At 44.4% G+C, this 128,554-nt stretch overlaps 5 protein-coding genes and 1 non-coding gene across 8 annotated transcripts; 4 read left to right on the top strand and 2 right to left on the bottom strand.

Moving 5' to 3' along the window:
• Positions 1-433: 433 nt before the first annotated feature.
• On the bottom strand, positions 434-10,854 carry MAGT1 (magnesium transporter 1). Its single transcript, XM_014877107.2, has 10 exons — positions 10,719-10,854; positions 9,426-9,595; positions 8,482-8,599; positions 7,393-7,533; positions 6,730-6,870; positions 6,314-6,403; positions 5,031-5,094; positions 3,372-3,446; positions 2,868-2,958; positions 434-1,904 (listed from the first exon to the last, which is right to left on the bottom strand). The coding sequence occupies exons 1-10, from the start codon at positions 10,809-10,811 to the stop codon at positions 1,889-1,891; spliced, it is 999 nt and encodes a 332-aa protein (XP_014732593.1). The 5' UTR covers positions 10,812-10,854; the 3' UTR covers positions 434-1,888.
• Positions 10,855-13,692: 2,838 nt separating this feature from the next.
• TRNAL-CAA (transfer RNA leucine (anticodon CAA)) lies at positions 13,693-13,809 on the bottom strand. The gene is made up of 2 exons: positions 13,772-13,809; positions 13,693-13,738 (listed from the first exon to the last, which is right to left on the bottom strand). It is a non-coding gene; the product is annotated as a tRNA-Leu (tRNA).
• Positions 13,810-13,837: 28 nt separating this feature from the next.
• Positions 13,838-16,294, top strand: COX7B (cytochrome c oxidase subunit 7B). Its single transcript, XM_014877108.2, has 3 exons — positions 13,838-14,125; positions 15,420-15,544; positions 16,096-16,294. The coding sequence occupies exons 1-3, from the start codon at positions 14,089-14,091 to the stop codon at positions 16,168-16,170; spliced, it is 237 nt and encodes a 78-aa protein (XP_014732594.1). The 5' UTR covers positions 13,838-14,088; the 3' UTR covers positions 16,171-16,294.
• Positions 16,295-17,030: 736 nt separating this feature from the next.
• Positions 17,031-40,360, top strand: ATP7A (ATPase copper transporting alpha). Its single transcript, XM_014877190.2, has 23 exons — positions 17,031-17,121; positions 23,187-23,330; positions 25,762-26,251; positions 27,006-27,737; positions 28,485-28,691; positions 29,634-29,797; positions 30,421-30,582; positions 31,181-31,257; positions 31,426-31,651; positions 32,007-32,240; positions 32,511-32,602; positions 33,006-33,133; positions 33,292-33,446; positions 33,745-33,879; positions 34,680-34,874; positions 35,839-36,021; positions 36,316-36,526; positions 37,126-37,272; positions 37,728-37,870; positions 38,156-38,359; positions 38,895-39,012; positions 39,488-39,590; positions 39,946-40,360. The coding sequence occupies exons 2-23, from the start codon at positions 23,223-23,225 to the stop codon at positions 40,220-40,222; spliced, it is 4,491 nt and encodes a 1,496-aa protein (XP_014732676.2). The 5' UTR covers positions 17,031-17,121; positions 23,187-23,222; the 3' UTR covers positions 40,223-40,360.
• An 8,593-nt stretch (positions 40,361-48,953) lies between these two features.
• PGK1 (phosphoglycerate kinase 1) lies at positions 48,954-60,325 on the top strand. Its single transcript, XM_014877194.2, has 11 exons — positions 48,954-49,165; positions 51,705-51,755; positions 52,616-52,771; positions 52,888-53,032; positions 55,007-55,110; positions 55,818-55,937; positions 56,724-56,838; positions 57,135-57,314; positions 57,819-57,996; positions 58,180-58,278; positions 59,854-60,325. The coding sequence occupies exons 1-11, from the start codon at positions 49,101-49,103 to the stop codon at positions 59,892-59,894; spliced, it is 1,254 nt and encodes a 417-aa protein (XP_014732680.1). The 5' UTR covers positions 48,954-49,100; the 3' UTR covers positions 59,895-60,325.
• Positions 60,326-63,266: 2,941 nt separating this feature from the next.
• Positions 63,267-123,109, top strand: AMOT (angiomotin). 3 transcript variants are annotated; one of them, XM_088172956.1, is made up of 13 exons: positions 63,267-63,321; positions 88,171-88,336; positions 89,714-90,632; positions 97,017-97,470; positions 98,847-98,991; positions 100,297-100,389; positions 102,961-103,106; positions 112,530-112,679; positions 114,104-114,294; positions 116,159-116,281; positions 116,906-117,138; positions 117,904-118,128; positions 119,129-123,109. In XM_088172956.1, the coding sequence occupies exons 3-13, from the start codon at positions 89,761-89,763 to the stop codon at positions 119,227-119,229; spliced, it is 2,733 nt and encodes a 910-aa protein (XP_088029082.1). In that variant the 5' UTR covers positions 63,267-63,321; positions 88,171-88,336; positions 89,714-89,760; the 3' UTR covers positions 119,230-123,109. The 3 variants fall into 3 exon arrangements, with proteins under 3 accessions (XP_088029082.1, XP_088029081.1, XP_014732627.1); XM_088172955.1 differs by lacking the exon at positions 63,267-63,321 and adding an exon at positions 63,990-64,102; XM_014877141.2 differs by lacking the exon at positions 63,267-63,321 and adding an exon at positions 74,407-74,978.
• The last annotated feature ends 5,445 nt before the right edge of the window (positions 123,110-128,554 follow it).

Raw genomic sequence — 128,554 nt, 5'->3', positions numbered from 1 at the left:
ACAGAATAAATTATAACTGAAAAAGTTTATGGGAAGCATTTTATCAACTGGGCAGGAAGGCAAGCCACAAGTACAGCAGTGCTGAGTTGTTCCAGGCAAATCTATAGTGCTAACAAGATTCCACCTCCAGAAACGCTGGGAGTTGATCTGTCTAGAACTCCAGGAATCCAAGATTTTCACTGCATGACAGCTGTCAAAGAGAAGCCAAAATCATGTACTCTTTATGCTATCAGTTGGCTACATGAGCATCTCTAGTGCTGACATTCTGGGTTGTAATTCTCCACATAAACACATACAGGCTACTAATCCAGTCTACTCACCCATACTCAGGTTACTTTATACAGACAGGCTATGATGAACATGTTGAAACAACAGTGGAAGAAAAGAGGTCGGTTTGTTTTATGTCAAAGTTCAAAAGACATAGGAGCAGGGATTAGACTAAAAAGTTTTATTGAAACTTGTCCAAAATCCAGTCAGGCACACCATTTATCCATTCCACTAAGGCTCATCGTTCTATATGGCATAGAAAAATGCATCTCAACGAGTTGAACATCCAACAACAAAATTAGTGAAGTTAAGGCACTTGAGATGTGTATTAATTTAGCAAAACTGCATAAGAATAACATTCTACTTGGAGTGATACAATCCTTTCCGAGATTCAATTTCAAACATCCAGATTCTGTAACCCCTTGAGAGAGGAGAGGCAGAAGCAGGAGACAAAAATATCTCTGATTCCAAACCTCTAAGGCCACCAGAGCCTACGGAAGGAAGCGTTACTGAATCAGGCTGCAAGGATTTCCTGTAGTACAACTGCTCAACTGCACAACAGTTTTTGCTGAGGCACAATGTCTTCCACTCACGAATTCTTAAGGCAAAGTATCTTTGTGAGGTGAGAGAACAAAAGGAGAGAGCAAGCAGCACATGCATTCAGTTGTAAGGCTATCAAAGGAGTTCTGGGGTAACATTTATCCTGGGGGAAGACATCTCTGCCCAAAGGATAAAAACATGGAGAAAACAAGTGGAGAATGCAAGAACTTATACAGTGACCACACATCTGGTATCTGCTGGTTTGCCAGGGCTCTAAGCAGAAAATAGAAAGTAAATTAGCAACTTTGAATTCATGCAACACATAGATAGTTATATTTGTACTTTTGGTTGGTATTTTTAAGAGTGTGAGTGTTGGCCAGTCTAAGAATTTTTTTTCCAGCTCTGAGCCAAAGTTTACAACTTAAACATTGCAGTTTCAGCATTCAGCAAAGAAAAAATTAATTAATTAATAACTCCATTCCACAAATTGAAAACTGCCCCTTCATCTGTGAAACAACCTCTTGCATCATTCAGCATTTAATAACTCTTCTCAAAAATGAGACACAGCTCTAAGATATGCACATTCCACACCGGAACCTGGAGCATGCTCCAAGAGCTGCAAACAGGCTGAAGGAAAAGATTTCCAGGTACATGAAGCTGTTTCCTCAACCATGAAAAGTCAGGACAGAGAAGCTGCTGTCACCTGCTATGCACAAACAGGAAATAAGGTGAAAATTCAAGGGAAAAAGAAATATGGTAAACAGATGATCCAAGTGAATTGAAAGTACCGTTTCTAGTTAGTCCATGGAAATGCAGTTTTAAGCATTACGTTCTGAATTTTGCTAGCAGTAGAGTTGCTCAAGAAGATGTAAAGCTTATGAAAGAGAGATTGCATCTTAACACTCTGTGTCCTTCAGAGCAAATTGCTTGCTGTATTTAAGGCACTACATTGTCTTTGGTTCAGTGTTTAACTGTCTCAGTGTAAGCAGAGGTAGCACAAACCACACACGTTGAACTCCTCATTCCACCACATCCACCTTCAGAGTCTCCACTTTGCTGATGTTACAGACTCTGGAATCCTTTAGCTCATTAGGAAACTGCAAAGAGCAAAATAAAAAACATTCTTATTAATTTAATGAGAAACAAAAGCGTGCAACATTCCACTTAGCTTTTATAAATGCTAAGAAAATCAGAATGAGAAATGGGCCTGATGCTCCTACAACAAAAGCAGCTGTGAAGTCACTTAAAAAGGAGTTTCTAAAAACTCAAAACCAGAAACAACTACATATTCCCTACAATAAAGTCAGCAGGAGTATCTAAGATTGTTGCAGAGATCAGAATAAAAGCTGACCAGTTATCAAAAAGAAAAATTTCAGCTGTCTTTTGCTCTTAAGAGCTTCTTCATAAAATAACAGATTTTATTATCTAGGTATTTTTAAATAAGAACACATTTCTCTTAGAGAGGGCACAATACCTATGGGTTTAGCTTTAGACAAATTCAGCTCATTGCAGATGGTGAAATCATTAGAAACTGATCCTTCAACATGTACTTATTGCTTCAAAATGCATAAAAGCCAGCAAACACACCTAAGGTATCTGTATCAGTCAGACATACAAGAAGTGATCAATGAACAGTATCAGACTCCTTACACAAGCAATCCCCAAATGTAGGCACCTTTAAAGCATCAGGCACCCTCCCTGTTCTCACAAAGAAGGATTAATAATGAAGATGTACGAATATGGAAGAAAAAAATAGGGGGAAAAATACATTTGTTGGCAATAGAAACTGGCTGAGATATTCTGAAAATAGAAGTATTTTATAACATGCAATGGGGTGAAAAGGACAGTTGACAATCTTTGCTTTGGCTAAATTGAGAAATCATGATATCCATGAAAGGCTCTTATTTCTGCTGATTTTATCAACCAATATTGCTATTCTGAGAAACCAGTGGAGCATTTTTAGAAGAGTATTTCCTGCAAATGAGCCAGCAGAGCTCCAGTGCTGTAGCTGTACCCAAAGCCCAGGAGAGCAGGGGCTGCTGGGCCCCAGCCTGACTTACCTGTAGGGGTAGCCATGGTATTTGGATCTGAAGACAGACAGCAGCCAGCTGAAGAACAGCACCACTAAGCCAATGCCAGCAATGCACATAACTGCAAGAGATGCACAGGGAGAGGCAGTGATGGGACAGCTGCCCCTGCAAACACCCCAGTGACTCAGGTTTTCAAAGCTTTCTGCAATATTTACAGATTTGGTCACGAGGCCTCTATTCGTATTGTTGAAAATATGAAATTAACACCAATTTTACATCAATTTTATACAAATGCTTTGGAGAAGAAGTCCCTTCTTCTCCCTCTTACTAGCAAAACACTGCAAAGCATCTTTATCTCTCTCCATCTGCCAAAAGGATTTGAGTTTATCTTCCAGTTTGCTAAGCAACCTCAAAAACTGTCAAAAATCCAAATGATTCCCAGCTTAGAGCTGGGGAGTGAACAAAACCCCCAGTGCAAAAGCATTTCTGTTAAATGTGTATCAAAAACCCTCACAGAAAAGTATCAGTACTTACTTTTTCTTTTCCCCACATCCATGTCAGAAGTAGCAGCTTCGTGGAGAAGGACCATTCCTAAAGTAACTCCACCATCTACAAATGCTGTTTAAGGCTAAACCAACAACGGACAATGGACTCAAAACAACACTCCCAGCCCCCTCATTTCAGCTCCCATACCCGGGGCATTAAAACTCACTGGAAAAATCAAAGACTTCCCAGTCAAATCAGAAACTATGGGGGGGGAAAAAAGAACAACTGAAAGACATTCATAATGTCAGATTTTAAGTGAAAATAAATGCAAAGCTTAAAATATAATCTGGAATGTCTTCAGGCAAAATTTAAAATGTGCATTTATTATCTCAGCTTGTTATGAAGCAGCATTCCTCCCAAAAGAGCTTGGTCCACTCCTACTGCTGTTCTCCACTGAAAAATTCCCAAAGGAATTCAGCTTCTGCATTCACTCAGCCAACAGAACAAATAAAACACAGGCAGTATTTAATCCAACAGGCAGTCTTTCAAGCGGCAATATTTCTTTTCTAATTCTTCCAATTAAAAAAAAAATTAAAGATCGTAAAATTAAAGAGGAACAGACAACACAAAAGGTCTGGTATTTGCCAAGAATGAATCCTAGCAAAGCAATGTGGTGAATCCAGTGAAACAAAAGACAGAATTCCCAAAGATCTCATTCCATTTCACTACATATGTCCAGTCCCAAGTCTCCCTCTGAAAGGAAAAATAATTCTCATTGACTGCATCAGGACCATCAGGGATCTTTCACTTCAGACACAGCCCACCTTCAGCATAGGAGGAAAGTGACTTAAACCCACAGAAACCTCACCAACGTAATAATTTAAAATGTCTCCAGCAATGGGTGGGTTGGTTTCATAGTGTGATGGATAGCATTAAGACAAAAACATCAACAAAAGTTTCCACTTGGAATTTGACAAGTGGATCAAAAGTACAGTAATAGAAAAAGATCACAAGTTCTTCTCCAGGTGTCTGTTTTAAGTTTAAAAATTAAATACTAGAAAAGGTCCTGAATAAAAAAATAAAGGAATGCTGATACAGGTGACAAGACACAGAAGAAAAGTTCCAGCCAGAAATTACAAAGGTTACAAATGATGGATCAAAAACATACATGTGGGAATAGAAAAACAGAACATTGAATCTTAATGTATTTTTATGACCCCAAAGAATTATCTTTTGTACGAATGAGAAAGGTAAAAGCTCTCAAAGTTTCCACTTGCCTTTCTTGACAGCAAGCAAAATTCTGCATCATTAGTAGGAACAAATGGTAAGATTATAAGAAGGTAAATAAAAGATCAGTGATTGAGGAGTGAATTCAATACCAAAGCAAGAAATAAGTGACATTGAAAAGAGATATGCACAGAGGAACAGAGAGTATCCTGAAGAATCTTCTGTTTCCACAGAGATCCAAGCTTCAGTGATTTATTCAGCTTGGTAATTAAGAAGGTGAGAAAGCAGTAAATATTTTTCCATTCAACTTAAAGATCAGAGGCACAGGAAAAGCACAGTTGCCAGTGCAAAAAGGTTTTACAAGCCTCTGCATCAGTGTTAGGTGGCAATTACAGCCATGACAAAGCACCACAGAAAAGGCAGCAGTGTTTGCTGACCAAAAAACTGTCACCAACCACATGCTTCTCCCAGGAAGGATACTGAACAGCAGAACTATGTGTGTTTCTGCCACAAACTGGGCTTGGCTGCTTCCATGGATATAATTCTGCAAGAGACAAAGAGTAATTAAATTTAGAAAAGACTGGAGATAACTTTGACTTGATTAACAACAGCTACAGAGCCTGGAATTGGGGTTTGCATTGTTTTTTTCAGGAGAGAGCAGAAGTTGGAGCATGAATTATTTCAGCTGTTGATCACTGATTTTTGAGGGAGCTGCAACAGAAACAAAGATTCTTCTTCTATTACCATGCACCATCAGCCTCATTCAGATTGTACAGAAGTGCAAGTGCAGTTACAACCTTTGTGGTCCAGATTCTCAGTCCAGCTGAGCAAAATCCCACGAGATTAGGCCCTCCTGCATCCTAATGAGATCCAAATCTGATCCATTCCCAGACTGATATTCTTAGCTTGTGTACACTGCTGCTTAGCTTAGGGCAATCCCTTCAATCTGTGTGTGAACCCAACCCACTTGGCTCCAGAACCGAGCATGTGAAATCTTCTCCACTTCTGGGTTAACAGAAAAATTGAAATTTGTGGGAAAAATACCATTTTTTAAATCCCTATGGGACATCAAATTATGGTTATGGTGTCATATCTAAACAGGAAAAAGTCATATCCACTTTCTACAGAAGAACACAGTGGGTCTGATCCACCTAACCAGGCACAAAAGGACATTTCACCAAATTAATTCCCTGAGTAAAACCATAAGAAAAGCCAGTATGTGGTGTCTAAGCACCTGAGCAGATGCAATGCTCTCAGAACACTGTAACTACTTCTACAGTGCATCTCATTCTATGTTATAAACAGAGCAGTATATTTCAAATTAGATTAAAAAGAGATTTTTCCCAAGAAAGAGATTTCATAAAACTGAGGTCACTGGATATTAATTTACCTCAAGAATCTTCAGTATAAAAGGTTTTACATGGAAGCAATTAGATGAGCCTATGAGTTAACAAGACCAGGTTAAAACATAATTGCCAGGCTCAGCAATAGGATTTTTAGCATGTAAGACTCAACCCATAAATACCTTTATTGTGCTGTAAGCTATTTAGAACTATCATACCTTCACCACTGGGATGCCTTCACCATTAGAAATACAACACATGTGCAAGACCTGTTGATTTGCCTGCTCACTGCAGGAGAGGTTGGTCTCACTCACAGAGAAGCCAAAAGCAGAACTGGCACTCTGATCTGTCTCTTAGTATCAGCCTTATTCTGCAGAAATACAACAGAAATCCAGAAAGGAAAGTGAAGGCAACACTCACCACTTGTCCTGTATGAGGATTCTTATGAGCATAGGGGGGGCCTCTGATATGGTTCCACATCTGGCCTGATGTCATTGCTAACACAAAACACTGCAAAGGAAAGAAGAAACTATTAAATAAGGATTCTCTTTTATTTTTGTTTTAACCTGATATCTTTTTACTTCATACCAAAACGTACTGGTTTGGAACACAGGCTAAAAATTGTCCCACTTTATCTTTGTACAAAAGGCATCTAATCAAGCATTCAGTGAACAGAAAGGACTAAGACCATATAATGTCACCGATCTACCAAAAAGTAAAATTAACTGTACTTCATTTTCCCCTACCAGCTTTAAGACTCTTGAAATACAGAAGCTTCTAAAAACTGGAACTGCTACAAAACTCAATACAGGGAGACAAGAGTCATGATTACTCACCAGAGCAGCAAAGGCCCAGCCAGTTTTGTTATAAAGAAAATCCAGATTGCTGCCCCGTAAATACACGAGGCCTCCAATGACAGCCAGCAGCAACCCCAGCATCAAGGGTCCAGCATAGTTTGGTGGCCTTATCACACGGATCTGAACAGGGACAGATATTTTCTCTCAGTAGGATTATACATTATACCTGCACTCCTGCTAAAAAAAACCCACAATACATTGAGTGGAAAAAACATTGCACACGTTTTCCGTGTAAATCTGACTTAGGAAGTCAGCAATGCTTCGTCGACCAATCTGTAACTTCAGTTTTACACAACTTTACCCTGTTCAATAATTTGGAGATTGTTTTTCTTCCTCAGGAACAGAAAGCAAGAAGGAAGGAGATGAGTTTTACCATCTTCTTAAATATTTGAGAATTAAATTATACAAAATACCAGCACAGAGACTGTATGGAAACTGAAAGATGCAGCCATGTGTCTGAACTAGATTTTGTAGACGAGCTCTTTAGAGCAGCTCAGGAGGCACAGAATCCAAGTGAGGTTTCCCAAATAGCCCTGCAAAGAGGATGCTGAGGGAAGGGGGGCTGGCCCTGCACGAGGAGGGGATGAGGGAAGGGGGGCTGGCCCTGCACAGGAAAGGGATGAGGGAAGTGTCTGGACTCACGTGGACGTCTGTCCTGTCGGCCACCCAGCGTGCCAGCTGCTCTGCTGCGAAGCCCCGCACCTGCAGCTCGTAGGTGTCCCCCCGCTTGGGCTTCCCCTTGGCAGGGAAGTTAATGAAGGTGGGGGCAGAATTCATGTTCAGCTGCAGGGAGAGAGTTCACAGAGGATATAGCCCATGAAAGGAGTATTTAGTAACACAATTCTAGGCCATTTCTAGCTTGCAATATTGTTACTAAATCAGAAAAGTTAGCTCTTTGATTTAATGGCCATGACTTTTAAAAAAACCAAAAAACAGTAGGTAGCACGCAGTTTGCATTTCTGTATTTCATGAACATTTTTTGGAATCTGTTTCTTCTCCAAATTCTACTTTTGATAAAGAAATTTGCAATATACGATTCTAAAATCTAGGAAGGCCATAGCTTGATAAATGCATTTTTAATGTAACACTAAGGAAAAAATTAACAAGAGTAATAAAAAGACATCTCTCTTCAACTTCCAAGTTCAAAAGCTTCCATTTAATAAAGTATCACTGCCTAAACTATGTAGCTGTAAAATAGAGATTAGTATCCCATTAAAAAAACTTAACTTCTGCAAGACTGTAATGAACTAATAATGTGACCTACAATTGTAAGGGTACATAGAATGTTCTCATAGCTGGAGAAAAAAATCCGTGGTCACACAATGCTAATAGAAGAGAAAAATGACTGAAAAGAAATTAGTCAACCCATACCAAAAACCTAATCTATCATTCTCTAGTAACCTAAAGATTGTAATAGCTGCTCCTAATGACATCAATGCTTTCTGTCTTGCCTCTTCATATACCACAGAAGAATTCCACCATAAGTTATTACAGGAGACAAACTCGGGGGAAAAAAGTCAAAGATCAAAGAAACCAATTCACTCCTTGTACCTATTCCATATCTGTCAGTTCTGTTAATATTCCTACCAACATGCTCAGGCCATCATTCCATGAGTGACAGCTTTTAACTTTTCATTCCTTTGTTCACTGCAACACTAAATCATTTAACACCTTTACCTTCCTTCCCAAAACCCAAACTAAAAACAATGTTAGAACAGAAAAAGACCTTACCATCTGAAACACATCTGAGCCTTCATCAAAATCTACCATAGCAAAAAAAATCTTGTTGGTAAATGCACTGGAATACCTCCAGGAGTTTGCCAGAATCTGGTATTCCTCATCAGCTTGCCTGGAAAACACACCAAGTGAGATTTTTGTGTCATGGGTTTGTCCACAGCATGAGTTATAAAGCAGCTGAGGGAGCTGTACCCACCCACCCCATTAATTTTCTAGGGTTCAAAAGAAAGTTTAAGTGGTAATGAAATAATTTAAGCACAGACACTCATCTACCATCAGGTGAAGATTTGGCACCTGCTTTTTTAAACGGAAGGGCAAGATTTGTTGAGTCCACTACTACAAGCTGAGGCAATTTCTAACTGAAAGGTGAAATGGAACCCAGCTGCTCATGATTTGCAAGTCCACATAGCACCAAAATTTGGCCAGGTGTGCCCTTTCTTCCAGGTCAGAGGGTGGGAAACCAATAATTTCAAAGGACTAGGTACAAAAATCACCCTTAGAGACCTCTGCCACCTCCAGATTAATACACAAAAGCTGTAATATAGTTTAGGATCCAGTATATTGGCATTGTAAAGAAGTGCCAAGCAACATATTAATTAAGAACAACATTTAAGCTCCGTGGCCAGCAATAATTCTACAAAAATTTCTTCAGCAGCTCGTGCCAGGAAAGTTGAGCTTTCACTGTCTTTTTCTCCAGAATAAACACTGTTTCTGCAAAGCAGGGATTATTTCAGGAGAGAGATAAGGATTATGTTGTTTCCTCACAAACACATTACACACATATTCCCACACATTAAATTGCAAAGGCAATCCTACTGTAACTTGCCCAAGGATATTCCTCCCACGTGTGTCAAAGTTCAACCCTGTTCTTAAATTTAGCTTCCTACAAAGCATCAGGTGAATTTCAAGTTCTAGTTTAGGACTAAAAGAGCTCATACTTGCACACGACACACTGTCTGTGAGGCTGAAGAGCAGTGAACATCACAATCACTGAGTAGTTTCTGGGAGGTGCCTTCACGAGGCGCCGGAATTTGTCTCCGTTCATTCGGATCACAGATCTTTTACTGGCCCACTCCATCAGCTGGTTCACTTTTTCTGATAACACCATCTGAAAATCAAGGCACAGCAACATTGTTGGGTTGGTTTGGGTTTTTTACCAGTCTCACAATAGAGTTTTAAAAGCTTTTAGATTTGATGCAACAAATATCTGCAGTGCTTTTCCTACCACCACCCAGGGGATGTGATACTTCAGTAACATTCTGCAAGGCATTCACAGAAGCTTCTGACTGTCATTATGTTAACATAACTCATTAGCTTCAACCACCTATTAACACGCACAGCTTTAAGCACTCAGCATGACCAGGCTGCTGAAGACCCTCAGCTCTTCCTCACAGTAGCTGCAGGATTTCTTTCAGCTGTACCAACCACCTCCATCCCCTACACAAACTTTTTTCTATACTCAGCATCAAACTGCTTCAGCTTTCAAAAATTGTGGCAGTGGAATCAACACCAGAGATGGAACCAACCTCAACGTTTCATTTTCAGCACTGCTAGAGAAAAACCCCATAATTCAGAACATATTTGAAAAACCCAGGACTGCTCAACACTAAAATATTACTCAAAAAGGAGACAATTAGTTCTATAATATTACAAGAAGAGGCATTAGTTTGAGAAACACACAAATGTTCCATTTATCATTAATCATTTCTCGACTCATTAACACCCTTCTTCAGATAAATGCGTTAGAGGAAATAATTATAATATATCCTGAATTGGAAGGGTGCCAGTAGGAGCATCAAAGTCCAACTCCTGAGCCTGCACAGGGCAGTCCCAAGAATCTCGCCATGACAATAATAATAAATTATTCTTCTTTGACTTACAACTGACACAAGCATACACACGTCTACAGAAGGATATTTCCAAACGCTGCAGGTCGAGTGTGTGGAAGTAAGTTGCACCTTAGTGACTAAAACCAGACCACGCATCCCCGCCCGCGCAAATCCCATACACTGGAAAACAACACTCGTACAGTGCTCCTAACAAGAACTGAAAAACCGGGAAACGAGGACCTTCCCTCCCTGGGGACTCCCCTCAGAGCCGGCCGAACCTCAGGGCGCGGACCCGGGGTGAGGCCAGGCCACCCCGCCGGGCCCTGGCCGGTCCTGCCCTCGTCCCGCTCAGTGAGAAACCGCCCCAGCGCGGCGCGGGGGCTCCCGGCGAGTCTCACCCACCTCCTTCCGCCTCTGCCCCGCGGCGCCGGGCCCGCCACATCCCGCCAGCAGCAGCAGCATCAGCGCCAGCAGCGGCCCCGGCAGCGCCGCCATGGTCGCCCCGCTTCACCCGCCCCGCCCCGCCGGCTGTGAGGCCCCGCCCGCGCGATGCCGATTGGTGGAGACGCCGGCTCGAGCGTCCCTGCCGGTCTCTGATTGGCTGAGCTTGCGGGAGCGCGGCGAGCTGGAGCCGCGCCATTGGTGGAGCCCCGAGGGGTGGGCGGGGCGAGGCCTGAGGGGAGAGCGGGCCCTGAGGGAGGGAAGCGTGGCGGGACCCCCGGACGTGGTGGCGGCGGTTGGTGTTTGCTGCATCACAGAACCCTTAGGGTTCGAAGGAGATCATCCTCTGGAGATCATCCGAGACAGGGGCTCCCGGAGCAGGTGACACAGTATTGCTCACTAAGATACCGGATTCGTTACCCGGTGTGCAACAAGCCAATAATTACACACTCAGAGATTGATTATTTGTATCAGTGTTGTGCTAGCGTGGGTGCTCGGTGGTGTTCCACCAATAAAGCATGCCAACTCTCAAAACTTTTTACTGTTTATACGTTTTAACAAATAGGAATTTGTTTTCACTGGATACAAGTAATGTAGTTTTCTGATTAATTAGTATTCTATCTTCTATTGGTCAATGCTTCTCTTTGCTTCTGATACTAATTAGTGCATATGCTCTGACTTTCTCTTCTGTCAGTGGGTTGATGGTCGTGATTTCAGCCTTTGAGCCAAAAAATAACTGTACTAGTGTCTCACACAATTTCCGCAGTGCTAAAAGTAAAAGGTGGCCACTAGCTTTCCCCACAAAGATTCCTGAAATACCAAGCCATTATAGCAAAACAAAATAATGTAAAAATAGTGGTAAACTAACATTGTCAACCCAACTTCTTTCCTCAGTAAAAACCAAGGAAAGCCAGTACACCATAACTACCTAAAAACCATCAAAGCCACCGATTCCAGCCACCCAAACCTAAAAGACATCCCCCTTAATGATGCAAAAACCTAGTTCACTAATAAGAGCATCAATTAAAAAACAATAAAAAACATGCCAAATATGCAGTCACCACCTGCAAAAAGATAATAGAGTCGAAACGTCTACACAAAAGATAAAAATGGCAAAAATTAGAAAATAAATATTTATACAAACTCATAATATGTATTTGAAGTTGTACACACACACAAAACTATTTAAAAGAAAACTGTTAAATTCGCAAAGGAAAAACATCAAACGTGCACAAAAAAAAATAATACAACTACTAAAAGCAGTTCAGCTACCTGAGAAGGTAGCAATCGTGCATATTAAGGCACACCAAAAGGTGAGCTCTGAATTAAAAGAAAGAAATAAGCTGACAGACAGAGAGGCAAAAAAAGCAACGAAGAGTGAGGTAGGAACTAAAAAAAACTTAATCCGAAATAAACGAATTTCCCTTAAAAGTAAACCAATATATAATAAAAAAGATAAAGAATTAATTAAAAATAAAAAATATAACCAAAAAATGGACTGTTACTAAAAAAAGAAAACAGAAGCTAATCATTCCCTCTAATTTATTGTAGTCACTAATAAAAGAAAAACACATTAAAAAGTACTACTGGACTGGAACTGTACTACTGGAATTCCCTTTCACCAGTTGGAACTGATTTCAGCCCAGTGCTGAGTTGGCTTTGCTGGTGTCTTCCTTATCCTGGGAGTTCTGCAAAATGTCCTTGTGGGCTGTAAATTCTTTGTGTCTGCCATCAGTGGCAGCATTCTCCTTCCCAAGCTTTGTTAACCTCCCCCTAAGCCTAAGAAAATTGAAACATGTCAAGCCCTGAACCTTAACAGGGCGGTTCTACCAAAAAATAATTATTTTTTCAACATCTGGACATCACTTAGAGGTATCATCACTTGATACCTGTTGTTTTGTGGATTAAATCTCCTTCCTTGTTGATTAGGTCAGAAACTATACAAAGATCAAACTATATCAAAGTACATCAAAAATCAAAGATCAGAGAACATATTTTCCTTAAGAAAAGTTTACATAATCCACATTTTGAAACAACACAAATGCTTGGGAGCTGGGTTTTGAGTATCTCTAAAGAAGGGGATTCCTTGCCTAGGCAGGCAGTGCTAGGTTCCAGTGCTCTGCCACCCTCTGTGGCATGAAGTTCTCCTTCTTGCTTCAGATACACGCTTCATCTTGAGAGGAATGTCGAATTTGTCTTTACAAACGAGCTGTGGATCTGCTGGTGGATAAGGCTAGCACTGAGAACTAAAAGAGACAATGGGATGGATTCCACTGATTGATGAATGGAAAAAGATATTTCCCTTTACAAACAAACTGTAGGGCTGCTGATAAATGATATTGGATATCGAAAGATGAAAGAAGCAACGGGAGAAAACGATGAATTCTATAAGAATTAAAAATTAAAAGGAAGGGTTATACATTAGAGGGGAATTTCAGGTATCGGGCGTTCCGGGACGTCTGTGCCTCTCAAGTACCTCAGCCAATGCGGAAAGACAGAGGGAAATGCGGCCGGGAAAATAGGATAAAAAGGAGGCTGCGTCCTCCAAAAATTGGAGAGATCCCAGGGGAATGTCCCATGGCCTCTCCTTTCATTCGAATAAAGCAAAAAGGACTCCTCTGTCTCCTTTTTGGACATAAACCTCTGGTGTTTGTGGATTAATTTTCCTGACAATGTTATACACGCACGCTATAAATTGCTGGGGCACGTGTTAAAAATATTGTTAAAATCCAAATGCACAGGGGAATGCCTCAGCAGGTGTGTGGTACGTTAAGGCTCTGATGTAGAATCGCCAGTGGGAGAGGCGGATTTACTCACGCTTCACATTTTATTTCAAAATTATTTCTGGTTTCTATTTGCACTAAAATCCCAGATTTTTTTCAACTCGGCGCTTTCGAAAAAGTTAACCGACACGGGGGGGGAGAAAAAAATGTGGTGTCAGAAGTGGGATTCGAACCCACGCCTCCATACGGAGACCAGAACACCCAAACCCGCCGCGGGAAGGCGCGGAACGCCTTGAGTCTGGCGCCTTAGACCACTCGGCCATCCTGACACTGCGTTTACAGCCCTGACCGGGACTCACTTAGCGCTGTCGTCACCGCCGTGCTCGCTTCTTCGCGTCTCTTGGTTCTTCACAGAGAGCGCGTTTGTATTCAGGAGGTGAAGGAGCGCAGCCAGGCAGCCGGCAGCTCAGCTCGGCTCGGCCCGGCCGCGGAGCTCCGCCGCAGCGAGGAGGAGCCCGGCGTTACCCACAGGCCCCCGCCGTGCCGCCACTTCCGCCGCGACCATTTTGTTCTTCACCGGCGTCAAGGGTACGCGCTGGGCTCTCATCATGTTCCCGCTGGCCAGGGCCGCGCAGAGCCTCGTCGGTAAGCACGGGGCCGGCTCTCGGGGTGTGGGGTTTCTCAGAGGGTCTCCCCCGGTTTGTGCCCTCCCCTGTGCGGAATTGTCCCTCAGCCCCCAGCTCGCTGTGCGCCCGGGGAGGGTCGTGAGGGCACCTCAGGGGCTGCGAGCGGCTCTGGCGTCCTCCACCTCTCGCTTTTTTTTCTTTCTTTCAGCCTTTTTTGTCTCTTAGTTGCTTCTTGACATAGGACTTAATTTCCTTGGTGCTTTCTTTCCCTAATACCTAAAGGCACATTCTGGCCTGGTAAGGTGCGGTGATAAGGAGTAATCAGTACCCAGCCCTCAAAGAGTCAAGGTTAAAGTTACCCCTTCAGTTTACAGACCCCGCAGTGTCCGTTCCTCTGGTCGTGGGTCACGATGTGCTTATCCCGAGATGCAGGATAAAATAAACGTTACTTAAAATACGTTTACCTAAAATAAACGTGTCTCAGTAGATACTCAGGCTTTTTTATGTTTAAAAAAATGCCTTGTGCAGCCTTACAGAGCATGCGAGCGATGCAGTATCATTTTCTCTAATCACAGTTGGGTAAAAATGCAAATCATTGACCTGAGATTAAAAGGTTTTATTTTGTAATATCTTTATGCGCACATCACCCACTTACCAGATGTTTTGTACACAACTAATGGGCAATCTGACTTTGGTAGCTGTTGCTTTGATTTTTCATTGTTGCCTTCTGTTTAATGAGTGTACCTTTTATAGTGTACACTTATAATGTACGTAGTCTGAAAATATCACTGTGTATTTTTTTCTCTATTATTTATCTCATGCCTACGGATTATTTCAGTTTCCTTCCTCCAAAAATCACAAGGGAATAAGGCAGGTGTTACCCACACCCGCTATCTTCACCCCATAATTTGGTGGTGAGCTTCATCCTGACATTGCTTGGGTACACGTACTGCCAGGATAAATATTTGCATATAGAAATCTAAAAATGCTAAACATTAAACAGAATATTTTATTTAAAAAAGAGTAATACTAAAGAAAACATATTAATGAAAAAGGTAACTTAGAGGATTTTTTTCAACTGGAATTAGACTTAAAGAAAAACGTTCTAGAGAGAAAGAGAGCTGAAAAAAAATTAAAGTATTTGTGTATATCCCATGTTTTGAAGTCATTCCAGAGTTCTAAATCCAAACGAATATTTTCCCAGCATTTTTAGTCTTTTAACACTAACGCTTGCCTCTCTGTTGGCGGGGGGTGAGGACTGTGAATGGTTTGAGCTTTTATTTGAGCTGATTTGTGTACCCGTTAACACCCAGCTCGTGGCATCCAGCACACTGCAGTCAGGCGAGCTCACCGCAAGCACGAGCCGACCTTCCACGATAAATACGGAACCATGGTCCTCCTGGGTGGAGCCGCTATGTTCTCTGCTGTCTGGGGCTATGTAAGTTGGTTTTTTTCACCGCTCTCTTGTGGCTTGAGCTGCAAACTTTAAAAGCGTCGATTTTGCCTGTTCGAAATAAATTTAGGTCAGAATTGAGGAGCTTCTTATGTAAGTAAATAGTGATGTGATAGAGGTGGAAGTTCTTTTTAGTTCCCAGCTGGGTTTTGAGTTGTTGCTCAAATTTCTGCTTCAGCCTTATCGCCTGATTTGAAAATGTATCAGAAACACAAGTGTTCTTTATTTTACTTGGGATTTCAAACCCCTACAGGTACAGCTTTCAGCAGCAAAATTTCTAGATGAAAATACCAATATGGTGGTGGGGTTTTACATTCCAGATTCCTTCTTCTACCGTTGGATATTTTGAAACAGAAAACTGAAACATTTAAATACTATTCAATATAAATATATTCCACTTGTTTAATTAGAAAATTAATGAGATGTCGTGTTCTAATAACAAGAAATCTGAATTGAAAACAAAAATAAAAGTAACCTTATGTCTAAAGGTTCGTTTGATTTCAGAGTTAATAATCTTGGGTTTTATCCCTTTACAGGTGTTCACACAGCTTAATATTGAGTGGGGCTTTTCACCTGTTGGCAGAGTCACTCCAAGGGAATGGAGGGAGTAACAGCCTCTGCTTCTAATGAACTGGTCTAGACTTTCACTGAGAAAAGCTCGTGTAATGGCATTTGTTCCCTGATTACCACTTGGACAGTGGCATTCCTGATCTAATAAACATACCTAGAAATCTGTCTGGCTCTTCGAGGTTTCCTCTGTGTTCTGCTTCTGCTGAAGAAATTGTGTAAAAACTCCCAAATAATTTTACACAGGCCCTTTGTTGCTGAAAAGATCACTGGTGGATAAACGTAGTCCAGAACTTTGTTTTCATTTAGCCAGATGTGTGTGTGAATCAACCTCACTGCATTCCCACTGCAGCGTACATCCCTTTATATCTGACTTGGAATGACAAAGTCGAGATCCCTTTTTTTTTTTTCCGCAGAAGGATTTTTATGGCTTGAATCCCTTTGTCATGGCTTTAATCCCTCTGCCAGTAAACTGCTTCTCCCGTGACCCCTGAGAGTTGTGAAGAAATTCAGTTCGGTTTTGAGTTGGAGAGGCTTCACAGCAGCAGGCAATATCCCAGAATCAATGACACTTTCCCAAGGAATTCTTAGGGAACCCCAGAATGATTTGGGGTGGAATGGGCGCAGATTTGTGGTGGCTCCATCTCTGCATTTAATTTCTGTCTATAGCAGAAGTAACCAGAGAAATGAGGCGGGAAAAGAACGGTTAGCGGGTCATCGGTGTTTGGTGACCAGAGAATGGAGGGCTGGTTTGGGTCGGAAGGGACGCTGAAGCCCACCCGGTTCCGGTGGCCGGGCGGCGCGCGGGTTCCTGTCGCGATACGGCGACAGCGGCCGCGCTCGCGGCTACGGCCCCGCCTCCTCCCCGCCGCTGTCACGTGGCCGCCCGCGTCACGTGCCGGGTGGGCGGGGCCGGGCGGGCTGGTCACGTGGCACGGCAGGGGAAGGGCCCGGCGGTCCCGGGCCGGGAGCGGCGATCGGAGCCCGCGGTCCCGGTGAGTGCTTGCGGATCCTCCTCGGGCTTCCCGACGCTCCTCGGGGCCCCGCATTGCTTGTGTCCCTCCGTTAGTGCGGGCCCGCCTCAGGGCTGCCGCTCCGCCGTGCTCCCGGGCTGTCCCCGGCAGTGCGGACCCTCGGGGGGCTCCCGCGTCCCTCTGTGGGTGCAGACCGGGGGCGCTCCCGCGGCCTCAGGTGCGTGCGGACCCGCCTTGGTGGCTCCCGCTTTCCCTCATGCTCCGGGGCTGTTCCCGGGCCGTTGTCACCGTGTCCCCGGCGGGGAGGGGTGTGCGGGCGGTGCCGGGCTGCGTACCCCACACGGGACCGGAGAGAAGGAACGATCCGGGCCCCAAAACACGCCCGGCTCGGCCGGGCTCTGTCCAGCCCCGAGGAGGGGCTCTCCGGTACGTGAGGGTTCCTGCATCCCGGGGGTCGGGGCTGCCCGGGTCTTCACCTCCAAAGTGCCTTGGTGGCATCTCTTGTGAGTGCATCATCCGTGTCCCAGAACGGCGTTTCCTGCTCAGCCCCCGGGGTTCAGCGGGGCAGGAGCCCGGCTCTGCTCCGGGGGGGCCCGGCGGGCTCTGCTTATCGCGGAGCATCCACATTTGGGTCTTGGCACGCAGTAAGTCTGCACTCCCTTGGTAAAGTCCCTTTTGTGCTCCTGTCAATGGCCTGAGAAAGTCTCTGAGTCACTGAGTTCCTGTTCCAATTCTGAGCTGCTCAGGTCATCCCTCTGAAACATCTTACTTAGTGTTTAGTCTCATGTCACCTTATGCCACCTTGTGATGGCAGCACTCTGTGCACAAGCACCTTTTTCTGATTAAAAGCATAATGTGGATATTCTAGAAAAGGGCAAAGAGTTGTTGATGATGTTTTGGGATGAAATCTCGCGAATATGAGCAAGAGCAACACAACTGTTGCCTCTCTGTGTGCATGTTCTGGAAATTGTATGTAAGTAATGTAAAGTTAAAATCTTAAATCTTAAAATCTTTCGTGCAGTCAGCAAAGGTCGAGTTTCTGTACTTAAAATGCTTGTTGAATTTTGTGACTGTTAATAGGCAAAGATTTGGTAGTGTGGGACTTTGTGTGTATGACACTGCCCTGTGTGAGCACAAACACAGTTTGATTAGAAATTAATAATTATAATGTATTTTCTTAGTAGAGAAAAGACCTAGAGCTTTTTTTCTTTCCCAGGTGGCAAAGCAGGGAAGCAAAAGCTAAGATTACATGTAGTTTGCTGTCTTACTCTTATTATTTTTACTGTGTAATGCATTCCATGTTGTTCTGCTGAGTACTTTGAGACTAAGCTTAAGACTGAAGAGCCCCCATTGACCTTGGTATGCTCACATAACAAGGAGTTCCAAGTTATATTCTACTTATAATATTTCCTATGATTCTTCCAAGGAAACATTCATATTCTTCAAAAACCTGACTTGAGGAGGTTATGAAAAGCCAAGAATGGGTTAAAGGATTTGCTAAGAATTTGTCTCAATACTGTAAAACTCATTAGAATTGAAGCAGAATGTTTTCAATGTGTGCTTTTTTTTTTTTTCCATGCAGTTGGTATAGAAATAAATTCTCTTAGAGCAATTTCCATCCTCCGCTGACCAAGCAAAGCTTGTTAAAGTCTTGAGCAACATGAATTACAACCTCTTTAAAGTGTCACGTAGCTGTGACATTTATTGCAGATGCACAGTTTCTCTCTCAATGATTAAGCCTCATCTATCCATGGGCCTATCATACATATCTCCTATCAAGTCACACTTTCCAATGGCTCTGTTTGAACCCTATAAAATCTCCTTTTTCCATGTTGGACCCATCTCCTGTAACACTTTTCAAGCCCAAGGGTGAGATGATGCAGCTTTTTACCTCTCCTGCCCTTTGCTCTTTTCTATAGGGCCCTGCAGACACTGAGGGACAGGCACCTTTTTTCCATTTAATGTAATAAGTAATTCAACTTTCTGCTGCCATAAATAGACAGAACTAAGTAGTACTTGGCCATTTAGAAATTCAATAAAATCCAAAGGCTCTAATTAAACCTGCGAGATTCTGTTGCTGGCATTTGTGTGATATTTGCCAAGCTGTGACCTCTTTTAACTTCAGCAGCTATAAATTCAAGGTAATTATAAACTGATGAAAACTGGAACTGTACAGGTAACCAGAAGCATCTTTCTTTCCTGGTTGTATCCCTACTAATCCCAAAAGTGGCACAAAGTGTGTCTGTGGGGCACAGAGCTTTGCTGCCCTGTGATGTCTGGGTGAGCTCAGATATTAGTAAAGGGCCTTTTTAGGGTTAAATGGGACTCTGGAGTTTTTAATAGTGTTTTAACTTCCTCTTTGCATTGTTCATTTTTTTAATTTTTCTAGTAGTGTGGGTTTGTAGATTGCTTTGATCTCATCAGGCCTTATTTCTTCAGATATTTTATGTACAGTAAATGGTGTTAGCACATCAAAAACAATTTAGAGAGATGAATGTCTCAGTCACCTTGTGCTTGATCACGTTGAATTTTCCTTTCCATAGGGGGAAATTTCTGTTGGAAGTAGAAATCATCTCTCTCTGTTGCTTCATAGAAACACTAACTGACTTCCTTCAAGAAAATGGAACTAAATGTAGAGCTGGTAACTTGTAAAGAGAACTGCCATTTATTTTGTGTTGTCAAATCCTGAAGTTCTTTACTAATTGCTTGTAAAGGTGTTTTATAGATGGAGCAATGCATTGGTTAAGAATAAAAGCATTATTTTTTCCTCTAAAACCTGTGTAATCTATAACTTAGCATCTCAGGTAGTTTCAGAACCTAAGCTTCAAGTCTTTTCTTTATAAGAAAATCCATTATAATTAAAAGGATGTATCCATGCTAATTTGCACAAGCTATTGATGTGGAATATATGAACTGCTGCAGATATTTTGACTTCTAAGTCTACTTTCATGTAAACTTGGGAAAATGTTAGCCCAAATGAGGTGAACGAGGATTAAATTGTCAACATTTTTGTACCTTTTGTGTGCATCTAGTCCTAATTCATTGGTGTAACAGGTATTTTTGGTCTGCTTAGTCATGCACTTCAGGAGGAAATACAACAAATATTCAAGTTTCAGCCAAATTCTTTCTACCTTGAAGTGCTCGTAAGGAAGGCAGAGCATCAGAAATGAAGTGAATATGACAAAGTAGACTACAGCCTTGGGTTAAATTTAAATTTAACTGGTTGTCCTGGGAATTTTGCAAGGGGCGAAAAAAAGGATTTGCCTATTTAGAGTCATTGTGCATAACCCTGTATTTCCTTCTGAGAACAAGATCTCTTTGGAGCTTCAGGAGCACTGGAAATCCAGCCAGTTTGGCTTTTGGAAATTTCAGCAAGGCTGTACAGAAAACAGAGATTGAGAGACAGCTCATTAACAAGTCAGTGTTAATAATACCTTGTGGCTGATTGAAGAGACAAGTATTGCTCATTAGATTTGGACATGTCTCATTTTTTTAAAGAACAACTTGGTTTTAAAATTAGTATAAAAACTGTTAGCAACAAAGCAAATAAAAATCCACATTGGTTGTCTTCCCCACCAGCAGGGAGCTGTGAGTGATGCTCATATCAGAGAGATCTTTGTCATTCTTAATTGCAGGTCAGAGAACAAAAAAGAAGGGACAGTTTGGTCCAACAGATGAAATCTAGTGATGGAAGTTCTGGTTTCAGTCCTAGTGCTTCAGGGCCTTGAGGGGTAAAAAAGGAAAAATAATTTTTTTTTTTCCTTATGCCTTTGTGGGGTTTTTTGAATTACAGCCTCTTCCAGGAAAGGGTTTTCTCTCCTGTGTTTATGAATTAATAGCAGAATGGCAAGGAAACAGACTGAGAAAATGGAGGAAACACTTTGTCCATACAAACTGTAATAATAATAATAGACAGTTGGGTTTTTAATGTGTTGCTGGGCATTTGATAGCAGTGTTGCTGTTTACTGTAATCAGTGATAATTCAGTGTACTGTGAGTGTGGCTGCTATTTGTTTGACTGAGAACCTTTAACACTGGATCCTGGTTTTGTAAAAATGGATATTATTATATTTGCAGCTTGAGTCTCTTAAACCAGAGCACAGGCAAGGCATGCAGGAGCTCAGCAGGTTTTCCCTGGCTCACAGCTCTCCTCCAAGGCAGCATCTTGCCAACCTTTGATTATTTTAGACAATATCTCACAGCCAAAGTGTCCCCTTACTTTATTTTTATTTTCAAAGTACAGTAACAGGTCAGTTCAGGTAGGTCAGGGTACCTGAAATGCTTTTAAATTCACATTTCTCCAAACTTTACCAGAGGGCAGCTTGATTGTGCCTGTGATGTCTGATTTTAGTCCCATGTGCCTGGTTTTGCTCACAAAGTTCCCTGTAAGTCAAGTGCTTTTTGCAGCTTTATTTGTATTTCAGGCTTGTGGGAATATTGGTGTGTCCTGACTGGAGTTACAAATGCTGTCCCTGTTTGCTGGGTGTGGACTGAGCATTCCTTAGGGAATTCCTTAGGGAAGAGCTGGGGGAAGCACAGAGGATCACATTGCAATGGGATGACAGGAAAGCAAGTGTTTGCTTAGGTAACTTAGTGGTTTTTAAAGTATTTTGTACCTCTGAGTGTACAGATCAGCCTGAGAAAGGAGCTGTTGTATGAAATTTGCTTAAAATATTCTTTCCTGTTGGTTGATAATTCTTGTGACAGATCTACATTTCTGTGATGTGTGGATGTTCACACACAAATACTGAATGTTTCCAATAACTCAGCTGTTGTAAGAGCAGGGAAGAAGTGAGATCTATAATAACTCCTCAGGTAGAATTGTCTTATTTCTGTTCTTAGCAGGGATGAGATGTATTTCATTTCTTAAAAAAGTCAATATTCCCAGTTTTATACTTCTTTCACTGCTCGTTAATTAAGTCCAGCATTTAGATTTTGTGCATCAGGGAGATAAACCTGTTTCTATGATGAAAGTTCCTCGTGTTCTTACATGGTTTGTGGCACGTCTCAAAGTGAAAGCACAACCCTTCAGGCCTTCTGTAACAGGGAACAGTCTGGAAATGTCCCCATGGAGCAGAAAAAAATTGTTTGACTAAACATCAATGTAATTGAGTTTTCCAACATAAGTCCTTAGGGTAAGAAAACAAGTTAAGCTTGTGTTTCACTTCAGTTCCTCAATTACTCATCAGATTTTATTGCTGCCAAACATTAACTGTGATCATTTTCCTGGTCACTAACTTCTCTGTCAATGAAACCTTGCATTACTTTTTTCAAAATACTAACAAAATATCTGGAGATTTGCTTCTTTTGCCCTCTTTCCCCCTCAGTGACTTAACAGTTTATGCATTGAGCAAAAGAAGGCCTTTTCATTAGCTGTTATTTCTATGAATTTCATTTAGGTTCAGTTGTTTGGGTTTTTTGGGGTTTTTTTCTGAGCTTGTTTTTATGGGCAAAAATAGCATTTAAATCTTCAGAGGAGCAGAAATGAGACCTTTCTGAATGAGGTGTGGCAAAAAGCTTGATTTGCTTCCTGAGCTAATGTCAGTATTACTTTATTTTTGGAAACAGAGGGCAATATATGAGAGAGAAATGTGGAAAAACAGAGTTACCAGCTGTGGCTGATGTGTCATCCTCTTGTTTCAGCATTCCAAGAGCTACTGTCCCTCTCTCTCCTGCTTCTCACTATAATTTAATATCTCACACCAGTGAATCACAGCTTGCTGCATGTAATTAAATATTCTCCAGTGTAACCCAAATCGAATAATAGTTATCTGAACACTTTCCCTTTTTGCAAAGGAATTTGAAAGTTGAAAATTCATGGGAATAAATACATGAAGTTTTCCATTCTGTTGATATCTGCTCAGATTTTGACATCTACCAGAGTTACATGTGGAGAAGCTCCTCTGTTAAATCCTAGAATCCCAGAATGGTTTGTATTGGAAGGCACCTGCAAGCTCCTCTCAATCCAGCCCCTGCCACGGGGACTCCTTCCATTACATCCCTGTATCATTTCAATCTCTGTGAAATTCTTTAGGAACTAATGTCCTGATGTTTTTTTTTTTTTTTTTTTTTTTTTTTTTTTTTTAGCCACCAGCAATGAGAAGACCTGCATAGAAATTCAGGATGGAGGCAAAATCCGTGACCATCGGCGTGGAGGGGATGACCTGCAGCTCCTGTGTCCAGAGCATTGAGCAGCACCTTGGCAAGATGAATGGGATCCATAACATCAAAGTAAGGGACTCTGGCACTGCTTCTAGCAGAGGTTTGGATGAGAACCCATGAGAAATTGTGCTCTGAGAGAGGAAAATCATGTAGGAAGTTTATTCTCTGCCTTTCTTGCCAGGCTGATGTTGGAGGTCCGTTGGTGTTTGGAGTTAAGTCATTGTTGCTCTTAATTAATTTTCTGCCTCACTATTAATTCAGTATAGTGAAGTAATGGGGTGGGGGAAGGCAAGAACAGGGTTTATCCTAATTCAGGCTTTCTTTGCCTGACTTAGCTTTAACTTTTTTCTTGGCTCAGAAGAGAGCAACACTGTTAGTCTTTCTTCTGTCATGGGCAAAGTATTGGACTGTAGAATATTCCAGGATGAGCTGATCATCCTTCATCCTTACAGAATACATAATTTTACAGAATTTTAATAGTAGTTTTAATAATGGAAGTAATTTAAAAGCTGAGAGACTCCTATGAATTATGTAACCCAGACTGTGGTAGAAAGAACAGTTCTAACAACAGAAAATTGAAAAGTTTATTTATTTAGTATCTGTGTTCTGAAAGCATCCTGTTACATTCTGTAGTTGTTGATTTTACTCCAAAGAAAATAATATTTTCCTGATTTTATCAACAGTTGACTCCTGTTTTAGTGGGGATATCTTAGGTGAGCACTTCCCTTCCCAGAACTGGGCACAATTTTAATTTGGGGTGTGTGTGATCATTGTCTGAAGCTGGTTTTGCAAGATTCATTGTGGTGCACTTCCCCTGCAGAGCTGGTGCTGCACAGCTCAGAGCTGTGGCCTGAAACAGGTGTTTGTGTACAGAAATTTTGGTGTAAAGCAGCAAAATTTAGAGGACAGATAATTTTTCATCTTCCTTCAGCTGTAAAGGAGCTTTAATGTGGGTCTGTGGTGTGACAGCAGAGCCCTGGAGCTCTGAACAGCCCACTGTGCATGGCCAGATAAATCACTAGGTGTCTGTAAGCATGAACCCAGGTAAAGGCTAAAAGCAGCCTGTGAAATAATATCCCAAACAATCTGATTTCAGAATCTTCTCTTTCTCCTTATTCTAGCAAAATATGTCATTTTGTCAGCCTTGTGTTTTCTCAGGTGATTTCTGTGACTTTGGATTGGATAGGATAGGGAGATTTATACAGTGTGCATCCCCAGTGTCTTTTACATAAGGAATGAAGTAGATTCTTAAAAGGACAGCATTAAGACTTTTGTATTTAGGTTTTTAGGTAAATCCCTTATCCCAAAGCTGAATGCTATTTCAAAAGATACATTGCAAAACCTTAATCTGAGTAAAGCAGACCTCTTAAGAAATTTTAGGAGGTCATATTTAGTAATAATCCTTTTTACAGCATCAGAGCTTCAGTCTAGGCAGATCAGTTGATTCAGAAAATTCTCTGGGAATAGTAAAGCAGGGTTTTGTGTAATGATTATGAATTAGGTCAGCAAGGGACATGAATGTTAGATGACTAATACAGACAAACAGCTGCTTTTAGGTTATTCTGCAATGAAACCAATAAATGCCCATATTGCTAATTCTGCTAAGGCCCATAATTGGGACAGAAATGAGGAAAGGGTGGTTCTTAAAATGATTAAACTGATACAATTTAATCATGTCTGTGGTCTTTAGGTTGTACCTTTGCCCAGAGGAAAGAGAGAATTGAATTGATAATGTGTTGGGCCTCTGGCAGGCATTGCTTTTTCCTTTTGGAAACTACAGTTACTGTGTTTGATGTATCATCTGTTGGGAGCAAATTAAATTGAGGCTATGTGTACCATCAGATGGGAAAGGTTATTACCAAATGAGGGTGTCTCTGGATCACCCAAATGTACAGAGAGAAGAAAAACAGCTTATTTAATGTTTGTCACATATCAAGTGTCTAAAGTGAGTTTTGGTGAAGTTTGATGTGGGTTTTTGCTCACAGCAAGTTACCAGCCTGTGCCTCCGTGTCCTGGAAATGCCAGGCTCCTTTCACTGCTGCTTAAAGCTGTGGCTTTTTTCAAAGAGAGTTTTCTTCCATCCTTGTAGCCTGAGGACAGGTACTCCTAACTGCATTAGAATTAATGCTAACAGATTCGAATTTCTTCTGTGGGCTGTTTTGCCCCAGGGGTTGAATTGGGTTAGTCATCCATCCCAATTGAAGTGAATTTGGCTCTGGAAGTTTCATTAAGTGCCTTGGTGCTGTCTGGATGCTGCAAGGAGAAGTGGCCAGACAGACTCCTACAGGATTGTGGGGCTGGGATCTGTTCTCTCCAGCCCTGTTGTTGCCCAGGAGAGCAGGAGTTACTCAGTGGTGGCTTTGCTCTTTGGCATGATGTGAAGGTTATACTGGACGAGTATTGCTAATCTTTGCAAGTAAAAGCAGTTGCCAGTCTGGTGCACTGTCAGCTCCCAGCTCTGTGTTGCACTTTACTCAATTGCTTGGTTTATCCCCTCGAGGTCTCTCTGGAGGACAAGAATGCTGTCATCATCTACGACTCCAAGCTGCAAACCCCAGTGACTCTGCAGGAAGCCATCTGTGACATGGGATTTGATGCTACCTTGGCTGATTCAAGCCCACAACCTGTTCTACCTGACAAAATTTTCCTCACCCTCCCTGCCCAGTCAGCCCTAACATCCAGGCAGGTTTCTGCTGCACTGCTGAAGAACAAAGGGATCGTGGATGTGAAAGTGTCCTCTGATCAAAGAACTGCAGTGGTGACTTTCATCCCTTCCATCATCAATAGCAAGCACATTACTCAGATGGTCCCAGGAGCAGATTTGAAGATCTCTGTGCCAGAGGTAACACCTGGAACTTGGGAAGATTCCAGCTGGTCCCAGGCAAACAGCGCTGTGCTGCGCCTGAAGGTCGATGGCATGACCTGTCACTCCTGCACCAGCACCATCGAGGGGAAGCTTGGCAAACTGCAGGGAATTCAGAGGATTAGAGGTAAAACCTTAGTATGTTTTTATGTAAATTGAAGCTGGCAAATTGCAAGGAATTCAACAGATTAGAGCTACAACTTTAGTCAGTTTTTCTGTAAGTTGAGGTTGGCCATGCTGTTTGTCCTCTGATGGCATTGCAGGTTTTGGATGAGATAGCTGGGTGTGACAGTGACTCTTTGTGGGACTGGGTATTTAATTATGTTTTTAATGTGGACTAGAAATGAAGAAAGGAGCCCACATTGTGGGAAGGATGTGGCTGTCACGTGTGATGGTGTTCAGTGGTTGTTTTGCATTTGGTAGGGAGCCTGGAGTAGTTGTGTTCCATAATTTTATTACCACTTAAAGAAATCTCTAATAACAGATGTCTTTTTAAAATTGTAAGTAATAGTTCATAATTTCTATCAAATTAAAAATCTAAAATGCAGGAGCACCTTACTGATACAGTTAGCTTTGGGATAAGTGTATTGCAATAGACCCCAAAACAAGGATAAATTCAATAAGAAGTCGTGATGCTATTTGTGAGAATCCTGGGGAAAGAGCAAGAATTTGAGGAGGAGTTGAAAATTGTTGTAGTACTGGACAAAAACTGGTTGAAGAACTAAGTTGTTTGATCTTTACCCAAACAATGAAATCTCCTTTCTGTTGCAGTTACATTTCTGACCTTTTAAAGTGTTGCTGGAAAGCTTTGACAAGATCCTGTGAGGTGCTTATTATGCTTAAGGCAGTGACACACACTTATTTTATTGATTAATTTCCAGTGTCCCTGGACAATAAGGAAGCTGTTGTTGTCTACCAGCCTTCTCTGATCACAGCAGAAGAAATAAAACAGCAAATTGAAGGAGCAGGTTTCACAGCAGCCTTCAAAAAGCAGCCTAGACCCCTGAAGCTCGGTGGGATTGACCTGGAGAAGCTGAGGAATGCTCAGCCCAGAAGCTCAGAGGCATCACAGAGAGAAGACTCCAGCAGGACTGGCACAAAGACAGTTGTGTTCAGAGTTGAGGGGATGCACTGCAGTTCCTGTGTCCTCAACATCCAGAGCACCCTATCAGCACTGCCAGCAGTGACGAGTGTTGTGGTTTCTTTAGAGAACAAATCTGCTGCTATAAACTACAACCCAAGCTTAATTAGCATAGAACAGCTGAGGAAAGCTGTGGAGAATGTGTCTCCAGAGAGGTTCAGAGTCAGCCTTCCTGAGGAGCATGAGAACCTGGCACTTGTCCCCACGCTGGTGGCTCCACCGAAATCTCTCCCTGCTTCCAAGGATCCCATCCAGCCCCTCACTCAAGTTGTTGTGATCAATATTGAGGGCATGACTTGCAGCTCCTGTGTGCAGTCCATCGAGGGAGTGCTGTCCCAAAAGGCAGGTGTGAAGTCTGTTCATGTCTCTCTCCCAAATGGAAATGGGACTATAGAATATGACCCACTCCAAACAAGCCCAGAAGACTTGAGGTCTTCAATAGAGGATATGGGATTTGATGCATCTTTTCCAGGTAATGACATGTGAAACTTAAATTTACAAGGATTGTGCAGTTATGCTTAGGATTTGCTACCACCCAAGATGAAATTTAGCTGCTGACATACACTTTGTGCTTTGCCAAGAGAAGCTTTGTATCTTCACTGCTGCTGAGATCATTAAGGATAATGTGAACATCCTTTAATACATCAGATTGATTCAAACTATTGAGATATCTGGTAATAGAAATGTGTCAGATAAATGCTATTTTATGTCAGTAGTTGCAGAAGTGGTTGGGTGCTCACATTTAATCCTTTTCACCCTGTTCCTGCACAAACAGAGCACCCCCTGAATTGCTGTAAGGAGCCTGCAGTTCCAGAGCCTTTCTCTAAGGTTAAAAGCATTGTTTTTGCATATGAAATATGCACTTGATTACAAGTTCAGCTTTGTGCTCCAGGTAAAGTCAATAAAACTGTGTGTAAAACTAAGGTTGCAACGCAGAGGTTTTGCTCACAGCTACAGGAGAGGACAAAGGATGTGCAACAGAACAAAGACAATGAGGAAAGGCATAAAGAAAAATAGTAATGAGCCATTAAGTTAATCAGTGGCTCACCTTTGTCTTTTCTTTTGCTGACTCTTAACTGGCAGAGGGGTGGATGGATCAGACTGACAAGGTGTGTGCAGTCACCATGTCCAGGCTCAGTGAACAGCAGTGTGTCACAGCAGCTCACCCCTCCCTGCACTGGCTGTTCACAGTGTCACAAACTGCCAATCTCCTTTCCAGCAAAGGCAGAGTTCCCTGTGGCCAAAGCTCAGCCCTGCCCAGAGGCACAGCTGGACTCCCACAAGCCTGAGCCACCTTCCAAAGTGCCACCAGCCCACCTTGGCAGGCAGGAGAGCAAGACCATCTCCAAGTGCTACGTGCAGGTGACAGGAATGACGTGTGCCTCGTGCGTGGCCAACATCGAGAGGAATCTCAGAAGGGAGGATGGTGAGATGTGTGTCACTGTTACATTTCCAAGCGTTTATTTGGAGAATCCAGCTGGCTTTTGCAGTGTTTTTAAGGGATGGGTTATCAGGGCAGGTGTTCCTCCTCACCTCTGCCCCATAGGGTGGGAACAGGGACGTCCTTGCTGCTTTATTGACATGCTGCCCAGGCACTGCTCTTGCAAAAGCAGCAGCTGAGTGCGCCAAAGAATATTGGGATCAAATAGGGGATCCTTTTGAAGGTAAAGCAGCTCTTTCCTGCTGGAGGGAGGTTCCCAGGTGTGCAGGTGAAAGGCTGGTGTGTGCTCTAGGGAGCTGTGAGAAGGGACAGAGTGTGAGTGGATTAAAGGGACACAGGTTAATTTTAGCTCTGCGAGTCAGGGCAGTGGTGTCTGTGATTATATTTGCAGGCACAAACGGCTGCATGACTGTGATGTAACAGAGTCATTAATGCAGACTGTGTTTAATTATTGTAATGAAAATGGATGGGTTTCAAGTCAGCCTGGATTTTAATTTTTTTCATCCTAGGAAATGGATGAATCTAAATTCTCTCAGTGCTCAGTAGGATTGCACTGTTAGATCTGCCCTTTCTCTTACAGGTTCTCCTTAAAAAAGGTTTTCAGAAATGGTAAATGCAGATCAGAGAAATAAGCAGCACTGTGTCTTAGAAGAACTTACTTTAAGAAAAAACAGATGATTTTTCATATAGCATGGACAGAATGTTTGTAATTAGACTGTTCAAGACATGCTGCTCATGTGGAGTGACTCTTTCATCTGTCACACCTGCACTGAGGTGCTGGTGTAGCTTCCAAACATGAGGATTTTTTTTTTAATATACAACACTGAAGCTTTCCCAATTTCAAGAAATTGTGTTGTGCTCTGATGTTACAATAAATGCAGGATGTTTCCTAAGCCTGATGTGCCATTCACACATTTTGTTTCCTAGGAATCCACTCGATCCTCGTTGCCCTCATGGCAGGGAAGGCAGAAGTGAGGTACAACCCTGCTGTCATTCAGCCTGCAGCTATTGCAGAGCTCATTCGGGAGCTGGGCTTTGGAGCCACCGTGATGGAGAACTGTGGGGAAGGAGATGGGATTCTGGAACTTGTTGTAAGCTGATCATTAAACTCAGCCACCCTCAGCTTTTATTACTTTTATCTGTTGGATGTGCCTGTGTTAGTGTCCACTTCCTAGAGTTTAATCTTGTAATAGAGGTTGTTTTATAAGAAATGGAGTATAAGTGTACATCAGGTGTATATCACAGGTTTTTATCTTGCCCTGCACACTGTGCTGGCTCACTACTGCTACAGTGAAAACGCAGAGAAATATTCCTGTTTTTCTCTTTGGTTTTCCTGCTGCCAGAATTTACCTTTTTTTTTTTCTTTTTGAAGCTGAGTGCAGCTCAGTGTCCCCCAGCTCTGAGACTGAACATCCATCAGAGCTTTAGCAGGGCTTGATAACCTTGTCCCTGTGCTGTGCTTCCTCCAGAAGGGTTGGAGGGGGCCTTGAGCACCATGATTTTGTGGGAGGCATCCCTGCCCATGGCAGGGGTTGGAGCTGGATGATGTTTAAGGTCCCTTCCAGCCCAAACTGTTTTTTGATTCTACACTGCTCACACCCCAGATCAAAGCAATAAATAATACAGCATAGTCACAAGCACTTTTCCTCCCTGTTAAGGTGCATTTGCCAGGTAAGCTGTGCTTTGCTAACAGGAAGCAACCTTTATTTTACAGGTGAGAGGGATGACCTGTGCCTCCTGTGTGCACAAGATAGAATCCACCCTGATGAAGACCAATGGTGTTCTGTACTGCTCCGTAGCTCTTGCAACCAACAAAGCCCACATCAAATATGACCCTGAGGCTATTGGTCCTCGAGATGTCATACAAGTGATACAGGTGAGTTTCATGTAAGCACCAAGTCTCCCAAAATATCCAGTGCCCTACACACTCCAGAAATAGAAGGAAAGGCTGTTAAAGCAAAAAAATTAGGTCTCTCTCCTTCCATCTTCTTTCTTCTTAGTGCAGGTTTCTGCAGCTAATTTGTGTGTTCTGGCTTAAAAATGCTCTGTTACAACTTTGCCTAAATTTTTGAAAATAAATGCTGTGAAAGCCAGGTCATGGTAGATTTGGTAATATCAGCTATAGGTTTTTAGGAAAAGCACATTTATTTAAAAATAAAGTGTTGCAGGTGAGAGGTGAAATATATTTCTCAGCCTTCTCCTTCAGTTTCTCAGTTTCTGTGCTTTAGGAACAACCATTTTGGAAAGCCACATTTTAGAATAGTATTTTAGTCCAGAAAGGTTAATTTCTACATCGGATTGCTTTTCTCTTTTTGAAAAGTAACTAATCCAATAGTAACAATCACAACATTTTATATCAGAAATGTTAATGAAGTTAATCAAGACTGGTGCCATCAGTAATTTGGCAATAACTGAGCACAAAGTGCATTTTAGAACTGACTTTCTTTTTTATTATTGTGCTTTTTTCTCCCTAGGATTTAGGTTTTACTACTTCCTTAGTCAAAAAGGATAGATCTGCCAGCCATCTGGATCACAAACAGGAAATCAGGCAGTAAGTATTCCTGAACATACTAAGATTCCATAAACATCTTTGATTCTTCTTTGGTACTCAACCATCAATTTGATTTTTTTCTGTGACTGTGCAGACTTAAATATTCTCCAGCACTTGACTGCAATGCAAGGATTTTTTTCCCTTTCTTTTTCTCTTTTTGAATCTGAGGTGGAAAAGGTCTTTTGTGGTGAGCCTGGTTTTCTGTATCCCTGTGATGGGGCTGATGATTTACATGATGGTGATGGACAGCCAGCTCTCAGATGCTCACGCACATCACAACATGAGCACTGAGGAGATGGAGGCTCTCCACTCCTCCATGGTCCTGGAGTACCAGCTCCTACCAGGATTGTCTGTCATGAATTTCCTGTCATTTTTATTCTGTGTCCCTGTCCAGGTGAGTGGGGTTATGACAACTCCTGCTTTGTTGGGCTTAAATGCTCAAATTGGAAGGTGATGAAGAAATTAAGTTTGGAGAGTGAGTGCAGTTATGCTGATGCAAAATGCTTTTGAGGTTCGTGTGTGCTTCTGCTGTTGCCAAAATATACTGGGTGCTGGGGACTCTGAGGGGCAGGGCAGGCTGTGGAGAGCTGCTGTGCACCTGAGGCAGCTCCTGAATCCCCCTGGGAGGGCACTGGGAATATCACAGCCCTGGCTAGAGCTGGGATTTTGTTCGGGGAGAGAGGCAAATAGCACACACAAACCGGAGAAGCTGCTGCTGTGTGTTAGAGACGTGTGCAATGCCATTGCAGGTGTTCGGGGGGTGGCACTTCTACATCCAGGCCTCCCGAGCACTCAGGCACAGCACAGCCAACATGGACGTGCTCGTGGTGCTGGCAACATCCATTGCCTTCCTCTACTCCTCCATCATCCTCCTGGTGGCGATGGCTGAGAGGGCCAAAGTGAACCCTGTGACCTTTTTCGACACGCCCCCCATGCTGTTCGTGTTCATCTCGCTGGGCCGCTGGCTGGAGCACGTGGCAAAGGTGAGCAAAGCACAAACCAAGACACTGAGAATTGTTTCAGAGTCTTGTGAACCTTCTAAAAACATCCCATGCAAAAGCTTTGCTGGGTTCTTCTAACCATCTCTGTTGTAAAATAATCTTTAATAACTGAACTAATAAAAGTTTGATTTAATATCAGACTGTTGGTACAAAGTGTTTTCTTAAAAGGGTGAATTGCAACACACACGGTTGTCATTTACCCAGCTTTTTTTAATAAATATAGTCAGAAAAATATGAAAATTATTATTCTAGGGTAAAACCTCAGAAGCACTGGCAAGACTAATTTCATTACAAGCTACTGAAGCTACTATTGTTACCTTGGGCCCTGATAACGTTCTTTTAAGGTATCTTGCTTTATCATTTGCTTTTTCTGTTGTTCCTTGTTTTTGTTCATGTGCTTAATTCACAGATAAATTTTACTATTCTATAAAACTATGAAGCAAATAACTTCAGATTTGCTGGCAAATGAAAATATTAAAATGCAGAATTAATTAACACTGCTATGCTTTGGTTTATTGGTTTATTGTTGATTTTTTTTCTGTGATAAGACAATTAGTGGATTTTCTTAACTGGAAAGTAAATAAAATTATGATAAAATAGGCCATTTCAAGAGCCCTATGACTTTCTTGTAATCATTTTTGTATGCACTAATGCCAGCCAGTGGGGTTGTGCTTTGTGTGTAGTGCCAGCTCCTTTGCTTGGGTCAGTCCAGTCCCAGTCTCTTATAAAACATTTGCACCATTCCAGTGAGGAACAAGTGGATGTGGAACTGGTTCAGCGAGGGGACATTGTCAAAGTGGTCCCAGGAGGCAAATTCCCCGTGGATGGCCGAGTTATTGAAGGACACTCCATGGTGGATGAGTCTCTCATCACAGGTCAGCATTTGTTTTCTCCAAGTGTAAAAATCTTTTCCTTTAAACAAATCTGCAGAGGGGAAGTCAAAGCTGATGTTCTCCCCCTTGTTAGGAGTTGGCAGCTGTCCCAAAGGTGCCTTCCTTTTTCAGCAGTGTTGTTTCTGTTGCCCTTTTCTCAGGTGAGGCCATGCCTGTGACCAAAAAGCCTGGCAATACAGTTATTGCAGGCTCCATCAATCAGAACGGGTCCCTTCTCATCTCAGCCACCCACGTGGGAGCTGATACCACTCTGTCCCAGATTGTTAAACTCGTGGAGGAGGCCCAGACCTCTAAGGTAGTGTATCATGTAATTTAACACTTGAGGTTTGCTGTCTCATGCAGGCACCAGCACACCAGATCACTGCAGGGGTGGCTGAGACTGCTTGGATTTGAATTGCAGCTGCATAATGAATTATCTTGCTGAATAAGAACTTTGATCCTGTCTACTGAGCCAAGTCTCATCCTCATATTAATTATATCTGTAATTATGAAGTGTGGCAAGCCAAGTGTGCTGCAAGCAGCAGCTCTGATTCTTGCCTTCTGTGCCTTCAGACACAAACAGGATGGTGCTGAGTGATGTTTCTCCTTCCCAGGCTCCCATCCAGCAATTTGCAGACAAACTTAGTGGCTACTTTGTTCCTTTTATTGTGGCTGTCTCTGTGGTTACCCTTTTTGCCTGGATTATAATTGGGTTTGTGGATTTTGAAATAGTGGAGAAATACTTTCTGGTAAGTAAATCTCCTTAAACACCTTCTGAAATATTTAATTAACAGCCTTACAATTCTATTAGACTGCAGTGGTTCCCTTTCTGGATTACCCTTGCAGGCACTTGCTGACTATTACTGCTCTTATTATTACATTTTTTACAGTAAGTGTTTTTTTATATTGTATCACACTTGCATTTATACTTAAAGAGAATCCACAGTAATTAATCAACTCTTGTAAGTTAGGATTAAAAAATTTTAAGAAGTAAGTATTAAACATCCACCATTCATCCCTCCTCTGTGGGAAAAAGAAGTCCCTCCTGTCACAAGCTCCAGTAATGTATGTAGCTCTGTATAAATTCATCTTGGCAATCAGTGGAATTCATCCTCATTACAAATCCCAGAGGAGGGTCAGGGTCCCAACTTGGACTTAAGGGGTTGCTTAGATCACAGGGTTTTGTGTTTCAAAACTATTTCTGATTGGAATTTCTCCGTTTCCAGGAAAGCCATCTTCATATCTGCTTTTTTTCCCCTCCCTATTGTATGTATTTTTGATAGAGTATCTCTTATTACAGTGCATCATTAAAGAGGAAAATGTCCTATAAATAAAACATTTGAGGGTAGATGCAATATAGAACACAAGTTGGTTAATTAGTCATTAATTTAATCATTCATCTTAGGTTTTGCATACTTAGTGCTTTACTTTAATATTAGTACTCAGTGATACATTAGCAGATATTTCCAACCTCCAAGACAATGTGTAGTCAAATGTGTTTTTTCCTCCTGTTTGATTTCTTCCCTGACACGCTCCCCCCCATGCCCAGGGCTACAACAAGAGCATTTCAGCAGCAGAGGTGATCATCCGCTTCGCCTTCCAGGCCTCCATCACCGTGCTGTGCATCGCCTGTCCCTGCTCCCTGGGGCTGGCCACCCCCACGGCCGTCATGGTGGGCACGGGAGTGGGTGCCCAGAACGGCATCCTCATCAAGGGTGGGGAGCCCCTGGAGATGGCGCACAAGGTGAGCCCTGGGCGTGGGGGGTGTTGCCAGCTGTTGTTGGAGCAGATGATGGGATGTTCTGTGTGACCTGGAATGGTTGGATGGATGGGCAGAGTCCAGTGGGATGAGGTTTAGTAAGTCCAAGTGCTGGATCCTGCGTTTTGGCCACAATAACCCCCTGCAATGTTACAGGCTGGGGACAGAGCAGCTGGACAGTGCCCAGGCAGAAAGGGACCTGGGGGCACTGATGGGCAGCAGGGTGGACATGAGCCAGCAGTGTGACCTGCTGGCCAAGAAGGCCAATGGCTCCTGGCCTGGATCAGGAATGGTGTGGCCAGCAGGAGCAGGGATTTCATTCGTCCCCTGTACTCAGCACTGGTGAGGCCACACCTTGAGTGCTGTGTCCAGTTCTGTCCCCTCCGTTTAGGGAGGACGTTGAGATGCTGGAGCATGTCCAGAGGAGGCTGGGGAGGGGCACACAAACCCTGTGAGGAATGGCTGAGGGAGCTGGGGTTGTTTAACCTGGAGAAAAGGAGACTCAGGGGTGACCTTATCACTCTCCACAACTCCCTGAAAGGTGGCTGTGGTCAGTTGGGGTTGGTCTCTTTCTCCAGGCAGCACTGACAGAACCAGAGGACACAGTCTCAAGCTGCATCAAGGGAAAACTAGGTTAGATATCAGGAAAAAGTTTTTCACAGAGAGTGATGAAGTACTGGAATGGTCTGCCCAGGGAGGTGGTGGAGTCACCATCCCTGGATGTGTTTAACAAAAGCCTGGATGTGGCACTGGGTGCCATGGTCTGAGTGAGGTGTTAGGGCTGGGTTGGACTCGATGATCTCAAAGGTCTCTTCCAGCCCAGTGGTTCTGTGAATTCTGTGTCAGGTGATTGCTCCGTGTTCAGGAGTTTGGTTGAAGTGGGTGCTTCTCCGAGGAATCTGCACCTCCATCTCGGTTCACTGATTTAAATCTTCCTGCTTTTCTGTAGGTGAAGGTGGTTGTGTTTGACAAAACAGGGACTATCACCCACGGCACTCCAGAGGTGATGCAGATGAAGTTCCTGGTGGAGGGGAACCTCCTCCCTCGTCACAAAATGCTGGCGATCCTGGGGACAGCAGAGAGCAGCAGCGAGCACCCCCTGGGAGCAGCAATCACAAAGTACTGCAAGAAGGTGAGGGGCTCCCACACAGCCTGCTCTCCCCTGGGGAAGAACCTCTCTGGCAGGACTTCGTCAGTACCACAAGACTGTTGATGCAGATTGAGTAGTTGCTGTGTTTAATTGGGAAAGCTGAAAATCGTGGAATCGCATAAATGACACTGTGTTAGAGGCACCATTCAGACCTAGATTTTGATGATTATTTCCCCCCTTCTCTTTGTTCAACTGCACTTCTATCTTGTGGGTTTATAATTGCATCATGCTTTTATATACTTTAAAATTTCATCAGTTTCCATCCTCTTTTTCTAGGAGCTGAACTCAGAAACCCTTGGGACATGTACAGATTTTCAGGTAGTTCCAGGCTGTGGCATTAGTTGCAAAGTCACCAATATTGAAGCGTTAGTCTACAGGAAAAACAGAATGGTTGAAGAAAACAATGTTAAAAATGTGACACTTGTGAAAATTGAGGAGACTGCAGACGAATCAATGCAGCCTGCTTTGATCATTGATGAACTACCAAGTAAGTTAATTTTGGGTTAGAGAATAAAATGGACAATTTTTGCTTCTGTGTATTTAGGATCCTTAGGAATGAGATCACTTATTTCTGCCTTGGAGAACTGGGCTGACATCAAGGCACACATTAAATAGTTGCTCATTAGTTTATTTTGTGCTCACACATCACTCAGAACATTTAAGTTAAATACAATTTCAAGTTGCATGTTGAATATGAGACAGGAAAATCAGACATGAGTTGTCTGTCAGCTCTCTCTGGCTTTACTTTGCTTCATCCCAAGTTACCATTTGCTAGCCAGAATTCCGTGTACTTGCATAACTGATTAGTTTTCATTCAAAAACAGCTCACTGTTAGGTTTTCCAACTCCATTGGGTTGTTCATAGAAATCAGAAGCACTGAGAAGGTGACTTGTCCTTTACTGTCCTTTGACCTTTGGTTTTTGGCCCTCTGACATGGGGTGACTCCCCAGGACTGAAGAAGTATTGGTGTCTCTCCTGTGAAGGTCACATGAAGAGATGGTAGCGCAGAAAGTATTGAGGAATTCTTTATTTCTGTTTGGATTCCCTGGGTGTCCACATTGATAGCATTGTGTTTTCTTCCTTCAGCTCCTGTGACCTCTCAGAAATACTCAGTTCTCATTGGGAACAGGGAATGGATGAGCAGGAATGGCCTCGTGGTGAGAAATGAGGTGGACAAAGCCATGATGGAACACGAGCGGAGAGGCCGCACTGCTGTTCTGGCAGCTGTGGATGGTGAGTTCAGGGCTGCTGCTGTGTTCAGTTTGATTGCCACTAAATATCACATCAGACATCACATACATAGAGATTCATAAGTGGTGATGTTGTAGCAGCTACACCTGAAGCAGGGTAATGGGAGGAAAAGAGATAATTAAATCAGTTCTACAGCACTTTCTTATGGGAAAGGCTCTTCCTGCCTTTCTTAGCTGACAGGAGAGTTGGGCATAATAATACAATGCAAAGACTTCAAAGAAAGCAAAAGGGGAAAAAGGAGAAAAAAGGAATTTATTTTTCATTATGATTGTACACTCCATGCTCTATATTGCTTTAAACATTGCTGCACCAATCCCTGCTCTCATCTTACTGTCAGTATGAACTGGTTCTGGAACTGGTCTTACTGGGGGGAAAAGTTTCCTTTTTTTCCTAAATTAACAAAGATATTTATTACAAACACTTGTTTCTGTTTTCAGGAGTGCTCTGTGGCTTGATAGCTATTGCAGATACTGTGAAGCCAGAGGCTGAGCTGGCAGTGTACACTTTGAAGAGCATGGGGTTGGAAGTTGTCCTCATGACCGGTGACAACAGCAAAACAGCCCGGTCCATTGCCTCCCAGGTGGGCTGGGGACCTGTGCCTGGGGCTGGAGCTGGCTTCTGCAAGAAGGGTGGTGTGGCATGTTCATATTGCTGGTCGGTTCAAAAAATTTGGAATAAAGAATGCAAGAAGTTTTTGAATGGCATTAAGGTCAGCTGTGAATTCAGAGCTGTTTTCACATTATCAGCTGGGTTTTCTCTTTAGCTCATGAGGGATAATATGGGTTTCACTCTTCCTAGCCACGTCATTCCAGGCAGGAGCTTTGACAGCTGCTGGAAAAGCTGTGTCCTCTGTCTCTCTGTTCAGGTTGGCATCACCAAAGTGTTTGCAGAGGTTCTCCCCTCTCACAAAGTGGCCAAAGTGAAGCAGCTGCAGGACGAAGGGAAGCGTGTGGCCATGGTTGGAGATGGCATCAATGACTCCCCAGCCCTGGCCATGGCCAGTGTGGGAATTGCCATTGGCACGGGCACGGACGTGGCCATCGAGGCAGCTGATGTGGTTCTCATCAGGGTGAGAAATCAGAGTTAAAGGGAACTGGTAGGAGGGGTCAGGATGCCCAGGATGTTTTGGGTGATGCAGGGGTGCACAATCTCCATCAGCTGGAGAACTGGAGCAGATTGTCTTCACTGTGTTTAGTGTAGTGATTATCCCATGAAGGAAACTTCCACGTTTTCTGGGTACTGCACATTTTGGGGTAATTAAGGTTTGAGAGTGGCAAAGGAAGACAAAGTGACCTGTCCTTTGGCAAACATAAATCACATTTGGGTAACACACCACGGCACCTCCATGGTTACAGGCACTTCTTCCTGCACATCAGCACCTCCCTGGCAGATTGTGGTCGGTGTTTGAAGCTGTCCTGGGAGGTGCTGTGGGTGTTTTTTGGATTATGGTGGATTGGCACTGAGCAGAGCAGCCTCCAGAGGGCTGTCTGTGATTAGCCTGCTGCATCCAGTGCACTGTAGTGAGCTGTGAAACAAGACTATGAAGGCATCACCTGTGTGTTTTCTGTCTCTCTGACTGCTCCAATGAACTTTTTAACTTGCAGGATGACCTGATGGATGTGGTTGCAAGCATAGATTTATCCAGGAAAACTGTGAAGAGGATCCGGATCAACTTTGTCTTTGCTCTAATTTATAATCTCATTGGAGTTCCCATAGCTGCAGGTGTGTGAGTGCTGCCTGCACTGGTTGGATTGGGTCAGTGAGTAGAAGGCTGCAGTGATTTACTGTCGTGTGGGAAAGTTTCCATTGTCTTTATTTATGGCTGTCAGTAAGGGCAGAGTTCTCTGCCTGGGGATGTTGCAGTGGAATATCTGTGAGCTGTCCTCCTCCCACACTATGGCTACTGTGGATGTGCTTAGCACATCAAAATAGCTTCAAGATAAAAGGTTTATTGAAAGAACCTGATCCTGTGAACAAGCAGTTTTATTGCAGGGTGAGCAGGACATGCCACCTCTAAGTTTCAGACTGAGGTTCTAGTTGAGATAAACCACAAATCCTTATGTATTGGTCATTTAAACTAAAATCTCGTTTACTGAAAAAAAAACTAAAACTGGACAGTCTGTGTGAAACTGTACCTATTAATATATGAGTAATGCAGTGTTCCTGCTCTGAACTTACTGCTGCTGTAATTTTCTAGGTGTCTTCCTGCCCATTGGTTTGGTTCTGCAGCCCTGGATGGGATCTGCAGCAATGGCTGCCTCCTCAGTCTCTGTTGTGCTTTCTTCTTTGCTCTTAAAGATGTGAGTAGGAACAGTCTTGTGGTTTGTAACTTGGATTTGAAGCTCAGGTCTTTTACTTTGAGTGACAGAAAATAAATGTGGGACTGTGAGAGATCTTGAAGGCTTTTGAAGAACAGTTCAGGCGAGTCTGTGTTAAGCAGACAGTAGTGTTTAAAAATGTAATTTCTAATGTGAAGAGATGTACAAATCAGAAGTGTTGAGAACGGGAAATTCTTTAGTGGCTTTCATGTGTTTGTGAGAAATCTTGTTGGTCAAATTATAAATGCCTCTGACTTGTGCATAATCAGTTTCTATCAATACTTCAGTGCACTTCAGCTTCAGAGGTATTGCTAAATTTTGGTTTTTCCTTCCTTAGGTACCAGAAACCAAGCTCTGAGAAGCTGGAGTCGCGTGCCCGTGGCCAGCTGAGGCACAAGAGCCCATCAGAGATCAGCGTCCACGTGGGGATCGATGAGAGTGGGGCTGGCTCCCCCAAGCTGAGCCTGATGGATCGAATCATCACCTACAGCAGAGCCTCCATCAACTCCCTGCTCTCAGACAGGCGCTCCGTGAACAGCGTGGTCCTCAGCGAGCCAGACAAACACTCCCTGCTCGTGGGGGATTTTGGGGAAGAGGATGACACAGCCCTATGAAAGACTCGCTCCTCCCGCCCTCACTGAGGCAAAACTAAAAGACCCCGAAGTAAAAAACACAACCAAAACAGCTGTCATGAGGTCTGTGCATGTCCTGGTCCTTGTGCAGGTCTTCTGGATGCTTCTCTTCTTCAGTGTAGAGGTAGTTTTTGCAGTGACTTTCCAGGGTCTTTTGTGGTTTTTAATCTAGACTTACCAAAAATATCTGGTGTGGGGCTGTTGATGCTCACAAACAGGGCTGTGTTCCCATTCCATGGAGGTTGCAGTATAGCATTCATTTTGGCAAATTGTCAAAATGCAATTAAGGAAACTAAGGAAGCAGAAACTGATTTCCCAGCCTTATGCCAGGCTATTTTATGCATAGTGAAGTCCAGTACTGTGTTAAAAAATTGTGAACTTGCATCTGCAAAATCCTGAAGGTTCTCTTTGCAGAGAGATGTGCCTTATTTCAGAACCCTCTCACTCTCACAGTCTGCCTTCTGCCAGAAATGAGTTCTCTCAAATGCCTTTTCTTGTTGTCAACATCTGGTTCCAGCTTTTCACACTCCAGGCTTCAAATCATCTCCATGGGATCTGATTCCTGTGTGGCAGAAAACGAGGAGGTTTGGGGCTGTACCCACACTGTGCTCTGCATATCCTGCCCTGAGACTGTGCCTGAAGGTTGTCTGGGTTGGGAGGTTTGCTCATTCCCAACCTCTCCTAAGCCAAAAACTCCTGCAACACCTGAATGCACTGTCGGTGTGAGGTGGTTTTAGCCAAAGTGTTCAGCTTTAGGAAGGAGCAGTGCTCACCACCAGGATCTACTGGGACTCCTTCAATGAACCAGGGGAGTTTGTCACAGACTGCCTTTAAAATCTTTACAGTTCAGGCTTTGCTTGTGAAGTGTCTGTATTTTAGGAATGGCCCAGCATCACTGCATTGGTTGATCCAAACCCCCTCTGCTTGGTCTGTGCAGATCCAGGCATGGTCAATTCAGACAGTTGTCATTTGTTGCTGAACTGCAATATCAAAATGCAGCTTTTGATCATGAAATCGTTCATATCAAAAATATCTCAGTGAGAAAGAGATGCCCATCAGCAGTAGCTGATTACCTGTTTGTTACTCACTGACCCTTGCTCTCCCCAGCCACTGCTGAGGCAGTCCTTGGCAGCAATTGCTGGGTTCAATAATGTTGAATTTTATTATGAATTGCAGTCCATGATGTAAACGTGTACCAGTTGTGCTTGTAGAGGAGAAATAATCACTTTGGTGAAGACAAAGATTCTCTTTAATGTTCTGCTTTTTAACTCAAAGCCTGATGTCAGGGCATAGATTATGTATGTAAAAAGTCCTGAGTAAACAGCTCTTGCATTTTATGTGAGAACCAGCAGAAAAATCCCATTGTGTGAGAGCAGAAGAGCTGTGCTGGGGGATGTATTGTTAGGAAATTGGGGTACCTGTATTGCAGTGAGGAGAGCAGTATCACATGCTGCTGGTTCAAGAAACAAAATATTTCTGTAGCAGGACTTGGTTTCTTGCTATCTCTATGTGAATATAGAGTATTTTTATAAGTTAGATTACACCTGTGTGTAATATGTGGTGGTGTTACATGCTGAGACACATCACTGCACAGCCATTCCATGAGGTTTTGTTCTCAGTTTGCACAAGCACATGTTACCCAAAGCTGTTTGATGTGTTAGGATGGGTTTTAGTGCTTCACAATCATGCAAATATTTCAGTTGTCTTGTTTATTCACCCTCCTTCTCTGTGGTCTTGGCACAGTGCAGGTGAAAGGGAGGTGTTTACAGATTTCTGTCTGTGCTGTGGGTGGTCTCAGTCACTCCTTCAGATGGGAGTGGATGGCATGGAAATGACACATCACCCTCCCACTGCAGGAAACAGGTAATTCAGGGTTGAATTCCTGGTTAGTAAATAAAGCAGCATTAAGACCTTGTTAAACGATTTCCAAATATATTTTTAGAGCACTTTGTCTTCAACCTTTTGTTGTCCAAGTGCTGTGTAGGTTGAATGTTCATAGCTTTACCTCCAACTTTTTCCCAACACAGGTGGTTTTTCCTAGGTTTTATCATCTTCTGTGAAATTCAGTGTTTGATGCAGGTACAGCAAAATAAGATTTTTTTCCAAACCAGGACACTTAAAGAGGTGCAGGATGATTATCAGGGAATAAGGAACAGTAGCTGCTGGCTGAGAGGGATGTGAGAGCAGCTTGTAGGGACAGCCAGAGGATCAGGGAAGAGGAAATAACTGAGCCTTAGGTGGGGTGGGGGCGAGATGGTTGTGATAAACTCAGATTTTTGAAAGCAGGTTCTCTGTCTAGCACTCCCCAAGAGTGAGGTATTGACTTTTAGGATGTTTATCTTGTGATTAAAATATTACAAAAGGTGCTTTACGTTGAAGAACCAAAATCCCTTTCAGTTTGAATGTACAGTGCAAGTGGAATCATGTGTGGGAGATCAATGTTTTCCCAAATGTAAATGTTTTAATATGTAAATAGGTTGCTTCTGTTGGAGACACTTTAAATTTCTGAATCCAAACTATATCACTTGGAAACACTCAGTTACCAACAATATTGTATTACTCCTTTGTCTATTTTATTATTTTTTGTGTCTAGCTATTTATAAACCTGTGCTGTATTTAATAAAAAAGTGCATATGGTCCAGGCTTTAAAAGTTACTCTTTGAATCTTACCAAACTTACTTTTAAAAGTTTAAAACACTTGAAATTTTATACAAAAAAAAAAAAAGTGAAGTTGCCAGAACACAATGGAAGCAGGAAAACACTTCTATTTATTAAAAACTATGCTTTTTTTTTTTCTTAGAACTTCCAACGAAATGTTTTAAACTGGAGAATTTTTGTTACTCAGTTTTAGGGATGAAGAATGGAGGAGTGAGTACTGGTTGGAATGCTAATGTAGGGCTGTTAGAGTTCTTTGCATCTCAAAACATGTTGTCTCACGTTTGCTATTCTTTCGAGACTGTGCCTCCATCATTCTAATGGCAATTATAAGCTCTGTAATAAAAATGTAGCATCCCAAGGCTGTTTTAAAACATGTTCTTTCATTTCCTCTGAATATCAGTAGCTGTCTCAGCAGAAGGCCAAGGATGGGGGGTTAGGTGTGGTTCCAGCTCTGCTAAACACAGCCTTGAGCAAACACTGAGCCTGTAGAGCTGGGGGCAAGTGGGGCTGGTGAAAGTTGGGAAATTGTGGAATAATCTCATGTAGGAGCATCCCTGTGTTAGCAAATGGGGAAGAGCAGAGGCTGCTGGAGGTCACACAGTCAAAACCTGTCCCAGCAGAGCCAGAGCTGCTCCCCCAGGCCTGAGGTTTGTAACATCTCCACACCCTTTGGGTAGGCTGTTCCAGGGGTCACTCACCCTCACAGTAAAAAAGGGGTTTCTTGTGTTAGGATAAAATTTCCCATGTTTTGGTTTATGCCAGTTAACCCTTGTTAAGTTGGTTAACAAGGGTAAAGGTTCTGTCATTGCGTGTCATTGAGTACAGTCAGGTTCAAGTTGTATCCAAGTGTTTCTTCCAAGATGAAGAATTTTGCTTTTCCTTAAGACACAACCCTGTAATTTCATCCTGTAAGTCCCTCAGGCCTAGTATGTCCCATCAGGTGTTGAAAACTACAGTTTTAGCACTTGTGGTTTGGAAAATGCAGGTTTGTTGCACAAAAATAGTAACCAAAATATTTGGGCCTGTTTAATTTAGGCCTTGAGTTATTTCAGGTTAAGGTAGTGTGTGAACCTTCTCATTTCAAATGGAACTGTTTTGGTTTAGCTCTGACTGAATTAAAAATATATAAATAAAAAGCTATACCAAAACCTGATTAAGCAACCAGGACTAAGCAGTGATAGATATAAAAATCTCTGCATTTGTCTGGCTGACAACCTTCAATGGGAGTCAAGAAATGCCAACTTTAATATAGAATTAAAATTTTTTTAAGACTCTTCTGGAATTTTAAAATATCTCTCCTTTCCTGAAGCCTGACATGTCGATGATGTTTCCTAAGTGAAAACATGAAGTAAATTCTCAAGAGTAAATTCTGTTATAAGCCCTAATTTCAGTTTTTCTGGAGCTCAGTTTAGCAGAGCAGCCTCACCTGCCTTGGTGGCAGTGAGCACATGTGAGGGGTGAGCAGAGGTCTCACATTCCACAGCACTGTTTTGTTAGGGAAAAATGGGTAAATTATGTTATCAAATTGGCATTCATTCTATGTTGTAAAAATCAGTGGAACTAATACCACCTTTAATAGCTCTGACAGGAAATTATACTGTAGATAATGGTAGGATTTAAATGTTCATTTAAAACTTACTGTCTTTGGCACTAGAGAGACAGAGCAATGCTGTGTTCCTGCAGCCTGCCACAGCCAGGGTTAACACTGGATAACTCAAACATCAGCTTTTTAGGCTTGATGGAATCCATTTTCCATTTTACCAGTGAGCAGTTCCTGCATGGATTTTTGAACCACTCGTTAGATGCTTTCAGTTCAGGGTGGCTACATCATCTTTTAAGATGCTCTTTCTTTTTTTTCCCTTTTTAAGTAACATTTTCAGACCACATCTCTGCAGAGCAGTATGACAATCCCTTAAGGTCAGACTCTCATTCCAAATTCAGCATCTGCCCTGACAGCAGAGCTGTGCTATGGGCAATGTGAGGGTTTTTTTTTTTCCTTCCAGTTGACTGGACAATTTAAGTAGTAGCTGTGAATCTGTACCATGTCTGCTTGGTCATGAAGGAAAACTGCTGACCAGGTAAGATTGGGTTGTCTGTATCCCATTAAACACATCTCTAAAATAATTTTTTTAAGGAGAATTGGAGAGCCGTAAACACACACTCAGGTGCAGGAAAAAGGAGTCACAGAGGAGTGTGCAGCATTTTTTAATTAACCCCTCATTCAATTTCATGCATGGACAGCCTGAAGCCCTTTGTCCCTGCAGGAGCTGGAAATGAGATTGTGCAGGCGTTGGCCAGGTGAGGGAGCAGCCAGGACATGTCTGCCTTTATTCTCTTAGCACTGGGCCTGTTTTTCAGGCAGCTTTTCCCACAGTTCCAGATTGGATGCTCTTCATCTTTCCTACATGATCCCTGTGCTTCAATATTGACCATCTCCCACTGCAAGGAGAGCAGAGCTCTGAGTCCTTGTGCTGCAGCCTGGTTTTAAGGGGAGGCTTAAACTGCAGTGGGTGGTTCTAAAAGCAGGAAGTTTCTGCAGCCTGGGTCACACACGCAAATGGAGATGCAGATTATTGGTCTCCAAACCACAGCCCTCCTGCTGATCTCACAAACACACCCCAGTGCCCCAGAGCCTGTGGCCTGCCTCAACTTGCACAGTCCTGTTCCTATTGGATAAATGAAGCAGGAACATGCAGGAGAGCTGTGCCAGTCTAAAGTACAGCTGCTGCTTCATATTTCTAGGAATGACTTCCTAGGATGATCACAGCTCTAACCCCAGCTCCTTGGGTTTGTCATTACCAGCCCTTTGCCCTCCTGGCTTTGCTGCACTGGTTAATTTAAAAGTGCAGGGGTTGAACTGCTTGCATGAGCTTTTTTTCTTTAAATATTTGCAGTATGTTCTAAATATTTCACAACAGGAGGGAAGGACAGAGAGGTGACTCAAGCGTGGAAGTGAGCTTTGAATGTGTGTCTGTATTTCTTCCCCCTTCTTTGTAACTCATTTTATAGGACACAAATTCTTGTGCCTGGGCCGTTTCCCATCTGTAATTGTGTTCTGCCACCTCAAGTTCTCATGTGACATCCTCCCTACTCCTCTATCTCATATTCTTCACACAAATACACGGGGAAAAAGCAAACAAAGATAAAACCGGACAACACAGAGTGAGCTATGGCTGCACTTCTGGCAGAACAATGATCTTTGTAAGTGCACCAAGACTGCTCCAGACTTCTTATCCAATACTCTCCTAACTATGGGATATAGTGGAATTGGTCCTGTTGAGTAGAGTACTCTTGGTCATTTTTATTTATGGCTTGCTTAGTCCTTTACTGCTGAATGTCCTGTCTACCTGGGGATTCACCAGTGTCCTGCTGTCCCTTTTCCCTCACCTGTGGCACAGGGCTGTCCTAAATCGCTGTGGGTGCTCAGGTGTGACATTCCTGCTCCACACTTTTTTACCCCTAGGAGGTGACAGGCGAGCTTTTGAAATTAAAGCCTTGTCCTAATGAATGAACCCGTTTCCCAGGGAAAGCAGGAGGTACTGCAAGGGCTGGGTTGTGGGCTGCAGCTGGGAAGAGCTTTCCTTTCTGAGTCAGCATGGAGGAATTTAACCTTTGCCTTCAGAGAAAGCAGCACAGCATGAAGTAGTACAGGAAGAGGGAAAGGGATTAACTTCATAACAGTTAAATAGTTACAGGTCCAGAGAACCCCTTCTTAGCTCCTCACCAGAGTACCTGTAAGGTTTGTTCACCTGCTGTCACTTGTGCTTCTGGCTTGGCAGGTAGAGGTGGCTCTGGCCAGCTGTGCTTCGAGCAGGCAATCCCAGCTCCTGAGGGGAGGCTGGATTCAGGACCAGTTTAGGATTTGACTCTCAGTCCTTGGTGAAGGCTGGATTCACACTGACACTTCCAGATGTCCCTGGCCACAGGGGACACTGTGAGCACTGTACAGGGGCTCTGGGTTACAAGGTTGAGTCTGATTTGCTACATCACAGGAGGGACCCTTGGATACCTCCTAGATTTACTCTGCAGTCAACACTGAGACCAGGACTGGACCTAATTTAATTTGAATTTTGATTGTAGATTTACAGCAATGTAAGATGAACTATAGCGGCACACACTGACAAACTAAAGAGATGTTTCCTGCTCTGCTCCATCCTAATTGGTGACCACCTCACAGGAGATTTCATGTCACCTGTCAGTTTGTTCCCACTTGTGTATTTCAGGGTTTATTGCTGCTGGGACTGACACCTTTAACATGTCTTGGAGACCCATCCAGGCTTTCCTGAGCTTTCTGAAAAGTCTTGCAGCAGGAGACTCCCACCCTTCTGCCTCAGGCTGGGTGTTTTCACCCATGTGTGAGCAGTGCATTCGTCTGGCTTTCTAGGTACCTTTGTGTTTCATTTATTGTCAGTGCATGCTGATTTGAATCAGAGAATCATTTAGGTTGGAAAAGACATCTGAGACCACTGGATCACCACCTTATCAATGAGACCCGAGCACTGAGTGCCACATCCAGTCCTTCCTTGAACACCTTCAGGGATGGTGACTCCACACGTCCCTGGGCAGCCCATTGCAATGCTTAACAACCTTTTCCGTGAGAAATTCTTCCTGATGTCCAGCCTGACCCTCCCATGGTCCTGTCCCTGTTCACTGGGAGCAGAGCCTGACCCCAGCCTGGCTGCCTTCTCCTGTCAGGGAGTTGTGCAGAGCCACAAGGTCCCCCCTGAGCCTCCTTTTCTTCAGGCTGAGCCCCTTCCCCAGCTCCCTCAGCTGCTTCTCATAGGATTGACTCTCCAGACCCTTCCCCAACTTTGTTGCCCTTCTCTGGACTCTCTCCAACACCATTCTGTCAGCAGAGAACTAATTTTGTTACCACCACTTTCTCAGCGGTGTCTGTACATTTTTGTGAGCGTGGCAAAAAAATAACCCTGTCAGCGACAGAAAGGCCTATCCTATGGGGAAAAGACAAAAGAACATGAGCTCCTTTTTCACCCAGTGCAGTGCATTGCACTGTGCTATTGTCACCCAATGCACAGCCCACTGCTCTGCGTTGGAGGCTGCACGTATGTTGGGGCAGGTGATTTTTGGCTGCACCCACCAACCTGCTGCGAGGGCATGGAGTGACAGGACAACAGGGAATGGCTTTGAGCTGACAGAGGGCAGGGTTAGGATTGCTCCAGCGCTGGGGTCCCCTGCACAGGGAGGACATGGAGCAAGCCCAGAGGAGGCACCAATATGATCAGAGGGATGGAATATTACCCCTATGAGGAAAAGTTGAGAGAACTGGGATTGTTCAGCCCGGGAAAAAGAAGGCTTTGAGGCCTTCCAGTACCTGAAGGGAACCTACTAGAAAGAGGGACAAAGACAATTTACAAGGGCCTGGAGTGACAGGACAAGGGGGAATGGATTCAAACTGAAAGAGAGTAGATTGAGATTAGGTAATAGAAAAAAAATCTTCCTTCTCACTCTGTGAGTGGCGAGGCCCTGGCACAGAGAAGCTGTGGCTGCCCCTGGATCCCTGGAAGTGTCCGAGGCCAGGTTGGAAGGGGCTTGGAGCAGGGATAGGGGAAGGTGTCCCTGCCCATGGCAGGGGGAGGAACAAAATTATATTTAAGGTCCCTCCCAACCCAAACCACTCTGTGATTCTATTAAACCATGCTTCTGCAAGGTGTATCCCTTCAAACAGTTGTTTTGTCCTCAGCTGTCTTGAGAAGTATTTATGTAGGTGACTTAAAAATATCCCGGGTTTTGTCTCGTCCTTTACGGTCGACGCTTGGCTTGCCCCAGGCCTACGGCTCAGCTGTGAAGTGTCTGCCCTTCATCTGAAGGATTCCCACCAGCCGACACACGTTTGGACACCATTTATGGGTGATTTTTCCTCAGATAAGGTGCGGAACCGTTAATTCGGCGCTCAGGGAGAGAACCCCGCACTCTCCCGGCGCCCTCAGGGAGCGGCGGCTGCGTGTGGGACGTGACCGGAGCCGGAGCCGCAGCCCCGCCCCCGAGAGGCGGGATGCCGGCTGACGGACAGGAGGCTGGACCAATAGAAATGCAGAGGGGACAGCACGGACCAATCGCTGGCGGGAGGGGCGGGGCGAGTCCCTCTGGGTGGTGGCGGCGCGGGCGTCGCTGCGGCAGAACGCGGAGGCGGCGAAGCGGTGCGGGTTGAGCAGTAGTGGAGTGATTCCGGCCGGCAGCAAACATGTCTCTCTCCAACAAACTCACCCTGGACAAGGTGGACGTGAAGGGCAAGCGCGTCGTCATGAGGTGAGGCGTTGCGGGGGGAATGTGTGTCCACTGAGGGCCGCCCTGCTCCATCCTCCACGCTTGGGCCGGGCCGGTGCTCCCCAGCAGCAATCCCGAGCTCGGCACGTGTCGATTTGTGCGGTTTTAGTTTTTTGGGTTTTTTTTCGCTCGCTGGGTGTTGGAGAGGCTCTTGCATCGTCATGGAGCCGGCCCGGCTCCCCTGCGGGGGACGTGGCGGCCGGGCAGGGTGTAAATCCCGGCCCGGCTCTGCCGCCCTGGATCACCCCGCTCGCACGCGTGTCTGCCACAGGCGGCTTGAGGAAAAATCCAGCCAGCCTGCCGTGCTTTTATTCCAGAGAGCTACTCCCAAAAAATGCTTATTTCCCGGTTGTTTTTTTCCTTAATACAAATTCAAAAAGCATTGCAATAAACAAGTGAAGATACGGCTCTGTCCAGCTATTAAAATACAAATAATAGTTATGCATTTCGCAGCAGGGATAGATCACAGAATGGCCTGAGTTGGGAGGGACCTTAGAGCTCATCTCTTTCCACCCCCATGCCAAAGACACAAACACCTTTTGCTAGACCAGGTTGCTCCAAACCTCTTCTAGCCTGGCCTTGGACACTTCCAGGGATGGGGCGTCACCGCAGGCTTCCAGCACATCCTGGTCTGAAACCCTAAAATAGGCATTCATAGCTTATTTATAAAGCATCAGTGCCCGAAAGCCTAATGTTAAAATTGTTGCCAAGTCCTGGGAGATAAGGGCACTGAGGTACATCGTGATATGTCCTGCTCGAAATACTTTAATTATTGGCTCGTTTGTTCAAGGTCACTATAACGTGGCTACTACGTGTGTGTAATCTACTCTGTGAGTAGGCAGGGATAGGAAAAGTATAGCTTCTCTTATTGGCAGTCTGACAGACGACTTGCTCTTTTTACCCCTTGTCTCTTCAATCTTGTTTTGAACTAGTTCCCCAAAAACTTGATTATCAGAAAACAGCCCGTGTAGCAAGTACTGAAAAAGTTTGCTCAGGATTTCCGTGCACTTTCTAAGTCTGGGACAACAAGAGATCTTTCTATCTCTGTTGAAGTCTGTACCTGACTAATTTTTTGGCCATCTGACTGTTTTTTTTCCATTTGTGAGTCATGTTACAGACAGCAGCCGTGCATTGGTAGGCCGTTGCCTGGGTTTTCCCGCTCATAATCTCCGTTAATTAATACTAATTAATTAATTTTGCTGTTCTGTGGGGGGCTACCCGAACACAGGAGGTGAGCTGCCAGGCTCAGTGTCTCCTGCCTGCATCTCACCCCTCTGAAACGAGTCACCACGTGCTCTCAGTAGTACTAAAATCGATACCTCTTCTTTTTCATCGTGATTTTGGCGTGCTCACATCCTGCTTAGCTTCCGGTCCTAATGCCGAAGCTTCAGGAAAAGTTGAGAATGGGGAGGAGAGAGGGCTCAGGGGAGCTCAGATTTCAATTGTCTGCAGGGGGGAAGAAGGCTGAGCTGGACCTTTCTTTTGTAGTTTTGATGGCTCTGTAAAGCAAACTGTTCTTTTATTCTCTCCTTTTAGGATAATGGTGCTTTTCTTTGCCCCTTCCAGAACTCGACCACTGCTGTGGGGCTGCCAGTTCAATTTCTTTCTGCTCAGCTACTCCTGTTTTGCAGGCAGCTTTTGTCCTTCTTCCCATTTGTTTCACGTGCTGAGTGGGCTGCAGGGGGATTCATTCACGCAGCTTGCTGAACTCGCGTCTTTTTTACTGCATAGAACGGTGAAGGATGCACACTCTGCTCTCTGCCACTCGCTGTCCCAGCCATGGGTGTTCCCTCCCGTAGCTCAGTGAGCAATTTCTGCCCCCGCGGTTACGCAACGCAGCTTCCTGCACATGGGCACAAGGGATGCCAGGAGAACGGCTGGTGAGACTCCTCCCTGCCAGCCCTTCAGCTGGCACGGGTCAGGAAGTTACCTCAAGATCCAAGTCAGGTCTTCTAGGGAGAATGTGATAAGCCACAGCACTCGCTGCAGGGAGATTAGAGCTGCAGAGGACAGAAATTAAAGTTTCCTTGAACTGCCTGCTGGTCACAGCAGTCCAGCCAAGTATTTCAGAAACCTCATCAGAGAGCACAAGGTCATTAGTCGTTGTTCATTCCTTTTCCTTTGGATGTTCCTCGTTGGGGATCTGAAATCCTATTGTTTAAAAATAAGAAGTTATATCTGGGTTTATTTCCTGCTCAGCATTACTGCTGCTTTGGTCCTGAGCATTAGGATGTGTTGGTGGCCCAGCTTCCCTGAATTATTCTAGCAGTGGTTGTTCTCCATTGGTGATGTTATCACTAGCAGAAATGGCTGATAACAACTCATTGATTTCAGAGTGGAACTTGCTGATAGGACAGAGGTGAACATCTGATTCTAATTATAACACTGCTTTTCTAGCCAGCACCTTTACTGGCAGGTTCCCTCACTCAACTGTTGAATATTTAGAATGAAATAAATAAAAAATAAAATAAATTTGTTCAGTATTTAATTTTGCTTCTTTTTTTTTTCTACTTTTTTTTAGGGTTGACTTCAATGTTCCAATGAAGGATCACAAAATAACCAACAATCAGAGGTGAGCTGTAATTTCCATCCCAGATGGAGGCTCCAAAGTCTGCTGTGTCTGACTTTACCCCAGTACCTGGAACATTACCATGATTAAGCTGTCAGTGCTCGTACAAGAATATTAAAGGTTTCATAGAAATTCCAACTATTTTTAATTAAAGCCCCTGCAGTTAGCAAACTACACCTAAATACAAGGCTGATACTCACTGTGGCTGCTGTGGAAAGCATATGGAAAAAAAATCTCTTATTTTAGAGATTGTAAACTTCCTAAGTTGGCCATGACTATTTCACAGCCACATCTCTTAGGCTGTGTGTGAAAGTTCTCTGTTTTTTACTATCCAGAAATCTTTGTGCCTCCTGCTTACCCTGGGCCTGTGGTAACTTCTTGTCCTTGTTACAATAATTGTTTCAGTGCAGCACATAAAACCTGGGGTTTAGAAAGAGTGATGCCAGATGTCCAGCCCTGCTGGTCTGTCACTTGCAGGCAGGTGCCAGTTCACCACGATGTTCTCACTGCTTATCATTTCTCTATTGGTGCAGGATCCCAGGGTAACCCAGGAAGCCTGGTAGTGTTCAGGTGTGTCCTGGCATTTCTTATTTGAGCAATCAGCAGAATTTAGATTACAAAATGCATTTTAATTCCATGTCCTACATTGCTTGGAAGATAACAGTGAAATATTTGTTACCAGGCTGAGATGGAGAATTTTGTTGATGCTTTCTTAAGGAATTGTTCCATCCAGCTCTTGTGCTCTGTTTCTTTTGTCATTTCTGAGGGACAACTCCCAGGGCTCATATGTAAGTGGTACTAATCTGCTTGCCTGGTAAAGTCTAATTGAGTCCTTATTAATCAGTTCTTCTGTGCTATTACAGAATCAAGGCAGCTGTTCCTACCATCAAGCACTGCTTGGACCATGGGGCCAAGTCTGTGGTTCTCATGAGCCACCTGGGTCGCCCAGATGGTGTCCCCATGCCTGACAAGTTCTCCTTGGCCCCAGTAGCTGTGGAGCTGAAGGCACTCCTGGGCAGGTAAAGTAGAAAAGCAGCCTGGTGTGCATCAGGCTCTCCCTGTCAGGGGAGCTGAATGTTTTTCTTTCCACCAGGAAGTCCCTGGTGAGGTTACAGTGTGTGTCTTGTGTTTGCAGGGAGGTCTTGTTCCTGAAGGATTGTGTTGGTGCTGAGGTGGAGAAGGCCTGTGCTGATCCTGCTGCTGGCTCTGTCATCCTGCTGGAGAACCTTCGATTCCACGTTGAGGAGGAGGGGAAAGGCAAGGATGCTTCAGGGAACAAGGTGAAACTTCAAGTCTGGCTTTAATGTGTGCCTGCTCTCTGTCTTAGCTGCTCTTTGCTGCAGATGGACGAGGAGCCAGCAGCCTTCTCTAAATCACTGGTTGTGAACCTGCCCTTACAGGATGTCAGACATCTTTAGCTCAGTGTGTCCCACTGTTGTGCAGAAGTTTTGAGTGGGATACAGTGAATTTCCAAGATGAAACAGCTCAAGTGAAAGGCTTTAGCTGACTGTCAAAAAAGAAGAAAGAAGCAAAATAAGAGCTGTGCAAGAAACTGCTGCTTGTGAGGCTTCAGTTTTGGATGTCTAAAATGAGAACCAGTTTGGAGACAGTTTGTTGCTACCAGTCCCATAAGAATGATGCTTCTTTTTTGAGTTATATGGCTAATATTTCTGCAGCACAGAGATTATCAAGCCCTTCTTTAAGCCTGTCTGCTCTTCAGAGTAGTTCTCTAGAACCAGGCTGCCTTGCACCTCTGACATTTTGTTGAAGGTCAGCAGAGTGCTTGCTCCAGACAGCTGCTTTTCTTAGCGATGGTGACCCTGCTGGTTTTACAGAGGCCTTGGCTCTGGTCAGATCCAGTTCTTGGAGGGAATGCTGACATAGATTGGTGCCCTTTATGGGCTGACACAGGACTCCTGCAGCTTAGGAACACAGCAGAGAGTTGGTGAGCCTGTGCTGATGGCAGGGGGAAATGGAGCAAATCTGGAATTATTCACTGTTAGAACTGTATGCCACTGCAAGTACAGTGGCAGGGAGAAGAGTGGGGCAAGAATTTCATTTTGTCTGGGAGAAATCCCTTGGTTTTGTGTATTTCTGTAATTCCCAGGTGATTTAGGTGGGTGTGTGCATATGGAAGTACACACTGCACTGAGCACAACAGGGGATGTGCCAGTGACAGTGGTGCCTCTCCTAGCAGAGGTGAAAGTCAGTGCTGTGGAAACAGTGATGCAGTACAGGATTTCGGGTTGCTGACTGGTGCTTAAACTGTGTTTTTCCAAAGCAAGTGCAGTGGTAGTGGTTCCTTCTGTCAGAGCCTCTTGTGTTCTGCTCACAGATGGTTCTAAGTGGAGCACTTAGTCTCTGTACAGCCAGGCAGTTTGCTGAGTGAAGGAGCAGTTGACAGCATTGTTTTAGTATTTGTGTGGTCCCTTGGGCTTGTCTCCTGCTCAGGCTCTCCTAAAAAGGGCCCCCAAAACTGTGCTGAACCCTGCTGCCATCTCTAGGAGTGCCTTCCTGCTGTTGTCCCTGTGGTGTCACCTCTGGGTGCTGGCAGAGGCTTCCCATGGGATGATGAGCTGAGGGAGCAGAAAAGCCCTTGGAGAGGGGCTGGCCTGACTCCATCTGGGCTGGTCCCCCACAGCAGGTGGCTGTCAGCTACCTCTGAGCACTCACCTGCTGCCCTAATGAGCTCTGCTGGCTCTTCATGGTGGGAAGGAAAGCTGAACTGCATAAGCCATCCCATGAGGATTTGGTAGGATGCTGGGAGGAGTCTTTGACAGAAATGCATCTGTTCTTACCCACTACATACTGCATTTATCTCTGCATTTCCAGCATTGGCTGCTTTCACTTTTATTAGACTGTTTATTGGTTAATCCTCAATGCAGTTGCTAAATCAGTCCTTCAGGAGCTCAACCTTTTACCTGTGTCTCTAGGACACTGTGCTTGCTTTGTCCAGTGAGTGAGCATGAATCTGTTTAGCCTGACCTCAGCATTGCCTTGTCTCTCCACACCCTTCCTGTGCTACCTGTGTTCACCACACAGCACTGGAAATCTGTTGGAGAGAGACTGAAAGGTTCATGGTGCTGCAGTTCAGAAGTGGGAACGGTCTTCAGCAATAGCAGTCTAGGGGAGTTTAAAGTGGTATTTAAACCATTTAAACTTTTGTTGTTCCTGCTGGACTGGGAAAAAGTGAATGAAGACAGTGATCCACTAGTTAGATTCAGGTACAAACTTGTCCTTCTTTCTATTTTTAGATCAAGGCTGAGCCTGCAAAAGTGGAGGCTTTCAGAGCCTCTCTTTCCAAACTGGGAGATGTCTATGTCAATGATGCTTTTGGCACTGCACACCGAGCTCACAGGTGAGTATCCATTTCCCTTCCACAGGCACAACTGCAGAACAATATCTGCTGTGCAAACACATCAAATATTGCCCCTGAGCTCCTTTTGGGCTTGTCCTGCTATCACTGTGCTGTGTTTGTTCCTCAGTAGTGGATTTACTGGAGGTAGTTGTCACCAGTGTATGCTTTTTCAGGTTTGTCTGTGGGCACAGGATCCAAAAGCTGAAACAACATCTAAGACTTGCACTGACTTCTTTAGACTTTGAAGATCTAAAAATTACTGGCTTAGGGCTTGTATAAATTGTCCTGCAATCATCAATCCTGCAAACAACAGCCCTCTTTTCCAAAAGATGAATCACTTCAGAGTGATTATTTTCATGGAGTGTGTTCAGATATGTGTGCTTGCAGACTGCAGTGATCCTCTTGGAAGAAGAAATTCCTGCTCTTGGCTATTATTTGTCCTCCAGTGTCTTGGATCATTAGTTAAGATGATAAATGTCTTGCAAGTCAATATTTCTGTGCAAAACCAATGTCAGAAATGAGTCACGTACAGCTGTCCTATCAAACTAGGAAAACAAATGTGTTTCCCCTGTGTGTATTTTCATGCAGGTGGTGGTTGTTCTCATTGCTGCAGCTGACTAAAGGGTTGACTTTGTAATGCTGTGAGACATGGGGCTGTTTCTACGTGTAAATTTTTCCTTTCCTCGCTTTTTACTTTTATTCTGCAGCTCCATGGTAGGTGTCAATCTGCCTCAGAAGGCTGCTGGCTTCCTCATGAAGAAAGAGCTGGATTATTTTGCCAAGGCCCTAGAGAGTCCAGAGAGGCCCTTCTTGGCAATTCTTGGAGGGTAAGACCCAAGAACATAGTGACTGTATTTCTCTAACTCCTCTAACAAATGACATGTTGTTTTGGATTGGTTTAAGCAAGTGCTTTCCTTTCAAGTGTACCTGCAGTTCAGATTTGTAGCTGACTCCTGAGATATGGATTAGAGAGGAGCTAAGTGATACATCTGCTCCTGTGATGATACAATCTGGCTGCTCGTTGTCTCTCCCGACCTCTGAGGTTCCCCAAATTGAGACAGCCCCCCGCAGTTTTTTGCCCAGATGAGCCACGTGATGGCCCAGACATTGTCAGTGACCTTTTCCCCCCAGTTCAGGGTACAGGAGTGCTCAGGCTCAGCACTCTGTAAACTGACACGACCTCTCATTATGCAGTGGGGCCCTGCTGGGGCTGCACGGGCTCTGCCCTGCCCCAGCACCTGGTGTGCAGAGGACTGGAAGGTGCACAACCAAGTGACTGCAGAAATATTTAATTGCAGCCAGTTTTCATCATGTGTGTGCCCAGTCCAGCACAGCAGCTCTGCAAGGTGCATTTCATCAGGTGAATTAGCTTGGCTGGGTAGTCAGGGGAAATCAGGCTCTAAATGGCCAAATGAGGTTTATATTTAAATAGAAAAGAAGAAATTGATGGCTGAATAATGTTCTAGTAAGTTGAATTTTAATGCTGGCCTGCTAATTTGCAAAATGCTCTTTTTGCCCATTCCCTACAATTCTTCTTTAGGATCATTCTCTAGAAAAGCCTTGACATACCATAGTCACAGTATTCATTTTTCATTCTTTTTCTCTCTCACCAGAGCCAAAGTTCAGGATAAAATCCAGCTGATCAATAACATGCTGGATAAGGTCAATGAGATGATCATTGGTGGTGGAATGGCATTCACCTTCCTCAAAGTGCTCAACAACATGGAGGTAAGAGGAGAACAATTCTGAGTCTGCTCCTAGTGGAGAATGTGGTCTGAATGCCCCTTAATATGTTCTGGGATTGAGCACTGACTATCTTGGCTCTCTGCAAGAGTAGAGAGCACTGAGAAATTACTTGACAATCCCTTTGCAAAACTCAGATTGCTGCTAGGTCTCTCCATGTGCTTTAAGAAAACAATCTTTCCAGAATTGCTGTCTCAGCAGTTTGGGTGCTGATCTTCTCTCCTGTCATGACCAGGAGCTAAACAAACGCCTCTCTTACTTTTCCCAAATGTTTCCTTTAGATTGGCAACTCTCTGTTTGATGAAGAGGGATCAAAAATTGTCAAGGACCTGATGGCCAAGGCAGAGAAGAATGGTGTGAAGATCACTCTGCCTGTTGACTTCATCACTGCTGACAAATTTGATGAGAATGCACAGACTGGGGAGGCCACAGTGGCTTCAGGCATTCCTGCTGGCTGGATGGTAGGTTTGAATGGGAAAGGGGCTGACAGGAGGAGCAGAAGGGAATAGGGTGGGTAGGACACCTCTTAAAGGAGTAGAAAGAGTAATTGTGAGCCTTGGCAAATATTTCTGAGGGCAGTCAAAGTCTGTAGAGTTTGTTGGTTTAATGAAATTGGAGCCCTGTTGTTTGTTCTGAGTTTTTAAGTCTAAAGTAGCTTCTGTGAGATTTGGATTAAAACAGCAAAATTCCTCTCCCAGCTTTTAGACCTGAATGCACTAGAAATCCCTTTTATTTGACTGGATTTTAAGTAGGGTTGGCAAAGTTTTCTAACAAAGGCTTCAAGAATCTGGCATTGATTTAAAATTGACTTACTGGTGTTAGGAAGATAAATACCACCCTAGACTCAACCCTCCTGCATAATCTGTCCCTGCTTACAGAGAAACTCTTGTTCATGACTGGGGTGAGGGGGATTTGAGCTGGGGGTCAGCAGTGAGAGTATCTGTGCCTTCTCTCACTTCCTTTAGGGCCTGGACTGCGGCCCTGAGAGTGTGAAGAAGTTTGTTGAAGTTGTGGGAAGGGCCAAGCAAATCGTGTGGAATGGTCCAGTTGGGGTCTTTGAGTGGGACAAGTTTGCCAAAGGAACGAAAGCCCTGATGGACAAAGTGGTAGAAGTAACTGGAAAAGGCTGCATCACCATTATTGGTAAGAAGTTGTGTTTGTTCTTCTTTTTCTAAATGCATGGAGGAAGCTTGTGATGGCCAGCACTGTGATAAAAATAATGGTCAAATTATTTTCCTCACGTTCTCCTCTGTCCTTCAGCTTGGGCCTTCAGTTGGACAAAATCTGAATTTCTTGTGTGTCTCATGGATTCTGTTTGTGCTACAGGTGGTGGAGATACAGCTACTTGCTGTGCCAAGTGGAACACTGAGGATAAAGTCAGCCATGTCAGCACAGGAGGTGGTGCCAGCCTGGAACTGCTAGAGGGTAAATCCTCTTTTACCTTCATTTGTTTGAGTAAATGTGGAGTTCTGGGTGCTTTACCATGTAGTCAAGAAAGCACGACAAAAGTCTTTTCTGTCCCACCATGTGAAATCAGTTACATGTAGCTTTGGAGCCACAGGCTTCTCTTGCTGCTGGTCTGTAGTCCTCACAGAAGAAGAGAGGAAAGAAAATGGAATATTCCTGCAAACAGCACAGCATGCCTCTCGCAGAAAACAAAAATACTGGGATAGAAAACAAGAGTAGGCTGGATTTTGTCACTGATTCCTCTGGACACGCCAACCAGCCTGTTTAAAATGCCCCGTTTCTGTTAGGGAAACCTCATCAGAATAGTCTGGAATTCTTGCCAGAAGCCTCCTCTTCCCCTTTGGAATTCCTTTGGTTTTCGGGAGCCCTCTAGTGCTCACCAGCAAACCTGCACGAGGGTACTTGGAATTCAAAATGGTGAGGATTGCTGGGATTCTTGTAACGAGTTCCATTGTTCTCTAAACGACTTTTCATTTCCTCTGGTAATTTGCTGTTTCCCAGTGTGTGTAAATTATCCAATGCTGTCAACTCCTCTGCAGAGGAGAACCTTCAATAAACTGCCTTGCAGCTGCTGTTTGCAGGAGTGAGATGGGAGACAGAGCTTTTGTTTCTGTTGCCTAGGGAGTGATGAGGAAGGGAAAGAATGCAGATGGCTCGAAGGAAACTCTGTGTATTCAAAAACACAAACTTGCTACGTTTTGGCCCAAAATATGGGTTTGTGTGTGATCTTTTAAATGTAACGGAAGTCTGGCTAATTAGAAAAGCTGCTGAAGATGAAAAAAGGGGAAAAAAATCCCTGAAAACTCAGCAAACTAGTGAGTTGTGAACAGTGTTACAATTCAGTCCTGCCGCACAGCTTGAGCATTAGAAGGTTGTTTTTCTGAAGAAAGGCAAAACCAGAGTGGTGTCTGTTCATTATTAAACTAGGACAAAAAGCTTAAAATGCTTTAGAAGACATTGCACTCTATTAATCTAGGCCCTTGTACTCAAAGATGAGCCTATTCTTTGATTCCATCAGTTGGAAAGAAACATGTAAATGTCTCAACCTGGGTGTTTTAGTTATTTAAAGACCCGAGACTCACAGGAGGCTTTTCCTCTTAATTAATTCGTAAAATTCCCACCACACGCCCCAGAATTCTATGTACATGCCACTAGGGATTTAAGAAAGTATGCAGCAACTCCCTAAATCCAATCAAAAATCTGTTTGCCATCAAATTTAATGGAAAAGGATGTTGGCTGTTTGGATCTGGCCCTAGCAGAGACTTGGACAGAAACGTGCCATTGCTGTTAATTGAGGATTGATGGCTGGGCTGTGTTAAGAATCTCTGCTGACATCTGAGTGCAGCTGTGCTCTGGGTGGATTTACTGTGTGGAGCAGGGCCATGGAACCACTGTGGTCAACGTGGAGCCAAGCTCTTCCATATTCAACCTACAATTCCGGATTTACTTTTAAAAATGTATCTCTTTGAACATTACAAAGTTGTTTGAGCACAGAGAGCTCCATAACCCTGCTGTGTGTTTTATCTCCCCCAGGTAAGGTTCTCCCTGGTGTGGATGCCTTGAGCAACGTGTAGAGAGCAGAGCCCCACGCCCCGGTCCCGTGCACAGCCCCTGAGATCCAACACTTCAGCGCTTCCATATTCCAGCTCTGCCAGAGGCAGATCCCAGAATGTAAACGGGAACGGGACCTTGGAGCACGAGGCAGCAGGAGAGAGCAGAGATTTTTTCTGACTGCAGTTTACATGATGTGGGTTTGTCCACTGTTACCCCACTTGAATTAACGTAGTGAGTTGAAGCTGTTGTTGTGAATTTAGAGTGTATATATTTATATTTTGCCTTTTCAAAGAGATTAATCCCTGTTAGATGTATATCTCAGAAAGGAGTGCACTGTCCAGCTTCCATCCTAGAGGCATTTTCATCACTTGACACGGTTCAGAAACCAGAAGGGACTCCAGTTTTTTGGAGGTTGGTTGTAACAGCTGCTGAATAAACATATTTAAAGTGCTCACAGTTTGTATTTTGTCCTTATTTCAGATTGTTAGAATGGTCTGCATTAAAATATCTTCTGACATCTGGAATCTGACCTATTTTTCCTATTTGCTCTAATTATAATATTTCTAAATCTCCTTTTGTGTTTGTCCAGTGGTTCTATAAGCACCTCGTCATCCAAGTGAACTTGGTTGATAGGAAGTAAATTGCCACACATGTGCTGTTACATTAAAACTTCAATGCCCCTCAAAGTAAGATGAAATTTTTAATGTGCAAGTCAAGTAAGAAAAATGCAAGTTCAACTGCTTGTAATCTTGTAAAGAGAACTTGCCTCATAGTAGGCAACTAATGTATTTAATGTCAGTATAAGGGGAATTTTGAAGACTTGAGACAGGTAAAAAGAAGTCCCTGGCAAACAGAATTGCAACGTGCCTCTGTTCAAGTTTGTGGTCCTAAAAGCACTGAAAGTAACATGGTAAAACTGCACAGTTGGACATTGAGGGTTGTGTGTGGCTTCAGCACATGGCAGAATTACAGGTACTGTTAGTGAAGGCCCAGCACGGTGGTCCCAGTGCCTGCAGCTGGATTTCCACCTGGGCTAGCTCCTGTGCTTGCTGCAGGGAGCAAATGTGAGCACAGGGTGGCTCAAAACCAAACCTGGGACTCCTCCAGCCTCAGCCTGGCCTCAGCTTTGGGTTAAGGCAGCAGTCACAGCTCTGCTCTGAGGAGAGGCAGTGCTCCAGCTGAACTGCTGCTGGATGCTCCTGCTGGATCCAGGAAAAGTGAATGGTGTGGAGCAGCCATAGCCTGGCTTGGTTCCCAGTAAAATCCCCAGCAGTGGTGCTCCCAGGAGGTTCTGCACAGCACAAAGCATTAAGGATGAACCATGGAGGGAACTCCTGAGGTAAGTACCAGGTCACAAGACAGATTCTGCTTTTCAGTTAATTTCTGTATATGAAATATTACCAAAACGAAATGAAAGTATGTGTTAGAACAGACATACGCTGTAGAATTGTACCTGGTCATGGGGGGTTGTGAATTAAAACCCAATAATGCTGAAGTGTGGTAAAGCTGCTATGAACTACATACTTATTACAGTGTAAAGCTAAAAGTGACTATTGCAAAGAAAGTAGAAATAATGCAAATTACTGCAGCACTGTGGTCCCCTCCTTTGTCACTCTCCCAAGCATTGTCTGATGGCACATGAATGATGCACATTTTTGCTGGGCTGTGCTCATGTTCTCCAGGCGGGGTGCAGACCTCCGACAGCTGCAGGAACGAGGCAAAGAAAGGAGGGGGCTTGTCAGCCGCCAAAAAGACCATGGATTTTGGAAATCCAGTACTACAAAAACAAACATTCCACCATGTCTTGTAACAGATCCTCCTTGTCTGGCTCTGGCAAACAAGGCCTCGTGACAGCACAGCCCATTTTTGTGTCAGTCTTGTGCCCCTGTGCTGCTGGACTCCCATGGAGCAATAACAGACTTTCCCCCAGCCCTCCTTTCTGCATGTTTACAGTGGAAGGTTGGTGTGTGGCCACTACCTCTGCTGGCTTTTTCCTCTCTCCATCAAAAGCAACAAAACAAAGCCATCTGTAACTAAGTACAGCAAGCAGTAATAATGCTCTGTACATACAGCTGTCTCTGCTTAAAAGCATTTTTCCACCTGACTTTGGATGCTTCCTACTCGCAATCTCTAAAATAACCTTTTGTTTCCACATGCCTTGTTTTGTGTACTGTTCTGTGTTCGACATAAGAAACGTGGCACAGCAGGGCTGAGAGATACTCAGCTTTAAATAACAATAAATTGTAAATAAAAATGGATGAAACATAACCATGAGACCACAGGAGCTGGACACTTGATGGCCAGTGGCTGAGTTTTTCAGTGACAGAGTTTCTAGGGCCTTTCTTTAATTTTTGCCTGCTCATACTTTGACAGGTTGGCTTTTATGTTTTTATTGCTTTTGTTGAGAGTTTCTTGGGCAAGGGACGGTCCCTATTGGAAACATGGTAGAAGAAAGAAGCAAAGCTGTTGCAGAAAGCTCATGCTGTGATGAAGGTGATATATAAAGCAGGTTGAAGGTGCTAATAATAAGATCTAGGTGAAATAAAATGTAGAGAACTGAAATCTTCAGCCACACCACCCCCCTGGAACACTTGAGGCTGGGGCAGAGGAGCTGGAAAGTGCCTGGTGGGAAAGGCCCTGGGGGTGCTGGTCAACAGCAGCTGAGCATGAGCCAGGTGTGCCCAGGTGGGCAAGAGGCCACTGGTACCTGCCTGTCCCAGCCATGGTGTGGCAGCAGGACCACGACAGGGACGGGGCACGGGTGAGGCCACTCCTCAAATCCTGTGTCCATCTCTGGGCCCTTCAGAAAGGACATTGAGGGGCTGGAGAGTGTCCAGGGAAGGGAACAGAGCTGGGGAAGGGCTGGAAAGGGGCTCAGCCTGGAGAAAAGGAGGCTCAGGGGGGACCTTGTGGCTCTGCACAACTCCCTGACAGGAGGGTGTATGTCGGAATCTGCTCCCAAGCAACCACTGACAGGCCAGGGGAGGTTCAGGTTGGATACTAGGAAGAATTTAGTCACGGATAAGGTTGTTAAACATTGGAAGGCGCTGCCCAGGGAGATGGTGGAATCCCCATCCCTGGAGGTGTCCAGGGAACGACAGGACGTGGCACTCAGCTCTCTGGGCTGGCCGACAAGGCGGGCATCCCTCACAGGCTGCTCTCCATCCTCTCACAGCTCTTTTCCAGCCTCGGTGGTTCCGCGATTCCCCCGGGCCGAGGCGCAATCCCCGCAGGCGCCCGGCGCTCCCCCGCCCGTGCGGAACTACAGCTCCCGGCCGGCACCGCTCGCCGCCCCGCCGGGGGATGCCGGGCGCCGTAGTCGCAGCCGCCTGCTGAAAGTTGCCCGCGGCATCGGCGGGGGCCGTGGCCGCAGCTCCCCGGCGTGGCTCAGCGCCGTGCCGGCCCGCGATGGACGTGAGGGCGGCCGCGGGGCCCGGCGCCCGCGGGGTAAGGGCGCTGCGCGGGCTGAGGGCGCGGGGCGAGGCCGGAGCCCGGAGCCCGGTGAGGGGAAAGGCCGGCGCTGAGCCCTCAGGCACCGCCCGGGACGGGCCCCCGAGGCGGGGCAGGGCAGCCGGGTGTTGCCGCTGCCCTCACGGGGATCTCCTCCTCCTCCTTCCCCCGGCCGTGCTGGGGCTCAGCCCGCGCTGTTCGGGGGCTCTGGGGAAGGTTGGGCGTTCGGGGGCTGCTCTGGGTGTTTGGGAGCCTTCCCTGTTCCTCCGTCCGGCCCCTCCCCGGCTCCTTTGTAGGTCCAGGTGGTGTCGGGGATGTTTTGGTACCCGCACCTCACCCCAGAGATGGTTCCTGCTCTGCCCTTCTCCTCCCGCGGGAGCTCGCCCGCACCTGCCTCAGCTCTGAATTTAACAGAAACGCCTCCAAATCCTCCTGCTTTGATCTCTGAATGAGCAAATTTGGAGGGTGACAATCCCCCAAGGGTTAAAGCTTTGCATCCGTGCCTTGGTTCGGCCATCCCCGGTACGGTCTGAGGTTTGTGGATTTCATTCACAGACTGAGGCAGGCAGGGCCATAAATATTCACCATGACTTCTTCCACATGGTCTAACCCCATCAAAACCCCATCTTCTCAAACCCCATCTGCCTCAGTTACAGGATACCTTTTGGGGAAGCTGAGGGCTGGAAAGCCAAATTCTCAGTGTGGAGGAGCTGTGGTGGACACAGGAACGAAAATAATATTGAACACACACTGCTTTTCTTGATGCTGGCTGCACATGGTGAGATAACCCAGCAGTTCCATATTTCGGGCTCCTGGGGGCTGTGCAGACTTCTCACAACATCCAGGCCCCGCCTCTGGTCCTTGGCATCCTCACCTGCACTCTCCCATCATAACATGCATAAAGATTTCCACTCAATTTTCAGTTTAAAATGTTCAGCATCGCCTCTGATAAATGATTCTTAATTCAGTCCCAATGCAGTGTAAAACAGAAAATTCCATTTTAGTTCATTTTTCATTTTTATTCCTCTTTCTAATGGTACTTTTTCATTAAGCATCTAATCACATCCTAGCATTTCTCATCAGCAAGGCTCAAGGTGCTTTACAAAAGAGGGAAAAATATGATTATTCCAATTATCCTTATTAAGGCTTAGGTTTTGGGCAGCTTCTGCAGATAATATAGGCTATAATTAATTAAAAGTACAATCTAATTAGAAAGGAGAAATCCCTAGTTGTAAACTGAAGTGCCACACTGAAGAAGGCAATGTCCAAAGGCATGGCCTTGTATCCTAATCTCTCTGATCAGAACAGTATCCTATTAACCCACAAATCTCCCCTCTTCTGACCTGTCTGCCCAGGTAATTCCATGTGCTGGATCCAAGGGAGGGAGTCTCAGTGACCAAAAGCAGCCTGGAGAGTGTTCTATTGAAGTTCCTTGGCATTTGAATAAAGGTCTTGTGCTTACCAAAATATCCAGCCTGAGCTGAGCAGGATTGGGCATAAAACTGATGGAGTATTTTAGCAGAAATAAGGTTCAGAAATAAGAAGCGTTGCTCAAACTGGAGTCCAGAAGACACAAAAAAATGTTATGGCCTAGATCCAGTTCATCCACAACCTAAATAGAATTTTGATCTGGAACTTGCTCCGAGCTCCTTGTTAAATCTCATCAAAGTCAGACATGGGGAAGTCTTTCCTGTTTGGGAATTTAGTTTGCTTGTGCTGAGCTGGGTCTGTGTATCTCGACACCTGCTTGTCCTGCTGGGGGCTGGCTGCATCAGGATTACTGTTTATCCACATAATTCAGCAGCAGGACTATGTGGATGAAATCCTTGTTCTCATTCCAAGTACCTGCTGTCACATCTGAGTTGTTCTGTGGGAATGTTTTTGTTCTGATCTCTGGTTACCCAGCGCTCAGTGATGACCTAATTGCAACCTTCTTGTTAGGCAGAGAAATTTCTGAGTTTGGCTTTGCAGTTCACCTTGCCAGCAGGTAAATCTCTGCTCTGTAACACCATCTACCGTCACTTTAGCCCAGTATTCATGAGGGATCATGAGGCTGATGAAGGCAGTGTGTGTCTCTACAACAGCTTCTCCCGCTGTACCATTGCAGTGTGTAACTCAGAGCAGGTGTACACCATGTTGTCAATGAAAATTCCTGAGTCTGATGATCTCTAGCAGCTTTCTTACCACTAAAGGAGATGCACCTGTGTTAGTCTGGTGTTGTGTAATTTCCTTGTTAGTTGATGATATAAAAGCAGCTACAAATAAAGCTGAAAAAGCCCAGACTGCCTTTCTGCCTGAGCCTGATGGGGCTTAATCTTGGCCAAATTGGTGTAATTTTCAAACGTAACTCAAAGGGATGCTGATTGCAAGTTACATTGAAATGAGTCCCAAAGTCCCTTAGAGTCTTGTACAGACCTGTATCTTTTATATCTCTGCTGTAATTTCTTCATTTGTATCGTGTTAACTGTAAGTCAGTCTCATTGCTGGAAGTGAGGCATGGCTGGAGCTCCCAGGAATGCTGGTGGTACTGGGAGGAGCTGCAGAAATGAGGAAGCTGAGAGTGCAGACATTTTGAGCAGCAGAATGAGGGAGGGTGAGAGACAAAAACAAAAAAGTCAGGAATAAAAACTAAACCACCACCAGAGTTATAGGTGATGATAGATTCTCTAAGAACATTCTCATGGGCTTCTTAGGAGAGGGAGAAGAGAAGAACTTTTCTGAAGAAGTGCATTTCTACACAATGAAGCTTTTGGTTTCTTCCCTTGCACATTTGTAGAGCACTCACATCTTTCTTTACCCCAGGAGACATTCCCATTTCCTTTCATTTACCAGTGTTTGGAAGGAGATGAGGCACTGTTGGACTCCCTTATTAACTTAATCTGTGGGAAGCTCCACATAAATCCCTGGATTTCCCAGTCCTGATAGAAGGAGGTGTTTGTGGAGTCGAACACAAGGTGGAGGTTCCTGCACGGGGAGGGTTTGATGCTGTCCCAGTCCCGAGCCTGTGACTCTTAATCCTGCCTTGCTTTGAAGTCTGAAGCTCAGGAGTCTGCATTAATGATCAAGGGGCAGAGCTGAATACAGAATTCCTATGGCACAAAGGTAAAGGTGTGGGTAGGAATGTGGGAAGAGAATATTTAAGAGCAGTCTGGCATGTATAGTTAATAATATTAAAAAAGTAATCATGTTAATTTCCTATAGGTGCTCAGGTTCTCAAAGCCTTGAGCATCTTCTCATCCCTTGTAGATCACTGGTCTCTGGCTGGATCCTGTCACGTCCACGATATTAAATTCCTTGAAGAGTAGAAAACTTCAGGTTTGAAAACTCTTGTCCTTCTCTGCAGTGGGAAACTTGCTCTGCCCCCTTAGGCAGGAATGTCTGTTCCTCATGCAGCTTTTCAGAGCTGTGCTTGGCATTTGGCTGTCACTCTGTCCCACTCTGCCAAGTGTCAGTGATTTCAGTGATTCCTGAATGCTTAAAAAGTTCCTTGGGACTTTCAGCAGATGAGAAGCTCTTCTAAATTTGAGATCTGTCAGGAGCAGAATGCGTTAGAACAATTATTCCTCACTTTGACTTACGACTGTGTTAAAACTCACTTATTTTTACCACAGAGTGTGTTCTTTTTAGGGCTCTGAGCTGTTTCTCTAATTCAGGAGTTGTTCTTCCCAATTTTTACTTCATAAAGGAAAATAGTCAAAAGGGCTGTGTATCTCACTACACATAATATACAGATATATACAGCATTATGAATTCTCATGGGTTTTTTTGTGAACACAGGATTTCTTTATGTATTTAATGCCATAGTGTAAATGAATATTTATGGAGGTGTCTGAGGTTTTTGGGTCAGCTGTGTCAGGTAAAAATCTGATCCAAATCCCAGGAGAAAAACCCCACCTTTGACATTGCATTCCCTTCTTGTCCCCAGGGAATTACAAAGACAAAATATTTTAAGCCATTGAACGTGCACTGAGCTTTAGTTCGTTAGCTAAGAAGGAGTAGGATGTCTTTCCTCAGCTACATTCAAAACTGAAGAACAAAAAGCTACCTTGAAAAATGGCCTTTGGGAAGCAGATGGCAGAAGCCAAGAAACTTGAGCCCTTTGCTAATGAATACTCTGTCCTTAACATTGTCTCTTTTGTTCCCACACTTCCATGAGCTGCACATGGGTTCAATTTGCCAATTTTTAACCCTGCTTCCTGGTGCCTGATCCGAGCACAGTTTGGGAGCTGGGACAGCTGGCACCGAGCTGCTTGGCTTGGGTTTATTTCTGGGGCCTCTCTGTCCCTGTGCAAGCTCTAGCTCAGGTGTGTAAGGCAATCCAGGAGACACAGCTTGGGTGCATCCTGGGGAGAGGGAATCAAAGCTTTTCCAGTTTCCTGGCAAAGGGTGGAACAGAGACAGGGCTGGGAGCAGGTTTGCTTTGATGAGAACACAGCAGCACTCCCACTGTGCCTCCCCTTGGCCGTTGGGGAAGGTGTTGGAGCTGTCCTAGGACTTTTTTAAGGAGAGCTGTTTTTCTTGGCATAGCCCAAAAATTGATGGAAAGTCAGGGTGGAGCCAAGGGATTTGGCATCATGGGAATTTCTCACACCAGCTTGTCTTTGTGTGGCAGCACCACAGAAGTGCTTTCTGCTGAGAGAAGCATTTACATCAGATGTTTATTTGAGACAGCGAAATTTATTCCAGTGAGTGATGATTGCCCAGAGTAAATGTGGTTCTTAGTAATGACTGTGTTGTTTCCACAAGCATAGCTAGCTCCTAGAGTTGCTATTTGCCAAATTGTTAGGGATCTAATTAATCATCAATTTAAAACAAAAAATGACATTTCGTATCAAGTGCACATAATACACTTTCATCCTTCATTTTTCTCTCGATAACTATTGAACAAAGATCACCAGCAGAGAGTGCTGGTGCTCTTCCAGAATGTGGCAGCAGCTTCTGAAATTGATTGTAAAATCTAATCAGACTTTGTTCCATAGTTCTATTTTTAGTTTTTCATTTGCATGAAAATGAAATGTTAATCAATTACCTGTAACTTGATATCTTGCTCTCTCTAATTATTAGTCTTTTCGTAGCTTACTACACGGGAAAGACTGTTTTTAGGAGCATATCTATGTATTCATAAAAATTCTAATTGGCACTTTTTGAAGCAGTTATTTAAGAGAAATTAGTCTATTTTGTTTCAATATGTTTTTTTGTACCTAACATTTTTTTATCTTTTCATTTCTCTTCTTCAATTTCATGTTCAGAATAAGCTGGTTACTCATCAGTACAGCTTCTCTAGCAGAGGAAGATGGTTCTGCTCCTGCAATTAGCAGAATTTTCTTTTTTTTGCATGCACATGGCACTCAGTGTTTCACTGAGACCATGCCTTTATCCTTCCCAGGCAATGCAAGGTTGCTCCCAGCCAGAGAAATTCTATTTGTTGGGCCTCTTTCATTTCTCTTTTCTGAGCCTGCTTCTGACATCAACATTAAAAATGAGTTGCAAGAGCTTTAAATCAAAGATGACCCTCTGTCCCCCATCCCCGTGGTATTTATCAATACAGCTGCACCATTTTAAGGCCTGGAGGCTTTGAAGAGGTTGGGCTTTTTGGTATCAAATCAGCCATGGTTGTCCCCTCTTAGGCTTTATGGTCATTGAAATATCAGGATTAGCAAGTCTGTTTTTTGCTGCACAACCTGCTGCATATCTTGTTCACTTGTAATTTCACACAATCTTTAGTCCTTGAGAGCAAACAAATATTGTGCTGAAGTTCAGTGCCCCCGTGCCTTGCTCTTACAGTACACTCGGGTCCAAATCCACTGGGAGTTGAGGGAATATTTCAATTAATTTCAGCAGATTTTAAAGACACATCTCTTTTTAAAGAGACTTGAGAGGTAAGAGTGCAGAGAAGCAAGGGAGTGGTCAACTTTCCTATGGCTGTTAACATACAATAGACATCAGTTAAAGGCTTACAGGTCCATCTTTGGGAGAAGAGCAGTGTTTTGCAAGAAAATCACTTTGTCCAGCCTAACCTTATTTTGCCCAAACTACATTTAACTGCAGGGCACTGAGGTGTGAATGCATTTAGGGCAGAGCTGAAACATTTGTTTTTCCATAGTTGGCAGTTGTTTACCACTCTCCTGGATACACAGCTCTCTTCTGCAGTTCTGCACAGAGAGGGGCCAAGGTTCAGCAGTTAGAATAATTCTCTTTACAGGTGGTACCTGATCAATCACCTCAGGGGTGACATGTCACTGCTGACCTCTATATTACATTTCACTGTGGTAAGCTGTTCCTTTTCTCCCCTTTCCTTGCAGGTCTTTTCTTCACCCCAGGAACCACGCTGCACTTGAGTTACAATCCATTAGAGGCACCTCCCAGACTGACAGACTTTTAAAACTCTTCACACGCAGCAGCATGAAAAATCTTAGATGAGCTGGGGCTGTGCTGGAGTGTAAATCATAGTAGAGACAGGACATGAAGTTGGCTTTGCAGAGGTTTCTATATCAGTTACTTCCCTCCCAGAAGTTATGTGGTCATCAAAGTTTTCTTGTGTAGAATTGGTAAAATAATACACTTGTGCAGAAAGACACAGCAGTTACTTAGTGGAGGCCAGAGGAGTAAGTAGTGTGTAACTGTTCCTGCTCGTGTGTTTTGAGAAGTAGAATTTTTCTAGCAATTCCACACATTTCAAGTCTGATGGTGGTAATTTCTGGTGCTATTGATCTATGAATAGCTGTTCTTGCCATCTTGGTGAAAGAAAACTCATATAATTCATGCCTCAATCTCTCATCTATCTGATTCTGTTTCTATTCAGAAATTGTGGTTGCTCTCCAGCCGTACCCAGTAGCAGGACCCAAGGGCGCCTTTCAGGCCTTGTTACAGCTCAGGGCTGGATGTGGCAGCAGCACACAAATCCTCTGCATATGATTTAAAGATGGCCATGGCCACCCTGAGGGTGCTGGGTGCTGAAACCAGGCAGCAAAACAGCAGCAAAAGCTGCAGTACTGCATGTCTGAGCTCACTGTGCATGTGGGCAGCAAGGCAGGGTCTCTGCAATTGCAGACTGAACTCTCAGCCTGACTTTGGACCAACCACTCGACCTTCTGGTACCTTGGTGATTTCTCCACACATTTCTTGTGATTTTCACAAGGTTTTGAAATCTTTTAGTCTTGTTTTGATCTGTATTCTCAAATTTGTTGGTTTGCTTACTTCCTTTTCTTCAGTGAAGATCTTTCAAACTGACCTGGAAGTGTCCAAGGCCAGGTTGGATGGAGCTTGGAGGAACCTGGGGGTGGAATGAGGTGAGCTTTAAGGTCCCTTCCAACCCAAACCATTCTGTGATTCTGACTTTGGCTTCTGTGACAAGAAATACACTCTCCCTTTGCAGAAATTTCTGTTCCTTGCTCCTGCTCACATTCCTGGCCAACATCCTCAGCTCCTCTTCTTACAATTTTTTACTGTTTCTTTGTCTGTTTACTGTAGGGTCATTATTTTGCCCAATAATATATTTGATAGACAAAGAACCCCTCACTTTGGAGGGGACGTTCTGTCTAGCCCCAAGAGCTAAATGCCACTTCTGAGCCCTGCTAACGCTTTATTTTTATGTGCAAGAAGAAAAGCTCTGTTAAACTGGCCCGAGATCAGAGATGCACGGAAATGAATTCAGGCCCGTGTGCAGTGTGCTGAGTGGATGCTGAGCTGAGCTGTGGAGTGTCTGTACAGGAGGGATAATATCAGCAGCTTCCTGAGCTCCAGCTGCTGGCAGACAAAGGGCGGCAGAGTTACAGCCATTCCTGGAGGGAGGAACTTTAAGATGGAGGAATTTTAAAGAATGTGAAGGACAACCTCTTAAAAAATTGTAGGTGGAGCAACTCCAGGTTTTCCTAAGCCTGAGATTTATTCTCCTACTTGGAGTTAGTTGCCGTTGTAGCGCTTATCTTTTGTGTGTTTTAGCACAACCACCGTGACCTTTGTGTGATTGCATAAATTGGCCCGAGCACGCTGGAACAGTTATTAGGAACCCCTTTCTTATGTTGTTTCCTGAATTCCCACATTGTGGCGTGATGTGTGTATGGAAACTGCTCGCTTCCTCCGCTGGCAGCCGTTCAGATGTGTGCTGCAGCTCCTGAGCACCGGGCTGGGCGGGGAGCTGGGTGAAGGGAGGATACAGGGGGAGAGTATTTTAAGGAAGAGAGTTTGGATTTCACGCAGCTTTGTTCTTTTGCAGTCCCGATAAGGCTGGTATCTCCAGTTGTGTGGGTTGAACATGAGCAGTGCTCCTGGAATAGGCAGCAGAGTAGCCCAGGTTAACACGCCTCGGGCAAGGCTCCTTGCTCCCCAGTGCCTGCATGAAGCAATAGTTGTGCTTTCCTGATGACTCTGCCTCCTCTCTTTACTCCCATATTTTCTTTGAGCATGTGGGAGGGAGACAGGATGTGTGACTGAAGCACAGTTTATAACTCTTTCCCTCACTCTAGCTGTGCATTTCCCTTGCAACACTGCCCCAACAGCATCCAGCAAATGTGGCCTTCAGTAGCTGCTTCTCCACTGCCTTTTTTTTTTTTTCCTTTGGCGTTTCAAACTGTAAGGTTATGGGATGTTAATGAGCTGTTTACATGTGTTTCTGCATTTCTTCCATTAAAACATTCCAGTGAATGAATGTTGGTTATGGAGGAGGAAAAATAGATGTTTATAAATGCTACATTTGGGATTTCTGTAATTTGACTTCCTGAATTTTTGTCTAAGTCTTCCTTTTCAATGTTAAGAGTTGGGAATGTTGGAAAGGATTTATTTGCTCAGAGTGATTAAAAGGTAAATGGCTGAATCATGCCTTCTCTCCTCACATGAATGCCAAATTTCACAGTGCAGGGATTTGACATGTGGCCAGTTTTTGCACTTTCAGATTTTTTTCGGAAACTGATGGCATCTTAGGCCCAAACCTTACCAAATTGGCACTGCTTAATGGGCTTCATATTTGCATGATCAGGCCTTTATGTATTAAATCATCTGTGGACACACTGTGACAGCTGCATTTAGTTTTTTGTTTCGCTCTTTCTTTGGAATTACAAGGTAATGACCAGGAGCCAAGTGGAGGCTGCCACTGGGAGATTGTCCTCCTTGGGAGTTCAGGACAGGAATGGCCTCACTGGGGGAGGATTCCAGTGCTCCCTATGCAAAAGCTGGAGGAGGAGGTGGATTGTGAGAAAGGCAGGGTAGGATTGTTTATACACAAATAAGTGCCTACTGAAGGACCAGTTTGTTATCTTGGGCCTTGTTTGGACTGGGGATTTGCCCTGATTACAGGGACTGGTGAGGAGAAGTTGGTATTGCTTGGCCCATTTCAGAACAAGAGCTTTGCCTCTCTGATGCAGACTGGTTCCACTGCAGACCTGACTGTGTTACTGCCATTACTAATCCTCTGCTAGACCTTCCAAAACAAGACTGCCTTAAGTCTTTCTTTTTAGCAGCATTTTGGGATCCTTTTACAGGCTTTTGAATGGGGTCACAGGTACAAAGGTGATGAGTCCATGCTTTGCTGTAAAAGTTGTGGAATGTTTAAAGCTAAACTGTTTTTAGGAGTTGAAATTCCACACTGTGATTCCAGGCACTAAAGCCTTCAGCAAAAGCCACCTCTGAATGTGTCCACCATCTTTTATGATGTGATAAAATGCTGGAACATAGCAAAATCAGAGTTATATCTGGGGACAAGTGAAGTGTCTTCAGTGTCATCTTTCCACACTGAACATTATTTCCAGCTGTGGCAGAGTAGTAGAGATCTGTGGATATGTCCTTTTAGGATATCCTAAGCTTTGGAAGGTCACGTGATGTACATTTTGGTTTTAAGCAGAATATTATATACCGGGATCTCCTTTAATACCCTGCCTATATGCAGTTAGTCATGATCACTTCTTGCCTAGCTTTCCTTTATTTTCAGCATTTGGCCAGCAAAAAAAGGGCGTGAGTCCTGGGCTGGTGTACACTGCTGTAAACCATTTCAGTCCAGTGGCTTGGCAGGTTGGTTTTGATGGGGCTGACCCCTGTAGGTGCTTCCACAGCTGCCCAGGTGGCTCCTCCTGCAGAGGGACCAGGGCTGTCCTGGGGGGCACCGGGCAGAGCATCACCAGCCAGGCCAGGGAGAGGATTTTCCTTCTGTGCTCTGCGCTGGGATGTTCTCGCCTCGAATGCTTTGAGCAGTTTTGGGCATCGCAATATAAAAAAGGTATTAAGCCTTTAGAAGAGTGTACAAAGGAGGCCACGAGGATAGGGAAAGGTCTAAATGGAAACTCTTACGAAGAGTGGCTGAGGTGGCTTGGTGCGTTCAGCCTGGAGGAGACATTGTGGTTTTCTACATCCTCCCGAGGGGCAGTGGAGGAGCAGCTCGGATCTCTCCCTCTGTGAGCAGGGACAGGAGCCAAGGGACCGGCTGCAGCTGTGTCAGGGGAGGTTTAGGCTGGGCATTTGGGGATATATATTCTTCCCCCGGTGGGTGCTGGCGCACTGAACAGGCTCCCCAGAGAACGGGCACAGCCCCAAGGCTGCCGGGGCTCCAGGAGCGTTTGGACACCGCTCCCGGGCACAGGGTGGGGTTGTTGGGGGTGCGTGTGCAGGGCCAGGACCCGCAGCGGCCGCTGCCCGTGCCTGGGGCCGGTCCGTGTGCCCGTGTGTCCGCGTGTCCGTGTGTCCGCACACAATAGCGGCGGGCGGAGCGGAGCGCGGAGCGGAGCGGGGCGGGGGCGGTGCCGCGGGCGGGGCGGGCCCGGGGGCGGCGGCGCTTCCTGCCCGCCCCGGCCCAGCGCGTCCCGCGGGCCGCCCGCGCCCACAGCAGCGGAAGGAGGGAGGCGGAGGAGGGAGCCGAGCCGAGCCGAGCCGAGCCGCGCCGCCCGTGCCATCCGCTCCGCCGAGCACGCCCGGTACCGCCGAGCCCGTCCGGTGCCGCTCCGCCTTGGCGCACAGGTAACCGCGGAGCAGCAGCACCGAGCCCAGCCCAGCCCAGCCCGGCCGGGCGCGATGCCGCGGGCCGCCCTTCGCTGCCGGGGCCGCGGGCGCTGCGACTGCCCCGGGCGGCGCTGCCACTGACAGCCCAGCTGCCACCGCCGGGACGCGGACTTTCGCCTCTTTGTGTTTATTCTGCCGCTCTCGAGGTACCGCTATCCTCCTCCCAGCGACCGCGGGCAGGTCCTGGCTGACTCTGGGATTTTTTTTTAATTTTTTTTTTTTTACCCCCTTCCAGCTCGATTGCCTGTTCTGAAAGTATATTTATTTTTAATAAAAGTCGAGCCACAAAGCCAGTTCGTAGCACATTCCCCGTTTGGTGCAGTCCGGTTTATTTCTGCGGTTAAAAAAAGTTTACTCCCCCTCCTCCAGTTTTATTGACACTGAGGATGAAGAAGGATTTGCAAATGAAAGCGCCTTGAAATACAGCATCTTTTGGAGAGAGCTCTGCAGTTCTCCAGCCCGTTAAATCTCGAATTCCACCCTTTGCCCCTGCTGAATCCACTGTTCTGCCCTTTACTCTCTGGGGTAAAAAACCAAACAACAACAACAAAAACCCGAGGGGAAAAAGAATACCTTTGGCAGCAGGGAAGCTTTGTGTGACTGACCCAACGAGCTACAAGTGTCCAGTTTCTGAAAAGAAGAAAATCCTTTTGTCTTCAGCAGATCAGTAGGTAAGAGATGTGCTCATGCTGCAAGGGACTCTGCATTCTTTCTTCAGCCTTAACCTGGGAGTTAGACTGGCTCTCTGCTCTGTCAGCTTTTGTCCATCACTTCTATCTCCTGAAAAGTTTGCTTTTCATCTCGCAAAATTCTTGCAAAAAAAAAGCAAAAAGAAAAAAATATGCTCATCCACCTATTTCACCAGTGGTAGTAAATTGCCAAAATGAATAGTGATGTACTTGTGTGTAATTGGATTGAGTAAAACTCGGTGGAAGTCGCTGAAGTGGGTTTGTGTCAGGCTGTGTTTGAAAGCAGCCGTGGTGCTCTTTTCTTTTGAGAAAATAATTGCAGTCATTGTGCTTGTAATCCACGTGTTGAGATTGTCTTTGCTGGTCGTGCTGCACAGAGGAGCATGTATGTGCATTTATGTATCACACGTGCAAGCAGGGCTGCCACGATCGGCTGATTTCTTGTTTCACACTGGAATTTGTTTTACATTAAGTGTTTTACTGCTGTGTCACAAGGTGTAAAAGTGTTGCACCCATAATTAACCCTCCTTAACAGATTATTGAACATGGTCAGAAGCACTGTGATTGGTACTGTGCAGAGTGAATATGAGGGGATGTTTTCTTTGTTTTGAGATTTTTTTTTTTCCCCCTGAAGTAAGACTGAAAACGCAGCAGGGACATGTGCACATAATAACTGGATGGAGGCCCAGTCTCTGTGCAGGGAAACATATTTTGCAGAATACTCTTTTCTGTAGGGGCCAAGTGCTGAGTGTGTCCTGGTTTACAAGTGATAATACCACAGTGAATGTCTCATTCTCCTTCTCCCCCAGCTCTGTACCCACATTCCTCCTTCCCCTCCTTCCTTCTTTGCTACCAGCCATTTCTGCAAGGGAAGGACCTGTGGAATTTTGTGTGGCTGTTAGTGGGGCTCCTTGTGTCAGGGAAGATTGTATTGTTCCCTGTGGAATCACACAGCATCCCCCAGCAGGAGGAACTGCCTGTTCATGTGGTGAAACCAGCCTTGACATTGAGCTCTTCCCCACTGCGTGGGTTTTTCCTGTGGATGATACAGGAAATACTACATATTGGTCTGTCCTGCTCCCCGTTCCTCTTTCCTTTTTAAGTTTTTTTTCCCCCCTTCCTCTTCCCTGGAGGGATTTCTATGGGAAAAGAAAGTGGAATAGGTGGGGCAGCAAGTCAGAGTGCTCTGAGCTGCTGGACCCTCGGAGAACTGGGGGTGCCTCAATCTCTGCTGAGGTGGGAACCTCGTGAGGAGACTGGGGCAGGATCCATCCTGGGCCAGAGGACAGGCTCTTGGTTTTGGCTGCTGTCTCACATTTTTCTGCTTGACTGTTTCAGGGCATTTTTCTGAGCCTTTTTTACCAGGTCAGGGTGGGAAGACAAGAACTGTGTTCTCGAGCTTTCCCTACGCCCTCATGCTGCTCCCGTGTGAGTGATGGGCAGCATCACGTCGGTTTTTCAGGGCTGCTGTGAAAACATGAATCCTACCATCAGGACCATGACCCTGTTAAATCTCTGGGTCAGACTTTCACCACGGTTACCTCAATGACTGCTCCTCTGAGGGAGCAGGGTCATGAATTGACCCTGGAAAAATTTGTGCCGTAGTTGAAGTTGCAGGTTCATCTGGGACACCTGGTCTCCCTCTCTTTTACTTCCAGGACACTTTTTTGCAATATAACCTCATCCTTCAAAGATTCCTGGGAGCCACAAAGACAACATAGAATGATTTCTTTTTCTTGAGGAAAGGGTGGGATTTCCAGATGGAGGAAATGGGGTGCCTGCTCATCCCACAAGCTCTTTGCCTTCTGCATTCTGGAGGTGTTTTGCAGGCAGCACTGGCTGCCCTGGGGAGGGGACTGGAGGCAAAAGGGAACTGAGCAGTGTGGAGTGGGCAGAATGGGCCATGTGGTGAGATGTGGAGCTGGAGTTTGCCATGACACTTTAATTTAAATTGTGCTGGCTGGTTTAAATGTGCTGATAGCGTGGTTCATCATCCTGCCTGTTCCTGGTGACACACGGCATCGGATTGTGCCATAAACGTGGGACAACCAAAGCATTCCCCTTTCCCGAAGCACACTTTGGACTAATGCTTTGTAGCAGAGAATGCCACAGCTGGGCCACAAGGTTTTCATATGCCTGTGATACAAATGTATAAAAATTCTTTGCGGCCTCTAATACAGCTCAAAGGGCAGCTGATTTAGACGTGCCTGAGTGTTGAGGTCAGGAGATCACATTCCATAGGTTACTAGATGAAAGTGCTTCAAGAGGGCATAGCATAAATATTTGATTCATATAGAAGGGATTGGTGCAAATCGTTTTGTTCCTTCCTCAAAGATGTTCTGGAGGAAAAGCACTTTTAGAAGGAAAAAAAAAAAAGAAAGCAACCAGACCCACCGAACAACCGAAAACTTGTAACTTCTTTGTGCTAGAGGAAGTTGGATGGTAACATAGTGCATTATTGCTGAATTCCACTAAAATTCTCGTGGGATACACCGTCCTGGAGAACCCTGAAGGGAACTAATGTTTTTAAGTGTAAAATGACTCATAATGCATGGGCTCTTGAGGTTGGATTTAACATTGTATGCAAACATTGCCAGCTGGTGGGGATCTTTTGGGATAAATAAGAACTATATTTGTACAAGAAGGCTTGAATGATGCATTTCAGATGCATCCTGATTAGCATAAGCCATTCACTTTGCAAAAGAATAGCCAGAATCCCAGAAGTGGAGATAATTTAATAGTTCTCTTGTTCTCTTTAGACTGTCTTGCATCAGCAGACTGACCAATCTTTTTGTTTGTTTAGAAATAAGGTTGCATTGCTTTGCTGCCACATTTTCCTAACCATGACAGTGAAATCGAGAATTTGCAACCCCCAAGTTCTCAGAGCATAAATGCTTCTCCCACTTCTAGCCCTTCCTTTTGTTTCCAGTTGAGTGTAATGTGATTTATATTTTTTTTGATGGTTATTTTGATAGAGCAACTTGCATCATTTAATTCTTTCTAGGGCTCAGCACAATGATGCTTTGCTTCATGACTGGGGCTCACTGTCACTGCAATGAACAAACAGCTCAAGTAAAATCTGAGCTCATTAAAGCTTAATTTTCTTAATGTGGAGCAAAATCTGAGCTTGGTTTAGATTGTTGTAGTAATGTATACACAGGAATAGGTCTTCAGTTTTAGAATTATCAACAGTCCAAGAGTGTGTTAATGTATAAATACTTCTGGCAGTGAAAGAATTTGTCTGTTTATACCCCTTGTGGGGCAGAACTCCTTGTGCACTTCTTACTTCATTCTTACTAGTGGCTTTTAAAGAGCTGCAGAGCTCTGATCTGCAGAGAAGACAAAAACCAATATAATAAAGTTCTTACACGTTCAGAGCATGCATTAAACTAACATGTGGCTCCAAACACCTCTAAATGATGAGATTCTCTGTTTGGGGCAGAATATGTTGTGTGCTGTGTTCTGTTGTGAATTAAAAAGAAAATTATGACCTTGTTCTTGGCAAAAGGTTCTTGGATTAATGGATGTTCCCACTTTGGGCTGAAGTGTAAATGCTTTCAGAATAAAGTAAGATGCCTGTTTTCCCCCATCCGGCTGTTGCTGCACATTCCCACATTTCAAAGTATTTTCAGACACTCACTTTTGAAGAAGTCCTCTCAAAGGGTTCCTAATCAAAGCAGCCTTATGGATTTTTTTTTCCCTCCTTGCTATTGTGGACGATATAGTGGGAGTGGAATGTTCTTGGTTGCCAATGTTTGCTGCTAGGTATCCCCCTTCCATGGAGACCAAGTGTTTATAAAAAGTGTGAGAACAGCCATTCTTGGGGATTGGCAATAAGGTCCAGGGCTCTTTCTCCTCTTCTGTCCTCTGAAATACAAGAGAGGACTTGGTTCCTCATAGAAGTGTTCCAAACTGCCTGTTGCTGGGGTTATACACTTGCAGGAAGCACTAGAGGATTTGTCAAAGTGATTTAGTCCATTGTGTTGAATCTGGGCCACAACCCATTTCTCTAAGCTCATTCCTTTTAGGAATTATCTGCTTTTTTTACTTTCTGATGAGAAGTTACTGTCTAGGTTAGACTTCCACATACCCTGGTGCCTGATCTTCTCTCTGCACGTGCCCCATATGTGGCAGCAGCATCATATTGTAGACTTAAATCATTGTCTTTTATGAAAGAGCAGGCACATACCTGCCCTGTGAGTCCAGTTTGGCTGCAGGATTTGTTAAACCCTTTTATACAGGAGAGAGTGTATTCCCAAACAGCTCTGGAATGCAGTGCTGGCCACAGGAAGAACTTCATGCTGCAGCCTCCATGGCCATACCTTCAGCCTTTACAAAAGCATTTGATTCATGCTTTGGATGGATCTGATACTGGAATTGTGTCCATGTGAAAGTAATGGGCTGTATGGAGAACTCTAAAGTGAGCTAATATCCAAATCTTGCATATTACCTGGCTCTCCAGAGTAGCCTTGAAGTGTTGTCTTCAGGACAGGAAAAAGATCCAACAACTTTGGGGAAAAATAGTGTGAAGCTGTTCCTAGGAGCAATGAATTTTTAAATATGCCATATAATATTTTCTTACTTGACTACTGTGCCTCTAATTGAAATGAGTTTTTCATGGTTGATGGAATTTGTGTTTACATGGACACTTGGATGTAATTTTAAAAGTAAGAATAAATTTAAAACTTACCTCTGTATAAATGACCATTCAGAGCAAACCAGATATTTGATGTCAGCAGGAGCTCGGTGCATGAGGAGTGAACAGGAATAGAAAACAAAATATGTATTTAAAAAAAAACCTGATAACGAAATTTAAAGGCCTATGGAAACAAACTTCTCAAAGCTTTAAAATCCTGTCTTAAAGAGTGGAGGGCTTTATGTGAGGTGCCCAGCTTAGGTGCAGGAGGGTTTGTTGGAGTCTCCCCTGGGGATGGAGCTCTTGGTGGCTGTTGGATGTGGCATCCTTGTCGTGGGCAGCTCCTCTAGGGCTTGGCTGGCCCTGGAGAAGTGAGAGCTCCCTCCTGTTCCCAATAGCTGAGTGTCTCCTCTCGTCCTGGCAGGCACTCTGCATTCTTGGTCCTGTAGAAGGGCTTCAGAGATAAAAGCTGCCATTCAGATTTGCTGCTTTTTTACTTTCTTGTCTTCTCCGAGAATGACTCTTGTCTAGTTTGGTTGTGTCTCAGCTTAAAATAACTTTTTTTTTTTTTTTAATCAATTTAAATACTAAATATTTGAAATTCCTCGGGAGTTTGGAGAGGTCTTTGGTCATTTTCCGTGGTAACCACTGTTGGGCTATATAAGGTTCATCAGTCACATAGAACCAAACTTTGTGTAAATGACAAAAAATTTCACTGATCCAGTAAAATTGGTTTTTAAAGGCTTATTTGTATTAGCAAAGCACTTACTAATTGTAGACCAAAATGTTGTTGAACAGTTCTCTTATATGAATGTTTATGAATTAAGCCAGTTTAGGATTTTGTTTAATTAATTAATTAGCATTTTTAAGACCTTGTCTAAGAGTTGTGTCACAGCAGTATTTTCTTTAAAATGTTTCATGTCTCTACACAACTTGTTTTTTGAAAGAATTACTTAATATTAGGGTTATTTACTGTAACCCTCAAGGAAAGTAATTCCACATTTCAGTGACTTTGTTCCCATCAGGGTTTGGTGGACTTTTCCTCTGTTCTAATTTGGGTGGTTCTGTGTTCAGCTGAAACAAATTTGATTGCTTCATACTGGGGCTAGCCTGTCTTGTTGTGGGGCTTGGGAAAACATATCTTCCTTGTGTTCCCATTGTCTTTGTGAAAAGAAACAAAGCTGAAACCTCCTCTGTATTTCTGGAGAGTCAGAATTTAAAACCAGTGTGAGATGGCATCGCTGGCTGTGCTGGGGGGATGGAATGAGAGGGATTTTAATGTTCCTTCCAACTCAAACCAGTCTGGGATCCTGGGATAGCCTGTGGAGGTGCACAAGGAGGTGGTAATCTGGAATTTTCTGGAGTCATCACAGCTGAGTGCTGATATTTGTATTGGATTAAAACGAATTTGGAACACTTTTTACTGTAAATGATGAAAGTTGACGAGACCAAGAGCCATTACACAGCCTGTTCCACCCTTCCTTTGGGTAAGGTCAGGGATCTGTGGAGAGCAGGCAGAAAAGAGCACTCCAAAATTACATGAGAAAGAGCAGCTTTTGCTCTTGTCGAGTTGGGATTGGGTGTGGAGCACTTGGATCTTCTTTAATAAAGAAAAAGTTATTAAAAAAGCTTAGCGCCCCTGGGGGGAAGAGTGAATTTAGCATGTGTTGAAAGCCCAGTGGATTTCTGATTTGGGGGAGTAGGGATGGCAATAGAAACTGTGTGTGGGACACTGCTGGCCCCATCCCCTGCTGCTCAGGGGGTTTGAAGGGAGCTCCCATGGAGCTCCCAAAAGGCTGGGATGGAGATCAGGGCCCAGGGTGGTGCTGGGGGAGGCAAACTGCAGGATGTGTTCCCTTGGGAGAGCCGGGACAGCAGCTTTTCCTGCCGGGAGAGGCTCTGGCCCTGCATTCCTCGGGGAGGGGAGAGCTGAATGCATTTCCTGCACAAGCCCTGCTGGCATTGACTGAGCTCGGAGGGGGAGCAGGGAAGGTTAATCACCTTGGATTTGTGCTCTAGGAGCTGTGTGTTACCTCTGGTTCTTATCCACTCAGTGAAGTTAATTTTGTTCATTATTGCTCTAAATCTTTTAACTATTTTTCTGCAGCTGCTGAGGATCCTTTGCAGAAGTGTCTTCAGAAAATACTCAGAATATTCCTCTGCCTTCTGATTGCACAAGTCTTGGGGTGCCAACATCCTTGATCCATTTAGGCAGGATCTGTGCTTGCTGCTCCTGTTGCTACAGAAAATCTTTCTAGCAGTGATGAAGTTTATATTAGCAAAGCAGAAGTTGTGCTGGTGTGGTTTACACGAGGTTTCCTAAGCAATACACCTAAAACCAATTATTTCCTACTGTAACTGCATCTGTTTTAGAGTGGTTGCTGGAATACTTGCATCGAAAGAAATCAATTCCCTGAGTGACATAGTTGTGGCAACAAAAAACATCAATGTGGGCCAGAACTTAGCCAGTCACCACTGTGCTGAAATGAATGGAGTAATATCTTCCTCCCAATGTGGTGGTGAGGCTCAATCATCTTATAGGTAATTAAAGGATTTTTACAAGGTGCACATGAAAAGCCCAGGTGGTTATGATAAAAGAACAACACCAAAACCACTTTTATAACGATTTATATAACAATTGCTGTCTAAAAATGTGGCGGGCTGGATCTTCTGCAGGGTCTTAGCTTTAATTCATATTTTTAACCCATGGTACCCACTGAGATCTCTTGGTGGTGTTGGGCTATTCCAGTGCTGCACTGGGTTTGTGCCCTTCCTTGGATCACGGCATCTCTGGCTGATAACTGGCAAGTCACCTGTATTTTAGCTGTTCCTTTTTCTAAAGGAAACAAAAAGCAGACCTTAGACCAAAGGAGGGGCCATTCCTGCCTGCTTTCTGGATTCTGTGGTTAGTCCCGTTAAATTCTGTGAAACTGCATTCTGAAACAAGAAGAGCTCCTCCATATGGGGCCTTAAAATAGTTTAAATTGTGGTATTGCTAGAAAAAGCCAGAAAATTCCATGCTAAAGTTAGGCTATAGTGGTTGTTTTCTTCTCTGCATCCTCCTCCACCTACGTTTTTTCACTTGTGTCAACTTCTGATATAAATTTTCAGGATGTCACAACTGACATATGAGGAAAAACTACCTTAAGGTGGCACAAAATGGATATATCTGTTTGGGGATCATATTTCCTTTGTTTTCAGGACTGCTTAAGCTTTCAGGTTTGAATTTTGACTTTATTTTTAACGCAGATGGTGATTCCAATCTTTCTTTTTTTCTTTTTTATTTTTTTTTAAATCTCAGCAGCAATTAAAAGAGTCTGATCCTATCTGTAGGGACAAATGATGCACTGTCAACATTTTGCTCCCTTCTGATAATGCACATGAAACTGGTTTGCGTGTTTGAAGATTACATTTTACTCTCACATGGTTTTCATTATCTGAGAGCCCCGAGGAGAGGCCTGGACTAAATCAGGGAAGGAATGGAGAAACCACACAATGCAATGAAACTGGTGCTGAGGCATAGCTGGGATAGTTGTGGGACAGGGGCTGCTGACGACAGAAGCAGGGCGCTGCCTGAGTGCCAGCAGCAGCGAGAAGTGGAGCATTCTCAAAACACAAAACAAAGCTTGATGTCGAATTAAAACTGCGGCTTGGGCTTGCAGCAATTCCCCAGTTCTGCAAGGATAATTACTGGAAATGGCTGAAGTTTGAGGCAGATGAATCTTGCTCGGTCTGTGCTGGGAGGCAGCTCTCTGAAATGAGACGTGCTGTGGCTAAAGCTGCTGTGAGCTTGAGCTGGTTTTAGCAAGAAGACAGCTAAAAGGTGAGATCTTGGCCTTTCTGGAGCTGCTAGCAGAGCTTCCATTGCCTGTGCTGGAATTTGTGTTTCATTAATTATGCAGAAATGGCAGTACCTGCCCCTAAAGGGTTGTGACTCTGCAGATGTGTGAGCAATGTTAGGTAGAGCTGTATAACCATTTAAGTATTTGAGTGGTGTGATGTCTTCATGTAGAAATATTCTCAATAAAAACAGCTGGTTTTCCTATTAGACTGGTATATTCAGAACAAATCCTCCTGCCCCTGTGACTTTTAAAATTTTATGGAGGAACTTGAAATTCTGTAGCATTCTTTTCAAAATGCTTAAAAGCCACGACACATTAGTATTTATACTGGGCTTTGTAAGTGTTTATTCTTTTTTTTTTCCCTTTGTAATATAAAGCCTAAATTATGTTGGTGAAGATTATAGGAACTTCCCTGTGAAGAAACTGATACTTTTTAGTGAGGGCAGCAGTAATTCAAAGGTCAAGTAAGGTCTTCTCAGTTTTTTCCTTTGAGATGTAATTTAGAGGGGATCTTCCCATGTGGGTGTCTTGACTTACTTATCTCCAGCCAGGCCAAGCAACTTGCTGCCTTTTGTTTAGGCATGCCAGGCTTCCTTGTGCCTGGTCCCAGTGACCCAAATGTTAAGGGGCAGGGTTAGGGACAGTCTAATCCTTGCTCAGGTGGACTCAGTTTGGCTGGGAGAGTTGTTTAAACCAGGACCAGTCTTCGGTTGTTCTCATAGCACGATGATCTAATACAATGGGTATGCATCTTATTTGCCCCCCTCCGGGTGACATTGTTCTTGTTTTTCGTTAAAAGAAGGAAGTTTTTCTCGTTTGCCCGGTGGTGACTCTGCCCTTCTGGAATGAAGATGAGTAATGCTGGCAGCACTCCATGCACCTGCTGGGTGCCACCCTCCGGGATCACCTGAGCCACGGGCAGCAGATGGAGGCAGGCAGGGCCGGGAGGGTTGGATGGGAGCTGGGGAGGTGTTTATGGTTGGAGTCTGGAACCTCCTCCTGGTTAGGAGCAGGTGCTAAAGCTCTCTCACAACGCTGGGACTTGTTGAGTGCTGCCTTGCAGGTCTGGGTGTTGGCGCCAGATGTTGGGAACCTTTATTTTCCAGGACTGTCCTGGTGGGTATTCTCTCCTTTCCTCCTCCTCTTTGGGTAGGATTGAAAGGAAGCAGAGAGCATTCAGTGATAACCTCCACTATTCATTGCATAATTTGGGATCTTGCCTCTGAGTCCCTGGTGCTCCCAGCCACTCCAAAGTGAGTGTTTGTGCAGAACAGCCACGGTTCCAATGGCCTTGGAGACACAGGTTGAGTGAATTCTGCAGGATCAGGGATCAGCCTGCTGGGGTTTGTGTGGGCCATGGAGCAGCAGAGTGTTTCCATTACCCAGGGGTGGCTCAGCATGGGAGTACTGCCCAGGGACCTCACAGCTGGTCCTTTCCACACTGCCCCCTCCTCTATTACAGAGTGCAGGTCTGTCTGAAGAGCCTGAAGAAGAACCTGCACCTGAAATACCAGCCTAAAACTTCATCTACCTGGTAGCATCCCATCCCCTGCTGCCAACCAGGGATGGGCAGTATCATAAGCACATCCTTTAAGGAAAACCACAGAATTGCTTTAGAGAATTTGTTGCCGGAGTTTGAAGTCTGTCACTGGATTGTTTCAGGTGTGAGTGACACAAAACTTAGGAGTAAAACTGAAAGTGTTTAACTGTACTGCAGCCCTGATGAGGTGGTGAACCTGTTCCCATCCCACCTGATGTGTAAGCTAATTAGCTCCTTGGCTAAGCAGTAATTCTGGGCAAGTATGCACAGGCTGTCCTCACAGGGACTCTTGCATTCCTCTTCGTTTCACAAGCTACAGAAAGGTGCTTCTCTCTGCTTGTGAGGTTATTATTGCTCCATGCAGGTTAATTGAGCTATAGCATTAGAGCCACTCATCAAACAGTGGTGAGTCGCTCACTTGTCTAAGCTTGTTTATTTTTATAATGCTGGAAAATATTTGCATGCTGTACAGAAATGTGCTGCTTTGGTTCCCTACAGCCTGGCAGTATTATCATTTTAAATTCTTCATTAATCTTCCTTCCTCACGAGGGACTGGCAAGGTTCCTGTGCATAATTACATGATGTTTAAGACAGAAGCCTCAGCTACTGGGTTTTTACACAATGCCCTGCAAACATGAGGCTTTTCTTCCTTAAATAGTACCTACACTACCCTCCTTTTGTGCCCATTCCTGATCTCAGCATGGTGAAGCATTATTTGCAATTCCTCTGTTAGTTCTACCAGTTCTAGATTCTGATGTTTCCTCAAGAGCTTTTCCCTCAAATTACCACGGGTAATTTTAGACCAGAGTTTAGAACGAGGTGTAAGATGATAGAGCTGAAATGCTTGGGAGCAAATTGCAAAATTGATTCAGCCTGGGAAATCTCACCATGGTTCCTTGGATGAGATTTGATCTAAACCTGAATTTTCCACTGGAAAAGGTGTTTCTAGGCTTCGTGGCTATGCTGATTTCAGCCCTATCAATCATAATAGATGTAGGCTAAACCCCCAAATACATCTGTTTAAAGTATCTACAGAACCTTCCCAATTTCCTTCCAGCTCTATCATAACAACTTTTCCAGTGCATCTCATTAATTTCCATCTTTGGCACAGTGAAAACCGAAATTGCTGGAAGGGCCTGACACAAATAGAGTTTGGTGTCCAAATAAATAACACATGGGCTTCAGCAGCGATTGTACTGTTCATTTTTGTGTTTCGTTAATAGAAAAGTTAACTCACTGGTTCTGCCAGGAGTTTCTAGCCTGCTCAGAAAGCAGATTCCAGGAATGCTGCCACCCAAGTTAGTTGCACAAGATTTTCTTTGTTAATTAAAAATAATGGGATAAAACTGGGAAAAAATAGGCTACCAGTCGGTATTTAAAGAAAGCGGATTTGTTGGCCAGAATATCTTCATATTGTATCTCAGCCCACCTTTTGCTTTGGGTTTCCAGGTTGATTTCTAGTTTACACCCACACTAAAATTAGTAGTATTCAGTTCCAGCAAATGTTAGTGTGAACTGTGCCCTCCCTCCATCAGCTCAGCAGAATGAGCTGGTAGTGCCGAGGAGTGAAGCTCTGTGTGTGAAATGGTTCCTGGAGCATTTGAAGGAGTTAAACATGCACAGATTGGATTTGTCTGTTGAAAAAAAAATCTTTAAGGCAGAGAGGCAGAATCTCAAGCTGCGTTGTATCTTTGTATTAAAAAAATAAACAATCCCCCCCACCTACTTAGATTTTTCCAGTTGAGACAAAAGAAATCTTTGGGTGGAAAGGCAGCATCATATTGCATAATAAAAGCCTTTTTATGCTCTAATAAAAAGGGTTGCTCAGGGCAGCTTGGTGGAAAAAAAATTGAAAAAGAAGGCAGTGATGATTCTGGTGTGAGGGGGATGAGGAATCCTTAACTTCTGTTGTGCAACACTGGGAAAAGAGGCTAGAAATTGCTCTAGTTATCTGCTATCTTTAATGCCTGCTTTAAAGGTTCTTTACTGCATATTTGCTGGCAGCTGTTTTCAATATATCCCTCTCGAGCTAAGTCACCAGTTAAGAATTTGACATTAGCTGCTTTTTTCAACCATCTTGAAGTACCACACCACACAACACTGCCTTGTTCTCTCCTTAGATATTGTTCATGTGCCTTGAAATTGCTGTTGACACCTCAAGTATTTAACTTGCAGATCTGAGATAGTTTTTGCTGGGTGTGGATTTGTGTAGTAATAAGTCAGAGACAGAAGTATCCACGTCTGCATTCCTTCACTACATCTGTTCACTTTATTTTTTGCAACATTCCAGGAAATTAAGTTAAATTATACGTATCAATGAATGTTTTTAGTTTCACTAGTTCTGTTTTCATTGCCTTTCCTTAAAGTATGAACACACTGAGTGCATGAATATGTTCCACATCTTTTGCATTTCTTGCCTTTTTCTTTAGGACACTTTCAGTAACTGCTTCTTGTAACATGCCTAAATACACATTGTTCTGTATTCTCCTGCTTCTCCTCTCAATGGTTAAAGTTTCTTTACTGCTTCATATTCTGAAGGAGAAAAGTAACGTAATTAAAGAGTGTTTTGGGAATTAGAGCAGTGCTCTGCAATGTATTTCTGGCATAAACTCTTTGTCAGTGTCCTTTTCTTCCCCTGACTTTCCCAGTCTGTAAAATAAAGCTAATATTCACAAACTGATCATTCTCACAGTCATTTCTGAGGCACAATGTGTTGAAGTTTATCAAGCATTTCACCGTGTCACCCTCCAGCAGAGGATTTCTGCTGACACGGTTTGAAATACTCAGCACCACTGGCAAAGGAGCCATTAACACAGGGCATCCTCATCTGTGCTGCAGCTTTCATTCTGAGCAAAAAATAAAACAATGGAGTTAAAGAATTAGCGGGTTTTAATCACTGTTTCACTTGGAGGCACAGATGGGACAAAGCATTACTTGGCAACATTTAATCTTGGAGCAGAAATGGTCATGATTAAAGCAGCAGCTGGAGTAGATTGCTGGGGACACGGGGGTTCATTCATCCTAAAGGGATCAAAATTGTTGGGCTATGGGAGAAAACAAGAAGCTACAAAAGGAAAATCTGAAATATGGGCCAAGGTTTATTATTTCTAGGGTCTCATCTACTGATTAAAATGACGTTTTCAATGGTTTCCTCAGAATTGTTTTGGGAGCGAGGAGAGTATCAAGTGATCTGGTCTGCTGAAGAGGAGCCTGAAGCCATCTCTGAGTGGAGCTCTTGGATTTGCAGGAGGAAGGCTGAGTGTGTCCCCCCATGTGGCAGAACTGCTCCTCCTCACCAGGGAACTCCAAGTGAAGGACAAAGGTATGTGCCACTTCAAACAGGATTTGAAGAGTCACATTCCAGGTCAGCTAAGGGGGCCTGAATTCCTGCTGTGGTGAGCAGCCTGGAATGAGGTGGATTTTAATTTTCTCTTCATTAAAAGCAGAAAGCTTTTGTGTGCCCAGTGTGAGTCCTGGTGTTTCAAAGGTTGGCTGGTCTGAGGGAGCAAATGGGGAGGTTGTGGAGATGCAGCACAGAGCAGACCCTTTAGGCCTCCTGGTTCTGCCACAGAACAAACTGTTGGGAACAAGTTACCTTCTGCTAAGGGACAATGTAATACAGAAAAAAGAAAATGCTGGAACGCCAACACGTGTTCTGCTGTCAGGGCAGAGCCACAGCTTGGCCAGCAACTGAGCCTTACTCTATTCTGAGCTATGCTAGCTCAAAAGTAGTTCTGCTTTCAGTTAGACGTCTCAAAGGTATAATAAATTTTTGATATTTCAACTCGGGCAAAGCCAATGGGCTTGAGTTTCCATGACACACTCCTGGCTCTGCTGGGAGACTGAGCAAAATGTAATTGCTGTTGGTCTCTGGCTTCATCTGTGCTTAGGATGTGCCTGACATTGGCTCTTTGTATTTCTCTCATTGGGACCCAGTGTTTTTTCCTGCCACTCAGAGGTCTTTTTCTGTTCCTTAGATCAGACAACTCTTTTTCCTCCCCTTGCATTTGCATGCATTCCGCTGAGGATATTTAGATGTGTGAGGATTTGGTTGCCTTTGTATAGCAGGAAGTTCCTGAGTCCTTGCTTGCACCATGCCTGGGGTTTTCTGCAGCAGGGAGAAGAGATGCTGATCTCACTCTGGGCATTTCATAACTCTGAAAACCTCCTGGCTAACTAGGTATTCATGACTTGCTTTATCTAAGCTAAGAGATTTCTTTACTTCTTTTGAACCATATGCTATCTCAATGGGCTTCTTTTTTGTTTTTTTCTTTTACTTAAAACTGACAAGTTGCTGATTTCACACTTCAGTCCTTGTCTGCCTACAAATATGGGAAGTGTATTTCACTGTTGGTAACTCTAAGTATAAAGCAAACAGGTTTCAGGCATTTTTACCATCATCCTGTGGATTCCGCGTCTCCTTTTTGCCCAAGATGCTGTCTGAGGTATTTGGCATGCATCCCTACAGCTTGCAGCCGATTGATTTGCCTATAAACTTTCAAGTCACCTTTCATCACCTTTCTGAGGCTTTGCCCCCCGGGCATGCAAGTCCTTCTTAGGTCAAGGGCCTTGATGACCCCCATTGTTATGGGAACCTTTGGTAATCTAACCTGCTTTTTTTCTGTATTTCAAGCCCTTGCTCCTGAATATCTCTCGCTCCGTCCACTCAGGCGCTAATAACCGTGTCTCCTTTCCTTAGGTCAAGGGCAGCTTTTACATTCCACCCAAAAGGCACCACAGTTTGAGATGAGGAATTCAGAAGAGCAAGCAGCTACGACAGTTTTACAGCGCCTGCTGCAGGAGCAGCTCCGATACGGGAACCCAAATGACAACCGCAACCTTCTCGCCTTACACCAGCAAGCCACAGGCAATGCCCCCCCTTTCAGCAGCACCGCCAGCCCGGCCGCTCAGAACGAAGGGCTGAGCTCCCAGGACCACCAGCTCGTGACTCATGCTGCCCGCCAGGAGCCCCAGGGCCAGGAGATACAGGTGGACAACAGCATCATGGAGAAGCAGCTCTCGCCGCGGCTCCAGAACAGCGAGGACCTCCCGACCTACGAGGAGGCCAAGGTGCAGTCGCAGTATTTCCGTGGCCAGCCGCACGCCAGCGTCGGGGCCGCCTTCTACGTCACGGGCGTCACCAACCAGAAGATGAGGACTGAAGGGAGGCCCACGGTGCAGAGGGTGAGCCCGGGGAAGGTGCACCAGGACGAAGGACTGAAGGACCTCAAGCAAGGCCACGTGCGCTCCCTGAGCGAGAGGCTGATGCAGCTGTCCCTGGCCACCAGCGGGGTCAAGGCCCACGCGCCCGTCACGAGCGCGCCGCTGTCCCCCCTGTCCCCGCTCTCTCCCCAGCAGTCCAGCGACCCTTACAAAAATTCTGGCTCCAATGAGTTCTACAAGAACTCGGTGCAGCCCCCTTCCCAGCCCAGCATGAAAGGAATGGAGCAGCGGGGGCCTCCCCCAGAGTATCCTTACAAAAACGTGTCCACCCCGTCCATGAACTGCAAAGCTCAGGACTCGGGGCATTTCTATAGTGACCATCGCATGAGCCAGCAGGGAAGATCTGATGGGCCTATGATGAGGTATCAGCATCCTCCTGAGTATGGCTCAGTCAGGTAAGCAACACCTGAAAACAAACCCTGTGACAGCCAGTAAGGAATGACAGCATAAAACTCAGTCCGTCACCTTCACTCCTGAGGCAGGTTTTCCTTCAGCAAAGACCCCGTCTGCATGACGTGAGGTGACACGTTGTGTTCAGCTGCAGACTGTCTGGAAGGACTGTTACCTGCTTCTGTAGCTGACTAGAGAGGCCTGATGCTTTTGTACAAAAAAAAATCCAAAACAAGCCAACTTGATTTTATGGTATGGGGAAGTTAAATGCTGAGGCTTCAGAGCCTCACAAAAACTTTACTACAAAAGCCAAAGTTATGGTGTGATTCATTGTAGAAACTTGCTGTTACTTACTGCAAGACTTAAGTTGTTCTTTAATTACATCTGCCAGACAAAAGATTTTTCTTAAAACTGCATCGCATAGGAAAGGAGAAAGTGAATTAAAGCAATAATGGTGCAAATAGCAAAAATCACCTCTGGGCTTCCTGTGGAGTTGTTAAAATTTTATTTTCAATGGGCTGAAGTGTAGGAGAGGAAAATGGAGTAGGCTTTGTGCCTCATCCCAGACTTGCTTGTTCAGCTTTTGCTCATTTTTCTTGCATCATTTGAAATCTCAGCCTGTTCTGGTTCCCTCTAGATAAGGAGCTGGATTTGGCTTGAGCCAAACACTGATGTCCATGTGGGAAGATGAAGTTCTATTAAGGTGGGCTAAAACCTCAGTTTTACTTTACCTGTTCCCATACCATCTGATCTCTGCCTGACACCAGGTGGTATCTGGTGTAATGATTTTGGACTCATTTTGAAGCTAAAAGGGTAATTCAGAGGAGCCACGGGAGGATGTAAATGGAGAGGTCTCTGTGAATTTGTGTTTGCACGTTTTGAGGGAAGCATGAAGAAACCAGTGAGTATTTTGGAGCAGAGTCTGAGCTTTAGGGAGTTTGAATCTGCTCAGAACCTTCCTAGCCCTATGAGGAGCTATTTTCAGAGTTTGTCCACCATTGTTTGTGATCTGAAATGACTTCAGCAGCATACAAGCCTGATGAAAAGGCCCTTTGATCTGGCTAAATAAATAATAAAGAGGCCAGGAAAAGGGGAAGTAAAGGGTTTAGGGGGGGTAATGGTTGTAGAAGCTCATTGCAAATGTTTTTGCAAATTCAAAGGCCTCAAACCTCTGTGCACACGGGACAGGGAAACAGCTCCTCTGTGGTTCTGCTGCATCAGAAATACTCCTTATATTATATGCAGTGAGACGTAGCCTGCTTGCTGTTCAAGGGAGAGGTATTTGAAAACACGCCAGCAGTCAGCTCCTCTAGACAGGGTGATTTTTGTCTGTATTGGATGGATCCTGGCTGCTTTGAAAGAACATGGTGGGGGGAAGGAGGGGGAGGAGAAAGGTTCAGCTGGCAAGGTTTCCAGTAGGGGAAGCAACTGAAATTTGTCTTCAAAGCACTGGGAATCTAATGAGGTTACTTTTTAACCTAAATAGCTGCACAGAGGAGAGGTTTCCTTTGCAAGCAAATGCTGGAGCAGTAGAACAATTGCAAGACTAATCCATAAATTACAGAGCAGCGTAGCAAAGGAAGGGAGCGAGTCCTCTATTCCCCTCCCTCTCCCACACGCTTTAAGAGAAACTGTCATTTAGACAAGAAACCTTCTGTGTTGCTAAAGGTGCAGCTGGGTGATGGTGTGGGGATTTTAAAGGCAAACAGCTCCGGGGAGAGCCTTTGCCTCTCACCAGGGGTGTCCTTGCAGTCTCCAGTTTTCCTGCACCGGGGCTCGGCGTTTATCAGGATTCATTTGGATTGGTAAATGTGTGCATTTTTTGAACTGTGCGTCAAGGAAACAAAGCCCCTTCTCTCTGCTCCCGAAGCCACACCCTTTTCTGCGGGTTTTTCCCCTCATTGTTCGGGGGAATTTGAGGGTGACCTAATGATGCGGTTAAATAAAACTCGTTGAGCAAGATAAACATTGGGGAATTCACAGCATTCTCATGCTTCACCCTCCCCAGTCTGGGAAAGGAATGGGCTGTGTGGTAAGTTTAAACCAGTCTGCAAACAGTTTGCCTCACCTGCTCCTGGGCGGTGCAAGTTTGGGAACAGTGTTATGTTGGTAATGATGCTGGTTTAATGTAAATATCGGCCATGCCTGAGGCCTCTCTGCTGTTATTTGGAAATTTTAAAGAAAGTTTAGAAGAGGCCTGGCCGCATGTGAAGCTCCAGAGTTGGGTTCTTTCCCTAGTACCTTAACTGCACTTTAGCATTGGTGGTGGAAACAACCCTCCAGTCTAAGAGCAGAACGTGGGTGCCTTGGGCTCTGTGTCCTGGGGGCTGCAAGGGCTCCTGTGGCAGCACAGCCAGAGCTGGAGCAGGTTTGGGTGCAGAGGAAGCCCCTCTCTGGTGCATTTTTGGGTGCAGAGGAAGCTCCTGTCTGGTGCATTTTTGGGTGCAGAGGAAGCTCCTGTCTGGTGCATTTTTGGGTGCAGAGGAAGCTCCTGTCTGGTGCATTTTTGGGTGCAGAGGAAGCTCCTTGTCTCTCTGATTCTAGCACCATCCTCTGTCTGGAGCCCAAGTGACTGAACTCCTGCTGTGGTGATTAATCCCATTGACTTCACAGAAAGTTTTTGAGAGGGAGGTCTGCAGAATTTGTCTCATAATTAGTAAATCGCTCTGTGCACTGCATTCCCCTAAGCAGCATCAAAGTGGAGGCTAATCAGGTATGACTGGGCAGCAGAACAAAAATTCCTGGGTTTGATTTCGGCTGTGTAATGGAGTGGAGCCTGCTCCCTCCTGCAGTCAGCATTTCCTGGTTTGTGCAGCAGGGCTGGGGAAGAGAGGGGAGCTGGAGCTTCTTGAGCACAAAACAGGCAGGAGAAGCTGGGAAAGCATTAAAAAAAAAAAACCCTTAACGAGCCAGAGACCTTTCCTGATCCCTTCATTCTTCTGCCTTCCCCACTGTGCTGCTCTGCCCACAGACCTGTGTGTGACCCTCTGTCCTGGCAGCCTGAGCACCCCAATGGCTGCAGAGCTGCCCGACTCCCTGGCTCTGTCTCCCTGCCTGAAAAGCTGAGGTTACCCTTGTAGCTGCAGAACCATAAATCCAGGTTTGTACTTGGCCTGTGTGGTCCATGCCAGGGAGCAGAAATTCCTGCGTGGTACACAGAGAAGTGGCCCTTAAAGTTATGCTTTCAAACCTAAACACTTGTGGGGATAATTGCTCTGAGGGTTTTTTTCCCCCCTGCATTTGGTTTATTCAGGTCTCTGTGACACTGAGGCAAATGGAAGGAGATTGCGTAATTTTGTTGTATATGTGTTTTGAGAGTCTGCATTTTTTCTGAAGTGGTTGGTTCAGATAAAATTGTGATTACTATTGCGGGGTTACCTGAGGACTCATTCTCTCAGGGAGGGAATTTTCTGCTACCATTTTATCAGCAATACTGTTAGGTGACACCAATAGTCGTTTTTACCTTTACATTTTTCAGTGTGGCTTAAAAATCTTGAAAAATCCAAATTGTGTTCATTTACCTTTCTGACTCTCTTAGCTCAAAATTGTTTTACCAGAGAAATAAATTCTTCAATTCTCTTGTTAGTATAAAGAACTCTCAGAGCCAGGTATTTTTTACCCACAAAATGTATGTAAGTATTTTACAAGACAGAATTGTAAATAGTGGAGATGCCAAAAAGTTCTTTGAATGTGTATGTAAAAGTTTGCGTGCAAGATCTTGAGAAGTCTGGTGTCACTGTGAGGTTACAAGGATTTTTAAATACATTTTTTAAAGGTAGGATGCATTAACCCAGCTGTGCTATCTCCTTCTGCTGGGAATATAAATGCATTTGTGACATTTTGGAAGCCCTAGTGCTGTTGGATTCAGAACTAGAGGCTCCAAGCTCTCATGTTCTAGCTTGAGCCCACAAGATTGTTATAATATCAAGATTATGAGAGGTTTTAGATGTGAGTGCCAAGATGCTGGAATTCTTGGAAATGTATCCTGTTTAGAAATACTCAGCCATGATTTCCTAGAGTTGTTCTTTACAATAGGTTTTAAAAAAAGGATCATTACAAATCATGTCAGTTCGTTTGTCCCTTCAGAATTAAAGTGCTGCTGTTATTCTTTGGCCATCATTTTGATCATTTTGTTCCTTTCATTGGTGCTCAGGATGGCAAGGTTCTGCTACTGGGTCTCTGTTGACAGAATAACGAGATGTTTTTAGTCAAATAACTCCAATTCTTACCATTGGCATCTAAATCATCCTCATTAGGCTTACAAGGTTAACTCACTGAGGCCAGTCTCCCTGAGTAACTGCTCCAGGTTGTTTTCAGACTGGAAAAGAATGTTTTGTAGTTTGAAAATTGTGTTTTGCATCCATGAGGTGGACTGGGAATGTATTTCTTTTTGATCTAATTCTGTAGGTCATCACAGATGAAATGTCACAGCAAGGTTATTCCCTAGTTGATAACAGCATCAAAGCAGAGCTGTGGTGATAGGTAAAGAATAAACTCAAGGAGATGAGTGGTTTGTGATGATGCAAAGTTTTAACTCTGCATGCAACTGGGTGAGCTAAGAAAGCAGCTGGAAATTACCTGAGACAAACCAGGTGACCTTGAGCATGGCCTGTGATGGTTTTGCCTCGTTTTTCATGATGAGAACTGGCAAATGAAGTTAATGAAATCAATGCAACAATAAGTAGAGCTGCCCCCCTGGGAGGAGAAGAACCAAATTGCTGCTACTAAACTGAACATTCCTGAGGAAATTAATTGCACATCGCTCTTCTGCATGACCTCCTGAAATTCTCATGCTGCAAATGATCATTTCTGGGGAAATACAGCTCCTGAAATGATGCTGCTGGCAGGGACCACAGTCACTTGAATGTGAGAAGAAGACAAACATTAGCTAGAGCAGTGATTCTCTACTTTTTCTTAGTTAACAAAGGCTAGATTTGTTTCCCCATGAAGGAATGTGAGCAGGAGCTTGGAGGTTTCTCTGCTGGGAAGCAGGGCGATGAGACATGAGGGGCATGATGCTGAATTAGTCAACCCTGTGCTGGGCTGAGAGCTGCTGAACTCCCCTGTGCTGCTGCCAGATGTGAGTAGTGCCCAGATGTGAGTGGTGGGTACAAGGAGTGATTCCTGCTTTCTTGGAGAGCAGGAGGGATGGTACTGAGTGTTTGCACTTGGGCTGAGAAGCATTTTGAGTAACCCTTTAGTTCCCAGCTCAGCTCACTGTTGCCAGTCCCTCCAAGGCTCCTGATGCTGTGGGAATTCTGCCTTGTCCATCCTCTGCAGGGCAGGAGTCCCTCCTGGGAGCACAGGCAGCCAGGGGGGTATTCTGTAGCAGCTCTGGCCAGGTGGAACAACAGTGTGTGCTTTTCCAGCTGCAGGGCTGAAGTGCATCCCAAAGGGTGGGAAATTTTGTCAGAGCAGCAGGAGAGTTTCAGGACACGCTGAACTGCCAGGCTGGGTCTGCTCTGGGCTGAACTCTGTGCTCAGGAAGAGACTGGCTGCAGCATGGAGAGGGAGGGACTTCAACTGTTAGAATAAAGAACATCCAGACAAGTTAAAGGTTGAAGGTTTTTGGAGGAGAAAGCAAATCCTGCCTCCTGAGGTCATCCAAGCATGATAAATCCACACAGTCTTCTCAGAGAGATTTCTTACTTGGCTAATGCAGCAGAGTTGAACTGGGGATCTCCAGAGCCTGGGAAATGTGAGAAGGTGTAGCTTGGATTTAGTTCTGTGATGGACTCAGGCGTGTTACAGATTGTTAGATATGTCTCTGATAGCCTGGAGAGGTTATTGTTAGGAGCAGTAAACACTGCATAGGACAGTGCAGGTTGGACTGAAAATGCTGCTTCTGATTCTTGGGTTGGTTTTCAGATCCTTTAATTGTCTCATTTAACCAGGCTGCAGTTTACTGGTTGATATTTCAGAAATCTCAGATCAGTGGTACTGGAATACTGGCATCAAGCTTAGGCAATGCTTTTAACCCTCTATCATGGCTTGCAGAAGAAAATTAATTGTTTTCTCGATGACAGATGGCACATTTAAGGCCAGAACAAAAGAGCTTCTTCCTAGCAGTCCTTAGTTGAGCAGTTTTATCCACAAAGTGTGGAGAAAGTGCATCAACAACTACTGGCCAAAATTATTTTCATAACCTTTCTGTTAGTGTTTCTGTAAAAATAGTCTCGAGAGGAAACACCTTTGTGCCCTTAGAATAAATTTTCTGCTAAAGATTTGATTTTGAAACATTTTTTAAAAACAGACTTTAAAAATGGAAGAAAGCCTCACTTGAGTCTTGGTATGGGAAGACCTGTGCTCAGGAGTTACACACCTTGTCCCTGGTTTTGTGCACCTTCCTCTGCATGACTGTGATGGAGCCTGTGCTTTCTGTTTTCCAGGCAGAACCCAGATGTGCAGCTGCAGTTACAACAGAGACCACCTCACCACCACAGCCCGACTTCTTCCTTGACATCCCTGGGATCTTTGACTTTGCTCCAGTCTCCACCACCCTCTAGGCTGTCCCCTTCCCAGCACCAGCAACCTCTGACTCCCAGCCAGGCAGATCCTGGCATCCTGCCACGGACCCAGCAGCCTTTCTTGTCCAACCCAGTCCATCAGGGAGATCTGTACCGACTATGCCAGCCCTTCCTGGGCCCGCAGCAGCAGCAAGGCGACTCCTACTCCGTGATGCCCCGGGCCCAGCAGATCCCTTCCCCCTACCAACAGATGCAAGTGGATCCTTTTGCCATCGTTTCCAGGGCCCAGCAAATGGTGGAAATCCTGTCGGAGGAGAACCGCTCCCTACGGCAGGAGCTGGATGGGTGCTATGAGAAAGTGGCCCGGCTGCAGAAGGTGGGTGGTTGTGGAATTCAGGCATTCTCCTGTCTCTGGTCTAGTCCCTAATTTAATCATTTAATCTGCAATTGTTGGATTCCTTTGCTGAAGGGATTGATTATGTACTTTTGTATGTAGATTGATTAGTCTGTGTCCTGTGCCTTTGGGCATCAGCTTAACATTGGCAGTAGATGGGATCAAAGCATTCTGTTTTCTGCTAACAATTCATTGACCATGCTCAAAAGCACATCCTCCTTAGCTGCTGAAGAGGCTGACTGCTTGGCTTGCTTGTCCAGGATAGCAGCACGTTTAATTTTCCCAAAAAGACTTCAGAGCTGCAGGAAGGGCCTGTTTGGGATGGCACGAGACCACAGCCACTCAAGGAGGCACAGGGGACATTGCTACAAAACTGGTTGGCACCACAGTATGCAGGGCAAGTAGTGCTGCTATGGCTACACTAAAGACATTTGGACTGCAGGACTGGGGCTAACACTCCTTTTGTCCCTCTCTCAACACCACACAATTTCCATGAAAACTTAATGTCTTGATTTGAACCCAGCTATTTGCCACCTTTGGCTTTATGGAACAAGCAGAGTAAATGATGCTAAGACATTTAAAAGAAAATACCCCAGTGAGACCCATCATTAACGTGCATGTGTAGAGGTAGTTTCATGCTGCCTCACAGAAATAACTTCTTGATGACCAGTGGTTTAAAGCTGAGCAGGAGGTCAGCTTTGCTTCTGCCTTGCAGCTGTGGAAAGGCTAATGCTACTTAGCAATTTAAGATTTTGTTTCTCTTGCTGTGCTCTTTTCACTGAGCAGTGTTCGAGGCCAGAAAAATGTGTGGCTGCTTGTCTTTGAGTTCAGGTGACCAGTGTGGCTTTCCACACTCATTATTCCCCATGTTACCTCTTACCAGGGACATATGTTCATTTGCTTGTATTTTTTTGGAAGGTTTCTGGCCAGGAAATACTTGAGAGAATTGTTTGACAGCTTCCTGATAATGACAGAAGGATACAAATGCACTTCCCTCCACCTCCCTGCTAATCACTGGCTGTAGACAGTGCTGATGGGATTTGCTATGGTGTGGATCCACACTTCCAGAGCAAACCATGCCCAGCAAGGAGAGTTAGGAGAGAATCTCCTGCTCTGGATGATCAGAGAAGCTTTACACTGACGGCTAAAAGGAAGGATAAACCATATTTTATTGCAAAATTATTCAACCACTGATATTCTTTCTATAGAGGGATTCATCACGGACCTGAGGCTTTCTTTTACTTAGTGTATAAGTGTAGGTTTCCCTCAATAAAGAACACTTGAGACAAAGTAATTTCCTGAGACAATGAGATTTGTTAGTGAAAAATAGTAAGTGCTTGTTTTCACTTCCACTGCAGCTGGAGACAGAAATTCAGCAAGTTTCAGAGGCATACAAAAACCTGGAGAAATCATCCTCTAAGCGAGATGCCCTGGAAAAGGCCATGAGAAACAAACTGGAAGGAGAAATTCGTAGGCTTCATGATTTCAACAGGGATCTAAGAGGTAAATGAAGTAAAACTTCTGTTCTTCAATGCTGGGGGTTTTTATTGTTATGCTTTCTTGGCAGGACAGAGTTTTGCTGCAGAATTCAGTGTCTGACACGTCTGGAATATGACAGGATACTCAGGTGCATTCAGTAGTCAGAGATTTTAGGCACTTGCTGGAAGAATGGAAAAGACAGGTTTAGGAGAGGGCTGTAGTCTTTCATTTCCAGCCTGTTTCTCATTGACAAGAAACATGTGATAAGCCAAATACCATAAACCAGATGCAAGCCTGGAATTCTCTCATGTCTTTTATCCTAGAGACAATTTGTACAATTTGTTCAGTTTACACAAATGGAAAGAGGTTTTGCTGACTGCCTAATCCCACACCAGGCACGTTCACTTTATTTCCTGTCCAGTGACCCTTTTAGCACTGACATACAAACTGCAGAGTGTCTGTTCTTCCTGAAGGTCTTGTCATTCCTTATCAATGTAGGCATCTGGTTTTTTGGATCTCCCTTCCTTTTCCAGAGTGAGATGTTATTGGTGTCTGGCTCTTGCTAAGAGGCTGAGGCAGCACCACTGCTGGCAGCAGAGTGGTGTTGAGTGGTATTTGACCTTACTGGGGGTAAAAGTTTAAGCATTAGTTTGGAAGGTGGAAAACATCTGCAATTTGAGATTTTTGAAGGTGCACAAACAGTCGTTTGAACTGTAAGTTTAATTTTTTTAAGGAAGCCTTCCGATTGTCCTGCATGCTCTCACTGCCTCATGTCTTTTATTAAGACTCCCAGAAATTGTTTTACATCCAGGAAGTAAAACCATACATTTCCCAGTACTGTACACAAAGGCCTGCATTAAATAATCTTATTCATAATAAAACACAGAATAAACATTTCATTCTAATTTTCACAGACTGAGACAAATTTCTTGAAGCAGCAGAGCCGTTAAGCTGTTTTTAGAGTTTTACACTATTCCCTCAAGTCAGATAATTGGACAAGAGTGATTTAATTTTCTGTTAAGATCTAGTGGAGAATTATAATAGATCTTTTAATTGCATGTTGGATTTATTTGTGTAGAAAAAATAAAGGTATAAATTAAAAAAATGAACTTCTGTGTTATAAATGTTTAAAATAATTTCTTTGGAACTTTAACCTGTTTTGTCTCATTGAATGTATTTCCTTAACATTTCAATAGTGAGTGCCAACTTCTAATAGGCTGTAGAATTAGGAGATCCATTCCCCCAGCATCGGGAATGCCCTGAACAGATGTAACTTAATGCTTGAAAGTTTTAAATTATTTAATTTGCTTTTATTGGATGTTTTTGCAGAACGTATGGAGACAGCCAACAAGCAGCTGGCAGAGAAGGAGTTTGAGGGGTCTGAAGACAATCGGAAAACCATCTCCCAGCTCTTTGCACAGAGTGAGTTCCACAGCCATTATGGGTCAGTGGAAAGCTCCAGTCACCCTGGGAAGGAGGACAGTGCAGCAGGTTAATTATCAGCACAGAAAGCAGGGCAGTGGCAGTCCAAAACTGGCAGTGGAGAAAGGAGGAGGGATTCAAGAATTCCTTTTCTGTCAGCATGTAAAGTCTATCTGATGGGATTTTATTAGAGATTTTGGAGCAAAGGTAATTTGCAGTTAAATTGTAAAATTAGTGTTTACCCCATAATTTCCATACTTTATCCACCTATTTTGTTCCTTGAAAGCTTTGAAATTAAACCTTCCCAGGCTGACAGGAGTCTTGGCACGAGTTAAGGCCAGTAGGAGAGGAGCCTGGTAGGTCTCCTATCTCCTTCCTCTTTAATTTGCCACTGCCCTATCCTGTTCAGCAAAAATAAAGGGGATGAACACTCCTGCAGTCTTCTGGGCTGGGTGAGGGTCAGGAATTCTGTCCACAGCAGTGGATTTATCACAAGGCAAACCAAAATGATGGGTGTGAAATGCTGCTTTTCCTTTGTTCTGAAATGTCTTGAGGCCGACGGCGCCGGGCCAACTTTTCTCTCATCCCACAGTGTGCTCCACCCTTCTGACAATGCTCACTTTTCTCCAATTGTTATATAAAAAGGTAGTGCAATAAAATTGCAAAACAGAGTTTTTCTGTGGTGTAATAGGCACTGCAGCTACCCTGACAGATTCTGGTGTCCCTCTCTTGTGTCATCTTTAGCTTATTCCTTGTGGTTTGCCTTGCAAGCAAATGGCTGTCAGGGAGTGAATTCCAAACTCCTGGTGGTACTGGGAAGTCTGGGAGTTTAGTTTCTCCTTCTGCTGGGTGGACACTGAGGTTCATAGGTGCACCCAAAAAGGTGGGGATGTCAAAACTATGGGGCCTCTCCTTTTGGATGAACATGGAATCCACAGTGCTGCATTTTATCCGTCCCAGCATTTCTAGGGGTGCTGCAGGCACTTGTCAAGTGAAGCAGTTCTCATTTGGAGAAAAGTCTGCAACAAAACCTCCAAAAGCCTCTCTGCAAGCATTTCCAGATTAACAGACAGCCTGGTAGCACTGACTGATACCTGCTGGCATAATTCCACCCTGTCTCAATGCAGCACAGTCTCTGCAGTACAGTTTAATGTGTTCACACTGGCAGCAGCTCATTCCTGGGTGGAAGAGAAATGCTGGGAAAAGATGGGCAAAAAAAATAAGCAGGTGATGACATTTGTCCTTATGTCCTGGGCTGCCTCTGAGTTGCACTCAGGATTTGCTCTGCAGAATTCTGGGTGCTGTTGGTGGACAGGTTTGTTTTGCAACCTGTGTGTGGGCTGTGTTGATTCTCTGGCAGAAGGGAATCTTTAGCTACTCTGTGTTGCTAAAGCTTTGCTCCTGGCTCTTTGCTGGCAGAAGAAAAGGAGTAATTGTGGTCCTGTAAAGATAGTTATGCACATGCTTGCACAAATGGGCCTATGTACTCCATATGCAGTCTGTCCTAACACCCAGCACCTCGTTCCTGTTTTTCAAGCCTTCCACTCCTTGTCCTCATTCCTTTGTCGTGGGATATTGGTTTCTGGAATGCAGTTTCTCTGGTGTCATCAGTGCTGGGTGTAGATCACTCCAGGGAGTATTCTGTGGTTGTGTATCCAGCAAGTGGGTTAATGTTATCTTTGGAGCTGGTTGGCTTGAGCTGGGAATGGCAACGTACTCAGAGGACATCAGCTCTGTGTTGTGGCTTTGCCTTACACCCTGTGTGATGATTTCTCCAGTCTCCAATTATTTTTATCCCATCTATTTTTTATGAAGGTGATGCAGTGCCCTGTTCCTGCAACACTCAGCATTGCTGCTCCAACAGCATCCAGCTTTTCCTGGAGAGCAGCAGCAAAGGATGAGGTGCTGTGTTTGGGGTGGCAGGTCTGCTCTGAGGAGGGACAGAACAGATGTATGTGCCTCCCTTCTGGCCCAGGGATCATTTTTACAGGCAGTAAGGACGTAAAGGAAGTAAAGGAAGACTGAGGAGTTCTTACTGCTGATTTGTTTTCTGACTCCTCTGAAGATATTGCTAGAGGTTCCTCTGAGAAGGGACAGAACCCCCTTCCAGTTTGGAGGGTCAGTGTGGAAAAAAGGAACACAAGTTTTTCAAGAACACCAGTCTGCTATCTCTCTCCCCAGCCTAAGATATTAAAATTTTGTTTTGTATTAAAAGTTTGTTTTCCACTGCTGAAAGCTCAGAGGTGAAGAGGTGCCAAGTTTCACTAACTATCTATATAATCACAGCAAATTACCTGAGTAACTGTACTGAGTGATGCACCTTCTATTCCTTCTCACTATCTTTGTGGCACATTGTTGCTTGAAGGTACCATACTTGTTTTTCAGGATTACAGGCCCTTCTCTTCCTTGAAAGCCATGTCCTTTTATTTTCCCTCTTAGCACTAGATTTGCATTCTTTTTCTTGTGAGAAGTCCCAGTGCAATCTTCCCTTCACCTCTGGAATGAAAGGCTCCTGAAAACTGGGCAGAGACAAGTGCTTTGCATTGACAACTATCACTTTTTTATCCTTAGACAAGGAAACACAGCGGGAAAAAGAGAAACTGGAAATAGAGCTGGCTGCTGCCCGCTCCACCAACGAGGACCAGCGGAGACACATCGAGATCCGAGACCAGGCCCTGAACAATGCTCAGGCCAAGGTGGTGAAACTGGAGGAGGAGGTAAGGATGCTGAGAGAGAGGAGTCAGGGTAGCTTGTATTCCAGCAAAAGTGGCTGTGGGAATGAGTTTGTCTTGTGGAAGTTATAAGGAAATCTGCTTTCTTCAAAGCTGTTTCTATCAGCTTAGCTTCGTGTTGACTAGCTAAACAGATAAGCCACAAATCTCTATTTCCTTGGAAATGCTTTTGTCTAAGCAGCCATATTTTGTTTTCTTTTTGTTTCAACTTGTAAAACTGGGCTGGAAGTAGAATCTCAGCCCTGGAAACGCACTGAACTTGGCAGGAATTCAAATCTGGATGGACTTTCAAGTAATATGAGATGAATGCAGCTTGTCCCCTTGCCAGGTGTGGGGACAGTGCAGATCACCGTATGTGCCCAGTATTTGTAATAAGCTGGGCATGACCTTAGTTGTTTTCTCTCCCTTCCCTCCCAAGAAGAGATAATGCATTTGAGCTGCTTAGCTGGGCAGCTTTCACAGCAATTTCTTTTGTAGCTTTGTCCCTGCCATTCATGGCTCACCTTTGTGCCCCTCTGCGTCACGGTGTCCGTCCTTTCCTCCCTCCTCCTGCTTTCCTCTCAAAGGCCTCACTTCCCACTCCAGCCTCTGCTTCCTTTACTCCTGCTCTTCCTCCATGGAGAGTCTCAGGAGGAAATCTCCTGACCAAGCACACTTCCTCACTGCAGATTTGTTCTCCAACCCTGCCATCTCCTTGGCACTCAGCGTCCTCCTCAGCTGGGCACTGTGCCTGTGTCCACCTGAATTTTGCTGCCTTCAGAGACATTCCTCAAACCCCCCCTTTGTCTGCTTTTAGTTCTCTCTCCCTTCAGGATCGCATTGTGCCAACAGAGGAATAATTAAGTACTAGGTGAATATCCTTCGGTCCCAGGTACAGGTTTAACTCATTTCTGAGTTTTAGCCTGCTCTTCTCTGAGCACTGGATTTGCCTCAGTAGCCCTCCCCTGAACCTTCCTCTGTCTTTCCCTGGTGTCCTTAATTTTTGCCCCTCCTTTAATCTCTTCATGGAAGCCTTCCCTCAGTCCCTCTAGGTCTCCCCTGGACCTGCTCTGCTCATCCAGGATGTTTTTGTGGGTTTCCCTGCTGTCATAACCTCTTTTAGCCTGTCATGGCTGACTTGCTCTCACTCAGGGGACAGGGAGCATTAGGTTATAGGGTAATTTACATGTGACATAGCTCTCCTTGGCTCTCAAACTATTCTGTCATTGATTCTGCAATGTATTGGAGCTCTTTGGCTTTCATTCAAATTTCAGCACCTTATTTAAAAGTCTGATGTGTCACTAACTCCAAGTACGTGGGACATCCTTGTGGTTTCCCTGGAAAATGCTTCGAGTCAGTGTGGATGAGATGCTCTGATCAGCTGGGCCAGCACACGCAGCACATGGCTGGCTTGAACCTTTGTGTAGGCACTAAGTTTGGCTCCCTCACAGTAAAGATGAAGCCTTGAGGGGTAATAATAATTGTATGCTTTATTTTCAAAAGACTGCTCTTGTTTTACTAGAAGAATTGGGTTTAGTGTATTTCTGCCTAGGTAGAACAATGAAATAGGTAAGTCACTCTGGGCTAAATTGCATGGTAGCTTAAAAAAGTGCATAGGCTGATACAGAGTGAAATGATCTGCATGAGGGCTTGTGGTCACATGCATCCAACCTTTGCCTGAATCCCAGGGTGTGCAGGAAGTGCCACCCTTCCTGCTGTAGATAAATATGGAAGTGTCTCAGTGAGGGAGCAGGAATTAACTCTGCTTTTTCTTAGAGGTGAGAGAGAATAAGGGGAAACAAATGGTAGAGAGTCACTTTTTCAGGCTTCTCAAATCACTTTTTAATGAAATACTTAGGATTATAACGCATTTGCTGCCTCATTAGTGTTGAACTGTGGGAAGTTCTCCAATCCCCAGGCTGTTTGGTAACTCCAAAAGGCAGCCAAGGAGCTGCTCAGAGCTCAGGACACCTTGAGAAAGGGCTAGGAACACCATTCTGAGTTAGGGGCATTCAGTGGCCAAGAGATATGAACAGTTTGTGGATTATTTCTTTATTCTGGCCAGGTTAATCTGAGTGACTAGTCCCTGTAAGTGTCAGGAATTTCCAAACTGGTCCTGCAGAAGAGGGTGGAGTTTCTTAGGCTCGGGTTTGGCAGCTACTCTGGCTCAGGGCCTGAGGGGGGATGCATATTTCAGTTGTTGCCTCCTGTAATGTACATTTGCAGCTTTTCTTTTTACCCATTCCATTTTCCTATTAAGCAGAGTAACCTTGCTTTGTATGCACCAGATCTTTTATAAAAAGAATATTTCCATTCTAGGGGGAGCTATAAGCCATATATGACTGTAACTGAATTTAAGTGTTGTATTGGAACTGGAGCTTTAGATTCTTTTCAGAACTCTTGGCTTGAATTGCCAGTCTGGACAAAACCACCCATCTGTAAAATGTAGACACTTGTCTACACCTGTAAAACTTTGAGGGTTTTTATATATCCTGGAGTTTAGCATCCAGGTTAGAGTGGAAGGAGAGATAAAGGGATGCTAAATGTGATGTAGAAAGGAATGATTTTGGAGATACTGAAGTACAGTGTGAAGCAGTTGGATGCAAAAGTATACATTCACAGAATGCTTCCACTGTTAGCAGGGGTGAAATGGCTCTTCAAATTTAGAACAAGCTGCCATTAAAGGTTTTGATAGTATGGGGTTTATTTCTGCAAAGTGCAAAATAGGGTGAGTGATCATAAATATTTAAAGCAAACTTAAATGTGTCTATGAACAGAATTCCTATGTATATGTTTTATATATACTATTTAAACTTCACTACTTCTCTACTCTCCATAAAGATACACAGTTATTAACCCCTATTTTCACTTCTCTATTTTTGTTCTTCCCTTTAGTAAATGTTCCACAGTTTTGCAAAAATCAACAGCTTGCTAAACTTGTTTCTAGTGAAGTATTGGTCTGTGGTTTCTGAAATCAAAACCTCAGATTATTTTCATTACGTGTAATATATTTGACATAAATTGAACATACTTGAGGTAAAATGTGTGTTAGTTTAAAAATGTATGTCGCAGTTAGTGGTAATAATATTTGGAGCTAAAGCACTGAAAAATTCTCATTTTGGAGCATAGATTGCTGTGAGGGTCTCAAGTGGGATGGCAGCAGGGTTGTGGCTGGTCACACAGGATTTAACCCCATCTGCTCACATACACCTTGAGTGCCTGGAGCAGATGGAGCAGTTAAACTGGGCTTTGCAGAAAGTTGTGCTTTGGGCACAACTGCTGGCTTTGCAGAAAGGACCATCCTGACCCACCTGACACTGAGTAAATGCTGATTTGCTGCCAGTCCTTACCAGACTTGGAATGTTGCAGGAGGGAGTTTGGTGCCAAATACTTTATCTAACCACAACTGCTGAGTGCAGAGGCTATAAGTGCTACTGGTTTTAAATTTTTTCCCCTCAAACTTGGTCATTTCTGCTTACCCTATTTGATTTATACCATGGAAGACCACACTTCAACTTAAGAAAAGTTTGTGGGTTTTTTATAGTAGTGTAACTTGTACTCCTTTGCTCTTTTGCTTTACAAACTACTTTTTTACCGAGTGCCTCAAGGAGACAACTTTGAAGAATAGTGACAACCACCAGGAAGATAAAAATATCTGCTCTTTGCCATCCTCACACACACACACCTTGCAGTGGGAAGAGGAGACAGATGACCTTTCTAATGGGGAGAAGCTGGGGGATAAGGGAGGGGATGAGTTTGAATGAAATATCTTTTCTAAAATTGCTTGTGTTTAGAAGTTCTAAGATCCTTCATTCATCAGAATTCTACTGGAAGCAGATACCAGCTGAGATACTGTGTTCATTTCTCACTGTGCTGTTGTGGAGAGAAAAAATGCTCTGTTTCTGATAACACTGAGGGTTCTGTCTGGGGGGAAATACAAAAATACATTTCCCAATGACATCTATTGTACTTTTTATGCTGTGCCTGAGACACTTTCAGAACAGAGCTCTGGCTTGTAAGGAGGAGACCCAAAGGAGAGCTGTCTGCTTGATGCCTGGTCTCGTTTTTTCCAGTCACTTCCCTGGGTCTATAAAAAGCTATTCCTGGTCTCCAGAGCTTTGTTTCACATAGACTCTGAGAGCTACCTAATACTCCTTTCAGGAAGGAGTTGCTTCTAAAAGGGACACTTTTTGGATGGCTTGTCACTCGTGGATGGATTGGGTGCAGAAGGGAGAAACCTCCCTGTTTTCCCTGTAGCTGGTTTTCTCTAATGAGCTGCATTCTTATGACAGAGCTGCCTTTTTATTGCCATGTCACTGTCTCACATATTCTGCCTGTTAGTGATTTTCCAGAGGTGGCTTTGAGAGTTGGAACTTTTATTTTAACACAAACAAACGGGGCGACGACATTGTGACATTCCCATACCGCAAACACTGTTCCCTAGCAAGAGGATAGTGTTACCAAATTGTTTCAGCAGGAATTCTTGCTGAGGCCACTGGCGCCTTGTTGGGCCTGAATTCAAACAAACTGAGGGTTCAAAGGCATCCTAGAGGAATATATTCCAACTGCAAGAGGGTGAGGTGATTTAAACGTGCTTGCTGGCTCTTTTATTTCTTTTTTTTTTAACTACATTTCTGCCATAGCAGGCAAATTCTTGTGGGAAAACACATTTTCAGCTGCATCTGAATGGATTCAGCTTTAGGATAAACCCAGAATGTTATGAAAACACCCTGAATATATTAAACAAAGGACTTTGAAGACATCAGAAATAGTGGGTGGGAGACAAGCAGATGCTGATGAGTGTTACCAATTTGCTGAAATAGGAGCTGTCCAAGATGAAGAGGGTAATGGCTGGGTTTGACAAAACGCCCAGGAGAGTTCTGAATCATTGCAGGAAGTCTCCTCTTCTTCCCCAGGAAAAAAAAAAAAATCTTTGCTGAGTAACACATCTGGAAGCAATGAATCTCTCTCCAAAAAGATCCTTCCCCCTCACCTGCTGTGTCCAGGGCTGTTTTGTCCTGCACAGGCAGCTCCAGTTGGAGGATGGTACAGCCTGCTTTGTGCCTTGAGACTTGACTGAAAATTCCTCATTCCTGTGTGCCTCTGGTCCCTTTCCATGAAACCTCTGTGCCCTCCTCAGAGACTTCCTTCTGCAAGCACCTGGGATCCCTGGAAGGCATTGCATGGTTTGTCAAAGCATAAATAAATGAGGAACAGGATTTGTTTGGCTTTTAGAATGTTGTTAATTCCCTTTCTGCTGGGCAGTTGTAGTATTAATCAAATATCCCGTTTGTGAGAGGAAAACTTTGTCTTTGGCCATTGATTTTACACCATGCAAATACATGCCAAGAGAGAGGGGAAGTTCAGTGAAGCTGGAAATACTTGAGAATCTTGCAGGGATATTGCCTGCATTGCTTTGCTTTTTTTCCACTGGATTTCTGTGGAGCCAGGGCCAGTCATGGTCATCTTTATTTTTCTTGTCCCCAGTCCTGTTGCAGAATTTATGTAGATTTTGTAGTAAATGGTAACTGGAGAGTGACTGCTCCTGTTTACATTAGTTTAGTTAGAAAATTTTGTTGTTAAAATTATAGCTTGACCTCTCATGCTTGGTTAGGACATTTTCCAAAGCAGTCAGGGATTGACCTGGAGATGATAAGGACATTATTAAAATTGTGCTGTAGGAAATACTGGGAATGGATAGAGTCATCCTGCTGTGCTTCCAGACATGAACTGAGGTTATTTGAGATCTTACATCATAAATAGGTGTTAAAATAAAGATATTCTCATTAGCAAAGTGCTCTGCATTTTCAGAGCACCCTTGGAGGCAAAGCAGTTATGATACATTATGTGAACATGAGCTTGCTTCTTAGTTAAATGCTGTACCATCAAAAGGAAAATTACTATCTTGTCAAATTTATTTAAAATTACATCCCAAAGGGTGTGACTGCATCCTTGTAAAGCTTCAGGAATGAACTCTTATCTAGAGCACGTGTTCACTGCAAGGCCTGATGCAGAGGAGAGAATTCCAGCATCCTTTGATGCCATCCCTGCCCTGGTGGATGTTGCTGTGGCCCTTGGCACTGAGCAGCCAGTTTTGGTTCTTTGCTGGGAGAGAGGGTGGGGAATCCATGGCAAATGACCAAGAACAAGCCTCAGCACGCTGCCTTTTTTCCTTCTTCCCATCTTAGTTATGTCTTCAGCACCCTGGCAATACTCAGGAAATTGTTTCCAATTTCTGTCTTAGGAAAACAAGATCATATTCTTGATTTCTGGTAATGAAATCCCTCTGTGCTTGGAAGAATCATTCCTGATCCTCTTTACATTGAGAGTTCAGATCCAGTCAGAGGGATGAAAACCAAAAATGGAGAAATTAAATTTCCCTTCTACCACTTCTGAAGAATCCTAGTTTACAGCAAGGTGATTTTTTCTCACAAATACTTTCAGTAGCAGGTTGGTAGAGCTGGAAATGAATGAGAGTGCCAGAATATGCAGTGACTTAACATGAGGGCAGCAAGTGCATGAAATGAGATTATCTTATAGAGCAAGGATAATTCTGACAAAAGACATTGGGAAATTTGAGTTGTCTGGAGCACGTCCCATGCCTTTAAAGCTTACTGAACACCTGGGTTCCAAAAACCTGAAAATTATTTGAGGAATTCATGAGTTAATTCTGGCTTCAAGCTGTTGAAAAGACTACATGCACCAGCCCTAAATCTTCCAACATTCCTAATTCTCCCTGATGCTGGAAGATGAAGTGCATCCTGTGAAGGGAGAAAAAAGAAGTTGTCTTTCTGCAAAGCCACTGAACAAGCTGTGCCTGTACGTTGGGTCTGGTGCCCGAGCCAGGCGTGTGCAGGCAGTGCTGGGAACTTGGGCAACAGCTTGTGTTGCAACTTTTCACCTGCAGGTTTGGCTGATGGGAGCACGTTCAAAGTGAATGTTTCAGTGGAATTTCTGTGTCCTAATTCTGCTTTTTGGCTGGGCTCTTGGTATTCTTTGAATGCAGGCCAGAACGTTAATCCACACGTATGCATACTCAGGTTTGTTAATTGTGAAACTGTAAAATGTTGTCGGTGGCTGCTTTTGCAGGATTGTACCTTTTTATTTTAAAAACTGCTCAGAAATGTAAATGCTTTGTAGAAGAAATGTCCATCACCTCATCCTTAACTTCTTTTATAAAGAGGAGAGAGGGAGGAGAGCTGGTTTTGAAGAGATTATTTTTCAGTTTGATGCATGGTTTTTCACTGCTAATGAGTTTATCAAGTTGTTCCTCACTCTTGTCCAGGTCAAAACCCAAGATACTGAGTGCTCTCCATTTCTGGCTTCTGCTGCTGACCCTGTATTTATCACTTTTGGCAACTTTGAGCTGCTGTTAATCTGAGTCTAAAACTGGTGCATTAATCCACACTTTAATGAAGTCTGACAAACCTTAAATTGGCATTATCAAGTGCTATGATCTGGATTTAAAAAATTCATTATGTATAACATTTATTGATTTTCTGCAGAGCAGCAGTGGACTATTAAATTACATTAAAATGTTCTCATCCCTCCCATTCCAAACAAGCTTGAAATCTTGAGCAATCAAAGAATAAAAATACCTTTCTGCTGTACATGCAATGGTAGGAAGTCCTTTGGCTGGATTGCCCACTGTTTATTGTAACTTTTATTATAAAATTCTTGTTTGGGGAAAATCCTCTAAGGCAGCAACATTCATGCTGTGAGATTAGATGCCTGCTGACTTTATGGAGAGAGGAAAAGGATACTGTGTCTGGGATTAATGGTGTTGGGAGATTTTTCTGTCTCTGCTCTTCGCATTGCCTGAAGGAACAGGAGTGAGAAAAGGGAAAATATTTTAAGAAACACATGATAAGACCTTTTTGGAACAAAGGTGTGATGTAAGAACAGCTTGTGTTGTTCAGATCAAAGCATCCTGTGTCTGCTGAAACTGAGAGCAGATTCCTAGGGAACACTGTCAGAATGGGGCCAGCGAGCACTGATACTTTCACAGAATCCTTTCCGCTTCCAAGAAGGACTTCCTGAGCCAAAAGTGGTGTCTTTTGTCTTTAATATCCCTCAGTGGACTTCTCTTCCATGAAGCTGTAGAGCAGCTCTTTGAACTCACATAAGGGAGTCTGTGTTTTGCATTGTGGTGCTTCTCTAGGACTTTGGCTCTGACTGTTGGGAAAAGTTGCCTTCTTCCTGCTATTTTTGTATTTCAGGGTTTATGACAATCAGAGCTACAAAAGCAGTGCCTCAGATTTGCTGCACAGAGCCAGCTAATTGCAATTGTTAGTATTTTCCTAAACAGAAAATAATGCCCACAGGTGTGCAGTATTCCCTATATTTGAATAGAGCCGGGCTCTGGATATGTTAATTTTTTTTTAAGTAATATTTTAGTTTTTTTTATTCTGTCTGAACTGTGGATTAACCTTGCTAAGACAGTTACTGGGGACTCTTTTAGTTGTTTCTAGATAGGTAGGGTGGCAGCTTGGTTTGCAGGATGAACAGTGGAGGAGGGTGGATGGGCAGTGGCAGGAACAGAGCAGGACCTCTAAGGCCAAGAACAATGTCCAGAGTGGTGGGATAAACCTGGCATAGGGAGAGCCCTTGTGTGCTTTCATCCTATTTTTTAATTGTGATCAGACTGCAATAGGATGCTACAAATTTTGATTCAGTTTCTCCTTAATTTTGTAAAAATGCTGCCAGCAGTTTTCAATATTGCACTGAGAGTGTTCCCAACTTAGGGACCAGCTCTAAATACTGCTGCAGTTACCTTGGAAACGTGTGTCAAGTCACTCAAACACTGTTTCAGTCCCTGGTGCCCTTTTCTAGTCTATTGCTGCTCTCAGACATTTGCCACAGATAATTTCCTCTGTTTCCCCATCATTACCATGGGGTCACTGAGGACAAAAAGAACAAATACACCCAGCAGGAAAGCAGAGCTGGGACAGAGCTGGAACATCCTGAGTGTCCAGTCCAGAGCAGGAGGCTGGGTCCCACTGACAGCAGTCATGAATCATGGAATGGTTTGGGCTGGAAGGGACCTTAAAGATCACCCAATTCCAACCCCCTGCCACAGGGACACCTTCCACTATCCCGGGGTGTTCCAAGTCCAACCTGGCCTTGGACACTTCCAGGGATCCAGGGGCAGCCAGAGCTTCTCTGTGCAGCCTGTGCCAGGGCCTCCCGACCGTCACAGGGAGGAATTCTTTCCCAATATCCCATCCATCCCTGCCCTCTGGCAGTGGGAAGCCATTCCCCCTTGTCCTGTGTCTCCAGGCCCTTGTAAATAATCTCTCTCCATCTTTCCTGTGGGTTCCCTTCAGGTGCTGGAAGTCACCTGGACATCTTCACCCTGGCTGGTGGCAAAGCCCCAAGTTCACTGGCTCGTTCTCATCGTTTGTGCTGCCTTTTCTCACTTTGTTGCAGCTGAAGAAGAAGCAGGTGTATGTTGAGAAGGTGGAGAAGATGCAGCAGGCCTTGGTTCAGCTGCAGGCAGCGTGTGAGAAGAGGGAGCAGCTGGAGCACCGGCTGCGCACCCGGCTGGAGAGGGAGCTGGAATCCCTGCGCATGCAGCAGGTACCTCTGCCCCACACACAGCAGAAAGGCAGTGCATTTTTCATCTTGTTTTGGTAAAAAACTTCTTTTTCACCAGTTAGATTCGTGGATTTCCTGGCCATTGTATTGCTTCTGCCTGATTTAATTCTGTTTCAACCAGAGAATTTAGATAAGGAGCAATAGGGGGATCCATCCTGTGACAAGATGCACTATTAACCTCATAGCTACATACTGCTTTACCTTTAAACACCATGGTTATATTATTTGAAATTATTTTTTTCACAGTTTGGGATTTTATATAAAATTCATTAAAAACTGGCCTTCAAAAACCTTTTGAATTTAAAAAAGCACACAAGACTAAACCAGCAAAGCCAGTTCTATAAATGCAGTTGATGGAAATAGATGGAAGTTTCACACAGACTGTATTGCAATATTATTGTGAGTCTTTTCCAGTGAAAAGAATGAATGAGAAGGAGATTGTGCAGGTGTGTTAAGAATTGCATTTACTTCAGCCTATGTTAAATACAGATGAACTGTCAGGTGTCTGAATTTTACTGGAAATAGGATCCAGGCCTGTGTTCTAAATCACGTTTAGTTTCAGGTTACTTTTATCCCCTAACTTGTATCTCTGCATAAGAATAGATATTTAAATCTTGAGGTTTTGCATTGGTTTTAGTAGGAGTTATAGTAATTTGATAAACTTTTCTATTACACTTTTGGAAGATCAGATACTCTAAACTCCACAACTTTTTACACTGAGCCTGAGTCAACACAAAAATTGTTTTCCTGTCATGGTTAAAAATTCTGAACTCAGCATAAAATAGTCTGCCCAATTTCTATTCCTTTAAACCATTTATTTTATTTTTTAAGTCAAATGTCTTGCTAATCCCACATGAAACTTCCATATAAAACTGCAATTTTTAGTCACTGAACAATTATCTGAGCAAATCTCCACACTTCCTTACTTTGAAAGGGAACACTGCCTGCCTTTCAAATCTTGCTTTAGAACTGAATTATTTCAGTCCCTAGCTATACACTGATCATATTAATTTAGTAATCAAATGCTTTGAAAATATTTTGGATGCATTTTTTTGAAGGGATGATACTGTTAGTGCCTTGCTGAACACTTGGGAGTCAGTCTGTGTTACATCAGGCATTATGGAAGGGATTATGGTGTGCACATCACACCTGTGTAGCACAGCCCAGCTCTGGGATGTATATCTGGGGCTTTGCACATGGAAAAAAAGGCCTTGGGAGGAGTATTTTCCATCTCAGGTATTTTCTTGTTAGCCTGCCCAACACACCATAAAGCCATTGCATTTCCCTCTGGGGGGTTCTTGTGTCAAAGCAGTGACAAAAAGCAAAGCAGCCAACCCTGAGCCTTAGAGCTGCATCCTGAGACTTCTATTTTGGTTTGGTTTGGTTTTTTTCCTGCTGGGAACCAGCGCCAGGGCACATCTCAGGCTGCCAATGTCTCTGAGTACAACGCCACAGCACTCATGGAGCTCCTGCGTGAGAAGGAAGAGAGGATCCTTGCTCTGGAAGCTGACATGACCAAGTGGGAACAGAAATACCTGGAGGAAAGTGTGATGAGACAGTTTGCTTTGGATGCAGCTGCGACTGTGGCTGCTCAGAGGTAAATGGGACTTTTCACAGTACTGGGATTATTTTCTTTTTCCAGTTGAATGTCATCTTTCCCACCCAGGAATGTTGTCATGCCATCTTCCTGGGATTGCTCACCCTGTGGTCTGAACAGCTCCTCAGAGCTTTGCAAGCAAGTGGAGCTTGGCTGCTCTTCCTGGGAGCTGTGCAATTGCCAGCAATTAGAAACGTTTTTCCAGGGGAAGATTCCTCCACATGCAGGATCCATTTTCCAGACTAGGATTGTTCTGAGCCATTCCTAGAAGCTGTTGATTCAAAGGAGAAGAGGCTTGGGGTTTTTTTGTTTTTTTTTTAAAAGAGGAATCAGTCCTTGCTGAAGTCATGTGAGATGGAGTGAGCTTGGTGATTCACATCATTCACCCTGAATGGCTTCCTTGTTCTCCAGAATGTTTTTGCATATTACTTTGTGGTATTGTCTGGTTACTAACCAGAAGTATCTACTAGGAAATTCTGCTCAAAACATTCTGCTGTGTATGGAAAGCACTGCATGTGGGGGTGGGAAGGGTGTCTGAAATTTGGTAACCAGCTCCCATTCCAAGACAACTGTACAGAAACATTTCTTATGGCTGTAAATAGGCCCGAGTGCCTCAGCTGGTTGGTAAACAAGAGCTGTTACTGGAGTGCAACTCCTTAGCATTAGGCCTTGCTTGCATGTAATTTCATTGCTCACTAGTTTATGGCTCTGGACAGCAGATTTTATTGTAGATTGTTTCATGAGCCAAATCCAGATAGGGATGTTATCACAACTGGCTTCCCAGCTTGTAAGATCACACTGAAATTACAGGGGTGAAGCTGCAGATCTGCTGTGTTAGCGTTTAAAGACTTATCTTATCTTGCTCCAGAAGGAAGCTGTTATTTTAGGGTATTGATGCTTCTTGTGCACTGTTTTCCACCTCCCCAGAGATTCCTTAAAGGCTCCTGCTTGTGCTTAGAGGCCATGTTATATTTTCAGTGTGGGCTGATAAGTTGGGGTCTGGTCTATTGTTTATCGTGGAGTGGGAGGGGACGTGTTAGGCCTGCTCAGGTTTCATTAAATGAACAAGAATGCTGTCCAGTCAGGAAAGAGCCTCTGCTTTTCCATTTCCATCCAGATTCCACTAATTCCAGTGGCAACCTCATCTACACTGTCCAGATTTCTTTCCCTTTTCTTTAACAGTGGAAGCCAGCATCCCATGGGAAGCTGAGGTGGCAGGAAGGATACTTTAGAGCCCAGGCAGAAATTGGGTCAGGTTGGGTTTCTTTGGTGAATGATCTTTTCACACCCTTCCACATTCACAAGTAGAATGAAATACTCATTATTTGGTTTGTGGACTGACCAGCTATCACAGTGTTAACATTAGGCATTATATGGAATCAGTCTGAAACTCTTCTCACCTTATTCCAGATTTTTTGGACCAAGCTGCTTAGGATCACTCAAGAAACTTCCATGCCTCATTCCCTTTGATATTCACATCCCCTGTATGATACTGTTGGAAGGGGAAGGGAAAAAGCTTTTTATCTGAAATTGAAGAAAACTGCCTAATGTTCCTTTCCCCTCCTTGTGTCCTTGGATTTGCCTCCTTGATCAGTTTAGAATAGCACAGTGACTCAGTTTAGGTGAAGCACTGGCCCAAGATGGACAGGAGGTTGTTGTTGTAATGATCTGCATGTTTTTGTAATCCTTCTTCACTAGGACCAAATGAAGTTAGAAGTTAGATTTTTTGGAAGACACTGAGCCAGCTTAAACTAAAAAAAAAAGTGGATGTTCTCATTTGTGCCTTTTGAAGACTACTTTTGTGCTGCTGGAGGGAAGCAGCAAACTTAGCAGGTCCTTCATGTGCTGTCCTGCTTGTTCCCAGGGACACCACAGTGATCAGCCACTCGCCCAACCCCAGCTATGACACCTCACTGGAAGCTCGCATCCAGAAGGAGGAGGAGGAGATCCTGCTGGCCAACAGGAGATGTCTCGACATGGAGGGAAGGTAAAATGCACTTTGGTCCTATCTGGCTTCTTTGGGACAGAGATTTGAAATTAACTGCCTGGGTAGACACCTCAGAACCAGAAATTCTTGTGTCTTCACCAGCAGCAGTGATGTCAAATGCCAGACACTCGTTTGGCCAAGGAAGTATAAACAGCAATCCAAAACCTGTCTTGATACTGAGGGCTAATGCAAAAAAGCCTTGTCTTAGATTTTTTGCATCTAGCTTGTTCCTCTTCTGTCTTCAGGGCATCTTGATTAGACCCCAGGCTCCAGCCACCCCTTAACAGGCTCATAGAGCTGTTTTCCCTGGGGCCCAATGCAGACTCCCCAAAGTGTGTTAATTCTTTCTCTTGATCTCATGTCCTGCCCATAACTCTCAGGTTTGTCTCAGAGCTCCTTCCATGGCTGTTTAGAGCAGTTTCCAGTAGCCAGAGGTGGGTGGGTGTATCACACATGATCTGCTCTGTGGGCCAGAGATCAGCCAGTGCCCAGGACAATGTCCTGGCATCCTCCCTCCACCTCTCCAAGTGCCTAAGTGAGCTCTAGTCACAGCCATGGGGACACTGAGGCCTCAGTGCAGTGAGATGGGAGACACATACACTGTCCTTTTTCTTTCCCCCAAAGGATTAAGACCCTGCATGCTCAGATCATCGAGAAGGATGCCATGATCAAAGTGCTGCAGCAGCGCTCCCGCAAGGAGCCTGGCAAGACGGAGCAGCTCTCCTCCATGAGACCTGCCAAGTCCCTCATGTCCATCTCCAACGCTGGCTCTGGCTTGCTGTCCCACTCCTCAACACTGAGCAGCACCCCCATCCTGGAGGAGAAGAGGGAGGACAAGAGCTGGAAGGGCAGCCTGGGTAATTTCCAAATGCCAGTGGCAATTCTGATACACGAGCCCACTGCTTGGAGGGGAGGCAGGAGCAGCAGAGGATGTGTTGGACAGATAGAGCAGCTGGCCTGGCCTGCAGTAAAGCTGGGACCCATTTGAAATAGCTGCTTATTTTAATCACTTCTGGGAAATAGTGACTTCTTATACTCAGGCTCTGCCATTAAATATGTAAGCCTTTATTCCCAATGTGCCACCTGACTTTAGGGATGTCTGGGATACAGTTTTAAGGCTTCCCAAGCAGTTGCTTTCAGCTGGGTGTTACAGCTGGCTGAAGGTGTAAAGTCTTCTTGAATTGGAGCAGAGATTTTAATCAGGATTTCTATCCTGTAGTGTTGGGCCTGCACCAACATGACTCCTGTCTGGAATGGCTCAACAGCATTGTTCTGAGAAATGGAACTGTAAGAAAGCAAATCCCAGATGATTTTTTTTTTCCTGGGAGAAGTCAGGCCCAAAACTGAGAGTAAAAACTCCTGAAATATAAATGAGGACCTGTTGCAGGTGATTTCAGAGTGTGCAGATTAGTGCCCACCTGCAAGCAGCAACATGAGGACACTGCTATTCCTCAGCTACTTCTGCACCCAGGAGTGGAAGGTGCTGTGGAAAGGCAAACCTGTGCTGCCTCTTGAGGGAGGGAACACTTTCCAGGTCCTGGAGCAGTCAGTGCAGAGTGGTGCAGAGCAGATACCAGTTGGTTTTCTGTGACTGTGACATTTCCCTCCCTTTCCCCACGCAGGTGTTCTGCTGGGAACAGAATATCGCTCGGAATCCATCCCCTCCACCCCCTCCCCTGTCCTCCCCTCCACGCCGTTGCTGTCTGCCCACTCCAAGACAGGCAGCAGAGACTGCAGCACCCAGACAGACCGGGGCAGTGAGCAGGGCAAAGCTGCTCCTTCCCCTGCAGCTCCCACCCCAGCACGACTCCCCAGCACCAACCTGACCTACAGTGCAGAGAAAACAGGTAACAGAGCTCAGCCCCAGTCCTGGGGGGACCCTGCCACCCTCTCACCATCTGTGGGGCAGCTCTGATGTCCCTTTCTCCCTCCGGCAAACTGGGGTTAGTTTTTGTGAGGACAAGATGATTTCAGGGACAAGTGTGAGGGTGTTTGAGTGGTCTCAAAAGCTCTGAAGGAATTAATAAAAAGCCTGAAGAGTGGCAGCATAAGCGTGGGCACACTGGGCAGGAGGTGCAGCAAGATTTGAGAACTGAGAGCAGGGAGATGCAAATCCCTGGGCAGTCTCTGAGTCAGTGTCTACTGTGAAGTAAGTTGTGAGTAGGATGAGGGGTTTAAACACATGAAAATGGGCTGCTCAAACTGGCCATTGCATTGTGTGGGCATCTAAAGGCAGGTGGACTCAGAGAGGGGGAGGGAGAAGAAGGAGAGGGAATTATCACAATAAAGCTGTCTTGGTACCATCCCAGTCACAGGACCAGCTTCAGCCTTGGAGATCCAGTTGACAGTGACTGTCCCAGGAGCTGAATTTGCTTCCCACAGAGCTCCCAGCTGGCAAGAGCTGCTCATTTTCCAGCCCACTCTGCCAAATCAATGCAGATTACACAACCTTGCCTCTTCTCCTTACAGACACATTACAATGCTGCTGTTCTTTATGGCAGAGAGTGTTTGGCTGGGCTCTGCCTCCTGCCCATGCTCTGCTGTTTAATGGGTATCGAGGGAGAACAGGTCTGGTGGTGAAAATCTACCCTGACTGCATTGGTTTAAATGCAGTTACTCCAGTTTTATGTGGATTTGTGTATCAGTGGGAGATACCCAAAGGGAATTTGATAAAATAGCTTTATTTGTCTAACTACATACGTGGGAATTGAATTTTTTAAAACTAAATAAGCTATTAGCTGTCTTTGGCCAATGCTGCAAGATGACTTAAAATGTTAATGTCATATTTCTAACCTCATTGAAGTTACACCTTTAATTGTCTGTCTCTTGTTTTTCCTCATCACATAGATGGGCCACTCTTCCACTCCAGCACTCTTGAAAGAAAAGCCCCTGTTCAGACTGTGGGGCAGGACCTCCCAGATGGAGAAATGGTAGAATACCTCATCTGAAAGGCTGTGCCAGGATCTGAGCTGGGATAACAGTAGCAAGAAATTTTTAAAAGACATTTTTATTGGGAAAAAAAAAATGTAGTACCTGAGTAATAAAAGAACACTCAGCTGTTTGCTCTTGTATATTATGTCTCAGAAGTTTGGACAGGTTAATTTATAATTTGTTCTAAATTATAAAAAACCCGTAACACTTGTTCTTTGGAAGTTTCCCCCTTTGTTTTTTAAGTACTGGATCTGGTAACATCTGGAGAAAAAAACTAGATCTTAGGTGCACTACATCTGGTGTTTCATTTCAGTGTTTTTAAAGTCTCTTAAGCAGAAGCACCTGCTCTCACAGGTGCTGGTTACATGTCTAGCTTGAATGTAGTAAGGTGAGCTTAATGGCCTTAATATGATCAGAGCCAGGGACATCGTTGTGAGCATCACTTAATGGTTTTAGAATACAGATGTTCTGGGAAGCTTTTATAAACCTGAGCTGTGATCAAGGGAGCTTTCCCTTTCACTTCCTCTTTCCTCTCAGTGTAAGAACTCAGAATAGGTATTTCATGTTCATAGGCTGAAAAGATTTCCATTTTCAGTGTGGTAACTTTTTTTTTTTTACTTCCCAAATTTCTTTTTTAATTATTTCGTGATTAAAACAAACGACTCCGGTGATTAATGTCGCATTTCATATTTGTAGTTCCTTTTGCAAGACTTGCCACACTTTTATACTGAAGTACTTTTTCAATAATTTGTACAGTGGATAGTAAATAATATATTGCATTCATGTTTTACATAAATTAATAAGGAGAATTTACAGGCCCAGCCCTGCTCTGTTAGATCAGATTTCTGACATGGTAATTCCATTGGCTTTAGTGAAACTACTTCAAATTTACCATAGCTCAAGTGGGAAGCTCTGTTGTTTTTCAGATTTAACAACTTACTCTGCTGCATCTGTGGAGATCTTTCTCTGTAGCAGACTTTTCTATATTTCAAATGCCCTTCAACTTTGTCTGTCCCTCCTTTCTGGAGAGACTGGATTCTTTTTCACATAGCAAAGCCTCAGAGGTAGAGCTTTAAAGAGAAGCTCCATGCAGAGGTTCAGATGGCAGATTCTCTCCTTTCAAAATACTTCTTTAATTCATCTGAGTGGAGAGAGCAGCTTAAAGAAAGTCCCAGAGGCATTACAGAAGAAAGTTAGGTATTTAAGTCATGAGGTTCACTTCCAGGTTTTTGAGAACTGGCACAGATGCAGCAGTGCTTTGGTTACAGAAACTATAAGGAGATATTAAGACCAATAGAAGTACAGGAGTATTTTTTGTTACTGTCTTTGCATTTTATTAAAACACTTCAATATTAATTTCTGTTAAAAATTTTTTTTGTACTTGAATATTAAAATATTTCATTAGCCAGTGGTCACACACTGGGAACCTGGCTAGTTTCAGCTTTCTGTGCAGCATTAGAATAGCAAAATTTTCATTTCAGATCGTTTCACCCCAGAAATAAGGAAATGCAGCAATTAATTATCACAGAGTTAATGAATATCTTTAATTCCTGTTTGACACTACTGCTGTTGTGTTCAAATGAAATGGCCTTACCAGACCAACAGGGATCACAGGAGCTCCACAGTGGGAGGGGAGAGGAGGTGCCTAAAGGTCATCCCTGAGCTTTCCTTCTGGTAATAATCACTTCCATTCCAAGGAAAACACTTCCCATCATTTCTGGCAGATTTGCTGCTGGTTAGGGATCTTCAGGCCGTGTTCCCAGTGCTGCAGAGGTGGCCAAGGGTGGGGTGGGAGATGCAGTGGCCAGGCACAAAGCCCTTCCAAAGCCAGCTCCAGGCACTGCAGAGCTGCACTGCAGGGCTGTGCTTTGGGGACAGTGGGACAGTGGGATAATGTCTTTCCAGACAGTTCCAGGCCTCCCTTCCCTCTAAACCATTCCCCACCCTTTTCTAGGCACACTGTCCACTGCCACTTCATTCTCATCCCTGAGAATATCTTGCTTTTATTTCTCTTGGCTTAATTCCATCCTACTCTATGAAGTAATGCCCACCCTGGATGATTTCATTTCTCTTCCTCCTCGACAGCTGTTGAAAATGCAGCTTTTCTCATTAGCTCAAGGTGTCCATCTTTTTGCCATTTCAGCATAAATATCTATGTTATATTTTGTGAGTTTGGCTTAAAATGAACAACAAGGGAAATCAAGTGCTATTGAGTGTCTGTGTGAGAGGGGAGGAGAAATGCTTGAATGCTTTTCTCTTCCTTTAGAGTCAGGAATAGTTATATTCCATCTTTACAAATACTTCTCAGCATCTGGAAAGAAGTTTTACGACTGTAGGGCTCTAAATAAACAATTGCAACTCACTTGATTCCTATTAATTCTAAAATGTCTGGGAAAATTTGGATCTTTTACAGATAAAACCTCTTTCAGAAAACTGATTTTCTCCAATCAGTATTGGCTGTTCAGGTGAAAATAATTGGTTTATCCTCCCTGCAGCTCACTGTTTTCGAGTGGAGTACCACTACATTTTATCTTTACAAATCAAAAAGGACATAAAAGCCTTCTGTGAATAAAATACAGCAACTATCTCCTCCAGAAATGGAATCCAGGCTGTCTCTGACAGCCTGAGCCATCAGGATTGCAGGAGCCTTGGCAGTTCCCTGCCCATTGAAGTAATTTTGGAAGATGGTGCAGTTTTGCACTGCTTAGGTCAGGCTCTTTGCCCTGTTTTGTAATTTCAATTCCTTCCAAAAAAGCAAAAACCCCAAAACTTTGCTGTGGAAGTTGGAGGTCATTTTCCTGTGCTGACAAACTGGGAGCCATCAGGAATGCATTCTTCCCCTGGAGCTTCCTCAGAGCCATCCTGATGTGAATGTAAACGAGCTGCTTGCTTTGAGGAACATGTGTACTATAGTCTTCAGTCTCTGTACAGGTTTTTATTTTGTTTTTAAACAGAAACTGCTTTAAGGAGACAAACTGCACACCTAGTCCCTTTGCCTTCTGTAGAGCTTATTTCTAGTAGAAAGTGGTTTTTAACAATGATTGCAATGGCCTTTGCAAACCAAAATTTTAGACTAAGAGTTTTTCTTAAACTCGGGTATTAGAAGCAGAATTGTAGCTTTTATAAAGAAAGCCACATATTCTTCTTTGTAGAGCAAAACAAGAAAATGAAGTGTAGTTTATTTTTCCTCTTTCCTTTCACTGCTTACAGAAAGGCCAAACTCCCAAGTCCTTCCCTTGGGCAGTTCCTTTGTGGTTTGACTGCTCTGGGAACTGCCTGAGACCCAGAGACTTCTGTTCCCCCTGGCCCAATGTTGTTATTAAATTAAACAGCTCCTACCTGGCAGCTCCTGGGGAGTTTAGAGCAGTCTGAGGACTCCAGGCCATGTATGAGTTGCTCCTCAGGAGGGGACACTGAGGTCACCATGTGTGGTGGGGCTGAAGTTCTGCCCGTGTGGTCTGTGCTGAAAGCTGAGCATCACCTTGCTTTGGTTTTTGGGGGCTGCCTGAGCTGGGGGGGACTCACAGAGTTTTAGGCCAGACCCATTTCCAAGGACACCTCCTGCTCCAGGGGACTTGTGACACCCGTGGTGGCTCCAGCTGGACCAAGGCTCTTCACACCCAGACAAACTCGGAGTGCTCAGGGCAGGAAAACCCCGGCCTAATGGGGTTAAACCCCTCTCCTTGGGGCTGGCACAGGTTATCCCAGGGTTCACCATGCTGCCTGTGGGTTTGCTCCATGCCAGGGGCTGTGGAGAGAGGGGAGGGGTCTCTTTTCATGTATTTGTATAGGAACTCTTTTGTAAAAGTTAGTGTTTTTATGTCTAGGAAGTAAAAAGACATTGTAAAATGTAATTGTACTGTATTTATGAAGAAAATACATTTCTTTTCAAAAAGATCTTCTTCTAAGTTGGTTTTAGATTCTGGTTTCCACCACCACCATCTCATAGAGTTTTTGGGGGGCAAATGGCTTCGAGCAGTTTCCCTCCCAGCAGAGTTGTGGTCTAACAGGGGCCCAGTCAGCTGCTTCTCTTTAGGACCCAAAATATCAAAGAACGAATTAAAATACTAAAGTTTACCATTTCACAGCCACAGACTGTGTCAAGAGAATGATCTTTCCTGTATAAATCTATACTGAAGTGAATTACGTGGTTTATTTTTTCCCCCTTTATTTAAACCATCTAAATTTATTTTGTAATTTGTGACTGGGCTATTTTGTAATTCAGCTGTTGAAACAGCCCTTAAGTCTTTGAAGGTTTATGGCATCTTTAAGTCTAGAAAGAAAACAAAATAGTCAGTGTAAATATGCACTAAGAAGTCTTGTAAATGTGTATCCATATATTTTTAAAGAATGGATCCTGTGTTTTCAGCTTTTTTCCACTGATTTGCTTGTTTTGCAGTAAATTTGTTTAGTATGAAAAGCTTCTGGAATACAAACCAAAACCAATCTTCACCTTCCCTAGTCCTCATTACTGCTTGGCCTCTGTCTTTAAGTTTTCAACTCCTAATCGGAGATTTTACAGGATAAAGTAATTGTCATTCCAGTCTCTTCCCTTAAGCACCCTTAAGGGTTTATTTTCCCCTCTGGCCAGCCCTGCAGCTGCCCACAGCTCCCACCTTTGAACAGCCAGATTAGCAGCACTTTGAGCTGCAGTGACAGCCACCTCTGCTTTGATGCCTGGACCCTTTTCCAGACATCTGAGGGCATCAGCACATGAGCAGCCTGCAGCCCTGTGAGTATTTTCTACATCACAGCCATCACTAGACCCGTGTGCTTTCTGTTCCTGTATTCTTGGTGCATTTTGCTGCCTCCTAATTTATCTCTCCCCTCTCATGGTGCTGTTGGAGGGAAGGAGCAGGGATTACTGGGAAGCTGCTTGAAAGTGGTCAGCCTTGATGCAATTTCACTGTTGACTTTTGAGTTTGATCTTAACATAGCTGTCGCCTCCCCTGCTGTAATAAATACCAGCCTGACAAATCCAGGGGCCAGTGGTCAGCTCAGCACATCCATCCCCTCCACTCTCAGGCCTTTTGATGTTGTTTCTATAAATCTCTCTGGCGTGCCAGAGCAGAGACAATAAGACAAAAACAAAAACAAACCAAAAAACCTGGCCAGACAAAACCCCCCAGCTCCAGAAGCTGGCTAATAGCTGCTTTATTTAATGACACAAGTGTGGCCCATCTGCACGGGGGTGTGAGAGGAGTAGTTGGGCATTCCACAAACCTGTGTGGGCAGCAAAGACCCAACCCCTGCTCTGTGGGGAGCAGCCAGGGGGGGGTTGGGATTTCATTGGGATTCCACGTGCCCTCACCTTTCCTGCTGTCCACCCCTCTTGGACATAAACGTGGCCCAGAGGCCACCCCTGTTCTGCTGCTGCATCTGCTGAATACCTGCATGGAAAAGGCTCCTTCAATCCCATTATCTGCTACTCAGCCTGCCAAGAGCTGAGGCTTAAAAGGGAATAAAAATGAAAAGGTTGGTGGTTTAAGTTTGGCTGGTTGGGGTTTTTTTCCCCCCTCTCATTTGGCTCCAGCCTTTAGGTGAAAAATCTCCTTTGCTCCAAATCCTCCCTAAGTGAAACAGAGGCAGTGGTTGATTCCACGCCAGCCCCATGGGTGGGAGGAGGAGTTAGGAGCTAAAACAGAGCACAGTGAGTACAGCACAGTCCCAAGGGCTGCATTATTCTATTTATTGTAAAGTCTTGCCTGTTATTGCTGTTAAACACCTCCAGAGAAAAGCAAAATTCCATAATGCCACAGGACCTTTCTCAGTGACAGCTCTGTGCCTCCCCTTCCTGCTCCCCAAGGCAAAATTGGAGTATTTTATATGTTTTGGAGCATTTCTCTGAATTCTGTAAGGAAGAATAATATAAAATGGCAGCAAAATTGACTGACCCTGTAAAGGTGCTTTTACAGTGCTATTTATATATAGTGACATCAGAATGAGATAATCTCCACTTTGTATTGTGGAGGTGAGTATGTATATATATATATATACACACATAAATACATGCAATTTATAAAAAACTGGTAATTTTGAGAACCTAATTGTACCTGATGAAATTTTCTTTTCCTCTCTAGTCATTTTTTTCAAACATAAATGGGCAGATTTGGAACTTCATTGTGTCTCTACCCTTCTGTTTCCTGTTGCTGCATGTCAGAATGAAAAAATAAGAAAAAACCCTCCTGTCTGCAGCTTTTCAGTTCATTTTGGTATTTTGAGTGTATTTTGGTTGCTTTTCCTTTGCTGGTCACCTTGCTGGATGATGCCTGGGTCATGTTCATTCACAGCCTGTCTGCACATCCATCCCTTCTGGCAGGAGGAGAATCCCTGTCCTGTGCTGTGGGAACCACCAGCATTTCCCTGCTCTCCAGTACCTAAAAGAGACCAAAAGAGCTGGAGAAGGACTTTGGGCAAGGGTATGTGGTGATAGAACAAGGGGAAATGGCTTCAGAGTGACAGAGGGTAGGTTTAGATGGGATATTGGGAAGGAATGACACCCTGTGAGTGGTGAGGACTGGCACAGAGAAGCTGTGGCTGCCCCTGGATCCCTGGCAGTGCCCAAGACCAGGTTGGACATTGGGGTTTGGAGCCACCTGGGATGGTGGAAGGAGATCCCAGCCTGTTCAGAGCCAAAACATCTGCACTTGGGCCCACCTCCAGCAGCAAACACCTTCCCTTGCTCACCTGGGGACACAAAGACAAGAGGCCTGAGGTGTCACTGGCATGGCTGGAAGGTTGAAAACAGGGGCAGAGTCTTTGAGAGCCTCGTTGGTCTGGTGTTCTTACCCCAACACTTTAACCCTCTGCAGCCACATTATCCGGGGTGTGGACTCAGAAGAAATAAGATTTGCCAAGGGAGAAGGGCTGGAAGATTTAATGAGCTGCCTGCTGGAGCTCAGCAATTAGTGCTGGACAGTACGGCCCAATTAGGGTCCCATTAACTTTAGTTCTCTGGAAATACAGCGATTAATATTACTAATAATTCTCCTGACCTCAAAGCAATTGCAGAACATTAAAGGAGAAAAGTGTTTCTAATTAAGCAATTCCCAATCCTTCTCTTTTCCCCTTTTTTTAAGCCTCTGGTGCCCTCTCAGCCATCCCATGTGGGGATTGCCTGGTTCACAGATGGGATGTGTAGTGGGGCAGGAATTGCTGTCCCTGCTGCTAAGAAGTGACATTCCTGGGACTCTTCAGCACTTAAAACCCCAAAGTCTGGGCAAAACCTAATCCTGAACTCTCTGAACAAATTCTGATCAGAAATCTCCTCTCACTGCCAGATTAAGCCCTTGGAAGGAGAACCAGAAACTTCCACTGGTTCCCAAATCATAAAATCACAGAATGGTTTGGGTTAGAAGGAATCTTGTTCCAAATTCCCCTGCCATGGGCAGGGACACCTTCCCCTATCCCAGGCTGCTCCAAGCCCCATCCAGCCTGGCCTTGGGCACTTCCAGGGATCCAGGGGCAGCCACAGCTTCTCTGAGCAGCCTGTGCCAGGGCTTCTCCACCCTCACAGGGAAGGGTTCCTTCCTAATATCAATTAAAATTAAAGTAATTGCATTAGTGGCAACTGCAAACAACTGGTGAGGAGAAAATGGAGGTTAAAGCTGAGTAAATAAACACCAGGAGTTGGAGATGCCCAGCTGGCACAGCCGTGTGCTGCAAATCAAACCGGGTTTGGCCTGCAGAGTGAAAGTTTTGCCTGTACGGACACAGGGAGCAGGGTCTGCTCTCCCCCTCTCACAGCCCAAACCAAGGCTGCTGAGTGACACCCCACATCACAAAAATCCAAATTTAACCTTTCCCACAGCTTGTTGTGATAATGAAAGCTAGATTTCTGTTTCATTTCAAGCACTAGGAGGAGTGAGGAGAAGCAGCCATGCCAGCTCCACTCATGGGTGGTGATTTGGTGGTTTAACCCTCAAATGCTGCTGCTGAGGTTTCAAAAAAAAAAAAGATACCCCATGGCTAGATGGGAAAATAAAGCACTTTATGGAGTGGCTGAGCAAACCAGGCTTGAATCAACCATGAACCACATGTGTGGGAAAAAGTTTCAATGCTAACACATGAATTTATTTGTTTTAATTATGAACCAGGGGCTTGGGCTGCTGGGGCCAGGAGGCATCACCAACACAGAGATGCTCCCTGTACCCCTCACTGCAACCACACAAAATGCTGCTCATGGCCCTCCTCGGCAGGGCAGGTGTGTCAATGGGCACCACCCAGCCTTCAGGCACTGAAAATCGCATTTTTCAGTGTCCAGCCCTTCAGGGAGACCTGGCTGGGCCAGGACAGGTCACTCTGAGAGCCCCCAGCAGTGGCAGCTGTGCCAGAGGCAAGGCTGGAGCCCGTGCCAAATGCACCTTTCTTATTTCCTTTTTTCAACGTGAAGGAAGAATGGGATTTTGGAAAGCAGCATTTCTCCTCGAGAGGTTCAAACAAAATACAGAATTGGGCTTTTGGGGGCACTTCCACTTGCAGCTCAGCACAGCATGGGACATAAAGGAACTGACTGCTGACTTTCCCAGACCTCCGTGCTTTTCAAAAATGAGCATTTCATGCTTGGCAGAGCAGTAGAATGGGAGGCATGTCCCATTCTTCACCTAAATAGCACCGTCAGTGTCCTGGCGCCGGGGAGGGACAGTGCTCTCACATCGAGAAGGAAACGCAGCCCCGGGGCTGGAGGTGCCACAAGGCGGCCGCGCTTTACTCGCCCAGACCTTTATTAAATTCTTCCGTGCTTCTGAAAGTCACCGGTGCTTTGGTGGTTAAACCCAGCTGCAAAATGCTGGTCTGAAGGAGGCAGGAAAGGCAGCGCTGCCCCGGGAGAGCGTTCAGGGGCTCTGTGAGGACATCAAGGAGCAGGGAAGCCTCAAATGTAATTAACTTAAAAAGGAAAAAATCAAATCAAAACCACTCCACACCTGTCTTTTGCTGAGCACATCAAAACCGGAGAATGGAGGCTGCACAGCCACAGAGAGGACAGATGAGTTTTGCCACCGTGCCACAAAAAAAATCCTTTACCAGCAATGCAATACTGAAATGATGTGGGTCTGGGGACAGCATCTTTGTGAGCTAATCCTTTCTGGAGTATCTTTGAACTTCACCATCTCATGAAACAGAGCCCACACCCATTCATGGGCAGAGAAGTCAAAATTTGGCAGCTGCCCATGGCTTGGGAACAGGCACAGAACATCCCTGTGGGTGCCACAGGCTGTGCCCACATCACCAGCTCGTCTTTTGTCCATGCAGCCTCTTGGGCCCCATGGTCCTGTAGTGACAGGATAAGGAGGGATGGGTAAAAATGAAAAGAGGAGAAATTTAGGTTAGATATTAGGAAGA

This window comes from Sturnus vulgaris, chromosome 14 (genome assembly GCF_052056855.1).
Source record: "Sturnus vulgaris isolate bStuVul1 chromosome 14, bStuVul1.hap1, whole genome shotgun sequence".
NCBI lineage: Eukaryota > Metazoa > Chordata > Aves > Passeriformes > Sturnidae > Sturnus > Sturnus vulgaris.
This window is presented reverse-complemented; position numbering and strand designations above follow the sequence as displayed.

Excerpts from the sequence above, each read along its gene's own strand:
- MAGT1 (XM_014877107.2), bottom strand. The coding sequence starts at position 10,811 with ATGGCGGCGCTGCCGGGGCCGCTGCTGGCGCTGATGCTGCTGCTGCTG. Across the intron at positions 9,596-10,718 it reads CGGGGCAGAGGCGGAAGGAG|ATGGTGTTATCAGAAAAAGT; the intron begins GTGGGTGAGACT and ends CTTGATTTTCAG. Across the intron at positions 8,600-9,425 it reads AGACAGTGTGTCGTGTGCAA|GCAAGCTGATGAGGAATACC; the intron begins GTATGAGCTCTT and ends TGTGTTTTCCAG.
- COX7B (XM_014877108.2), top strand. The coding sequence starts at position 14,089 with ATGTTCCCGCTGGCCAGGGCCGCGCAGAGCCTCGTCG. Across the intron at positions 14,126-15,419 it reads GGCCGCGCAGAGCCTCGTCG|CTCGTGGCATCCAGCACACT; the intron begins GTAAGCACGGGG and ends GTTAACACCCAG. Across the intron at positions 15,545-16,095 it reads TCTCTGCTGTCTGGGGCTAT|GTGTTCACACAGCTTAATAT; the intron begins GTAAGTTGGTTT and ends ATCCCTTTACAG.
- ATP7A (XM_014877190.2), top strand. The coding sequence starts at position 23,223 with ATGGAGGCAAAATCCGTGACCATCGGCGTGGAGGGGATGACCTGCAGC. Across the intron at positions 36,022-36,315 it reads TCACAAAGTACTGCAAGAAG|GAGCTGAACTCAGAAACCCT; the intron begins GTGAGGGGCTCC and ends CTCTTTTTCTAG. Across the intron at positions 39,591-39,945 it reads TCTTCTTTGCTCTTAAAGAT|GTACCAGAAACCAAGCTCTG; the intron begins GTGAGTAGGAAC and ends TTCCTTCCTTAG.
- PGK1 (XM_014877194.2), top strand. The coding sequence starts at position 49,101 with ATGTCTCTCTCCAACAAACTCACCCTGGACAAGGTGGACGTGAAGGGC. Across the intron at positions 51,756-52,615 it reads AAAATAACCAACAATCAGAG|AATCAAGGCAGCTGTTCCTA; the intron begins GTGAGCTGTAAT and ends GTGCTATTACAG. Across the intron at positions 56,839-57,134 it reads AAGTGCTCAACAACATGGAG|ATTGGCAACTCTCTGTTTGA; the intron begins GTAAGAGGAGAA and ends TGTTTCCTTTAG.
- AMOT (XM_088172956.1), top strand. The coding sequence starts at position 89,761 with ATGAGGAATTCAGAAGAGCAAGCAGCTACGACAGTTTTACAGCGCCTG. Across the intron at positions 98,992-100,296 it reads TTTCAACAGGGATCTAAGAG|AACGTATGGAGACAGCCAAC; the intron begins GTAAATGAAGTA and ends ATGTTTTTGCAG. Across the intron at positions 114,295-116,158 it reads GCGACTGTGGCTGCTCAGAG|GGACACCACAGTGATCAGCC; the intron begins GTAAATGGGACT and ends GCTTGTTCCCAG.